This window comes from Crinia signifera, chromosome 12 (assembly GCF_055691185.1).
Source record: "Crinia signifera chromosome 12, ASM5569118v1, whole genome shotgun sequence".
Lineage (NCBI taxonomy): Eukaryota > Metazoa > Chordata > Amphibia > Anura > Myobatrachidae > Crinia > Crinia signifera.
In genome coordinates, this window is record NC_139228.1 from 51,688,868 (window position 1) to 51,828,589 (window position 139,722).

A 139,722-nucleotide genomic window follows, 5' to 3' on the forward strand; every position below is an offset into this window, starting at 1 on the left:
CGATAGTAAATCGTTAGTGACTTTGGTCAGGGCAGTTTCAGTGGAATGTAAAGGACGGAACCCGGATTGGAGGGGGTCTAGAATGGAGTTAGCAGTAAGGTGGCTTAGGAGACGATTATAGGTCAGACGTTCTAGGAGCTTGGAGGCAAAAGGGAGATGGGCCTGTAGTTGGATGGAGAGTTGGGGTCCAGATTTGTTTTTTTGAGAATTGGGGAGACAAGAGCGTGTTTGAAGGAGGAAGGGAAGATCCCAGAGGATAGGGAAAGATTAAAGAGGTGAGCCAGGTGAGAGCAGACTGACGGACTGAGACGATGGATAATATTGGAGGGGATAGGATCGAGCGGGCAGGTGGAGGGAGAAGCGTATTGAAGGATAGAGTGGACTTCAGCAGCAGTGGTGGGGTAAAATGAGGACAGGGGTTGGAAGGAGGGGAGTGGAGATGTAGGAGGGGAGGAGGGAGAGGGTGAGGTCATGGCAGCAGTGATGGCAGTCCTGAGAGAGGAGATTTTGGTTGAAAAGTAGGTAGCAAAATCAGCGGCTACGATGGAGGACGGAAGAGCTGGAGGAGGGGGGGAGAGCAAGGAGTTGAAGGTGGCGAAGAGCCTGCGGGGATTGGATGATTGGGAAAGGTTGAGGGACTTAAAGTAGGATTCCTTGGCCAGAGCAAGGGCAGAGCTGAAGGAGGAAAGAATGAATTTGAAATGGAGATAATCCGCAAGGGAGCGTGATTTCTTCCAGAAGCGCTCAGCAGTGCGAGAGCACTTTTTAAGGAATCGGGTGATAGGCGAGTGCCACGGTTGGGGGTTGGAGCATCGGCTATGGGGGATGCAGCCGGCGGCGCTGCAGGGGGGGATCGCAGCAGGGATCGGAGATTCCTGCTGCGGTCCCCCTTTGATACATTTGGGGGATACTTAATATTTACGGCTGTTTTCGGGGATTTAGCCGCAAATATGGTTTGATAAATGGGCCCCTTAGGGCTGTTTCACACAGTACGGTTCCTGCCGCACGGTGAAATCCCGTACGGCCAGGGAGCCGTGCCGCACTCAGCAGTTGTGAATGGACACTATTGTGTCCATTCACACGGGACGGCCACGGCCCGGCCGCACGGCTGCAGCCGGATCCCCCCACTGGAAGGGACGGCTGCCGGGCTGTGGCCATCCCTGCCATTATAAAATTCTGAGTGCGGCGCGGCTCCCTGATCGTACGGGATTTCACCGTGCGGCAGGAACCGTACTGTGTGAAACAGGTCTCTCACTTTCTCCTCTCTCTCCTCCCCTCTTCTCTTCCCACACTTCCCCTATCTCTTTTCTTCTGCTCACTCAGACAGTCTCTCATTCTCTTTCTCTACCTGAAACCTTCTCCCTCACTCCGTCTCTTCCTAACACCATCTTTCACTCCCCCTTTCTCTCAATGACACCCTCCCTCACTCAGAGGGCAGCATTTATCAAGCAATATTTGCGGCTAAATCCCCAAAAACATCCATTTTGGGGGGTTAACCGCAAATATTTAGTATCCCCCAAATGTATTAAAGTGGGACCACAGCATGAATCTCCGATCCCTGCTGCGATCCCCACCCTACCGCCGCCGGCCTCATCCCCCATAGGTTTCTATGGGGGATGCGAAGCTGCCCGATGTATCGACATCGGGCAGCCCGGCTTCGCACCCCTGGGCTATCACCATTCTGATATGGCGATAGCCCATTGTAGCCTATGGCTACACATCGCACTGCCTGGGCAGGGCAGTGTGGTCAGAGGGGTTGGCGGGGGTCAGCGCATAACCGCACATGCGCAGACCCCCCGGCTTCCGGGTCAGGGCTTCGCAGGGACGGGCTCCTTTCGGAGCCCTGTCCCTGCGCCCTCAAATTGTTACATCCAGGCGGTATCACATGATACCACAATGCGATGCCCGGCGATGTCATCACGCCGGTATCGCTATATAATGATAAATGCGCCCCTCTGTCTCTATCTTCTTTTCTCTCCATGATGGCTTTTCTCACTTCCTGATTCCCTTGACAGTCGTAGGGGGTGAGAGGGCCTTACATAAGTTTGCTATGGGGCCCACACAGTTCTAGTTACGCCCCTGCATAGGAGCACACATCCTAATGATATTAAGCATACATAGTTACATAGTTACATAGTAGGTAAGGCTGAAAAAAGACTTGCGTCCATCTAGTTCAACCTGGTATAGATATCCATTGCTGATTTGGTAGGTTCTGGTATTTTACAGACAATTTATATTTCTTATTTGTACCCATGGATGTTTTTCCCCAGTAAATGTTTGTCCAACTTTGCCTTGAACGCATTTAATGAGCCAGCCGTTACCACCTCTCTGGGAAGAGAGTTCCAGAGTTTGACTGTTCTGACCGTAAAGAAATTCTTTCTACTAGCTGAATGAAATCTTTTTTCTTCTAATCTATACTCATGCCCTCGCGTCCTAGATTCCTTTCTAGTAGAAAAGAGGGTGTGTGACAGTTTCTTATATTGGCCCTTGATATACTTGTACATGTTGAGCATGTCCCCCCTTAAACATCTCTTTTCTAATGTAAATAGTCCCAAATTGCTTAATCTCTCCCCGTAGCTTAAATTCTCCATTCCCCTAATAAGCTTTGTTGCTCGCCTTTGGACTTTTTCTAATTCTATGATGTCCTTTTTATAGTGTGGGGCCCAGAACTGTACTCCGTACTCTAGGTGAGGTCTCACCAATGCTTTATATAGTGGCATAATTACCCATGAGTCCCTAGTTTTCATTCCCCTCTTAATACATGCCAGAATTTTGTTGGCCTTTTTTGTAGCTACATTACAATGGGCACTACATCCTAGTTTGCTGTCTATTTGGACTCCTAGATCCTTTTCAAGTATGGAATTACCCAGTTCCTCTCCACTAAGGTTGTAACTTGCACACTGGTTGTGTCTCCCAAGGTGCATAACCTTACATTTATCTACATTGAACCTCATCTTCCATTTTTTTGCCCACTCATCTAGAATTGCAAGATCATTTTGAAGCATGGTGACATCTTCTGATGATTTGATGACTTTGCTAAGTTTTGTATCGTCCGCAAAGATGGATACATTGCTGAGTAACCCTTTCCCAATATCGTTAATAAAAAAGGTTAAACAAAATGGGCCCCAAAACCGAACCCTGGGGCACTCCACTTAGTACCGGTATCATATCTGATACGGCACCATTCACAACCACTCTTTGTTTTCTATTACATAGCCAATTCCCTACCCATCTGCAAATATTTTCACCCAATCCTAGGTTCTCCATTTTATTAATCAATCTCTTGTGTGGGACAGTATCAAATGCTTTAGCGAAATCTAGGAAAATCACATCTACAACATTTCCATTATCGAGGTTTTTGCTAACCTCTTCATAGAACCCTAGTAGATTAGTTTGGCATGAACGATTTTTCACGAACCCATGTTGGTTAGTACTGAGTAGACTGTGATGATCTAAATATTCCTGGATACCATCCCTTAAAAATCCTTCAAATAGTTTACCCACAATTGATGTTAAACTAACGGGTCTGTAATTAGCGGGATCTTCCTTTTTTCCTTTTTTGAATATTGGCACTACCTCTGCTATTCTCCAATCTTTTGGTACTATACCTGACGATAGTGACTTGCTAAAGATATAATGTAGGGGGGTAGCTAGTTCATCCCTTAATTCCATTAATACCCTCGGATGAATCCCATCTGGCCCTGGTGATTTATTTGTTTTGAGTTTGCTTAGCCTCAGTATTATTTCCTTCGGCGTGAAATCCACAATGAGATCTGGCTTATTTGTCCCGTTTGTGGTAAATGTTCGTTCCACAGTCTGCTCTCCCTTAGTAAATACTGATGAGAAGAACTCATTTAACAGTTTTGCTTTTCCCTTGTCCTCAGTAACACTTTTTCCACTAGTATCAGTTAGTGGGCCTATGTTTTCCTTAATTAAACGTTTACTATTTATGTATTTAAAAAACTTCTTTGGGTTGGTTTTGCTTTCAGTGGCTATGCACTCTTCATATAATATTTAAGCTGCTTTGATTACCCCTTTACAAGTTTTATTTGATTCTTTGTATTTTGCGAACGCCTCCTCATTCAAGTTATTTTTATAGAATTTAAAGGCTCTGGTTTTATTGTTGATAGCTGACCTTACTTCTTTGTCCAACAATGGTGGCTTTTTTTTTGTTGAATTTACCTTTAGTTACTTTAGGAATGTATTCAATAGTTAGTGAATCAAGCATCTTTTTTAGAGTATCCCACATTTCCTCTGCATTTTTTCTCTCCATAACCGTTTCCCACCCAATTCCTGTTAGGGCTTCCCTGAATAATTCAAAGTTTGCTTTTCTGAAGTTTAGTATTTTTGCAGATCCTTTTTGATGTAATTTACTGAAGTTGATTTCCAGTGAAACCATATTGTGATCACTGTTCCCTAATTGTTCAATTACTTTTGTGTTTGAAACTAAGTCTGTGTTATTTGTTAATACTAAGTCCAAGAGTGCCTCATCACGAGTTGGAGTTTCTACCGTTTGTGTAATAAACTGGTCTTTAAGGGCCTTATTCTGGTTGGAGCGGCCGGGCCGTACGCGTACGTCCCGGAATTTTTTATGATCTGCGCATGCGTACATTCGCTAATGCGCAGGCGCGAACACCCCAAAACGCTTACGGACGGGCCTCTACGTGCGAAAAAACCTATACGCGAGTGTACGGGCATTGGGGGCGGCATAGGGGCGTGAAGAGGGGAGCGGCCGAAATAATGAGGGAAAATGGGCGTAAATATGGGCGTACACGGGGGTGTGCACCAAAAATGAGCGGTGCTACTACCGCACGATCGACTAAGGCACCGTTCATTTCGGACACAAAACAGGCGGCCGCCAACCGCCATCTCAAACCACCCCTACAGATACCGCATGCCAGCGTGCGCCTGGATTTGCTAATTTACGTTGATTACTACCAAACACATACACCTGAATGTAATAACCAATGCTGCAGTCTATTAAGTCCAAACCATGATTTCACTACCTGCAAGCCTACACACAGCACTCAAACACATTGGAAGCTTATCTTTCTATACTTCTCTACATTTAAAGGTTTGTTTAATTTAAGGTAAGAATCTTTGTAAGACCTGCTTATATATGCTAAGGTAGGTATTTGTTAAACAGTTATACACATTCACTACGTGCTTTCATAGACTTTACACAGTAGCACACTCAATCTACACAAGTCGACATGTGTCAACGTGTTCACTCTAATACAAACATAGGTTTTGTATTTAGGATACAATAACATAAACCACATCTAACACCTACAAAGGATGTTTCAGCAATGTTTTAAGCCCATGGACACTATTTTGCACATTAATTAATTCAATCAATTAATTAATTTTCATAATTATAGTTGAAAGGCAAGATTTGCAGGTCCATATATGTGAAGGGTATGTCAGCGTACACGGACGTACGCTCACTCTCACGAGCGGTGACATAAGCTGACTTTTCTATTGAAAACAATAGGGATCCGTCCGTGCAAGCTGGCGTACGCTCAGATAGCCGCAAGAAGTCGGTGGGAAGACGGACGAGAGACGTCCGTAAACGGTGGTGTACGCTCAATTGTACGCCAGTTGTCGGAGTGTAAGGGCTGGTCCGTCCGTGTACGTTGGCGTACGCACATTTGTACGCCACTCCCCTTCGACGTTGTTTCTGCCTGTACGTTTGCGGCTGAGTTGTGGGTGGACTTAACCCCAACGGCCGCGTACGGATAGCGTACGTTGTTTTGGAACGTACGCACGTTTGGCCGCTCCAACCAGAATAAGGCCCTTAAGTAAGCTTAAGAACCCATTGCTTCTTGCTGATTTACCTGTTTCGTTTTCCCAATCAATGTCGGGTAGATTAAAATCCCCCATAATTAATACCTGACCCTGATTTGATGCTTGTTTGATTTGGTTTAAAAGAAGAGACTCTTCCCTTTCGTTTATATTTGGTGGTCTATAGCATACCCCTATTATAAATTTTTTTTTTTTTTTTTTATTATTATTGTCGGTTATCTCTGCCCACACTGTCTCTGAGTTGTCGTCTTCCCGGTCTGTGCTCATATTTTTCTCACATGATGTTAAGTTATTATTTACATATAGGGACACCCCCCCTGCTTTTTAAAAAACATATTACTCAAAAGGGCCATTCTCCGTGATATCGTTTAAAAAGTCAACAAGTGCGTATTGGGCTTGAGAGTGGTCCAAAATTTTGACGCATAAACAGCAAATCTACACAGTGTTATGCTGTTAATATTGAGCAAGTAAACTGGTGAACCTGCTGGTTTCTGATAATGACATTAGATGCAAGTGGAATGCTTTTAAGGATTGGTGAGTGCACTGCATATTGGAGGACTGTATAGAAATATCACATACACTGTGTAAACACACAGTGTATGTGATATTTACACTGTGTGTGAATGTATATATACACTGTGTATATATACATTCACACACAGATAGCAAATATTAACCTCTGGAAAGATATGTAAGTTAGGCATGCTGGTTAGTGACAGCTTCCTTCATCTTCTGCCAGACACAGATCTCCATTTCAACACCTGGATGCTGCAGTAGCTAGTCAGCTCCTCCTCAGTTGCTCAGGAGGGCATTAGTGGGCGTGGCTTTAGATGACCCAAGGGGGCGGGGCATTGCGGGACTCGGGGGCTCTTAGGGCAACTCAATGCACTCTTCCAGTATGGGGACAGAGCTGGGATGTGGTCATTTGGTCTACGGCATTATGGTCAACAGACATTATGTCGACACCATTAGGTCAACATGGGAAGAGGTCAACATGGGTCTAGGTCGACATTGGAAAATGTCGACATGGTTCAAGGTCGACAGGTCGTTAGTTCGACAGGTCATTAGTTCGTCAGTGTCTAGGTCGACAGTCAAAAGGTCGACATGGGGTTTTTCACTGTTTTTTGAGCCGACATGTGCCAACAGGTGGTATTTCATGCCCTACCATCCACTAGCGCAGGGCTGGGCAATTGTGACCCTCCAAATGTTGATGAACTACACATCCCAGCATGCCTTGCATCAGTTTCAGCATGGCCACATAGCAAAACTAATGCAAAGCATCCTGGGATGTGTAGTTCACCAACATCTGGAGGGCCGCAATTGCCCAGCCCTGCACTAGCGCGTGGTGGGAGAATAAAATAGTGTGCCGAGCATAGCGCGGCACCGTGCCTGATGCATCGCGAGTGAAACGAGCGATGTGAGGGGATGTGGTGCACTTTAAACTGTGTGCATGTCGACTGTGTTCACATTCAGGTAAAAAATCTGTGAAAAACCTCATGTTGACCTTTCACTATCGACCTAGACATTCTCAAACTGATGACCTGTCGAACTAATGACCTGTCGAACTAATGACCTTTCGACCTAAACACTTGTCGACCTTTTCCCATGTCGACCCAATGGTGTCAATGACTGTCATAGGCGTGCGCACATAGAGTGTTAGGAGTGCACAGGCACCCCCTAATGCTGTGCCCCCCCTTATAAACACCTCCCTGTCGCTAGCAACCAGCAATACCTTTTACCAAAGACTTTTGCTTTTTAGAACTGTATTCTATTAAAAGAAGAGCCCATCATTCAATTATGTGTGTTTTGCATTGTTAATTGTACTAGACCATTGTCATATCACTACATGCCTGTGTCATCCATATGTTTTTGACTTTATTTGCATGAACTGTTACACAGAGTTATGTAGGGTACACACCAGGACGACCCGCTCACGATGCACATCGTGAGCGGGTCGTCAGTGTCTCGTCCGACCCGCTCACGGTGACGCGGGGGGGCACGACCAGCTCACGATGTGCACCGTGAGCGGGTCCGATCCGATGGCGATCCGCACCCGGCTGTATGGTCGTCGTTGAGATCCTACCTGCAGCAGGTAGGATCTCAATAACGACAGACCGACCCGCGGGACCGCGCATTGGATCGGTATCGGTCCACACCAGGACAGAAAAGAGACCAATCACCACCCAATCTACATCCAATTGGTCGGAATTGGATCTAGATTGAGGGGATCGGGCCTAGTCGTCCTGGTGTGTACCAGGCATAAGAAGAAGATTAAAAACTGACTGAAATAGGCAGGAGAATATGTTGAGGCTGAGAGACTTTTATATTGTAGTGAGTGCCAATAGATGATGGTAGACACGCCTGATTGGTGGTGTTAGACGCACCCAATGGGTGTTGTTAGACATGCACAATAGGTGGTGCACCCCCTAATAAAATGTGCTACGCACGCCTATGATGACTGTCCACCATCATGCTGTAGACCAAATTATCCCAACCCACTGAGAAGGTTGGGACCCACTTTGGGGTCAGGACCCACAGTTTGAGAAACATAGAATTTGACGGCAGATAAGAACCACTTGACCCATCTAGTCTGCCCCTTCTTTAAACATGTTACCTCAAACCATATTTGATCCTTATTTTTTTGTAAGGATATCAATATGCTTATCCCATAACCGCTGCTGTAGTGCATTTCAGATCATCACTTATATAAAGAAGCCTTGCCGATTCATCTCCCAGCCTGGCTCAGCCAGCCCGATTATTGCCTTTTAATTCACCCCGCCGCTTGAAAGCTCTGTGGGTTGGGATCATTTGGTCTACAGCATGAAGGTTGGCAGTCATTAGGTCGACACCATTAGGTCGACATGGGAAAAGGTCGACATGGGTCTAGGTCGACATGGGAAAAGGTGTGGGTCTTGACCCCAAAGTGGGTCCCAACCTCAGCATGGGGTCGCGACTCAATGTTGCTGACCATCAGGCTGATGACTTCTCTCACATTGGGCCAGATGTACTAAGCTTCAAAAGTGATAAAATGGAGATTGTGTTTGAAAAATGTCAGGCAGGAGCTGATTGGCTGGTTGTTTATCACTCTCCATTTTATCACTTTTGAAGCTTAGCACATCTGGCCCATTATTTTGTGCCTTCACAATGCGGCCATTCATGTGCTGTCTACACATGTGATGCATACCTCCCAACTTTCAGGTCATCCGAGGAGGGACCTGAAATTAGGGGGCGTGGCTTGCCACGGGAGAGACATGGCCTATAATCCCCATTTTACGCTGTGGGGGCATGGCCCTGAGGCTCTGCATACCTCCCAACATGACCCTCTTCAGGAGGGACACAATGCTCTGCTCCGCCCCCTGCACTATCTTCTTAATGTATGATTGCCATCACCTGTGGTGAAACAACTTTCTTATCAATTAACCTGTTTAAAACAGGTGATGTCAATCATACATTTAAGAGGGAAGTTCAGAAATAGAGCATGGAGTCCCTCCTGGAATGGGTCATGTTGGAAGGTATGGGCTCTTGCCAAACCCCCAGCCCCTCCGGATGCGGGGGATAGACTCTGTGTGCATCTATTTTCCGCTTGGAAAAAGCCAGCTCCAGCTTACAGTGCAGCCAGCCAGCCCACCCTTGTGACAATTGTGAGAGGCAAGGCTGGGCGGCACGCCAGTGTCATAGGGGGTGGGGCCTAACTGAACTATTGGCTCCTGGAGGATGTTTGCCCTCTAGTAGCAGCTACATAGCTGCTAGGGGGCGAGCTGCCGAAAACTCTGCAGTCGCCCTGTATCTCATGTATGTGGTGTACATGTGCCTACATCTCCTCTGTGCCCCAGGGAGCAGCGATCAGTGAGCGGGCGGCTATGCGCTGCACACAGCCCAGTCAGACACAGTGATACAGCCCGCAGTGTCCCGCGGGCGTGGAACACTGTGACAGGCCCTGATAATCAGGACTGTCCCGCTAATATCGGGACTGTTGGGAGGTATGGTGAAGTGATGACCTTCTGCAGTAACTTGCTGGGGTCCTGTAATTATTTTTATTGTCTGATGACATCCCAGAGCAAATTAGTTTGAGGACCTCTGCACTACAGGATCAAATGCAGGGCCGGCGCCAGTGCTATTTTTCAGCAGGAACTCAGTTCCTGAACCTCTAATTAAATATGACATCATCAGGAACTACAAATGTACTTTCCATAAGATAAGTTGTATTTTAAAGTCACCTGTAAGTGCCTTTGTTTCTAAATTCAATATATAGATCTATCTCTCCCTCCCTCTCTCTATTATATATATTTCTTATTACTTAATTGATCCCCCCCCCAAGACCTGGAGTTCCTGGACCTATTTTTCCAGAAAAATAGTACTGGCCGGCGCTATCTGCTCAGCAGCGGATGCAAAGCAGGTAGGCGCCGGGCAGGAGAGGCGCTGTCCCTTCTCTGCATCCTCTGCTGTCCTCTGTGGCTGCCAGCTCTGCTGCGCCTGTCACACTGCATGACAGGCAGCAGCGCCTGAGCCACAGAGCTCCCTCCAGGGTCCTAAACATCAGGTCAGCAGTACTGACAAAAAGGGGCAGGGCTACATGGAATAGAAGGGGCAGAGCTATGAGGGAGCAAGACTGAAGACACAGGAGAGGATGAGCTGCCAATGTGTACAATGTCGGCAACTGATGTGGGCATGTGCATAGGTAGTGCTACTAATATCAGCAACTGGTGTGGGCATGTGTATAGGCAGCACTACTAATGTCGGCAACTGGTGTGGGCACGTATATAGGCAGCACTACTAATGTCATCAACTGGTGTGAGCATGTGTATAGGCAGCGCTACTAATGTTGGCAACTGATGTGGGCACGTGTGTAGGCAGTGATTCTACTGTCAGCAACTGGTGTGAGCATGTGTATAAGCAGTGCTACTACTGTCGACAATTAGTGTGGGCGTTATGTATAGGCATCTCTACTACTGTTGGCAACTGGTGTGGGCACATGTATAGGCAGCGCTACTACTGTCGGCACCTGGTGTGGGCGTTATGTATAGGCATCGCTTCTACTGTCGGCAACTGGTGTGGGCACATGTATAGGCAGCGCTACTACTGTCGGAACCTGGTGTGGGCGTTATGTATAGGCATCACTACTAATGTCGGCAACTGGTGTGGGCACATGTATAGGCAGCGCTACTACTGTCGGCAACTGGTGTTGGCGTTATGTATAGGCAGCGCTGCTAATGTCGGCAACTGGTGTGGGCATATTTGTATAGGCAGTGCTACTAATGTCGGCAACTAGTGTTGGCACTTGTATACTACTGTCGGGAACTGGAGTGGGCATGTGTATAGGCAGCGCTACTAATGTCAGCAACTGGTGTGGGCATATTTGTATAGGCAGTGCTACTAATGTCGGCAACTGGTGTGGTCACGTGTATAGGCAGCACTACTAATGTCAGCAACTGGTGTGAGTATGTGTATAGGCAGCACTGCTAATGTCGGCAACTGGTGGCCTATGGTTACGCAGCGCTACTGCTGTCGGCAACTGGTGTGAGTATGTATATAGGCAGCGCTACTAATGTCGGCAACTGGTGTCGGCATATGGTTACGCAGTGCTACTAATGTTGGCAACTGGTGTGGGCACGTTTATAGGCAGCGCTACTGCTGTCGGCAACTGGTGCGGGCATATGGTTACACAGTGCTACTAATGTCGGCAACTGGTGTGGGCATATGGTTGCACAGTGCTACTAATGTCGGTAACTGGTGTGAGCACTACGTATAAGCAGAGCACTATTTTTGGCAACTGGTGGGGGCTTTATGAATAAGCAATGCTACAAATGTGGGCATATGCAGGAGTACTCGGGGCATTATGTGTAGCATAATGTGTGTCATATGGGCATTATGGTGCATAGCATATTTTGTAAGGGGATTATGGTGTGTGGCATAATGTGTAATGGGCATTATGGTGTTCTGCATATTGTGTAAGGGGCATCATGATGTGTGGCATAATGTACCATCTGCATTACAGTGTGTGGTATAATGTGTAATGGGCATTGAGGTGTGAAGCATAATGTGTTATGGGGATTACGGTGTAATTGGTACTTTTATGTGACCCTGCCCCTTTCCCATTAAGCCACTCTCCTACATTTTTGCAACTCTCCCTGTTTTTTTAACTCATGGCACCAAAATGGCTAGTTACAGCTGTGTAAGGTGAATAATATTGAAATAGATAATATAGATGTGATTTTCCTAGATTTCGCTAAAGCATTTGATACTGTCCCACACAAGAGATTGATTAATAAAATGGAGAACCTAGGATTGGGTGAAAATATCTGCAGATGGGTAGGGAATTGGCTATGTAATAGAGAACAAAGAGTGGTTGTGAATGGTGCCGTATCAGATATGATACCGGTACTAAGTCTAGTGCCCCAGGGTTCGGTTTTGGGGCCCATTTTGTTTAACATTTTTATTAACGATATTGGGATAGGGTTACTCAGCAATGTATCCATCTTTGCGGACGATACAAAACTTAGTAAAGTCATCAAATCATCAGAAGATGTCACCATGCTTCAAAATGATCTTGCAATTCTAGATGAGTGGGCAAAAAAATGGAAGATGAGGTTCAATGTAGATAAATGTAAGGTTATGCACCTTGGGAGACACAACCAGTGTGCAAGTTACAACCTTAGCGGAGAGGAACTGGGTAATTCCATACTTGAAAAGGATCTAGGAGTCCAAATAGACAGCAAACTAGGATGTAGTGCCCATTGTAATGTAGCTACAAAAAAGGCCAACAAAATTCTGGCATGTATTAAGAGGGGAATGGAAACTAGGGACTCAAGGGTAATTATGCCACTATATAAAGCATTGGTGAGACCTCACCTAGAGTACGGAGTACAGTTCTGGGCCCCACACTATAAAAAGGACATCATAGAATTAGAAAAAGTCCAAAGGTGAGCAACAAAGCTTATTAGGGGAATGGAGAATTTAAGCTACGGGGAGAGATTAAGCAATTTGGGACTATTTACATTAGAAAAGAGACGTTTAAGGGGGGACATGCTCAACATGTACAAGTATATCAAGGGCCAATATAAGGAACTGTCACGTACCCTCTTTTCTACTAGAAAGGAATCTAGGACGCGAGGGCATGAGTATAGGTTAGAAGAAAAAAGATTTAATTCAGCTAGTAGAAAGAATTTCTTTACGGTCAGAACAGTCAAACTCTGGAACTCTCTTCCCAGAGAGGTGGTAACGGCTGGCTCATTAAATGCGTTCAAGGCAAAGTTGGACAAACATTTACTGGAGAAAAACATCCATGGGTACAAATAAGAAATATAATTTGTCTGTAAAATACCAGAACCTACCAAATCAGCAATGGATATCTATACCAGGTTGAACTAGATGGACGCAAGTCTTTTTTCAGCCTTACCTACTATGTAACTATGTAATATTGTGCTACTGTGTGGTGTAATTTGGAGTGGGAGTACTATTGTGTGGCCACTCCCCTTCCTTGTGAGATCACACTTTTTTTTTCCGTGTGCACTGTCCATTTGTAAAGCTTGGGTGGGCGCAAATTTATAGTTTGCAGGAGGGCCTTTTCACCTTTCACCCATTACCCCAACAAAAAGTCAACACAAGCAAAAGGTTAACATGAGTTTTTCATACTTTTCTTTGGTGTCAACATCTACTGTGTGAATCTTGACCTTTTGGCGTTGACCAAGACATTGTCAGCCTATCATCTGAATACCCAGTGCGTGGCTCCTGATTGGCTTTAAGATGCCAGCTCTGATTGGCTCCCGATCAGGTGCCACATTATTATCCCAGCTGCATTGGGTCTGACTGCAGCACGGACCCTACTTCACCCATTTGCCCCTGTTGCCAGCAGGGTATTGTTGCAGACACATGGCCAGAAGCACAGCACTTTATATGGGTGGGGAAACAATTTTAGGTCCACCCACAGTCACTGGCTCCAAAATCTATACTACATACCTCCCAACATGACCCAATCCAGGAAGGACACAATGCTCTTTTTCTGAGCTTTCCTCTTAATGTATGATTACCATCACCTGTGCTGAAACACCTTTCTTATGACTTAACCTGTTTAAAACAGGTGATGGCAATCAGACATTAACAGGGAAGTCCAGAAACAGAGCATTGTGTCCCTCCTGGAGACAGTGGCGTAACTACTGTAAGGCAGCCCCAGCTGCCGCTTGGGGGAGCATGCCACAGTGGGGTCTGTGTGTGCGCCGGCACCCGCTCAACGCAATGATATACTGCTGCCTGTCGCTGCCCACTGGCTAAGCACCGGAGACGAGTCAGCCGCAGGCACGGATGCGGCCATGGCAGAGGGGGAGCAACATTTTTGGCATAGGGGAGCAAAATTTATAGTTACGCCACTGCCTGGAGAGGGTAATGTTGGGAGGTATGATATTAGCTTAACAAACAAATTAGTCTCAGACCAGCATTGGGTATCACTATGTACTATTAAGGCCCCCATACACTATGCGATTTGGGCACGATTGCACCCTATTCGGATGAATCGGGCCGTGAAATCGGGCCAAACCGCACTTGTAGACATCCTGTCCGATCCGATGCGCAGTCCCGTGCGCATCGGATCAGGGTCGGGAGGTCGGATGGGCTGCAACATAAGATTTGCCAATCAATGGCTTGCTAGTCATCTGTATGGGCGTTGTTTTTTTTTTAGGTATCTGTTCCTCCTGGCTCCCACCGCTGCCCGGCAGCAAGCGTCTTCAAGTTCTCCCTGCCCGGCGCCCTGCTCCCGTGCTGTCACTTCACCGCAACATCTTCCCCCTGCTCAACTCCCTATGCAGCCTCCCCCTGCTCGGCTTTCTATTAGCCGGCATCCCCCGCCCGCTGCTGTCCCCAGCACGGCTCCCTCCTCCTGCAGCTCCCCGGGGACTGCATATGATAAATCCATGTTATTTATCATATGCCAACCTTGGCACATCAAGTGCCTAATCGTGTGTCCCCCTCCCGGGGAGCTGCAGGGGAAAGCAGGTCCGACTTGTCCCTAAGACAAGTCGGACTAATGTATGGGGGGCCTTTAGGTAGGCAGATCCTTGAGAGGGTTGTCACCATAGCCAGATTATGAGGGGGGGGCAGGGGACACTGTACAGGAGGGCCCCTTTTGACATCTTTAGCTCTCCCTCTTGTGCAGCAGCAGAACCAAGCAGCCAGAATGCAAGCAGGACATTGTGCGGTACAAGCAGAGACCTAGGAGCATCAGGTTTCATGGTCTACCTACAGAGCATCCCAACCAAAGGAGAGATAGGAGGGCAGTAAGATTCTATAGATAGACACATGGAGAGTCCTCTGAGTGCTGTCCCAGTGTGTGAGGACAGAGGCTGCTGCTGTTACTGCATGTGACAGGATAAACTATACATTTTATTTGTCTGTGTATAGTTAAATGTTGTCTTTGTTACACTACAAGAAAACCGGTACTTGTTTCCTAGCACGGCGCCCGTCGTGGGTTATCGCATACCTTAAGTTAAGGTATGCGATGGATGCGCCCGACGCGATTTTAGGGCTATTTTTAGCCTTTTCCCCGACAATTAAAAAATTGTGTCCATTGCATACCTTAGTATGCGACGCGACCGACGCGATTTAACATTGAATGCATTGTATTCAATGTTAAATTCCTATGTAAAATCGGGTCCATTGTATGCCATCATAATGGCATACAATGCGACCGATGCGATGGACCCGATTTTACATAGGGAACAATGTTAAATGGCCCAATGGACATGATTTTTGATTGTATACCCACCCTGATGGGTAATTTGTATGTAAAATGCCCCCCCCCCCCCATCGTTCACGCCACCCCACGATGAACTCCAACCCGAAGCGTGGCGAGCGCAGCGAGCCCGCGAGGGGCGGCGGTACGCGTCCTCCGACCTTTTCATACCCCCACTATCCACGTCGGCGTGGAGTTGATTTTATATATCGATTCGATCAACACGATTTTTTAGGTCCCGATGGATACAATTTTTATCGCTGGCGCCGTGCTAGGAAACAAGTACAAGAAAACCTTTTAAAATAGTTGTCTCTCAAAAAGGTGGAGCTATAAACCGAACCAAGTTGTTTTTACACCTAGTATAAAAGATTATATTAGATTTTCACTCTGTATATTACATACACAGTGAAAATCTAATATAACGCCTCTTTCCCATCCCCCGGGGCTTAATCCAGCGCCATCTCTTTATACTATCAGGTAGGCGGTGCTGCAGGCACTACACTAGGGGGACATCACTGCTGTGTATATGATCAGGCAGGCGGTGCTGCAGGCACTACACTAGAGGGACATCACTGCTGTGTATATGATAAGGCAGGCGGCGCAGCAGGCACTACACTAGAGGGACGTCACATCACTGCTGTGTATATGATCAGGCAGGTGGCGCTGCAGGCATTACACTAGAGCAGTGCTGTAATAGCACGTCCCACAAGTATACACTGAGAGTACAATAATGTTTTAAAACCTGAAAAAACCCACAATACAACAAACATCTCTGCTTTACTATGTGGTATCGTATAACTGAGCCATTAGTGGAAGCTACGTTTGAGAATAGCGGCTGCTTATGTTGTAATCCCTCTCTAACATTCTATAGCTACCATTGGTACAGGGAGTGCCAGTGGCACACTCATGGGGGGGGGGGATACCAGAACCCCCTCTGTCAGACTGCTGTACCCCTGAAGGCTGGATACTGTCTGTGCGCAGTGTGACGGGTAACTGCATACTTTTCTCTTTATAAGATTTTCTTTCTTCCATTTGTACATCGCACTTCTGGCAAGCAACTCTAGTTTAGACCACGAGGGTGACGCTCATAAAGGCTTTGTGCCCTCCTGTCCTCTGCTAAACTTTATGTTCTGATTCTCTACCAGTGCCCATAAACCATGTACAACTCTCCCCACGCTGTGTGATTACTTACGATTATTACTCATCATTTAGTTTCTTCTGTGTGAGTGTGTGGGGGGGGGGGGGGGGTGCAGGGGGGTAAGGAGAAGGGGGTAACAGGTGGGCAAGGGGGGGGGGGTGCTGTTCATTATACATTCACAGCTGCCTATGTAAGTCACTCTGTACAAGTCTGTAGAGTCCCCATGTTGCTCATGCTCCCCAATAACCAGGTATATATCAGGAATATAACATGCCAGGTGATGGGGCTCTCACCTGAGTTCTAGGCTTGTCAATCAGTAAAACTTCATCCAGAGCTTCTCCTGCTACCATCCAGCATCAGCTCCTGTCCTCCCAGCTCTGCACAGCGAGAGCATGAAATCTCCCTCATCCCAACTGCTGCCGCCCTGCTCTCCTCCCAACCCCTCCCCGGGAATTGTGTGCAATATGGAGACAGGACTGTATGCATCCAACCACCAGGCTGAGGCATCTGCCAGCAGCGGCAACATAACAATGTGTCCGGTATTACAGAGAAATGTTCAAGTATCTGATCCTTATACAAGATGTGACTTGTGTATTTTATTTATTTATTTATTTATTAACAGTTTCTTATATAGCGCAGCATATTCCGTTGCGCTTTACAATAGCAGACAGTGAAACAACAAAACAGGGTATTTACAGACAGTCAAAATGTAGGAGGGCCCTGCTCGCAAGCTTACAATCTATAGGATTGTGCTCAGATATTCCTGTGCTGTATCTGCAGACTGACTGCTGCGCGTTCTGCCGGGGGAGGAGCCCGGCAGTGGTAATCAGCTGGTCGCAGGAGCATGTTCTTGCGACCAGCAATCACCACAGGGGCAAAAACGGGAGCGCGCACCCGGCGATATATCGCCGGTGCACACTCCCAATGCGGGCAATATGGTCGCTCAAGATCGCCCCTGTGTGTACACCCCTTAAGGAATGATTCTTTAAGACTCGGCACCGTTCCGATGGTAGTGGACTTGAGTTGGCTACCCCTGTTCTAGATCTATCCGATGCCCTAGAGCAGGCATGTCCAAACTCAGGCCCGGGGGCCAATTGCGGCCCGTGCTGTCATTTCAAGCAGCCTGCAGCCTCCAGCTGGAAGCGGGCAGAGCATCAGATGTGGGAATCACAGCACAGGACACTAAAGTGGTGCCCCGGCGAGCGCGCCTTTACCTTGTTGTCTGCTGCAGTGAGGAGGTGCCGGACGCCACAGTCAGATGTGTTTGGCATCCTACCCCTGCTGCTGCAATCGTATATCACCCTACTCCTCAATCAGTGACAGCAGTGTTTGGGGAGGGGGACAGCAAGGGGGAAGCTTGCTCCCGTAACATGCAGAGCGGAGGAGGGCAGCAGTGGGAGCCCAAGCATCTCCTGTCTTTGCAGTGCCTGCTTTGCTTCTCCTTCCTCTGGCTCACACAATGGGCTGGGAAACATACAGAGAAGGGAGGAGGCAGAGTGGGGGACATACAGTGAAGGAGGGTCAGGCTGGGGGACATACAGTGAATGGAGGCAGTGATGGCCATTCAGAGAAGGGGGAGCAGGGGCAGGCTGGGGCACATACAGTGAATGGGGGCAGAGTGGGGTACAAAGTAAATGGGGGTCATACAGTGAAGGTGGGTCAGGCTTGGGGACATACAATGAATGGAGGCACTGATGGGCATTAAGAGAAGGGGGCAGGCTGGGGGACAGAGTGAATGGGTGCAGAGTGGGGAACATACAGGGAAGGAGGGGCAGGCTGGGGGACATACGTATAGTGAATAGGGGCAGGCTGGGGAAAATACAGTGAAGGGGCAGGCTGGGGGACATAGAGTGAATGGGGGCAGGCTGGGGGAAATACAGTGAAGGGGCAGGCTGGGGGACATAGAGTGAATGGGGGCAGAGTGGGGTACAAAGTAAATGGGGGTCAAACAGTGAAGGAGGGTCAGGCTTGGGGACATACAATGAATGGAGGCACTGATGGGCATTAAGAGAAGGGGGGCAGGCTGGGGGACAGAGTGAATGGGTGCAGAGTGGGGTACATACAGGGAAGGAGGGGCAGGCTGGGGGACATATAGTGAATAGGGGCAGGCTGGGGGAAATACAGTGAAGGGGCAGGCTGGGGGACATTGAGTGAATGGGGGCAGGCTGGGGGAAATACAGTGAAGGGGCAGGCTGGGGGACATAGAGTGAATGGGGGCAGAGTGGGGGACCATTCTGATGTGATTAATGATTCAAAGAATGTCAGGCTGAATGGTCGGCCCCCATATATTTACACTTAACCAAATCTGGCCCTCGTCGCAAAAAGTTTGGACACTCCTGTCCTAGACCCAAACATGCTGACTTTGTAAAACTCCTCTCCGGGAGAAGCCGGAGGGGACCCGATTTGTAGGACCCTCCCGGCCATTCCGGGAGGGTAGCCAAGTATGCATAGACCAGGGTTTCTCAGACTCGGTTCTCAGGACCCCACACAGTTCAGCATACCTCCCAACATGACCCTATCCAGGAGGGACACATTGCTCTGTTTCTGGACTTTCCTCTTAATTAATGACTGCCATCACCTGTTTTAAACAGGAAAATGGACAAGAAAGGCATTTCACCACAGGTGATGGTAATCATAAATTAAGAGGAAAGCCCAGAAACAGAGCAATGTGTCCCTCCTGGAGAGGGTCATGTTGGGAGGTATGGTTCACGTTTTCCAGGTCAACCGACAGGTGCATTCATTACTCATTGACACATTTTAAAAGATCCGCAGTTGAAGCTAATTATTTCACTTGTGATTCTGTGAGGAGACCTGCAAAACATGCATTGTGTGCGGTCCTAAGGACCGAGTTTGTGAACCTGTGTGCTAGGCACTGCCTTTCATCCTCTCCTCTCCCCCCCTCCTGTTGATCTCCATGATTTTGCTCTCTCCTGGTCAATCCCCTACCTCACTGACCATTCTATTTGTGTCTCTGACACCTCCCACTCACTTCATCGAACTGTCAGCTTTCCCAAGGGGTCCGTCCTCCCTACACCGCCGCTCTTGAAAATTACATCTGATCCTTCAGTCTCAAACATCATCTTTGTGCTGATGGCACCAGACTTATGTCCTCTGACATCTCCCGCCATCCTGCTTCTCTGCCCACTCTAATACCCAGAAGCAGAGGCATTACTAGGGCTGATGGTGGTTAATAAATAAATGGTGCCCTTTAATAAACTGTTCTCTAAAATGTTGCATAATGATAAAGACATAAAGTCAGACTGGAAACAGAAATGAGAGATACTGATGGCTAGCTTGCGCTTGTGTATGACATCATCAGGATGACATCATCTGAATTGTTGTCACCACTTGCCCCGTGTATCATTATTTACTTAATAAATTTGCAGCTGACAGTGTGTAACAGCCACCTTCAGTGCCCGGCAGGCGGGTGAGCTGCCTTTATCCTCCATGGCAAAGGGGTGAAGCCAATCCCACCCCGGACCCAGTACTCGCATAGGTTTTTAAATAAAACAACAATTACATTTTATGAGACTCATTTCATACCCTCCAACATGACCCATTGCATTCGGTACACAATGCTCTGTGCCTGGACGTCCCTGGTAATGTATGATTGTCATCACCTGTGGTGAATCACCCTTCTCGTCAATTACCTAGCTCACCACAGGTGCTGGCAATCCTACATTACCAGGGAAGTCCAGGAGCAGAGTATTGTGTACCGAATGCAATGGGTAATTTTGGAGGGTATGTCATTTGCTTAGCAGTAAATCCTGTTTTACTCTGGACACAGCAATAATGTGATAGTTAAACACATACACGTGGAGACTCCAGCATATAACCAGATAGCTCATTTGTGCTCCCTATGATGCATCAATAACTGTCGGATACATCAATATCAGTGATATGTGGTCAGGGAGGAGGGGGGTGGAGGCAGAACCTCGCTCGTGAGATGAAAATACATTATAAAACGGGTTATAATAATACAAGGAGATATCTAGAACTGATACATTTGTATTATTCTAATGATTTTGTAAGTAAGGGGCCTGTCATCATTCAATATTTGTGGCTAAATCCCAGAAAACAACCCTTTTTGGGGTTAGCCACAAATATTAAGTATTATCAGAATGTATTAGGGGAGACCAAAATTTTGTCGCCCCCCTCCAGTAAATTTAAGACATTCCTCCCCTTCCCCCCACCCTGCCTTACCGCACCACTGCCTCCTCTAGCATCCTCAAAAACGGTTTGCTGTAAGGGGGCGGCCATTTTGTGAGGAGCGCCGAGACGCAGACTAGTAGATCTGCGGGTCCCGACTTCCAGCCACTGACGCAGCAGTGGGGTAAGGCAGGTCCCGGCAGGTGGCAGCATAACAATAGCCCCCGCAGACCCCCGGCGCCCACACTTACTCAGTGCATCCCCGCCACTGCAGGGTCTGCGGCGCTATTGTTACGCCACTGCATTCTGAGATGGCGATAGTCCATTATAGCCTATGGGCTACGGCTAGCACTGCTGCCGGGGCGGTTTGGTCAGCAGGGGGGAGGGGTCGTCGGTGCTAACCGAGAATGCACAGAACCCACAGAGCCCGACTCAGTGCATCGCAGGGAGCCCTGTCCTTTCAGAGCCCTGTCCCTGCACGCAGGAGATGATACATCTGCCGATAGGATTGCATTTTACAATGCGATCCTGGGTGTAATATTCCCCCCAGATCACATTATAAATGCGATACATGATAAATGGGCCCCTAAATCTTGTACTAGCCAGAATCTGCCGACCATGTAGTGCAGAAAGGGATCACTAAGCGGGATACAGTCAGTAGATCGACATGCATTGGGTCAACAGGCCTTAGGTCGACACCTGAAATAGGTCAACATGGCTAAAGCCAATGAAATATGCTGCGCTATTTAAGAAACTGTTAATAAATAAATATATCAGTCCTTTTAAGTATTAAAATAGCTTAGAAGCTTATCTGCCAGTTATGACACTTTTCATCCACATCACTTCTGGTTGTTGTCAATTTCCACTGGAAAAAGGCATAGATGGGGTATGGGGACTAATACACAGAAGAGGAACAAGTGCAGAGGTACACATGGGGATGAGATAGTGGCACAGATGGGGGACAGGGGCAGAGGTCTGTGTGGTGTAATAAGTATAAGGAGCACAGTGTCTGTGTGGTGTAATAAGTATAAGGAGCACAATTGTATATTATAACATGTGTAAGTGGCTCTGTGTGGCATAATGTGTATCTGTGTAGTGTATTGTAATGTATGTAAGGGATTCTACTGTGAATAAGGGGTACAACTGTGTGGTGTAATACGACTAAGGTTCACTACCATACGGCGTAATGTAAGAAACAGACACTACTGTGTGGTGTAATGTAAATAATGGACGCTACTGTGCATTGTAATAGTAATAACGGACACTACTGTGCAGTTCACTGTGTGTTATGGACACTGCTGTTTGGTATAATCTGTATTACAGACAATGCTGTGCTGTATAATTTGTATTATGGACACTACTGTGAGATTTGAGTGAATAACGGACGCTACTGTGCATTCTAATGTGATTAAATTACACTAGTGTGTGAATAACGGGGGTCCGGTATGAAATGCCGTTGGTCGGAATCCCGGCGGTCGAAATACCAACGACCAGAATGCAATGCTCTGATATATTGCAGGCTTATCATTGCGTGTCTTATTAGCAGAGAGTAAATCCGATGCATTTCTACATGCATCTGTGATATCATAAGAGGTGTACTTATGTGTTCACACAACTCTGCCGACGCATCCACACTGAACTTTGTATCATCAGTCGTAAGTGTGCATTAATTACAAATAAGTTTTTTTTTTTTTTTTTAAATGTGTTTCTTTAACCTCATTGACCAACCAAGACGTCAGCGGGCAAGGTGGAGGCGTATTATCGCATGCCACCGCCTTCGCTCACACTAATCGTCCTCGTGAGTGCGAGCTGCCGGCCATGTGTTTAGCGGACACGCCCTGTATGACAGCCAGTAACAGATATACACAGACATCCTCAGGAAACACAACTGTTTATTCCTCCTGGATGATCTGCCCATTACTGGCCGGGAAACTGGGCGATAAAAGCACTTAACTGGGAGAATAGAACATTTCGCAACATATTAACATCTGACCCACGTTCTCTCCTTAAAGGAATTTTGGAATTACTACAGGAGGCCAAGAGAAACTTACATCCCTGCCTTGCTTATCATGTATATAGAGTTACTCCAGCTCTGGGTTTGAGGAGAGTGTAAGCTCTAAGGTACAACGCAGGCCACTTTGTGGGATGTAAGCGCAAAGTTAGATCGGCGCAAACTACTCCCTACCAAAACCGCATGATTACCGTACAAGTTTATGTGACAGATATTTAATATAGGACTGTAGTGGGGATGGTATATGAGCCGTCGCTGGCTGCCAGGAATTGTGCTGGATGATTTAGGAGTGCACTCAGATTCCTCGGTGCGCCGGGTGCGGTCGCACTTTATCAGCTCACACCTCACTTTGTGGCAAACATTTGGCAGCAAAAAATCACAGCAGCTGTTTCTGGATTAGTCATGCATACAAGGGGTTAATGTATATACATACACAGTGTACGGCTAGGGGAACATCTGCACAGCTCCAGCCTGCATTTATCTGCGCCACGGCAGCTAGCGGAGGAATGAGAGGGAACGCCCAAGAACATGCAAAGCATACACTCTATGGGGGAAATTTACTAAGAATACGAATATGAAATTTCATATTCGTATTCTTAATACGAATGACTACGACTGCATACGGCTGTTTCAGCCGTATGCAAATTTGTGTTTCGGAGGGGAATTTACAAAGCAGTCAAATACGACTGCTTTGTAACCCTCCAATGGCGTAATGATTCGTATTAGTGGCCGCTAATACGAATTTGTGCAGGCTGCACGACTTTGTAAATGGTAAAATAAAATGGTAAAATAAATGAAAAAAAAAACGGCATGGGGTCCCCCCCACAGCCATCACAAGGCTGAAAGAGCCGGGGCTGGTAATAAAAAAAAAAAGGAAACCAACCAAATAGGGGTTCCCCTATTTTTTTAAAACCAGCCCCATGCTCCAGGGGGCTGGTTCCAAAAATACGGGGGACAAAATGACTAGGGGTCCCCCATATTTTAGGAACGAGCCCCAGGCCCAACCAGCCAGCAGGGTAATGCCACAGCCGGGGGACACTTATTATATAAGGTCCTGCGGCCAAAGCATTAACCCTACTGACCAGTCAGCCTGGCCAGGGGTCCCCCCCCCCCCCAATAAAGGAGTCTCCTCCCCCCTCCAGGACTTACTTACCGCGGTACACATTGTGTGATGCAGCCAGTGACATCTCAGACATTTCCAGGTGGTGATGTCACTAATGTATCGTACACTGTGTACGGAATCCAGCTGGATTTGCATTACTGATCGCATCAGGTCCATGGCTTACTACTGTGTTTGTGTGTGTGGGTTTATGTATGTTTGTATGTATGTACATACTGTAGTTATGTGTATGTATGTGTGTATGTATGTATTGTTAAAGTCGAGTTGCACACACACCATTTTAGAATAGTATGGCCGCCATTTTGGTTCGCAGAGTTGCGCAAATAAAGTATACATACCCGAGTCTGTGTGACAAAGTGGACCAGAAGCAGAGCCATACTATTACACATAAATTCATAATACCATACTTACACCAAATAAAATAATAGTTAATTAAAGGTTTAGAGCACTACACATAGTTTAATCAGCATTACATACTTCTGTCTGTATAATGTTTGGTACCGTTACGTTCCGTTTCGTATGCGCAGTACTCCGGTCGTTGCGAAGTTTTCGCAACTCATATGGTCCGATAATTACTGACAAAATCCATATTTCAAGGACTATTTCTCTTAATACTGTTGGCGAGATTTACTAATGGGAAAATGCCGTAAAACCCCCGTTTTACGGCATTTTCCTATGTATCAATAAACGTCCGCAGCGTTTTCGCTTTGCAGGGTATCGCCACCCTCTGGGTGGCGATACCCTATAGAAGCCTATGGGCTTCTTTCGCCGCCCGCCGTAAGCCGTCCGCGCGCCCACCCCCTCCCGTCCTCCTGTGATCATCTCCTCCCCCTGGTGTCACAGCCGGCAGGACTTCCGGCTTCAGGGGGTAGGAGGAGACACAGGGGGACGCTGGCAGCCGCCGGTAGGTGACGGAGACCCCCGCAGCCAACATCACAGGTATCGCGGGGGTCTCCGTTACCGCAGCCCGATGCTGGCCGCATATGTTAGTACATATGCGGTAGCATCGCGGCGGCTGCCGTGCGAAGGGCGGAGACGTATGTTGATACATCCCGCCGTGTGTGAGACAAAGGAATCCAGTTAAAACCGGTTCTTGTTGCTGTTTACGACCCATGACGACGATGCCAACAGACAAAGGACACCAAAGTACACTCCCCCTGCACCAATCCAAACCAGGTGTAATACTTTATCCCAATCACTGAGGACTGGACATTCGAACCCCTGACCAATAGGAATGGCCTTTGACCTCCCCCTTCTGACCCTATAAGATAGCTAACCCTTGGCTGTCTCGGTCACTTTGGCACTGCTGATATCCCCTCACCAACCCGGGCTATAGTTCTACTTGAATATAGCGAGCTCCGACCGGACTGCGCTGCGCTATTCCTTAACGGTAACATTTGTATTCCCGTTTTATGTAATGTGGCTGATTATAATTGTATCTGTTTCTGTTCCTTTGTAAGTGTTTTAAAGTACTTATTATTGTTAGATAATTGTATCACGTGTTACCCTGTATTTTCTTCTTTCTGTAATCCCCTTTTGTCTATTAGGGACTAAATACACTGTTTACGGAGAATCTATCTCCTCACTTGTTATATCGTGGTCTCGTCTAATTATTCGCATCTAGCGATAAGGTGTATTACGGACCTTGTCCTTAAAGTGTATTCGCAGATAAGAGACTAAGTACTGCGAAGGGATCTCCGATTACTGCATTGATTCATCCGTGTACAATACACGGTAAAGGTACGCTACGCTTTGTTCGCATGTAGCTAGGAATTAAAGGTACGCAAGTTACGGAAAAAAGTACGTAACCTACGCTTTTCACTTATTGTTCTTTGGTCATATAAATATCGGTATTGATAGTATGTAAGTATGTATGTATGTATGTATGTGTGTGTGTGTGTGTGTGTGTGTGTGTATAGATGTATGTACATATTTGTACATATGTTCTAAAGGAATAAGAAGAAGCGTTTCATAGTGCAGAGTATCTGTTTTTAAACCAAAAGTTTAATAGAAAAACAGATAACCACAATGGTCTGGGTCACGTACCCGAATAGGTGGCTCTAATCACCGCAATCAGATGGCGTGTGTGGTGGTGTATTAAACACCTTTTCGATGGAGCCAGTTAGGCTCAACTCGTCTCCTGGTATCCCGTTCACAGACCCGACGCTAGGCCACGCCCCTTGCACATGGACACTGCGGCAGTTGCGCATGCATAATGAGCTAAATTCGGCCTTGCATGCGTGCGAATTCACATGCAAATGTATCAAACCGTGTGTGTATATAGCTGTATGTACATATATGTGTGTGTGTGTGTGTAGATTGAAAGCATGCGAGCAGGGCCCTCCTACCTCTATGTGTGTTTGTTTAATCACTGTTGTTTCCAATTGTAAAGCGCAATGGAATATGCTGCGCTCTATAAGAAACTGTAAATAAATAAAATATATGTGGATGTATGTATTTATAGGTATCAGTGGGATCTGACTTGAAGAAACCCAAGAGGACTTTGTAATGAAAAACACAGTGGTCATTTATTTCATTTAATCAACAGTTCTCTCAGATCTTTTCATCAGGATGACAAGACGTAAGTATTTATGGATGTACATACATATGAGGGTAAGTCAAATTATCTGCACACTGGCTGTATCATTTATTTGAATTAACTTTCAGAAAAAAATAAGCTGAAACTTTGTCTAGATTGCCAAAATACCTCACTCCATCCCTGCACCCTTGTCGCAGATCCCCTGTAATGCAGCACACGGATCCCTGTAATGGGCCCCTGTAACCCAGCGTGCACAGACATCTCCGGCTACTGTACAATTAATATCTCTGTGCTGCTGTTCAGTGTTATTACAGCGATATATTGACCATAATCACATCTAATCTAATGATTGGGGAAAAGGACAATTACAGTAATTAGAGACACACAGGATACCCAGGATCCTCTGTAATACAGAGACGGGGTCACATTACTGTGCGGGCAACCTTGTGGCTGGTAATGGGGATCCCCATAGACCTGACTATTGCATCTGTGGCTGGTGTGATCCATGTACAGAGGAATGTGCAGGAACTGCTGAAACTCAGTCTATAAACACGGCTAATATCTCAGCTGGGATGTAGCCAGTCATTTACAGTGTCGACAGCCATTATGTCCAGGGGTGCTGTGGGTAAAGCTGTCCCGGGCCTCTGGAAGGGCCCAGGCAGCTTGTTTTGTCCACCGCAACCCCCCTCCCCCTTCTCCCAATGGGTTGGGATTGTTGGGTCTACAGCAAGTTGGTCGACATGGGTCAAGGTCGACAGGTCAACACAAGCAATAGTTCGACAGTCAAAAAGTCGACATGGGGTTTTTCACGTTTTTTTTTTACCCGAATATCAACACAGTCGACATGGACACAGTTTCCAGTGCACTGCATCGCTCTCTTCGCTCACAATGCTTCAGGCACGGTGCCTCCCTGCGCTCGGCACACTATTTTATTCTCCCACCAAGCCCTAGTGGATGGTAGGGCATGAAATACTGCCTGTCGGCATATGACGGCTCGAAAGACAGTGAAAAACCCCATGTCAACCTTTTGACTGTCGACCTAGACCCAGCCGACCTAAAACCATGGACCAACTTGCTGTAGACCAAATGACCATATCCCCCCTACTGCCTCAGCTGTGCTAGGTGCACTGAACAAAGCACAGGCTTCTTCAATGCATTATGTCAGCGGCCAATTAAAATGCTGCATTGGCTTTTGAGCCAATGAGCTCGTGTACCATTAGCCAATCAGAGCGGCTGCCGGTACACAAGCTCTGATTGGCTCACCAGCCGATGCTGCATTAGTGTAGCACTTCGTTTGCCATGTTTCCAGGCCCAATCGGAGTCCATATCATTGTCAAAGTATGGGAAAAGTACAAAAAAATAATTAAAAACATGAAAAATGCACATCGAATTTTTCATGTATCAACCATTGCATGGTAATCTTCTGACACCGTTTATAGACATTGCTGCATCAGCCGTCGAAAGACACAAAGGGCACCGCTGTAGGCAGTAAATGATGGTATGAATAAGGGGAAAAGCACATGGGGTAGAGGCCCTGCTCGGGAAAGCTCCCTAGTGGCATGGTGCGAGGGGAGGCCTTGGTGGGGGGGATGTTGCGTGCAGGGAGGGGGCATGGTGCATGCAGGGTGGCAATATCTCTCTTCTAGCTAGCTAGCATTCCCACTATATGGAATGCCCTTTCACGCACAATAAGACTCTCCACTAGCCTCCAAACCTTCAAGGGTTCCCTGAAAACTCACCTCCTCAGGCAAGCCTATCATATTTAAGTACCACACACATAACCCTCTGAGGCATTTATGTATTATATAGCTTCCCTTCTAGACTTGTAACTTGTTGGGACTGCTATGCTATTACCGGTGCGTGTCCTTGTGATTCCCTCCTATGTCCCTATAGATTGTAAGCTGGCAGCAGGGCCCTCCTACCTCCAAGTCTGTCTGTTGTTACCCACCACCCATTGTTCTATCACTATCTACTATTGTAAAGTGCAACAGAATCTGCTGCGCTATGTAAGAAACTGTGAATAAAAATAAATGGTACTAGTGTATTATCACGGCCCCCATGCCCGCAGATTGCATCATATGCAGGGTGGGGAGGGGATGCAGGGGACTGACACGTGGTGTATGCAAGGGGGGGGGGACGCATGGTGTATGCAGGGGGGAGACGCATGGTGTATGCAGGGGGGAGACACATGGGCCCTTATTCAGATCTGATCGCAGTACAAATTTGTTCTCAAAATGGGCAAAACCATGTGCACTGCAGGTGGGGCAGATGTAACATGTGCAGAGAGTTACATTTGTGCGAGTTATTTTGTTTCTGTGCAGGGTAAATACTGACTGCATTATTTTTACACTGCAATTTAGATTTCAGTTTCAACACACCCCACCCAAATTTAATGTTACATCTGCCCCACCTGCAGTGCACTTGGTTTTGCCCATTTTGAGAACAAATTTGTACTGCATTCAGATCTGAATAAGGTCCATGGTGTATGCAGGGGGGGGGGGGGGGGGGGGGGGACGGGACGCATGGTGTATGCAGAGGGGAGACCCATGGTGTATGCAAGAGGAAAAACCCATGGTGTATGCAGGCGTTTTGCACAGTACGGGCAGTTACCTTGTAGCTGCGGCTACACCTGCTGCAGATTGTGTAACGTACAAGGTGTCTGTTGGCTGCATTATAGAAGCTGCAATGTAACTGATGCCACCGAGCTAGCTGCCCATGTACTACCCCTGCCCTCAGCTCCTACATCTAATTCAGACCTGATCACATGGCTGCACTTATCCATACCTGATCACATGGCTGCACTTATCCATAGACTGCACATACGTGCGAACAGAATTTAAGATATGACCTGAACTGGCGCACTGCAGCCTGAGTATCTGTACTAATCCCTGGTTATCACCCAATAACCAACCAAAATACCAAACATACGGACAGTGCGGCTCATAGTGCTCATGTGCAAGGCTGTCCTGCGATAAAACCGCCCCATAGTCACCCTCTAGTGCCAGCTGCCCCATTCAGATGCCACTGCCAGCTCTGTCATTACCCTCTAGCACCAGCTGCCCCGCACAGAGGGGCAGATTTATTAAGCTTGGTGAAGTGATAAAGTGTCTGGTTTTTATCACCGGCCAATCAGCTTCTACTTGTGAAGTTACAGGCTTGGTTTGAAAAATGACAGGTAGGAGCTGATTGGCCGGTGATAAAAACCAGACACTTTGGGCCTTATTCTAGTTCACTCTTTCTGACAAAATCCTTCTTAGATGGACAAAACCATGTGCACTGCAGGTGGGGCATATGTAGCATGTGCAGAGAGAATTAGATTTGGGTGGGGTTTTACTTATATAGCAGTGTAAAAATAAAGCAGTCAGTATTTACCCTGCACAGAAAAAAAATAACTCACCCAAATCTAATTCTCTCTGCACATTTTACATCTGCCCCCCTGCAGTGCACATGGTTATGTCCACCTAAGAAGGATTTTGTCAGAAAGAGTGAACTAGAATAAGGCCCTTTATCACTTCACCGAGCTTAATAAATCTACCCCAGACTCCGTTGCCAGCTTCGTTGTTACCCTCTAGCGCCAGCTGCCCAGCACAGACGCCATTGCCAGCTCAGTCATTGCCCTCTAGCGCCAGCTGCCCTGCACAGACGCCATTGCCAGCTCCAGCATATGGTCTGCCTTTATCGCATAGTGCGTACAAGGCTGCAAAGACGCCCACCAATAATCACGGCAGCTGATACCATAGCCCAGAGCATTCCCACATCGGTCCCTATTGCTAAGCTGGCGCAGCGCCTCTATATAGTACCGACAGAAGATGAGACCGGACCGCACTGGGATGTACCGGCGTCCAGTTAGTTGGGATTGGAGCAGTTGCCATACCTTCACCTGTAAATGGCTGGCATTGCCCTGTGGCACATTGGTGGCATCTTATCCAGGCACTGAGCAGATTTAAGTTAGTCACTGTCTGGCCCTCAGCTGCCAAGCTGCAATCAATCTATAGGAATGCATTACAGGGGAGGCCGAGTGCTGCCGCTCTGCCAACAAGCATCAGACACAGCAATAACTCTTCCCTAAGCATCTGCTATAATAGACAGAAATATAAAACACTGAGCAATATGCAGAGGAAACCTTTATTCATACATCTGCACACAGCGGGTACAATACATTATATAGATCTGACATATCGCATATAACGATGACTTATCAGGAATAACCACAGCAGAAAGGCTGAAGTACAGTGCCCGGTATGTGGCAGGTAATCCTACCAGTGGGAGTAGCACCGCTGAGCCTGACCCGCCCTGGACGGGTCACTGAGCAGCTATTGTCTGCACATTCATGTAATTACAAGCATTATTTACAAAGCACCGCTATACAATGCAATCATTTACATCCTATGTACAAATCCAGTGTTCCTCTCGCACTGCGGGCATGCCCAGACTGGCAGGAGCTCTGTAGTGTCAGTAGTGTCGCACATTGGATGCATACAGTCATTAGGTGCCAGGATGCTGGCACTATGGGCACCTCATACCATATTGGCTTTCTCTAGTCACTGCTCAGGGGCATAACCACCTCTCTCCCCCTGCAAAAGTCAATAGCCTGTAACTGCCAACCCCTGTAATAGAGGAGAGTAAGCCCTGTACAGAAAGCAGCCACGGTACTTAATAAGCCCCATATACATGAGCTCCATCACCGATATCATTAATGATAACAGCGGTGCTCCCGGGCAAACTATATAGGGCATACACACTGAACGATATCGTACAATTACGTCACCCGGTACTGCTGAATACGCCATCGGTGGCAAATATAGTCAACACCAAGCTGCATGTGACAGTAGATATCGCTAACAACCCAGGAAAGCATGCACCTTTACTGATGTTGAGCACTGATAATGGATATCATTATCGTTCATATCGATAGGTTGTCTAGTGTGTACAGAGCTTTAGGGTTCTAAAATGTCGCAACCATTTTCTAGTGTCAACGTCAGCTACAGTATACCCAACCCCATCACGTTCGCCTCACAGTGCAGGGTGCGCATATTGGAATGGGGTAGTGGTACATGCACCTATTGCTCACAGTGGCCAGATCACATGATACATGGACTGCACACACAAGCAGCGATTTACCCAGCATTCCTCTGCTTCACTATATAAGCCACACCAATTGCGCCCTAGACAGGCCTGTAATTAGCCTTTGTGGTGACAATATTGTCACTGTCTGCAAATCCATAAACAGAGAAAAAAAAATTAACCATATCTTGCAGTCACGCGGTTCAATAAATTAATAATAGAATATTCATTTAGCTATTACAATAATCTATGTGCAACATCAATCTGTAGCTATGGTAGTAATCTGCATTATCTAATACATTTCATGTTCAGTCTGTCTCCTCCACGCTGCACAGTGAACGTTGCAGAGAACGGGAGTGAGACCAGAAACAGACAGAAGGGGTGAATCGGTGTCAGGATCAAGAGATTTTGGAATGAGGTTGGAGGCCCAATAACTGCAATGTATATACAGTATAGAACTGGCACTGCTAGCCGCGGTATACAGTAGCAATGTCACAGTGATACATTCATGTACAGTAACTGCTGATGAAACGGTGCAGATCATTAGCTTCTCGCACTGAATGTAGCAACATTCTTAGCACCGGCTGGAGACTAACAGCCAAGATATTCTTTACAAAAGACATTTTTGGCATTTAGCGTATTAAACAAAGACACATAACCCATTGTTCTCCCCTTGTTGGTGCAAGTCCAGACAGTAGTGGGTCTGATCCCCGGTAGCAATTGTGCAGATGCACCGCGCAGCCTGCTGTCACCCACTCATTGCACGGCCGTCTCTGGCGCAAAGTCAGTTCCAGTAACTCTGTTCCTGGTTCAGGTAATAGCTGCAGGTGCACCCAGTCGTTGCCACATGCGCTCTTTATGGAAACCCGAATCCGATTAAATGGAATACGTAAATAATTTGTGCAGTAATTTCCATTAGTTAAAGACGTAATATCCGGATAAAGAATAAAGATATTGTTCTTTGTGTATGATCACACACAGCCATATTCGTACCAAACGCTCTGAGGGTCTGCGTTGGGGTCTGGTGACGCAGGAGTACTTTTGGGAGACATTCCTTTGCTGGGATCATCCTCGGTAATTGGCTGAGGGGGACAATCGGAGGGTGGGCTCCGCAGCTTAGACGTTACAGCAACCGTCTGACCTTCCACCTCTGGGATGCTGGATATGGGCCTGACTGGTGAAATCATGGCCACTTCTCCAAAGCGAGGGACAGGCCTGAGCTTAGCCCTGGCTGCTGTGTGGGCCGGTGTATATGGCTGCTGCAGGCTGCTGGCTGACAGGGCTGGTTGTAGTGTCCGGTCTTCTCTGGGGATGGCCAATGACAGGCGGCGGCTATCTAAAGATTGGCAGCGCAAATCGTCACCTCTCTGTGGGGTGGGCATCCTGGCAGAATGTGGTCTGTCCCTTGGGGAGCCGGCTGGCGTCGAAGTTCTCAGAACATTGCTGCTAAAGTCCTTTACCATAGGAGACTCTATGTCTGGCTTCTCCATTCTGCTCATCTCCGGACCATTGGCCTTCAGGAGGTCAGCGGTGGCCAAGCTGAACGACCTGCTGAGGGAATTTCCCCGGCTGCACATGGTCCCAGGGTACTGGGGCTCGGGTGTTTGCCTGGATGCCAGGACAGAGGGTTGTGGGCATCTGAGTGAAGTAGATGGGTTACCTGCAGCAGGATCCAACTGGCGCAGGCTGGGCTTAACACACTGGCCTGGCTTACCCACCTTGCCACCTGCCGCATCAACTGATACTTTGACCGACGGGCTCACAAAGCTTGTTGGCATGGCTAAGCAGTCTCTGTAACTGGGCTGTGCCAATGGGCTCCCAAAGTCAGGAGGGTCACCGGTCTTCTTAAAATAATGACCTAGCACATCATCCCGATGGCTCGATGCTTCCTAGGAAACAAAAAGACAGAGTACAATGAGCATATTTCCCTGTTATGAGGTCAGGGCCTGTATAGGACACATAAGGGCTGAACATTCCCATAAGCAGAAATGAGTCGTCTGTTTCTCCTGCAGCGATTAATCGGGAAACATGCAATAGGTCTACATTTCCCAACAATCGCAATATCGCCACGAGGAGTCTGATCTGCGCTGAATGTAATCATTAGTGTGTTTGTGTCGCCAGTCTTCCGGCAATGTGTGGAGAGTGATAAACAACCACCCAATCAGCTCCTGTCTGATATTTTTCAAACAGTCTGTGACATGGCAGTTAGGAGCTGATTTGCTGGCTGTTTATCACTCTTCATTTGATCACTTTGAAGCTTAGTGCATCTGGCCCCAGGTTTGAAACAATGACAGTTGATTGCTTGGCACTTTATCTCTCTCTCTCTCTTTCTCTCTCTAAGGTTTAGTTCAGAGACCTTTGAAGGTGGATTACTAGCTTTGGCATAAAAGTCACTGCTCAACAACTGAATTTCCACTAATAGCAGTCTGAAGTATTCCTTGTCTGTTTTATGTTTATCATACACCACCATAGCCACATAGTGGAGCTTCATACATAGCTATGCTGTAATAGCAAAACTGTGACAGGGCATGTGCAGTTCAACAGGACCTGGAGCATCATATTAAACACCCGTGCACTACAAACTTTTAGTCTATGAAGGAATAGCTGCTGGCTTGGGTCAAAAAGTTTAAAGATGGAAGCATCACTATTTCTGTTACCTATAAGACTGCAAGGCAATCACTGCTGATTTAGTGACTAGTCAGAATGTTACATTTGTATCATCATTATTATTTAACTCACAAACCTGCTACCTCTCGTATATAATAATGTTCAATAGGGTGCTCCATTTAAGATACATTAAGGCACATCAAATTACATGGAACCCTATATACCTTATATCTGGGGTAGCCAACCCTAGTCCTTGAGAGCTACCAACAGTGCATGTTTTGCAGGTCTCCTCACAGAATCACAAGTGAGCTAATTAGCTCCATCTGTGTATCTGGTACTTCAGTACTTTCACGGCGCCAGCATGGCGCCGCGCGTCAGAGTCCCCTTGCGGGGCTCGCTTCGCTCGCTCACGCTGCGGGCTCGGTGGCTCGCTACGCTCGCCACGCTAATTAAAATCAACTCCATGCCAACATGGATAGTGGAGGTATGAACTATCCATGTTGGCATGGCGTTAACTTAGTTTATTTTACTTAATTAGTTGCGAGCGTAACCCGGAAGTACGCGCGGCGCCATGCTGGCGCCGTGAAAGTAAAGAAGTACCGTGTATCTTTTAAAATGTGTCAGTGATTAATGAGTGCAGCAGCTAGGTTGTCTGGAAAATGTGAACTGTTGGTAGCTCTCAAGGGCTAGGGTTGGCTACCACTGCCTTATATTGTATCTGTTGGCTGCCATTAGGTTTGCGCAAACTGGACCTATCGTTTTTGCTTCTGCCTTAGCGAGGTGCGCTCCTTATTTATCTCGATCACTACAATCACAGTATTATTTCTATTTTAACCCCTTCCCGACATTTGACGTACATGTACGTCATGGTCGGGAAGTACTTCCCGACATTTGACGTACATGTACGTCATGGCTTCTAACTGTCACTGCGTCTAGAGACGCAGTGACAGTTAGGTGATGTCTGCTGTCCCTGACAGCAGACATCCCCCCTCGTCGCCCAGGGGGGGCAGGGGTGCCCCCCCCGGTCGGCGATCGCTGTGATTGGCTGTTCAAATGTGAACAGCCAATCACAGCTATTTCTGTGTTACCGGCGGCTATGCCGCTCGGTAACACAGAAATCGGTGGTGATCGGTGCAGCACCGATCACCACCGATCCGCAGACACCCCCTCCCACCCCCCCGGCAGCTCACCGTCCAGGGCAGCAGCACCCGGCAGTCGCAGCCGGAGCGCACGCAGCGTGCGCTCCCCCCCCCCACCCCCGTACCCACAGCAGCAGCAGCAGCAGCAGCATGAGCTGCTAAAAATAAAAATAAATCAAATCAGCTGAATTTTATATCTATATATATATATATATATATATATACATATATACACATGTGTATATGTGTGTGTGTATATATATGTGTGTATATATATATATATATATATATATATATATATATACACACACACACACACACACATATATATATATATATATATGTGTATATATATATATATATATATATATATACATATATATATATATACACACATATATACACATATATACATATACATACACACACACACACACACATATATATACATAGATATTCCCGACATATGACGTATATATACGTCATGGTCGGGAGGTACTTCCCGACCGAAGACGTATATATACGTCATGGTTTTACTGTCACCGCGTCTATAGACGCGGTGACAGTTTGGAGATGTCTGCTGTCCCTGACAGCAGACATCCCCCCTCGCGGCGATCGCTGCGATTGGCTGTTCAAATGTGAACAGCCAATTGCAGCGTTTTCTGTGTTACCGGCGGCTAAGCCGCTCGGTAACACAGTGATCGGTGCTGTACAGCACCGATCACCACCGATCGCCAGCCCCCCCCCCCCTCCCACCCGGCAGCCCCCCTCCCTCCCACCCACCCGGCTGCCGCAGCGCCAGCACCGCTCCCACCCCCCCGCCAGCCGCAGCGCCAGCCCCCATCCCAAAGCTGGTGACCAAAATGGGGTCACTTGTGGGGGGGTTCCACTGTATTGGTGCTTCGGGGGTCTTGCTAATGCGACATAGCACCCACCATTCATTCCACCACCAAAAATCACTCCTTCCCTTCTGAGTCCTGCCATGCACCCAACTGGTATTTTTTGGTCACATGTGAGGCATTGCCGTACTCGGGAGAAATTGGGGCACAGATTTTGGGGTGCTTTGTCTCCTTCATTCCTTGTGAAAATTAAAAATTTTGAGCCAGAACTGCATTTTTCTGTAAAAAATTACATTTTTTTACAGAAAAATGCAGTTCTGGCTCAAAATTTTTAATTTTCACAAGGTATGAAGGAGAAAAAGCACCCCAAAATCTGTGCCCCAATTTCTCCCGAGTACGGCAATGCCTCACATGTGACCAAAAAATACCAGTTGGGTGCATGGCAGGACTCAGAAGGGAAGGAGTGATTTTTGGATTTTGCAGCACAGATTCTGGTTGAATGACCCCCGAAACACCCATACAGTGGAACCCCCCCACAAGTGACCCCATTTTGCAAACTACACCCTTCAGGGAATTCATCAAGGGGTATAGTGTACATTTCAAACCCCCCGGGGTTTCACCAATTTTGATACAACTGAGCTGTGAAAATGAAAAATTTATTTTTTTCATTTTCACTGCCCAGTTGTACCACAATTGGTGAAACCCCTGGGGGTTTGAAATGTACACTATACCCCTTGATGAATTCCCTGAAGGGTGTAGTTTGCAAAATGGGGTCACTTGTGGGGGGGTACCTAACTTTTAGCATTTTATGGTGCCTAGAAACCTACATGGTGCCTAAAAAATAATCTCATAAAAAGGAGGCTCCAAAATCAAGTAGGTGCTCCTTCTATTATGAAGCCTGTGGTTTGGTCACCGTGCATACTAGGGCCACATATAGGATATTTATGAAAACCAAAGAATTGGGGGAATCAATTTTTAGTCACATTTCTCTAGTAAAATCTACTGTGTTCCTTAGAAAAATGTATTAAAATTGCAAATCTGCAAAAAAAATGAAATTTTGAAATTTCACCTACACTTTCTTTTAATTCCTGTGAAACACCTAAAGGGTTAACAAACTTCCAAAATGCTGTTTTGAATACTGTGAGGGGTGCAGTTTTTGAAATGGCATCATTTATGGGGGTGTCTCACATACAAGTCCCTTAAAGTCACATCATAACTGACCTGGTCCCTAAAAAAATCAGTGTTTGAAATTTTCTTGAAAATTTGAGAATTTGCTATTCATATTTTAAGCCTCCTAGTGTCCAAAAAAATGAAAATGAGGTTGAAATAATGATGGAAACATAAAGTAGACATATGGTCTATGTTAGTTATTCACTATTTTGAGTGGTAAGATTATTTGTCTCACAAGCAGAAAATTTAACATTTTGCAAATCGCAAAATTTTCCATTTTTTCACGATATTTTGGTATTTTTCACAAAAAAACACAGACTGTATCGACGAAAATTTACCACTAACTTGAAGTACAATGTGTCACGAAAAAACAATCTCAAAATCACTGGGATAAGTAAAAGCAAAAAAAAGTTATCCCCACTTAAGTGAGACATGTCAGAATTGAAAAAAAGGGCTCTGTCAGGAAGGCAAAAACAGGCTCTGTCAGGAAGGGGTTAAAAAAGTATCACTTATTTTATACTTTAGTTTATTAAATAATTTTTGCATTTTAAAAGGTTTGGTCCAGATTTTGGGCTTCAATAGAATATAAATGTAGCGCTTGGTTGTATTTATTTATCTCTTCGACAAGATTTTGATTAGGATGTCCTAGCCCAGTGGTTCCCAAACTGTGTGCCGTGGCTCCCTGGGGTGCCTCAGGACACTTGCAGGGGTGCCTTGGGTTGGTGGACCAAGATCAATTCATATGAGTTATGGTCAATGTACCAGGCAAAACCAGTGCTTGTGGCTGCCAATCATAATATATCATATATGTGGACAAACAGAAGCAAATCCTGTCCCTCACCAGATAACTGTGACATATAAACACAATGCACTTAATTTAATTTTTTTTTTTCTGAATTTCTTGATAAGAAGCATTTGGCCTAGGGGTGCCTTGGAAATATTTTGATGCTCTAGGGTGCCGTGACTCGTAAAAGTTTGGGAACCACTGTCCTAGCCTATATGAAGGGATGTAAGCCTATTTTACTCCACTAGGGGCAGTGTGCGAGGTACAGATCACCATTGGGCATTGCAGGCCCACTTTAGGGGGATTATACAACTGTGGGGAGAGCTCTCTCTCACATTAATTTGTGCACATCAGCCAGGGGGACCCCCGGCAATACACCCAGAGGTAGGACCCCCCCCAGCAGGCCGCATCAGCCCAGGGTAACTCTGCGGCGGCGGCGCCGCCCCCCTCCCTGACTCTCACCCGGCCTTGCTGACTGACTCTTTCTAACCCCCTTCCCCCCCATCACCACCACCACCAGGGCCGCCAACCGGGGGGTGCTGTGGGTACAGCTGTCCCAGGCCCCGACCTCTGGAAGGGCCCAGGCAGCTCAATTTGCCCACTGCAACCCCCCCCCCTCCCGGATTCCTCCGCCATGCTGCTTGCTTCTGCAATGCAGGACGCTGGCGAGCGAATAAAATGCTGCACAGGCTTTTGAGCCAATCAATCATAGCTTGTGTACCGTCTGCCAGTACATGAGCACTGATTGGCTCACCGGCTGGTGCTGCTTTTTAGTTGGCCGTCGGCATTCTGCATTGAAGAAGTCTGTGCTTCGGCACCTGAAGCAGGAGTCGAGCGTAAGTGAAGAGAGGGAGGGGAGATGGAGATGCGGGGCCCCGAGGGGAAATCAGTCCCCGGCCCCAAAATTCCTAGTGGCAGCCCTGACCACCACCCACGGGCTCTCCCTACAGGAAGATTTGAGATGGCGCCGCAATGGCTGCCTAGGAACTGTGCACTCAGCCATAAGTATCCCGTGTCTTCTATGTGATAACTCTACTGTCTCTGCTACAACTGTGCTTTCTTTGCCCACACTGTTACCCACCTGGCTGCTGCAATGACCAGTGGTGTCGCTGATGGCTGCCTAGGCGCTGCGCAGCTTGGCGGGCATGTGCCTCCCCCCATGTAACTTCTAAAAATAATGTATGTAATGTCTCCCCCCCGCCACCCCCCTTCTCCCCTGCTTGATGCTGCACTGAAATCCACAAAAAACTCCTAGCGTGCGCAAGCACACATGGCCAATAAAGTGCCCAACAGCAACAAGCGCCCTTCACCCATAATACTTCCCCTTAATCAGGCCTGAAAAGATCCATTTAGGTCTGACCCAACTGAAAACACAAAGATGCACACTCTCCCCTGACACTTACAAGGGATGGAGACGGCTCTTTACTTTCCTCCAGAAACTCCTCCAAAGTCACCATTTCGCTGCCTGGAGAGCCTGACCGCCGCCTGGCACGAGCACGGCTCTGCGGCCTGATGTCCGGGTTGTTCGGGGATATCAAACTGTTCCTGGGTGATGCGGGCTCCGGTTTGTTGCAGGTAACGGGTAAGGTGGAGTTGGCACGGTCTGAGGCAGCATCTCTAGGCATGGTGGTAACGTCTTTGGTGGGAACCAAGTCCTCGTTGCTGACGCTCTCGGGTCTGGCCGGAGGGAAGCTCAAAGATCCTAGACAGACAAAAAAGATTTATTCATTCATTACGTAAAAGGTGCCGGCTTACCCCTTAGATAACACATGGGTGGGGTTAGAATGTGTGCATGAAAGGGGATTTCATCTGAACTCAGTGGATTTTGTTCTTTTATGGCCGTACATTAAATGATGAAAATGATTAGTTTAACCCTTTGAGTGCCAAATGAATGTGTCAAAATAGGTATGAAAATTGGCAAGCAAACATTTTTATTCATCCTAATGACCTACATTTTTTTTTTTACACCGTTGAAATCATATAACAAAGTGAGCGACACTGGCATTTTGAACCTCTCTCATGTTGGCACCCAAAGGGTTAAAAAAAACTATTTCACAACTCATAAAACATAAGATAGATATTATTTCAAAATCTTAAAAAAAAAAAAACATACTTAGAGCAAAATCTCTATCGCGACACCCCCCTCCCCTCCCCCTACTGTCTTCCCGACCATGTTCAAGTGCGAAAAAATGTAGGGTCTTTAACTTCAGATTTGTGAAGTATCTAAAAGTGTTTAGGTAGACTATGGTTCTGACGTTTGTTTCGAAGATGTTGCTGAATTCATGTATAAAGGGTTATTTTTGTTTTTCCTACATAAAATAAGTTGCAGCTGCATTTTAATGGATAGATGACATAGGTGGTTTCGGATGTAACTATGTCATTAAGTCTAGGAACATTCTTAAGGGGTGTACACACGGTGAGATTTTTGCAGGAGATTTTGACTATATAGTCAAAATCTCCTAGAAGGTTAGCCAATAGCTACCATTTTTTTCTCCTGCTTAGTCAATATGATCTAGTAGAGATTGCTTAGCATAGATTGACTGTGCAGGCAAGGCAATTTTGACTCTACCATAGACTAACATTACTAAATCGCTTAGTCAAAATATCCAGTGCATCTAGCCAAAATCTCTTGTGCATCTATTCAAAATATTTAGATCAATATGTCTGCAGCAGATACAATGATTGCCTTTTTTGGTCGCTCAAAATTTGTGTATGCGAAGGCATAATATTTCTTGGGGCCTTTAATTTGCTGGGCGCCAGGATACTTTTCAAATTTTAGGCTTTTTTAAACATGACGTTCAGTTTATTATGTAGATGAGGCCTAATATTGGATCCTTAATTAGGAAGTGCCAATGATCATCCAGACATTTTTTATTGTGTGGTTTTATTGGTTGAAGTGAGTTATATAAGTTCAGAGGTCTCCATATGAATTTGCAGGTTGGGTCTTTGTTTCTTCTAGTACAGTGGTTCCCAACCTTTTTTCTCTCCCGTACCCCTTGATTAGGCTTTTCATTGAAGAGTACCCCCTCCTCTCAATTTGAAATATAGACAGTACTTACAAGTGGAGAGGAAGTGAGCGGTATGCCTATCCTTATGCATATCCTTATATTAAGGAGTAATGGACAGGAATCGTGCCCTTCCATGTCTGGTCCCTGGCAGCGGCATTAATCCCTACAGGTGTTTGTGGGAACCCTGGAGACAATACATAAAGTATTGTCTCCAGGGTTCCCACTAACACCTGTAGGATTAATGCCGCTGCTTCCTCCACCTGTGTCAGCGCAGGGCAGATGATTGCTGATGTCTAAGGGCAGCATGGGAAGCTCCCCGTGGATTGCTGGTCAGGCACCAGGAGACACTGATGACACTGAAGACAGGACCGTAAGTGACAAAACATGGTTCTTCTCGTGGCAATGGGTCTTCTGCCATCAAAATACTTTTTTCATCTTCCGCCATTACCAATATTACTTTCAAGTACCCCCAACTGGTATGCAGAGTACCCACAGGGGTACTAGTACCCCAGGTTGGGAACCACTGTTCTAGTAGAAAGTCTCTCTTTTGCTGATGCTGGTCTTCGATCAAACAGAATTTTTTTTCTCTAGTTATATCCCCTAACCCAAAATATGCTAGCTATAATGTAGTATGGTTTCCAATAAGTATAGTTATCGCTACAATATTTCTTATGCGTAAAAACTGTTTATAAGAGACAGAGTTTTTCTATTGTGGAAGATGACCATTGTAGGCTGGAATATAACTACTGGTATCAGTTGGTTTGAAAAAAGTTTTGGTACAAATAAGATTGCCTGTATTAACCCTTTGGGTGCCAAGTAAATTTGTCAAAATAGGTGTAAAAATTGGCAAGCAAACTTTTTTATTCATCATAATGACATGTAATGTTACTTTTTATAAGAAATATCTATTTTTTTTACAAAACATTTTTTATTTTAATTTATATAACAAATGTGAGCGACACAGGCATTTTTTGCAGAAATTTTGAACATGTCTCAGAGATGTTGGTACTCAAAGGGTTAATAGAATCTGTCCCAGACAAAAATTAAGTTGTCAATATAACATTTGTAGTAAATAATGGAAAATTTGAAACCTTCGGAATATACATTTTTCTTTCTCCCAGCTTTCCATATAAGGGTTAGCATACAATGGGGCAAATTTGGTCCCCATCACAGTTCCACATTTTTGCAGAAAGAAATCCCCATTAATTTCAAAATTATTTTTATGTAAAACTTATGCCATCTAGGTATGAGATGTTGACATATTTTAGCACATTCTCAATTGCCATTAGGCCTTTTTTTCATGAGGGATGCAAGTGTAAAGTCATCTGACATCTATAGTTAACCACCTGCATAATGGTGACCAATTGAGGTCAAAAAGATCTCTAAGAAAATCTGTATACTCCTTTAAAGAAGACCTTTTTGACATCATTTGGTCACCATCATACAGGTGGTTAACTGTAGATGTCAAATGACTTTACACTTGCATCCCTCATGAAAAAGGCTTAATGGCAATTGAGAATTTACTAAAATATGTCAAGATATCAGACCTAGATTCTTAATTTCTTCTGCATGGCATAAGTTTTATTTTACACAGTAATTATTTTGAATTTAATGGGGATGTCTTTTTTGCACAAATGTGGAACTGCGATGGGGACCAAATTTGCTCCATCATATGCCAACATCTATATTGAAAGCTGGGAGAAAGGAATGAGATTCAATCAAATTCTTTCAATTTGAATTTAATGTAAAACACACAACAGAATTTGACAATCTCTGGATCAGGGGTGGCCAAACTGGTCCTCGAGATCTACCAACGGTCCATGTTTTCCAGATCACCTAGCTGGTACACAGCTGTAGTCAATACTATCGGTCACATTTTCAAACCTGCTTCATTCATTCCTACTATAGATCGACAGGTTGCCTGGAAAACAGGCACCGTTGGTAGATCTTGAGGACAGATTTGGCTACCCCTGCTCTAGAACATACTGTAATACTGCGGAGAATCTGATTTGTAACAAAACTTTTTCAAACCAACTAATACCAATAGGTATATTCCAGCCAACAGCTTTCATCTTCCACAGTGGAAAAAGTCTCCCTCTTAAACCGTTTTTACGCATGAGAAAAAACACGGCAAAAACGTTACTTATTGAAAACAATGCTCCATTTTGGCTCATAGATTTTTGGATAGGGGGAAGAGAGAATCCCTACTAGAAGAAAAAAAGACCAAACCTGCAAATTCATATGGAGACCTCAGACCTTTTATAACTCACTTCAACCAAGAACACCACAAAATAAAAAAAGAGGTCTGAAGAATCAGTGGCACTTCCTACTTGAGGATCCAATATTAAGCCCCATCTACATAATAAACTGAACGTTATCTTTAAGAAAAATAAAAGTACCCAGCAAATTAAAGACCCCAAGAAATATTATGCCTTCGTGTATACATTTTTTGAGAGACTGAAAAGGCGTTTATCCATGCAATTGTTGTGTCTGCTGCAGACATATTGATCTAAATATTTACAAATACATTTATGACCGGTTTATGAATGTTCCTCGACTTAATGACAGATGACATACTGTAAGTGGTTTTGCATGTAACTATTAAAATGCAGCTGCAAATTATTTAATGTAGGGAAAAAAAAACAACCCCTTTAAAACGTGAATTCAGGAACATCTTCAAAACATAAACTTCAGAACCATAGTGTATCTAAACACTTTCAGAAATTTCACAAATCTGTAGTTATAGACCTTATGTTTTTTGGCCTTTGAACATGTTAAGGAAAACAGTCAGGGGGAGAGTCTATGGCTGTTATATCATTTTTTAGCTTCTGATGCATTAAGATTACATTTGATATAGTGGAACATAATTTAATGTCCATAAACAATAAAATATAGTAGTCCTGCACCTCTGATGCACACTTCTGCCAGGTGGTGGAATGCATGACGGAAGTAATAAATGTTGGCAACTTCTGCCTTTGTGCGTACAGGCTGTTGGTTTATCATGCGCACTTCCAGCTGCGGTGGAACACAGGCCAGAAGTAGCGGTCGTCAGGGACAGCCTCTAATCCCCCCATAGTCTGGCTAAAGATGGTGACACGCACTTCCAGCTGCAGTGGAACGCAAGGCAGAGGTAATGGCCGCCACAGCACAAATTACCTTTCTGGGCGATTTATTAAAGTGTAACTTAATTAACTGCAATTTGCACACTTTCAAACATGGTACAGGTTGAGTATCCCTTATCCAAAATGCTGGGGACCAGAAGAATTTTGGATAACGGATTATTCTGTATTTTGGATTATTATTATATTTGAAGGAGGTATCTTGCATTTATTTTGTATAAACACATGAAATACACATTTCACATATTTATATAAACATATTTTATTTGTACATAAAACAAGGTTTTAAAACATGAAACAAAATTTGTGTACAATATCAGACACTGAATTTGAATGCCAAGCAATCACGTACTTGCACATATTTAGTGTCAGCTACATGTTATTTCCCCAGTAGTGCCAGTTACAGATGTCCCCAGTAAGTTTTTAACAAAGATTAAAAATAAAAGTACATATTGGAGACTATGGTTTTTGGAATAATTTAGATAACGGATATTTGGATGAGGGATACTCAACTTGCATTCTTAAGTCTTAATTTAATAGTAATTGCCTCCCATTGATTCTGTTGCATTTGACTATTGTTACACCCTTTATCCTCACACCAATGCTAGCGCCATGCATTTTGGCTCATTACGTCAATTTAGGTTTTAATCATTGACTATAGAGTCCACCAATTCCCAATTATGTCATATTCTTTACCAAAACGATTTGCTTTGTGCGCCAGAATATGTGGACAATTATACCGGTGATTAACTGTGGCTTTTATTATATAAATGATCAACCTATTAGAACAAGAGAGGAAGTGATGTCATAGTCCCTCCCATTATAGGTGCTAGTGTGTTTTATGCACCACTTTGCAAACAGCTCTGCTGATCACTGCTGCATTGAGGTCTGATATTGTTCTGACAACAGCCCTCTTACTCCCCCATCTAATTATTGTTTCTTATGTATTGATGTGTTATTGGTTTCAATGATCTACTGGCTAAGAGCTACATCTGAAATCAATTTATATTTTTATATAAATAATTTAGGCTGTGATCCCTTGACCTTATAAGAGGTCACATTAATTAGGTATGTATTTGTATACCTTTACTATCAGTTCACCATTCACATTATAACAACCACTTACTTAATATTTTAACTAATTGGTTGAGCATTTTTCTGGTAATCGCACCATTAATTATTTATTTATATGAATCGTTTAGGCTTTGACCCGCTCACCTTATTTATTTTAAATCAGGTATGTCCCTATACACCATTAATATTGAGCTCACTAATAATGATTTTCAATTTTTTGTTGTTAAAATTCTCCTTTTAAATAACACTACTTGTTCACCTTCACTTCTTCTACCTGTTCCCCATATTATTGGGTATATTTCGTACAACAACATCTTTAAAAAGGTCCCCATGGAAGTCATTTGTTTTTAATATTTTTGAATTAACAGATTATATAAAATGTTAACTGTAAATCGAATCTGTTGTCACAGAAGAACCCCTAAATCCCAATTCTGGTCCTCCCCACATCCTCCCCCTCCGCTACCACTAGGGGTGACCCCCAGTCTCACGTGCCCACAACATTCTGTTCTCTTACCTGTCAGGGTCAGGGGCGAGCTGCTGTTCGACGCGCTCCGGCTGCTCTCCAGACTACTTGGCCGAGGGACTGAAATAAAGAGGATTTTAATGAAATAATAAAAAGTCATAGTCCCTTTGGGGTAGAGTCCCCTTGGACAGACCTGAACCCCAGTTTCCTTGGGGACGACGACGACACAAGCCCCCATAAGTGCTATGTACTAAGAATGAGTGTCTACTTATTCTTAGTACATAGCATTTATGGGGGCTCGTCCCAAAGGTCACAGTCCTGTGGATGTATTGAGCTAGCATGGGCCTATCAGCATGGGTCACCCCATCAGCGATGTTGCCTGGCTTATGCGGGTTACATGGGAGGCTGCGCACAGACTGATTACCCCGAAGTCCTCCAGGGCTGGATCTATTGTCCTGTAGCGGATCAAAGACATTATCCTCAGAGTTGTAACCTAAAGACAGGATGACAGAGAGAACATGCAGAGTGTCATACGTGTTTAACATGAATATGTCCTAGATGTACTAAGCAGTGGAAAGGGATAAAGTGGAGAGAGATAAAGTACTAACCAATCAGCTCTTACCTCATGTCAAACAGCCTGTAACACTGCAGATCGGAGCAGGATTTGCCAGCCCCTTAAACCCGAGCTGTTCACCCTGTGACATTACCCCCCTACACCCCCCCCCCTCCGACACACCACCACCTATGTACCCCCTGTAGAGAGTCTCATACAGGAGTGGGGCAGAGGGTACAGCAGTAACCCACACAGGAACCAGCTGGGTGTAGATCAGGGGCATTCCACAAGCTGCCCTCTAGCAGCTATGGAACTGCCCATCCCAGCATGCCCTGCAATACTTTTACTATTACTGAACGCTAATAGTGCAGCAGTGCATGCTGGAATCTGTAGTTCTACAACAGCTGAAAGCCGCACACCCTGTTGTCTGTTGAAGATATCGAAGCTCACCTTTGGTCCTGTTTGGCTGCGGAGGCCTCAGGCTTGGTGCGGGGGTCAGGTGGATGGCAGAGGTAGAGTAGGCTCTGGACACCGGCTCCATCTTCTGTGAGCGAGCGTTACGCTCCAAGGCTTCCATCTCCTCGCTGCTGCCTCCGTGGTAAGACATTCGGTGCTGCTTGTGGCCAACATCGACCAGGACTAGAAGAGCCAGAGAAGAGAGGAGACTGAGCGGGGTGGATGGGGGAAGCTGCATAGCCCCTGAAGCGGCAGACAGGCACAGCAGTGATTTAGGAGAGGGCATCCTTACTGAACATTCCCACAATGCACTGCGGCTAGGCCTGCCAACCCACACTTCAGGTCGCATAGGCAGCACAAGGGGTGTCCATGTGATAAAAAGACAGGAACTGCAAGCGACACACAATCCACTGCATACCAGGCAGGCTGCGACAGACATGGGGATGGCAAGCACGGGTAGTGGCACAGAGCCCCCTTACAGGTTCGCTGGGGATTATGCGCTCACACCTTTCCTGGATGGGAACCAATGGATCTATGTAACACCGCTTTGGCACCATCGGGTATAATTATACTAGGGGTCACTGACATCACGCACTACAATCGGGAGACTCCAGACCAGGAGGTCTCTCCTCTAGTATAACCTTGGGTAACCTGGGTCTCACCTGTTTTTGGTGATAATGCACAAGTACCGGGCGACCGGTTGCCCACCTCTGCAGCGGAGCCTCAAATCTCATCATTCCTAGGCAGGACCTCGGAAGCTGCAGTGATGCGCACTATAGGACCCAATGGGCCCCTATAGGACATGTACAATGGGCCACCACAACTCAATGTTGGGGTAAAAGAGGGTCACAAGTTACATCATTCCGCTATGTAGCGCCCAGCTGCAGAGCGTTATAGACATTTACACAATCTGCATAGAGAGATTTCATCCAACCCATCGGATCTACAGCTCATCTGCTCACTGGCAGCACGGTGATAGTCTGCGCATCAGACGGATGAGCGCTTGCAGAGACTGAAGCCCAGGTATGGAGGAAGCAAACGCGGACAACAGGGCTGTGAGCGCATCTTGCAGACAAGGAAACAGTGTGCACACATCCGACATGCCGACACAAGACGCATAGGGAATGGAGTATTAATACACAGGAGGCGCAGAGCAAGTTAGAAGGGAAAGCAGAGCCTGGACATGCGGAGCGATTTCTCACGGCGGCACGAAAACAGGGATAATGGTAGTGTCAGGTCATGGAGGAAAGCTAATGCATGCCATAGAGGGGGGAGGTTATAAAGGCTTCTTTACTTTACTCTGGTGAAATGAAGTCCCAAAAATGAAAAATAACTATTTTTAAACCCCGCCAGCTCATATTCCTACACCTGTGGCACACCAAAGCGCATTCCCACAGCTGCAGTGTATAGACATGTATCCCTACACTTACTGCACACTGACAGGTATCCCTACGCCTACTGCACACCGACAGGTATCCCTATGCCTACTGCACACCGACAGGTAGCCCTACACCTGTGGCACACCAATGCTCATTCCCAGACCTACTCTTGCACACAGATATGTATCCCTACACCAACTGCACACAGACACACGTATCCCTACGCCTACTGTATACAGGCACATATCGCTACACCTACTGCACAAAACCTGTATCCCTACACACCAAAGCTTATTCCGACACCTGCAGTGCACTGAAATGTAGCCAAAAGTTTACTCTACACCTATTAATATCCCTGTACCTGCAGTCCACCCATGTGTATTCCTATGCCTGCAGCACACTCATGAGTTCCTATCACTGCAGAACACCACCACTTATCCCTACACCTGTGGCACACACACACACACACACACACACACACATATCCCAACCCTTGCGGCACACCCACACATATCCCTACCCTGGTGGCACCCATCAATGCATCCATAAGCCATCGGCACTTCTTTCAGGTCTGCATTCCTTCTGATATGAAGCTGGAAAGGCACTATAAAGCTGCAGGTATGGGAGACTTCTCTAAGGAAGGTGTTATAGAAACTCACATCCCTCTGCCTTATAGGAATATATTTTTGGGACTTTAGTTCCACTTTCAGTACATATGAAATGACTGGACTGTTCTTGGCCGTTAAAATGAAGGGACACATAACGGGATGAAGCACTGGAGCTGCGGAGCACACCGGAACTTACGCAGCCCGGACAGAGGCCTCTGGAAGCTGTGATTGGGCGAAGGGTCGGGATTATGGGTACAAATCATCAGTCCGTGCAGTGCTTACGTTCCTGGTCAGTACAGATTGTGTATGAGAGCATTTAAAGGTCCGTGAGGTATATAGAATAAGAATGAAGGGTTTTGCGCTCTGGAAGAGAGACAGCGCAGAGAGAGGAATCAGAAGTCCCTGATCTCCGGAAGAGAGACAGAGCCGTTATGAGCAGATGAGATGTCGGAGGATGACCAGAATCGCAGGCGCTCGGAGAAACGTCGCTGGGACGAGACCTTCTTCTCTTGGCTCTTGCTTTTCAAAAATGGAAACTTTTTGCGAGTGGCTGCGAGACAGGCGTTTGACCCAGCGAGACAGGAGAGAAGTGACTGTTACCAGGATGATACAGAGAGAGATACAGACAAACGACTGATGGGATCTGGATGACAGGTCTACTAATGAATGGTCGACATTGACAGAAGGTCAACATGCAATCATTTTTTCTTTTTTTGTACTTTTTCATGATCCGACACCCATTTGTGGGAACAGCCAAGTGGCCTGAAGCACTGAGAGTGAATGTGAACAGGTGTCGACAGACTAAAAAAAAAAACCCTCATGTTGACCTTTTCATTTGTCAATGTCGACCTTTTCACGCATGACGACCGGTTGGCGTTGACCGATTGACTCTCCCCCCTAGCCACAGTCTAACCTATGATCATACCCACGGCTGCTATAAAAAGTAGTACTCAAGCCCAGTACCCACAGAGGGGAGCAGGCGGCCAGGTGGATGCTGGGATGAGATCACTGGGACGCACCTGGAGTTAATAGACATTTAGACTGGTGGTGTACGTCTGTGCATGTGCAGAAGTACGGAGCGTGCACCCACGGCAAACTTTCGGTTCGCCGCCTACATGGCGTGCGGGGGGGGGAGGGGGGGTCCAGTGTCTGGCTGCCCCATTACCATATAGGAATGCCCAGCGTTTCATGGGCGTTCTCATCGTAATGCGTCCGTGACGCGGGGGCAGGCAGCTGACATCACCGGATGTCAGCTGCCTGCCCATATCCGTCCTCGTGTACACGCATATGAAAGTGACTTAAAAGTCACTTTTATATGCGTGTACCTTCCACATCTTTCGATGGTCGGCGACCATTGAAAGATGTGGGAGGTTACCCGCAGCATACAAATGGATGTTTATGCTAAACAGCCATTCGCAGCCTGTGCGGGCGAACCCGCGCTATAAGAGGGGGGTGTGGGTGGGCGGACATTCGCAGGGTGGAGTTTGGTGGATTTGCAAGGCTTGTGAATCAACCAGAATAAACCCCCTTAATCTGTCAATGCTTTCAATACTACAGCAATGACCGGATCTAACACACATTCCGGAACATAGCGCTATCTATATTACATAAACCTCACTGAGCTCCCAGATTGGCGACACCAGCGAGTGGGGATATAGAGGACACATTGGCGCAATTTACCTTTAGTTGTAAACATCTTAGAAGCGTCCTTCTCATCGGACCCTACAGAACAGTTATCTGCCCTTTCGTGTTGCACTCTGAGTGGCCGAGAGCAGGACGGGGACGCAGCACAGTCCATGCGGTCAGTGGCCGGGATCACCACATCCCCGGATGACTTTGGTCTCTCCCTGGAGCTGTCTTTCCTGGGTTTGATGAGCTTAGCGAGAGCTCTGGCACCGGACCAGTGATTCTTTCTGTGGACACAAAAACCCAACAGGAAAATCCTATAAATAAGAGCCTGGACATCACCGGACACTACGCTGCTAACTGTCGCGTATAATCTACCATCTCTCACGGGCGTATAATCTACCGTCCGAGTGTATAATGATTTACATAAATTACTATAAACCAGAAAAACAAATAACTTTGTGAATTCCTTTCTAGTTACTCTCAATGAAACCACAGTGACAACAACCCTTATGCAACCAGTTGATGGAGCTCCTCCCTCTTATTTGCATGAAAAGCCGCTGGCATTACTGGCAAAGCAGAGGGAGGCGACAGATACGTTTACGACTCAGGCAGCAAACCGGAGGCGGCGCAACATCAATTTAGATTGTTATTCTGATTTAGCTGGAACCTGTAAACCAATCACACACAGAACGGGGTGCAGACGGCCCAAAAATAGCACCAACCTTTTTGGAGCAGGGTCATAAAATTTATATTGGTCCATTATCTTTTCTTCTAGTTTCTCCTTTTGTCGTCTTAAGTCATTTAATTTATCTCTATGAGGAGAGAATGAGACGCTGGTTACACAGAGAAACAAGCAGCGGCAATCTGCGGCCTTCTCAGACCGCTGGGTGACCCTAGGAAAACCTACATGTACTGTTTCTGCTCCTCGTGGTAATGCTCTTTGCTCTCCATGCTTTGCTCCAGCAGCATCTGGTTCTGCTGACTCAGCATCTGGATTTGGCTGAGCAGATGGTGGTTCTCCTCCTCCAGGTTACTCTTCAGCCGCGTCAGAAGCTGCAGGAAACAAGCCGCAGGTTACCCCTAACATACAGAGAACACACAGCTGCCCCCTAGTGGTAAGGACTGTGCATTAGAGGTGGGGTCAGAGTATAAATGCAGACGTGACTTCTAATAGCTGAAGGCAGCAGGAAATGCATTATACTGGTACAATAAGCCCTGAATGGGCCGTTCTCAACCAACAACTTCAACCCCTGGGTATAGTCCAATGGGAGAAGTATCTGTTACTGTTTGAGCACATGACTCCACACTATTATATTATAATGCTCCGACTTAGTCCGCGATAATGGGGAAGGTGCATCGTGTCCGCTCACCCTACCTCACAGTGGTTGTCCAGTTTGGTGAGAGATATGTCCATTGTCTGATGCTGGTCCTTCAGCTCATCGAATCGTGCCTGCCATCGGTTCAGCTCCATCTGCGCGGTGTTCAGCGAGCCCTTCATCTCCTTGGTGTGCTTGTGCAGAGCGTTGTACTCTCCCTCTAGCTCACCATGCAGGAACTTCAACCTGCAGCATACACGCGTGCAACATTACATTTAGGACCAACACAGAAAATATAAACAAAGTTTCCACGCTTATGGGAACCAATCAGATACTGGATAATGCAACAGCTTGCAATTTGCAGGAGCATATGTCCCACTACTATAAGACATTATAGTATAAGACATTATAGTATAAGACACACTATAAGACATTATGTGCAACATCAGCCTGCTCATTTTGACACGACATCTGTGTTGGCAACCACCACTGACCTCTCCAGCTCGCTTTGCAGTCTCTCGTTCTCACTTGTGGCAATGACATTTTTCCTCTTTTCCTGCTGTAGAACCTCGTGCTCGTTTGTTATTATCTTGTCCCGTTCCTCCAGCTCCGCCTTGTAGCGCATCAAGTTGTTGTAGCTGCAACAGAGCAATAATAAGTTACCAATATTCTACTTACTGGGAGAGTGAAAAAACATAATTTACACCAGAAATCTTCCGAAAGCTGGAATGTTTGTTTCTTACCATTTAAAAAAGTATACATATTATATACTAGGGATCCTGCTCAAAGCAAATGCTTCGAAAGCTAGTAGCAGTCTTTTAACTTGCATAAACACACACACACACACACACACACACATACATACATACACATACATACTATCCAGTCATTAGAAGCCAATGATGACATCATTGAGAGTCACTAGGACCCAATGGCAACACTGAGTGCATGTCCTATCTAGTCACTAGGTGCCAGTTACATCACTGAGAGCGCGACCTATCCAGTCACTAGGAGCCAGTGACATCACAGAGTGTGGCCTATCCAGTCACTAGGAGCCAGTGGCATCACTGAGAGCGCATCCTATCCAGTCACTAGGAGCCAGTTGCATCACTGAGAGCGCAGCCTATCCAGTCACTAGGAGCCAGTGGCATCACTGAGAGCGCAGCCTATCCAGTCACTAGGAGCCAGTGATATCACAGAGAGTGTGGCCTCTCCAGTCACTAGGTCCCAGAGAAACTGCCACTTTTGTTCGTCGGGAGGCTTGCCACCTAGCAACAGCTGGTGGGTTATGGTGTAAGCCTCCCGACATACGCTGGAATGGTATAGTGAAATAAAATTTTCACTTACCTTACCACAGCCAGGGGAGTAGGGAGCTTAGCTGCTGATGCATGACATGTGCACAGGCAGTGCACATATACTGCAGGTCATGCAGGTGCACTCTAGTCACATGCACCTGCTGTATATAAGGCTAAGCTCCGCCCCCTGAGGTCAGATTTTACCTCAGCGCTGAAGGAAGGAGGAAGCTGTGTCTGCTACAGACAGACTAATAAAATCCCCATCCTTCAGCAAAACAAACGGCCCTCCAAACATTACATGGCTGTGGCTGCTTATACCTCCTCTTCCTCACAGAATGAGGTATTATTTAAGAGGAGAAAGTTATTTAACCCTGTCAGGTCGGAAGACAGCAGGGAAGTTTCTGTGGAGAAAGGAGAGCCCAGTCAGGCAGAGTTTCTTCAAGAGATGCCTGTTCAGGCAATAACATCTCTTTACCAGGTATTGCCTGCAGTAGGAATACCTGAGAGGTCTGTAAAAGGAGAAAGGAGAGCCCAGACAGGCAGAGTCTCCTCCTGCCCTTGCCTATTCTCACAGTGTTGTGGAAAGGCACAAAAATAAACAAACAACAGTACATGTTTCTTCAAGAGATGCCTGTTCAGGCAATAACATCTCTTTACCAGGTATTGCCTGCAGTAGGAATACCTGAGAGGTCTGTAACAGACCACCCTCTCTTGCCCATGGCCAGCACATTTTCCTGCCTGTCACTGGCAGTATGCTCAACAACAAGCTCATAACAGGGACTAGTGCTCAGAAAAGGGACTAGTCACCACAGTACACAGTCCCCAGCTAACTCACAGGGAGTGGCTTGGGAGTTGGAGGATGTAACAAGATCCAGTGAATCCTCTCACAGGGGTGAATATAGTGATTTGCAAATGACCTGAGTGGCATTGGCAAGTGAAATGCCTCATTTATGCTATACAAAGCACACTCTGCCCTGAACAAGTTCTTGAGGTGTAGTAATTCACCCAGCTGGCTTTTGCAGCCCCTCATTAAGGAGGACAGATTGTTCTCTGTAACACCTGGGCATTCCTGAAATCCCTGCCCTTTTTACCCTAGAGATTGACTCTGCTTTCTCAGCACAAGTGGGGGGAAAAGTGCTGCAAAATAAAAATAAATAAAGTTCATAGTAGAGATGTGCACCGGACACTTTTTCGCGTTTTGGGTTTTGGGTTTTGGGTTCTGATTACCTTCAGGTTTTGGGTTCTAATGGGTTTTGCCAAAACACCCCCTAAAGGTTTTGGGTTTTGGGTTCTGATTTTTTTGAAAAAAGCATAAAAATGGTTAACATTGCATAATTTAGGTGTTTTTTTGCTCCTATGCTATTATTAACCCCATCAGCTTTCTTCTCCACTCATTTACAGTCTATTCTGAAGACCTCACACCTCACAATATTGTTTTTAGGCCAAAATGTTGCACCGAGGTAGCTGGATGACTATGATAAGCAAGACAAATGGGCGGCACAAACACGTGGCCCATCTAGGAGTGGCACTGCAGTGGCAGATAGAAAAACTAGGCCCCAAAGAGCACATTATTCAAAAGAAAAAAAGAGGTGCAAGATGGAATTGTCCAAGGGCCCTCCCACCCAAACTAGGCCCCAAAGAGCACATCATTCAAAAGACAAAAAAGAGGTGCAAGATGGAATTGTCCTACGGCACTCCCACCCAAACTAGGCCCCAAAGAGCACATTATTCAAAAGACAAAAAAGAGGTGCAAGATGGAAGTGTCCAAGGGCACTCCCACCCAAACTAGGCCCCAAAGAGCACATTATTCAAAAGACAAAAAAGAGGTGCAAGATGGAAGTGTCCAAGGGCACTCCCACCCAAACTAGGCCCCAAAGAGCACATTATTCAAAAGACAAAAAAGAGGTGCAAGATGGAATTGTCCTACGGCACTCCCACCCAAACTAGGCCCCAAAGAGCACATTATTCAAAAGATAAAAAAGAGGTGCAAGATGGAAGTGTCCAAGGGCACTCCCACCCAAACTAGGCCCCAAAGAGCACATTATTCAAAAGACAAAAAAGAGGTGCAAGATGGAATTGTCCTACGGCACTCCCACCCAAACTAGGCCCCAAAGAGCACATTATTCAAAAGACAAAAAAGAGGTGCAAGATGGAATTGTCCTACGGCACTCCCACCCAAACTAGGCCCCAAAGAGCACATTATTCAAAAGACAAAAAAGAGGTGCAAGATGGAAGTGTCCAAGGGCACTCCCACCCAAACTAGGCCCCAAAGAGCACATTATTCAAAAGACAAAAAAGAGGTGCAAGATGGAATTGTCCTACGGCACTCCCACCCAAACTAGGCCCCAAAGAGCACATTATTCAAAAGACAAAAAAGAGGTGCAAGATGGAATTGTCCTTGGGCCCTCCCACCCACCCTTATGTTGTATAAACAGGACACGCACACTTTAACAAACCAATCATTTCAGCCACAGGGTCTGCCACACGACTGTGGCTGAAATGATTGGTTCGTTTGGGCCCCCACATCACAAGCTGCCATTTAATATGTCCCTGCACAAACTGGCTCTACAGAGGCAAAAGGTCGTCCTCATCCTCATCCAGCGATTCCTCACCACCATCAGTATCTTGTTCTTCCTCACCCTCACAGAGTATTAATTCGTCCCCGCTGGAATCCACCACCACAGGTTCCTGTGTACTTTGTGGACGCTGGTCTTTCTCGTAGAATTGATAATTCATTTTTATGAACATCATCTTCTCCACATTTTTTGGAAGCAACCTCCTACGCTTATTGCTGACAAGGTTCCCAGCTGCACTAAAAACTCTTTCGGAGTACACACTGGAGGAAGGGCAACTGAGGTAATATAGAGCCAGTTTGTACAGGGGCTTCCAAATTTCCTTTTTTTTCTGCCAGTACTGGTAAGGACTCTCTGACATGCCTACTTGGGTGCTGTCACCCATATAATCCTCCACCATTCTGTCAATGGTGATAGCATCATAGGCAGTGGAAGTAGACATGTCAGAAATTGTTGGAAGGTCCTTCAGCCCAGACCAAATGTCCAAACTTGGTCCTTTATCACCACCAGCGGGGGGTTTAGGAAATCGCAGTTGTTTCCTTGCAGAACCAGTTGCTGGAGAAAATGAAGGAGAAGGTGCTGCTGAGTCACTTTCCACTTCAGAAGATGACAGTTTTCTAACCAGCAGTTCTTTGCACTTCTGCAGGCTTGTGTCCGCCGGAAAGAGTGACACCACGTAGGCTTTAAACCGAGGATCGAGCACGGTGGCCAAAATGTACTCCTCTGATTTCAAAATTTGTACCACCCTCGAATCCTGGCAAAGCGTATGAAGGACTTCATCCACAAGTCCCACATGCTTAGAGGACTCGCTCCGTCTCAGCTCCTCCTTCACTTTCTCCAACTGTTTCTGCAAAAGCCTGATGAGGGGAATGACCTGACTCAAGCTGGCAGTGTCTGAACTGACTTCACGTGTGGCAAGTTCGAAGGGTTGGAGAATCTTGCACAACACTGAAATCATTCTCCACTGTGCTTGAGTCAGGTGCATACCCCCTCCTTTGCCTATGTCATAGGTGGATGTATAGGCTTGAATGGCCCTTTGCTGCTCCTCCATCCTCTGAAGCATATAGAGGGTTGAGTTCCACCGCGTTACGACCTCTTGCTTCAGCTGATGGAGGGGCAGGTTCAACAGTGTTTGCTGCCGCTCCAGTCTTTGGCATGCAGCCGCCGAATGACGAAAGTGGCCACAAATTTTTCGGGCCACCGAAAGAGTCCCCTGCACAGCTCTGTTGTCTCTTAGAAAACTCTGGACCACCAAATTTATCGTGTGAGCAAAACAGGGCACATGCTGGAATTTGCCCTGCTTTAATGCCCGCACGATATTGCAGGCATTGTCTGACACCACAAATCCCCAGGAGAGTCTAAGAGGGGTAAGCCATTGCCCAATGATTACCCTCAGTTTCTGTAAGAGGTTATCGGCGGTGTGCCTCTTACGGAAAGCGGTTACACACAACGTAGCCTGCCTAGGAAGGAGCTGGCATTTCCCAGGTCCTACTACTGGTGCTGCTGCTGTTGTTGCTGCTGGACAAGGTGATTCATCTACCCAGTGGGCTGTCACGGTCATGTAATCCCTAGTCTGCCCTTTTCCACTTGTCCACATGTCCGTTGTTAAGTGGACAGTGGGTATGACCGCATTTTTCAGGGCACTGAGAACACTTTTATGCACTTTACTGTACAGCTTCGGTATCGCCTGTCTAGCGAAGTGGAATCTTGACGGTATTTTGTAACGGGGACACACTAAGTCCATCAATCGTCTAAATCCTACTCCAGCAGTTATGGACACCGGAAGCACATCTAATACAATCAGATCTGCTAAGGCCTCAGTTACCCGCTTTGCCATTGGATGACTGCTGTCATACTTCATCTTCATGGCAAAGGACTGTTGGACAGTCAATTGCTTAGTGAAATAAGTGTTCCGACTTCCCCTCCGGGATGATGAATGACTCCCAGCAGCAACAGCAGCAGCGGCAGCAGTAGGAGGCGTAGCAATGCAGGATCCTCCAGAAGAATCCCGGATAGGAGAGGAGTCAGTCAGGCAAGTAACATGGCCTATAGGACTACTCCCAATCCTCATTGAGGAAGAAATTGACGAGGAGGGACTTTGCGGTGTAGTTGGGCACGTGGACACAACAGGACAAAGGGATTTAGTTGTCCCTGGACTGTGTACATTCTTAGCCACAGTTTCTGAACTAAACAGCAACTTATGAACGCTCTTCAAGTGACGTAGAAGGGAGGATGTCCCTAGGTGGGAAACGTCCTTACCCCTGCTTATTTGAGCTTTGCATAAGCTACATATGGCAAAACAATTGTTGGACGGTTTGGGATAAAAATAATTCCAGACCGAAGAGGTGGATTTATTGGTCTTCTGTCCAGGCATGGTGATGCCCTTTGGGATCTCACGGACAACAACTGTCTTGCCCGGTGCCTCATTTAAGCAAACCGCATCAGCATCGTCCTCCTCGTCAATTTCTCCCTCAGCACCAGCTTCATCAATATCCTCCTCCTGGTGTACAACACTGACACCTTCATTATCGACATCTGCAACTGCACTGTCTGTGATCCTTCCAGCACATGCAGAGGGTGTGCTGCGAATGCTGAAAGGAGCATCCTCTTCCCGTACAGTGATGGGAAGGTCAGGCATCGCAACCACCAACACCCTTGGACTCTCCACTGGGATTTGTGATACCATGTCTTCTTTGGAAGGCAGAGTTGTTTGCTGGATTTTTGTTGGTGACACCTTAAATCTCTTAAATTTTAAAGTGGGAGAAGGAGGAGAAGGAGGAGGAGGAGGAGGAGGAGGAGGAGGAGGAGGAGGAGGAGGAGGAGGAGGACTTTGATCATCTTGTGAAGCTGAGCCACTAGTCATGAACATAGGCCATGGCCGTAGCCGTTCCTTGCCACTCCGCGTTGTAAATGGCACACTGGCAACTTTAAGTTTCTCCTCCAATGATTTGCTTTTTCTTTTTAAGGGCCTTTTACTCAACTTTGGCTTTTTGGATTTTACATGCCCTCTACTTTGACACTGGGCATCGGCCTTGGCAGACGACGTCGATGGCATTTCATCGCCTATGTCATGATGACTAGTGGCATCAGCTTCAGAAGCACGACGAAGTGGCTCCTCATCTTTTCCTTTTTTTTTATCCTCCATATTTTGGATATCTAACGGTAGGCAGCGGTGTCAGCAAACTGGATACCGAGATATCAGCTGGTTGTTGTCACTATCCAGTGACAACAGCAGCAAGATACAAAAGTGGATATATATCAGTAACACAACAAGTGGCGTCAGCAAACCAGAGTTATGTACTGCGATATCTAACGGTAGGCAGCGGTGGCAGCAAACTGGATACCGAGATATCAGCTGGTTGTTGTCACTAGCCAGTGACAACAGCAGCAAGATACAATATTTATTTTGTGGATAGTTACACTGGTAGGTAACACAACAGGTGGCGTCAGCAAACCGGAGTTATTTACTGCGATATATGTAACGGCAGCGGTGGCAGCAAACTGGATACCCAGATATCAGCTGGTTGTTGTCACTAGCCAGTGACAACAGCAGCAAGATACAATATTTATTTTGTGGATAGTTACACTGGTAGGTAACACAACAAGTGGCGTCAGCAAACCGGAGTTATTTACTGCGATATATGTAATGGCAGCAGTGGCAGCAAACTGGATACCCAGATATCAGCTGGTTGTTGTCACTAGCCAGTGACAACAGCAGCAAGATACAATATTTATTTTGTGGATAGTTACACTGGTAGGTAACACAACAAGTGGCGTCAGCAAACCGGAGTTATTTACTGCGATATATGTAACGGCAGCGGTGGCAGCAAACTGGATACCCAGATATCAGCTGGTTGTTGTCACTAGCCAGTGACAACAGCAGCAAGATACAATATTTATTTTGTGGATACACTGGTAGGTAACACAACAAGTGGCGTCAGCAAACCGGAGTTATTTACTGCGATATATGTAACGGCAGCAGTGGCAGCAAACTGGATACCCAGATATCAGCTGGTTGTTGTCACTAGCCAGTGACAACAGCAGCAAGATACAAAAGTGGATACACTGGTAGGTAACACAACAAGTGGCGTCAGCAAACCGGAGTTATTTACTGCGATATATGTAACGGCAGCAGTGGCAGCAAACTGGATACCCAGATATCAGCTGGTTGTTGTCACTAGCCAGTGACAACAGCAGCAAGATACAATATTTATTTTGTGGATAGTTACACTGGTAGGTAACACAACAGGTGGCGTCAGCAAACCGGAGTTATTTACTGCGATATATGTAACGGCAGCGGTGGCAGCAAACTGGATACCCAGATATCAGCTGGTTGTTGTCACTAGCCAGTGACAACAGCAGCAAGATACAATATTTATTTTGTGGATAGTTACACTGGTAGGTAACACAACAAGTGGCGTCAGCAAACCGGAGTTATTTACTGCGATATATGTAACGGCAGCAGTGGCAGCAAACTGGATACCCAGATATCAGCTGGTTGTTGTCACTAGCCAGTGACAACAGCAGCAAGATACAATATTTATTTTGTGGATAGTTACACTGGTAGGTAACACAACAAGTGGCGTCAGCAAACCGGAGTTATTTACTGCGATATATGTAACGGCAGCGGTGGCAGCAAACTGGATACCCAGATATCAGCTGGTTGTTGTCACTAGCCAGTGACAACAGCAGCAAGATACAATATTTATTTTGTGGATACACTGGTAGGTAACACAACAAGTGGCGTCAGCAAACCGGAGTTATTTACTGCGATATATGTAACGGCAGCAGTGGCAGCAAACTGGATACCGAGATATCAGCTGGTTGTTGTCACTAGCCAGTGACAACAGCAGCAAGATACAATATTTATTTTGTGGATAGTTACACTGGTAGGTAACACAACAGGTGGCGTCAGCAAACCGGAGTTATTTACTGCGATATATGTAACGGCAGCGGTGGCAGCAAACTGGATACCCAGATATCAGCTGGTTGTTGTCACTAGCCAGTGACAACAGCAGCAAGATACAATATTTATTTTGTGGATAGTTACACTGGTAGGTAACACAACAAGTGGCGTCAGCAAACCGGAGTTATTTACTGCGATATATGTAACGGCAGCAGTGGCAGCAAACTGGATACCCAGATATCAGCTGGTTGTTGTCACTAGCCAGTGACAACAGCAGCAAGATACAATATTTATTTTGTGGATAGTTACACTGGTAGGTAACACAACAAGTGGCGTCAGCAAACCGGAGTTATTTACTGCGATATATGTAACGGCAGCGGTGGCAGCAAACTGGATACCCAGATATCAGCTGGTTGTTGTCACTAGCCAGTGACAACAGCAGCAAGATACAATATTTATTTTGTGGATACACTGGTAGGTAACACAACAAGTGGCGTCAGCAAACCGGAGTTATTTACTGCGATATATGTAACGGCAGCAGTGGCAGCAAACTGGATACCCAGATATCAGCTGGTTGTTGTCACTAGCCAGTGACAACAGCAGCAAGATACAAAAGTGGATACACTGGTAGGTAACACAACAAGTGGCGTCAGCAAACCGGAGTTATTTACTGCGATATATGTAACGGCAGCAGTGGCAGCAAACTGGATACCCAGATATCAGCTGGTTGTCACTAGCCAGTGACAACAGCAGCAAGATACAATATTTATTTTGTGGATACACTGGTAGGTAACACAACAAGTGGCGTCAGCAAACCGGAGTTATTTACTGCGATATATGTAACGGCAGCGGTGGCAGCAAACTGGATACCCAGATATCAGCTGGTTGTTGTCACTAGCCAGTGACAACAGCAGCAAGATACAAAAGTGGATACACTGGTAGGTAACACAACAAGTGGCGTCAGCAAACCACAGTTAAAAATTTAATTACTGAGTCTGCGATATCTAACGGCAGCCAGTGGTGTCAGCAACAACAACAACTTAATTATTTTTTTTTATATTTTTATATATTTTTAATTTTTTTTTTATTTTTTTTTATATACTCTGAGAGGTAGGTACAAGGTAGTGGCACTGGCAACAACAGAGGTGACTGCCTGGTAGGTGTTTACAACCATATAACAGGTAGCCAGGCAGCACAAAAACCCTCTCTGGCAGCACAATAAAAATTATTAAACCCCCCTCTGTCTGTAGTATTCTGTAGCAGGCTAGCAGCAGCAGTGACACAATTAGAGATGAGCAGGCTATAGCAATATAGAAAGAAAACCCCCTCTGCGGCAGTACAATAAACCCCCCTCTGTCTGTAGTATTCTGTAGCAGCAGCAGTGACACAAATTACAGATGAGCAGGCTACAGCAATATAGAAAAAAAAATCACTCTCCAGCAGCACAATAAAAATGATTAAACCCCCTCTGTACTTGCAGCTCTTTAGCAGCAAGCAGCACAGTGACACACACAACGCTCCAGCAAACCCCCCTCACGGAGCAATAAATAAAACCCCCCTCTCTGGCAGCACTGCTGCCTGCTCTGCGTCGCCCCACAGAATGAAGATGGCGGCGGCGGGTCCCGGCTTTTATGTAATCCGGATCTCGCGAGAATCCGACGTCACCAATGTGACGTCGGGCCTCGATTTCGGCTCCGGGCCTGCGCGGGAGTCCGCGGACGTCCTGGATCCGGATTCGGATTCAGGACGTCCGTGCGGATCCGGATCTCGGAGATCCGGACCCGCTCATCACTAGTTCATAGTAACTGACACTGTGGGCCAGTATTATTTGCCCTGGATAAGGCAGAGTAAAAAGGGTTCCAGCGAACTCCCTAGATTCCCTGCTTCCAAATGGCCCTATTGAAAGCTGTTTATAGAGCTACCCTGATGATTGGCCAGGCCTTTAATTCTATTTCAAATGCCTGCAGAACTGCCAGCAAGCAAGTGCAGATCTCAGTAATGTAGCTCCTGCATCAGTGGATGTCCCAAACCTAATTCTGATCTTTCAGTCCTGACTTCATACACAAGGTTAAGTTCTGCTAAAGTCCCCAGCCCTTCAAGGGGCCTGTTTGCTAGGAGGGTCATTCTGTTAGAGCCAGCAGTTTGAACCTAGAGCAATGTGACAGCCACAGAGTGCTCAGAGGAGGCTTCTCCCAGACACAGGTCACGAGAGGTGAAGTGAATATCATCCTAATAAAGACAGAGGATTCCTCCCTGTCTTTCCAGAGCATTGGCCTCCTGTAGGCGAACTACCATGTACAGGTGGGAGGAAGGGCATATTCCCCTTGTTCCTTTTCCTAACCAGATATGCTCCCATCCAGGGAACACTAGTTCTGGATGCTGGATAAATAATGTCCCTGGCCCTTTAACAGGGCTAGATCGAGTCGGCAGACAATTGCAAATAGGTTGGGTCAGCTACCATTTCCCTGTAAGGAAACAGGACCTTTCATATAGGCCAGTACTGAATATATATGAAACCTTGGTCTTTCCATATGGAGGGTTTAGCAGATATACCCTTTAGGCTGGTCCAAGCTAAACATTGTAGCTAAACAGACCCGAAGGAGGCATTGAACATGATACTGGAACATCCAAATCATAGGAGGCTGCTAAGTTCCCTGTGGAGAGACGTTCCATGCAACTGGACTGTAATGGATTTCGGACTGTCCAATGCCCCTTACATACTCATATGCATCATGAAGGCAGCAATTACACACCTCAGACAGTAAAGGGTTCACTGTTATTATCTACCTAGGTAATCTCCTGGTAGTGCATGCAGAACAATTGTCCCCCTTTTCTCCCAGGTATCTTATCCTGTCGCTCCTCTGGCATCTAGGTTTTCATAAGAACCTTGAGAAATTTGTATTAATACCTTCCCAATCTGTTGTCTTTCTGGGGTCTTTGATAGATTCCTCTTCTTTATCAATAGCGGTTCCCTCAGACAAGTGGAACGCCATACAAGTCTGTTTCTTAGGTGCTCAGTTTTCACTGAGAGACTTGGCTAGGCTGATAAGGAAAATGAGAGCCTCAGATCCTGGGTTTTCTCCACGTACCTCTCATATGCAGACAATTCCAGAACCTCCTATCATCCCTTATTTGACAGGATTAGGACAGACAAAATGATACTATCTCCCATAGTCCACAGGGAGATTCACAGTTGGAAAACATTTCGTATTCCAGATCTCCCCTACCTCCTACTCCAGACATAGTCATCACATCAGATGCATCCCTCATGGGCTGGGGGGCATTCACCCAGTGCAATACAGTAGGAGGGAAGTGGACCGCTTGAGATTCTAAAGCTCATATCAATCTCAGAGCTAAGAGCTGCCAGATTGGCTATATCCTCTGTATTTCCCTCAGACCCACGGGATAATTCAGTTCAGCTCTGTCTGGACAACAAAACCACTGTTTATCTACCTCAAAAGAATAAGAGGCACTTGATCTTGCATTCTCTGTCAGCAGGCAATAAATGCCTGGAAGTGGGCAGTACAGCGGTCCATTCTCCTGTTTGCTACATGCATACAAGAAGAGTTAAACAAGATAGCCATTTCCTTATACATAACCAGTCATACTGTGGATTGAGCGACTCTCCAGTTCCTTCGGAGGTGTAGATTTAGATCCCACTGCTGCCATAACACACCAGGGGCGAAATGTAATAGAGTGTGATTTTTTAGACATGTGCGATTTTTGGTCAAAAACGGCCGAAATCGCACATTTTCCGAAAATCGCACATTTAATAGGTTGAAAATCGCGGTAAAAAATCGCACTTTTTACCGCGAAATCGCACTTTTAGAAGTGCGATTTTTAGTCACATTTCAATTCGCATCCAGATGTTTTCCCATTATAAAGTATACAACTCGCAAATGTAATAGGGTGCGATTTTTGGTCAATGTTACCAAAAATCGCAAAAAAAATAGACCAGGTTCTGACAGGCGAATTTGACAGAACCATGCACAGATCATTGAGATCTGTGCATGGTTCTGTTAATAAAAATGTGTAAAAGTGTTTTTATAAAAAAAAAAACGGCGTGGGGTCCCCCCTCCTAAGCATAACCAGCCCCGGGCTCATTGAGCCGGACCTGGTTCCAAAAATACGGGGGAACAAAAAGCATAGGGGTCCCCCGTATTTCTGAAACCAGCCTGGACTCTTGGACCGGTCCTGGTTCCAAAAATACGGGGGACAAAAAATCTGGGGGTCCCCCGTATTTTGAAACCAGCACCGGGCTCCAACAGCCCGCGGTGTCATGCCACAGCCGGGGGACACTTTTTATACAAGGTCCCCCGGCCAAAACATGAGCACCGTGGCTGGTCAGCCTTGGACGGGGTACCTGGAGGAGTGGGGACCCCCCCAATAAAGGGGTCCCCCCCCCCAAGCTTCACCCGTCCAGGGCTGAAGCCCGGGGCTGTCACCGGCGTCCGTGGCCAGTGGACGCCGGCCTGATAGGGTTAAATCCATCATACATATCATTACATTGCTTTTTACCGGCGAACTACAAGTGCCAGCAGACCTCCCCCGCATGCTGGGACTTGGAGAACCACAAGTCCCAGCATGCAGGGCATTAATGGGCCCGCTGGGACTTGTAGTCCACCTGTAAAAAGAATGTTTATAAAAAACACACACACAGAGAAGTACAAGTTTATTACACACACACACACCTCAATTTTACACAGCATACTTACCATTCCTGGATCCAGCGCTGGTCTGGCTGCTTTACAGCCGGCTCCCCCCGCACTGACAGGCAGCGGGGAGAACCGCTTTCTCCGTTGCCTGTCACCGGCTTTCTCCGTAGCTTCTGTAGCTCTGTCCCAGTGCTACAGAGGCTGAGAGCGTGATTGGCTGAGCTACAGTATGCGTCTCCATGGAGACGCATAGCTCAGCCAATCAGGACTGAGCTATGCGTCTCCATGGAGACGCATACTGTAGCTCAGCCAATCACGCTCTCAGCCTCTGTAGCACTGGGACAGAGCTACAGAAGCTACGGAGAAAGCCGGTGACAGGCAACGGAGAAAGCGGTTCTCCCCGCTGCCTGTCAGTGCGGGGGGAGCCGGCTGTAAAGCAGCCAGACCAGCGCTGGATCCAGGAATGGTAAGTATGCTGTGTAAAATTGAGGTGTGTGTGTGTAATAAACTTGTACTTCTCTGTGTGTGTGTTTTTTATAAACATTCTTTTTACAGGTGGACTACAAGTCCCAGCGGGCCCATTAATGCCCTGCATGCTGGGACTTGTGGTTCTCCAAGTCCCAGCATGCGGGGGAGGTCTGCTGGCACTTGTAGTTCGCCGGTAAAAAGCAATGTAATGATATGTATGATGGATTTAACCCTATCAGGCCGGCGTCCACTGGCCACGGACGCCGGTGACAGCCCCGGGCTTCAGCCCTGGACGGGTGAAGCTTGGGGGGGGGGGGACCCCTTTATTGGGGGGGTCCCCACTCCTCCAGGTACCCCGTCCAAGGCTGACCAGCCACGGTGCTCATGTTTTGGCCGGGGGACCTTGTATAAAAAGTGTCCCCCGGCTGTGGCATGACACCGCGGGCTGTTGGAGCCCGGTGCTGGTTTCAAAATACGGGGGACCCCCAGATTTTTTGTCCCCCGTATTTTTGGAACCAGGACCGGTCCAAGAGTCCGGGGCTGGTTTCAGAAATACGGGGGACCCCTATGCTTTTTGTCCCCCGTATTTTTGGAACCAGGTCCGGCTCAATGAGCCCGGGGCTGGTTATGCTTAGGAGGGGGGACCCCACGCCATTTTTTTTTTTACTTTTTTTTTTTAGCACAAAATCGCATTTATGAAAATGCGCACATTTTCATGACTAAAAATCGCGGCAAATCGCATTTTTTGCCGCTAATTCGCATCTCATTACATATGCGAATTCGCGGCAAAAAACGCGATTTTTAAAGGTGCGATTTGGTGCGATTTTTTTTTAGTCTAAAAAAACGCACCCTATTACATTTCGCCCCAGAGATCTTTCTCAGAATTGCAAAGACCTTGGGTCACCCACAAGTGGATACGTTTGCAACACCATCAAAACGTACAAGTTCTGACATTCATATCCAAATATCAAGGGACTCTCCACATGGATGCTATGTCCTTTTTCGCGGGCTGACATTCTACTTTCATATGCCTTTTTCCCTCTGGCTCTGCGGTTGTGGGTCATCCACAAAATTTAAAACAGACGTGTCCAAAATACCCAAATATTTCTGGCATACTCTGTCTGGCCCTCCAGAGTTTTGTTCCCTTTATCAACCTTTTTCACAAGGTTCCGGGCTTCCTCTAGGTTCATCTACAGACTGCTTCCAGGGCAGCACAGACCTACTGAAACATGTTCCACATTGTATGTGGATTGCAACATTACTAGGTTGCAGACCATTCCCAACCTCTCTGCCTTTTCCACGCCTTGCCTGTTTTAGGCCTAGAATAAGATCCAGATATCAATCCATAATTGAATTTCTAGCCTTACAGTCCTCTAACCTTCCTTCTTCAGGCCCCCTTTTCCGAGCCTAGCATAACTCTGGACTTCCTTGCCACCACATTCGAAACAGGTTTGGCTTATGCCAAGATATGCTCATATGGCTTGACTCTAGCTCTCCTTATCCCAGGCCTCAGAGAATAAGAATACTTAAAGGATTCTTTCTAGCTAGCCCACCATGCTATGGCATTCTACCTGGTGGGACATTAATCCCTTTTTGTACTTCTTGGCCACTATACCACCATCTGCAGATATCTTTGGCCTTTCAAAGAAGTTAGCTTCACTGTTAGCCCCTGCCTTTGCAGCCAGAGGGGCTGAGTTTTCGTCAAACCACATATCTGAACCTGGATGACCCCTACGCCAATGGGTTTCCTTATTATTCTACGGGGACACACAAAAACAAGTTCCATGCACACACCTCTGGTGGAATGTGATCTGGTCAGAGACCAGTCAGATCCAGATCTTTGTATAGTTGATTGCCAATCCACTTACTTACCCCTCACAGTACCTGTAAGGAGAGACATCAAACAAACTTCTCTCTCACATGCCAGAATATTTTTCATCCTGCCAGACCTTTTTATGACCAGGGAGTGTATAGTTTCCACCATACAGAGTTCTGGAATAGACACTCCACTTCAGAGGCCATCCCCTTCACTGTGACGCAGTTAATTCAATGGCTGCTAGAGGCATACCATTTCAGCCTGTATTGCAAGCTGCACATTGTTCATCCGCTTGGACTTTCTTTAGACATTGCTGGAGGCCTTCTGGTTCTCAAAGAATTGCGTTCCTTAGAGCAACCACCAGGTGTGTGGTAGTCTACCCACCAGCTGTTGCTAGGTGGCAAGCCTCCCGACGAACAAACACTAGTTTGCAGGAATCTATGATCTGCAAACTCTCTTTGTTCTAGGGAATAGGATTGCCACCTAGCAACAGCTCCCACCCTTCCCACCCAGTACCTTGCTAGGTCTGCTGCTTGTTCTCTCTAAGGTTCGGTTATATACCTAACTTATCCTTTGATTCAAGGCACTCCAAAGGCCTAGAAGAAGCAACAAGTGCAGTCACCTAAAGATCAGAAATTAATTATTTCCTCTTCTCTGCTATACTCACAAGTTTGCCTCAGTTTATAACATGCCTGGCTACAATACAGCATGGCAGTTATTTCAGTTGTTGGTTCCTAGTCCAACCCAGTTTCATTCTTACTCCTTCCAGTAGAGTTTCTCAGATCTGATCTATGTTCGTTATGAATGTTCTAGTTAACATTTATTTTTGCATACAATGGTCTTTGCATACAATGGTATTTCTCTCTTGTTCCACTTTAGGATTGCCATCTGTAAGCTTCTGTAAAATCTGACCTCAGGGGGCGGAGCTTAGCCTTATATACAGCAGGTGCATGTGACTAGAGTGCACCTGCATGACCTGCAGTATATGTGCACTGCCTGTGCACATGTCATGCATCAGCAGCTAAGCTCCCTACTCCCCTGGCTGTGGTAAGGTAAGTGAAAATTTTATTTCACTATACCATTCCAGCGTATGTCGGGAGGCTTACACCATAACCCACCAGCTGTTGCTAGGTGGCAATCCTATTCCCTAGAACAAAGAGAGTTTGCAGATCATAGATTCCTGCAAACTAGTGTATGCTGGAACTTAATTAGTTATGTATGTATGAGGGAATCTCTCGCTGAGATGACAGAATGATCAGAAGTGATAGACCGTTATAACAGAGAGGGATTATAGTGATCCTGTCTAATGATCACCAGATCAGCGCTCGCCCACCTCTCCTCCAGGTTGCGGTGCGTCTGTTCCAAGCCCTTGTGCTGGGATTTTAGGGTGCTATGCTGGCTGATCAGCCCCTCATACTCCGTGGACTGGCGCTCATACAGGGACACCAAGTGTTCGTGGTCCCGGAGCAGGGAATCGTGGCTTTCCATGGCTTCCTCCTTCTGGTGTCCGACTTTCTCCTTCTCGCTCTCTACAGCGGAGAGTTGGTTCTGTAACTGTGAGATCTGGCCCTTCAGGGAAGCGCACTGGGCAGCCGACGACGACCTCTCAACCTGGAACATTTGAAAGAAATATGTAGTTGTGTTGTAGCCCAACGGGTTCCCCCGAAGCCCAGACCACTGACAGTCTAGCCCTCTCAATACACTGCTCAGCAGATAGACGGGAATAAAGACTACAGGAAACGCTCACCTGCAGATTTGCAGTCTGTGTTTGCAGCGCAGTGTTGTGTTCCTGCAGGAAATTGATCTGTTTCTGTAGCGTCCCCATCTGATTGCTGAATGCGATGTTCTGCGTCTCCAGGTGCCGCAGCTGGTCCTTCATCAGCGTCTTTTCTGCTTGCAATGCTGCATTCTAATAAAGAGAGGGCTCAGTAAAATCTCACCCACCACGGATGTCCCACCGGGAACCACAGGTAAAAGTCTTGGTGTGGAGAGAACAATGAATGTTATCTCTGGTTCTGCGCTCCCTATGGCTGCCACAGAAGATATAAATAAAAGGAAATTCCCAAACCCTTAAAATAGTAAAATATCACAAGAAACAAAGCATAAAACGCCAAACGGCGCTTGGGAAGGGGAAGTGATTGCAATAAACAATATAGTGCAGAGGTGGCGAATAATGCAATATTATACTTCCATCCTGTTCTTACATCAAATCTGGTGCCTATAGACATTACTATGCGCATGAACTGATTAACAACCAGTTCTGATACATTTTCTGGTAATTGTTCATTTGCATCCTGCTGTCTGGAGTTCTTTTAATATTGGATTTTCAAAAAAAAAAATTGATTGTAACTGTGTATTTTATGTATTGTATTTGTATATGTATTCAAACTGGCTTCACTATTATAAGCCTTTTTCCTTTGCATATATTGGAGTATCCCACCGGCTTCACATCACATAATGGAAGTATAATATTGCATTATTCACCACCTCTGCACTATATTGTTTATTGCAAAAGTCTTGGTGTGTCTAATAAAAATGTTCTACATTGTAACAACATATGGCAGGGTGCAGCGAGTAATTTCAGAGACACTGGGTGATATTTAATAGGATGCGATTATTAGTCATTTTCAAATTCGCCCATTATCGCACTTTTTAAAAAGCAAATTTTTTGCCGTGAATTTGCATATTTAATGAGGTGTGTATTGCGGGTAAAAAAGTGCGAATAAGTGCGATAATGTGCGAATTTTAGTCATGAAAAGGTGCGATATTTAGGCATGAAAATGTACGAATTTGAGGAAATGTGCAAATTTGTGTTTAAAACAAAAATAAAATAATGGCGTGGGGTCCCCCCTCCTGAGAATAACCAGCCTCGGGCTCATTGAGCCGGACTTGGTTCCAAAAATCCAGGGGACAAAAAGCATAGGGGTCCCCCGTATTTCTGAAACCAGCACTGCGCTCCAACAGCCCGCGGTGTCATGCCACAGCTGGGGGACACTTTTTACATAAGGTCCCCTGGCCGAAACATGAGCACCGTGGCTGGTCAGCCTTGGACGGGGTACCTGGAGGAGTGTGGACCCCCCCAATAAAGGGGTCCCCCCCCCCCCAAGGCTTTTTTTTTTTTAAACACTTTAACCCATTTTTATACACAGGACAATGCACAGATCATAATGATCTGTGCAGGGTTCTGGCCAATTCACCTGACAGAACCTGGTCTACATATGTGGTGAATTTTAGCCCCTTCTTCTGATTTCGCATCTCATTAAATATGCGAATTGTATACTTTTCAATGGGAAAACATCTGCATGCGAGTTCCGGAGTTTCAGAATGTGCGATTTCGCATCAAAATCTGCAGTTTTTGCAGTTTTTCTCATCTCATTAAAGGTCACCCATTGTGTGTACATACAGAACTTTGTAAAATGTTAGTTTTCCACCCTGCATAACATTTAAAAATGCATTTCCTTTATAAAAATTGATAAATGCTTTATGATTAAACTCTGCAGATATCAGATATGGCCGCACCTGTATGTACTGTACATGCACAGTGGAATCTGAGTGAGGTCCAGCCTTTTGGTGGTCAGAACCAACATTTGGATGGTGGGATGATTGGGCTTATGTCTTATAACTGTGCGCCACAGGGGGCAATATCCACTGGGCCACCGAGTGGCACACAGTGCACATAAAGACCCACAACAGTATCATAAATACTTTTAGGGAAGTAGAACTTACATCTCTCTCCAGCTCGATGGCTCGGTCTTTCACCCTCAGCAGTTCCCTGGTGGTCTCCTGCCCATTGGCCGGTGTCTCCGTGCTGTGTATATGGAAGGTTCGCTTCCCCTGGGAATTGTGAGGTGTCTGCTGCTCACCAGTGTCTTGTCTCACCTGTAATGAGATGATGGGTGAGTAGCAGGATTAGAACTTTCACCTGTCACTATTCCATTATTAATCCTTGATTATATAGTGTTATCAGTGGCGGTTTTTACCTATGGGCTGCAGGTCTGCAGTCCCCCCAGGTAAAATCCGCCACTGTAGTGAAGCCAGATGCAGTTTGTGAGACTGCACTGGCTTCACTGTGACTGGCAGTGACTTCCTATTGGAAGTCCGAGCTGCCAGTCCCCAAGGCATTGGGAGGCATTGGGAGGTGTTCCCTCCCTCCGGGACGCCTTGCTGTGGGCTGCCGTGCAAAATCGGCAATTGCACTTGTAATTTATATTGTACAGGCGCCGGGACCAAGATTGCTTTGGCAACAGCCCATAGAAGCTGTCCGCATGCACAGTACATATGTTTGTACTGTGCATGCGCCAGTCCCGGCGCCTGTCATCATAGAACGAGGACCGGGAAGAGAGCGGCAGCGGCAATAGGGGGGAGTGCCTGCATCGTGGTACCCCTGTGGCGGCTGTGGCCAGAGGCAGTCCCCCTCCCCCAAGAAGGTAGGAGTTATAATTCCCATCCTATACTCGTTTGATTTCCTGACCGTGATTTATATTACGATTTTAGTAAAATCACAGTAACAAATCCTTTCATGTAAACTGCATACATCTACTAGATTTACTCTACACACATCACAGTCCATGTATTAATACTTCATAACAGCCATAGAACATTCGCCGCCCACTGCCCAATACGGACAAGCGATGCAGGCTCCAAATTCAGCAGATTAATCGTGGTTAATAATAAACTAAAAACGTGTGACTTACTGTGAGCACACAGCTGGTAACGTACTAAGAGCTGCGCACAATAACGGAGCACAATGGCAGCACACAAGTCGCTAAGTACACATGCAGTATGGCTGCATGACCGCCACAGCTATCTGTAGGTGTAACACCGGCATTGGCGATAGTAAAGGACCACAACACCAGCACAGTACAATGCCGCTATAAATGCCATCTGCTTCGTACCGAATTCAGCTCATTCCGCAGCTGCTGGTTAGCACTCCGGACCTCGTTCACCTGACTCTCCAGCGCCAGGATCTTACTCTCCTTAACGGCCAGCGTGGTCTTTAGTGTTGATTCAATCTTCCCCTCCAGAACCTTGTACTTCCTGCAAAATACAGTATAATATCACAGCCACAGGTCCATAAGCAGCCAATCCGAAGTAAATGACAGCGACAAGCGAAAACAGCAGCCACCGGAGACCTGTAGCTTATATTATATCAGATGTGTAAACTTTGTACTGTGGGCTGAATATTTAGCAATAATGGTATACACAAAGCTAGCAGTCTCACCCACCAGGGGCTCCCCCTGACCCAGCGATATCAACGGTGTCAATAAAGTAGCACAAACACATTCCCGTAACTCTGCACAAACTCAATGTCAGGAGCATGAAGGAGCGTGTCAAGTGAAGACCCTGCCAAGAGGATGGGTACGTTTTGCTAAGCGGCAGGTTTGCAAAAAATGCTGAACTCCTGTAGTCCATCCCTGGTGTTTCCGAAACCACCCTAATCCCATTTATTGCGATGCAGTGACATCGCAATTGCGCCAGGACACGTTTGTGGTGGGTACAAAATCTGCCACTTCGTAAAATAAAATAAAAAATATGTAAGTGTGGTTACACCTAATGAATCTACAAGACACAATCCATCCGGTAGATCTCAAACCCGCTGCTTAGTAAATTTACCCCTTTGGAGTATATCTAGAAAAAAGTTTTGAGTCTCTTCTCCATGCCACGCGCCAGCCCTCAGATGTATGATAACTATTACATGGACCCAGCCTCTGACCACCCACGAGTCTTCTAGAACCGTTGTAAAAATAAGTCTCCTTACCTCTCCGCATTGCTGTTCTCGTCTTGCAGCATCAGCTCTTTATTTAGACCAATCTTTTCTAGCTCCAGACTCAGCTTGTCCAGCTCACCCGCCATCTGTTGTGTCTTCAGCTTCTCCAGGACCAGATCCTACATTAGAAGTTGTGTTAAAAGCGGACACAGGACAAAAGTACCAGGAGAGGCTCGTGCAACCCGTGACCTCCCAGATGTCGAGGAACTGCAAATCCCAGGGAACTGCCAAAACAGACAGTTCCACAACATCTAGAGAGGAGCACAGTGAGTCTGACCAAACAAGACTGGTATGGAGTTCACAAGCCCCTCTTTTTTAGACAGATTCTTGCCATAAATGTTGGAGCTACCCTGGACTCTGGATTCAATACCTCTCTTAGTGTTGCTAGTGTTCGCTTATCTACAGTCAGCTGTTGCACAAGCTCTTTACTCTCTTTCTCCAGCTCCCGTGTCCTAGACGATGACTCCCTCAGCTTGGAGACCTCCTTCTCTAGTGTCCTGTTCTCCTTCTCCAAGTCGGCCAGCTTCACAGTGTTGTCGTCCATGATGGCATCTTTAAGCTCCATCTGCTGCCACAGTCTCTTAGACTCTTTCTCTAACATTTTCTTGTCCTTCTCCAGCTGGGTCACCTCCTGCTCCATAGCCTTCTTCTCCTGCTCCAACCACTCTAGCCTCTTGTTTGAAATCTTTAGCTCCTCCACGTTCTTGTGCAGTTCCTTATTTTCCCTCTCGGATTCCCTAAGTTCTGCTTCCAGCTTGCTAAGTTTGCTATTACCAGCCTCAATCATCTGCTGAAGCCTCCAGTTGTCCTCACTCAAGCCTTGATAGCTGACTTCCAAGCGCTCAGACTTCTTCCCCAGAGCCTTGAGCACCTCCACGTTCTTCTGCAGCTCTTCCTTCTCCTTCAGCAGCTCATTGTTCTCTCTCTCAATCTGTGTGATTTTAGTGCATGAGAACCTCATAGCTTCTACTGCCCTCCTTAGATCCAGGTTCTCCTCATCAAGCTGCTTGTTCTCACCCTCCAGCACCTGCAGCCGGATAGAGACATTCTGCAGGGTGTCCAGAGACTTCTTTAGTATTCGGTTTTCACCTTCTAACTTGACGTGCTCCTTCTCAAGTGCCTCCACTTTCTCTTCTACGATCCTGGAAGAGGAAACTTTCTTGGCCAACAAATCATTTTGCTTCTCCAACCGATGGACCTCCTTCTCCATCTCCTCCGCACATTCTGCCTGGTCTTTCACCTGATCAAAAGCCTTCTGGAGCTGTCTCTTCTCGTGCTCCACCACATTTAGCTTACTGCTGGTGTCCGTTATAGTCTCATGAAGCAGCTTATTCTCCATTTCTACATGCTGCACTCTGGAGTCTGTGCTGTCCTGCGCCCTCTGCTGAAGAGCAGCCATTGCCTGGGAGAGGTGCTGGTTCTCTTGCTGCAACGCTTTCACCTGGAACACAGCATGCACGCGTTATGAATGTCTGAAACAACCACACTACATGGAGAGGCGACACCATCTAACCACACTCACCTGTCTGTCCTTTTCGGATTTAATGTTCTCCAGAAGGCGAGAGAGATGTTCCTTGTCCTTCAGCAGATCCTCTCCGAGACTTTCCAAGTCGGAGCTGCTCTGCTTCTCCTTCTCAATCTGCAGCTGTAGGCTTTCAACCTTGGAAAAACAAATGTTACAACATGTTCCTCCACTCACACACGTGTACAAAACAGGACAATGCTCTTCCTGGGCCAACAATACCTGTACCATGAATACATGTCCACGCAATGTTGGCAATTAAAAGGAACCCTGTCTAGTTAATGGCATTCTATTCTTTATTGTAGATCCCCAACATGAAAAATCACCATCAGAGCAGACAGGGGAAATCCAATCATGATGACGACATTGAAGACACCACTGTTTTGACTGAGCATGAAGGAGGTAAGTGGTCACCACACCACTGTGACCCACTGTTGTTGACACGCAGTGTCAGCAAAACCCCATTTGCCTCTAGATAGCAGGCCATAAACCCAGCTTCTCTGCAGCGCAGTTCTCCATGGGGAAGAACGCCCAGTACTCACCCGCATGATCAGCTGCTGGTTTTCCTTCTCCAGCTCTTGGCTTTTGGCGCTGCTCTCCTCCAGGCTAATAGAGGCCTCTCGCAGCTCCTGTATAACCTGTTGGAGCCCCTGATTGTCCTTTTCCAGCTTCAGGATGCGACTGGAAGCCGACTCGTTCAGCTCAAACACGAATGATTTCCTGGCTGTTAATAAGGGGAAGAAACGATCAGTGTCTTTCTGTCTGACAACCATATTGCGCTGGAAAGTTCCATAGGAATGGAGGAATCCAGAACTGTCCTATATAAAGATGTGTACATGTACATTTAGCCTCCTTACAAACAGCCCCTTATAGCAGAGTTGGGCATCTTCTATCAACTTCTTCTGTTAAATAGTATTATTTGCAAAACTGAGTGACTATGACTCAAGCAGCTTCTGCTGATTAAAATATGTGATTTGCCTATATTTAGTGTGTGACTGTCACTGTATCTGCACACAGAATGCTACGTTGCACTGATTTCCGGTAAAACACCATAAAGTTCTATTTCTTATACAGATACAGTGCCATTACGGCGCATCATTTTAATCAGCAGAAGCTGCTTGTGCATCCTATTTGATCTGTTTTGCAAAAGATTTTGGAGCTCACATGTTATGTATGCTGTGGCTTGTATCTCATGGAGGATAGATGTATGTGGACACATCCGTACAATGGCCCTTATTCAGATCTGATCACAGTACAAATTTGTTCTCAAAATGGGCAAAACCATGTGCACTGCAGGTGGGGCAGATGTAACATGTGCAGAGAGAGTTAAATTTGGGTGGGGTGTGTTGAAACTGAAATCTAAATTTCAGTGTAAAAATAAGACAGACAGATTTGAGTGAGTTATTTTGTTACTGCGCAGGGTAAATACTGGCTGCATTATTTTTAAACTGCAATTTAGATTTCTGTTTCAACACACCCCACCAAAATTTAACTCTCTCTGCACATGTTACATCTGCCCCACCTGCAGTGCACATGGTTTTGCCCATTTTGAGAACAAATTTGTACTGCAATCAGATCTGAATAAGGGCCAATGTCTGGAGGAAGCGTACTATGCCTACAAAAAGGTATACATTGTGAAAGTGACATTTTGTAAGGCCGAACGGCCCCCAATTTAACATAAGATATAATGGTATATGTACACTTACAGAGTATGAAACCGCTATTCTATAGAAAACATTATATTGCTGCTCTTTAATGTAGTATCCCCAGTATGGATTACATTAATTACCTATATTCTCCTAGGGACATATGTACTAAGCTTTGAAAAGTGATAAATTGGAAAGAGATAAGGCTCATAACTGCCATGTTACAAGCTTGGTTTGAAGAATGACAGTTAGGAGAAGAGTGGATGGTACTTTATCTCTCTAAGGCGCAGCATGCACAGTAGACCCCTAGATTTCTACTTTTTGAGACCATCAATCAACTTACGCAATAGCTTGCTGGAATGGCGTCACACATGTACACCACAATCCATATGTATGCGCAGTCTATTAACAATCATCTGCCTTGCTAAGTCGCACGGCTGCGATCAGGTCTGTCTGAATAACCCCTCCATATACTAAGAATACTGCGAAGTACATAAACGCTGTGGTCAGGCTATACACAGAGCAGCCACCAGGGGGAGCTACGGGGCTGGGATTGGTCACCACAATAGACTTGTTGATGACTTGTAACTGCCACTAAATAGCAGACGGCAGCGCCTGGCAACACAACACTTGTGTACCTCGCACTACTTGTTATTCCCCAGCCAAGCCCAGCTTCCAGGTTGCACAACGCTCTAGGTCATTCTCTTACAAGTGCGATTATATACAAGACTCCTGGTCTGGAAAACAAAGCATTAAAGACATATTAATCAGTGACATTCCTCCTTGTATGACTTGAATAAGGACAAACAGCCGGAGCTTTCCCTCAGCCGTTCTCTAGCCGGAACCAATATAAATGAATGACTCCATTAATAAACGCTGTGGTCAATGGTTACGATCAATAGTCATGAATTGTAGATCAGGTTTCCTGCGGTTGCCCCCATTGTATAAAGTCACACAATGAAAGCAAATGAACGGTCCCCATATAAAATACTTGTGACCCGAACACCGCAGAACTTTCACTGCGTTAGGAAATGACGCCGAACTCAGAATGTTCCTTTATGTGGGCGCGAGCTCCTTGCAGGAATTATAGCCCTGCTACTGCTGGACTTACCGTCAGAAAGGTCAGTGCTCCGGGACACCTGGTCCAGCTCCCAGCCCAGATGCGCAGACTCATTCAAGCTCTGCTTATGTGCAATCTCCAACATCATGTTCTCCTCCAACAGCTCCTCGATCCGGTTCTTGTCTGTGTAGCGGTCCTGCCAATGTAAGAGGGGCTCATCAGCAACTCCACCAGCGGCAGACCAAGAGTGCGATGGTTGCTCTTCAGTAACGGGCAAAGTGGATTTGTTAATTCAAACACAGAATCAGCTTTATTGACCAGGTATACTTGCGTATACTAGGAATTTGTTTTTGCGAGGTCACAGCAGCTTAAGTGACTGCAATCTCAGATTCCCATCGGGACAGGGACCCAAATATGATTCAGGAGTGTGCAGGGGATTGGGGGAGACTATGGAAAGTCCAGGTAACACTGAACAGTTACCCTCATGGCCCATATGGGAAATGTTTTATTTTGGTGCATACATTTGGTACTCCAAGATCACTGGTGAAGATTGGTGGTAGCTGCCACCAATGAGCAACTGGCGCTGCCACCTCATCTCCTTACCAGCTCCAAGTCGTGGATCTTCGACTTCAGCTGCAGATTTTCTTTCTCCAGTTCGTGCAGTTTGTCCGTCCGGACCCTGGCGGAGGAGAGCTGCTCCTCCAACATGGTCTTGGTCTCTATGAGAATGAGATTGTCCTCTCGTAGCTCCTGTAATAGACAGCAAAGGCTGCGGTCACTAACTCATTATCTGCACTCAGTATTCTTGTACACCTCTGACAAATATGCACTTCTAGAAGTTTCCTAAGCTAGCAAAGTATCTTCTCCTCTCAGGAAAGTCCATTTCTTTGGGAGGGGGGGTTGCTCTTTGTGTGGTCGCAGAACGCAAATGGGCAAACCAATGCTGTACTGCATGGGGGGGGGGGGGGGGGGAGCTAATATAAGAAGTGCAGAGTGAGTTAGATTTGGGTGGAGGGTGTTTAAACTGAAATTGAAAACTCAGTGTAAAAATAAAGCAGTCTGTGAGCTATATACAAAATCAACTGGTATTTACCCTGCACAGAATCAATATAAAAGTATTTTCCCCTCTTACATTGCAAGATTGTTTGTTCCAGATACAAAATTGCTTTTGTGCCTTACTGAATTTGACCCTATATACATCTGTGAGATACAATAATGCAGAGCACCATAGGAGTTAATGCGAGTAATGTCCAGTAATCACAGACGTCCCACTGACGAGCTGTAACTCAGAAAAACATTGCGCTAGTTACTACCTCGGAGACACTGATGGAGCCCTGCGGACTGAGCTGGCGCTATAGAAATTGCTAATAACTTTTTGCATCTGTAAGTATCCTACATAATAAAATGCTAATGCTGCTCCTCACCTCTGTATGCGCTGGTGGGGATTGAAGGGTTTTAAGCACCAGGACCACTAGATGGCACTCTGGACGCTGATATTGCTGTTCTGAACCAATAGCACGCTGGATTACATGAGGCTATTCCCGCAGGGGTCCTCAAACTATTTTGCTGTGACCCAATCAGACAATAAAAAATAATTACAGGACCCCAGCCCAGCAAGTTCAAGGTCATCACATGTGTAGTCTGCAGACAGCACATGCATGGCAGCATTGTGGAGGCACGAAGTGATGAGAGGAGTCTAAATAACAGACAACAGATTTTTTAGACTCCTTGAATCACTGACTGAGATTAGAGAAGTCATCAGCCTGATGGTCAGCAACATGGAGTCGCGACCCCATGCTGAGAAGGTGGGAACCACAGTTTGAGATCCGCTGGGGTATTGGGACACAATAGAACACAACATGTGGGTTTAGCACTCTATAAAGCGCGCATGTTTGCTGGCTGCAAGCACTTGCTGCATGTATGGGGCAGGGATACGAGGATACAAGACCACATAATGGGACTGGGATCAGCCCCCTCAGAGAAACATGAGAGCAGATCCAGGCATGTAATGTTAATGAGCTCATGTTTCTCCAGGGGAAACCCGATCTTCTCTGTGGTAGAGAACGTTTCATTCCCGGAGACAGGAGAGTTGCTAGATCCACAATCCGTCATTCTCCAAACCGGGTAAACCCCCCACCCAGAAAAGACCCTCATACGGGGTGTCATTGTGACATACTAAACCTAGCATGAGGACACAAGAACTGGTAATGGGGTTCCTCAGGTGTGTGTGTGTGGGGGTATAGTCACATAAACAGTAATGATATCAGCAATAGAACGCAATCAGCCTCTGAGAGGCTCCGGGTTCCGCGGCCTCTAACATACATCCATCCGGGCTTTGTAGAAGTCCACATCGTGCAGCCTCTCCTTACATCGGGCCAGTTCGTTCTCCAGCCGGTCCACTTTACCGGCTCTTTCCTTCAGCGAGTCCAGCTCGTCCCTGTATGTGCGCGCAGTGCGAGCCTCTGCAGCCAGCTGGATGTTCTGTGGGAGGGAGGAGATGGTATAGGGTTAGGGAGAGCTACAGTAGTATCGCCAGGGTAACAGGGGGGCTCTCATCTCATATCACATGTATCAAAGCTGGGAGAGAGATAAAGTGCCTGTGTTTGAACAATGACAGTTGGGAGCTGATTGGCTGATACTTTATCTCACTCCACTCTTTGATTCATCTCCCCCTGAGCGTTCTGACTGAGAAAGCGAAAATAATTCTAATAGAAACATTTGTCTATTGGATTCCTTATTGTGCCATGCAGCAGTCACGGCAGACACCATTAATCATGAAATATCTTCCTAACATATCCACTTGTGAGCTGAACTGGGTTTGGAAGGATAGCGGACTGAGCTCTTCCCTACACACTATGCCCTCCCACATATCATGCTCCAGTCCACACACCCCCACCACCACCAGGCTCCAGTCCCCCCCCCCCCCACACACACACACACACACCATGCTCCAAGCCACCCACCCAGGCTCTAGTCCACCCCCCACCAAGCTCCCCATCCCCACATCACGGACTAACCTCCTGCTTCATCCTCTGTAAGTCCAGCCCCAGTCGCTCCAGCTCATGCTTAGTGTCCAGTAACATCTCTGATTTCTCTTCCCTGAGAATATTTACAGACAGGAAATTCAGAATATCCCCCATATTAGGAATGCGCCTCCATATCACACAGCACATGTATTACAGAGGGAAGCACGGACAGTGTAATGGATATCATTACTTCCTTGCAGCGCTAAGCTTGTGGGTTGCATTGGCATTGTGTGGAGTTTGTATGTTTTCTACATACAAGAGAGAGAGCATGGGCATTGGTTCTTATCTGCCGTCTCAGGGCTGCCTGCAAGTGTGTGGGTCTGGTTCTTCCGCTCGTAGAGGAAACCGCAATGTGATCTCACAGCTCCTCCTCCTGCGCTGTCTGATCCAATTAAATTGCACATAACCAGTTCCAGCAATATAACAACAACACATAATACGCTATAGAAGCCAGACTGATCCTATGTATGTTCCTGGCAAGGCGCGGACGTTTATCAAACCGTATAACAAGGACAGGTAGAGCGGTTGTCCACAGCAACTAACTATCTTTCATCTAGTACATTCTATAAAGTAACAGCTAGAGGGAATGATACATCATCCCCAAGATGCACTGCACTACATCTATCAGCATGCAGCCCTATAGGAGAACCCACCGGGGTCCCCACTGTTCCCATGAGGACGCGATATGTCGGCACTTACAGCTCTTGCCGTATCCTCCGTAGTTTGGCTTTACTGTCTGCAAGCTCCACTGCAAGATGCTGTTTGTCGTCTGTGGAATTGTGGTTGGCCGAGATGGATGATGGGTCGGGACTGGAAGACTTGACGGGACTGGGCGGGTTCAGAGACTGGAGATAGTCCCGCTCCTGGGTTAGTTCCACTATGACCTGCAAGACAGAGCAGAGGAATCAGACCCTAGGGAACAGGAGAGGAAACGGCACCAATGCCATGTGACCTATGACCTAAGAGACACAGTGCAATGGGCCTCATTCACAGGTGGATGCTAAATAGCAGAGCTGCTGCGTCTTTGTATGCAGCAGATCAGAGAACATATGTTGCAAGTGCTATCGTTTGTACAGACACACCCACCACGACTTCTCAGATCAGACGCACACACAGAGGAAGCATAGGGCAAACATCGGCCGGATCATCGCCTCCGAAGAGCCTTATTGCTGGTCAGAATGTCTACTGCAAGATTTCTGGGTCAGAATCATGCTGAAAGAAGGCGCAGGCTACAATCCTCATAATGCATGGGTTCTACAGTAATATTGCTCCAGGAGCGGATTATGACAGCGCAGACTATTGGTTACACCACATTACCTCACACCTCATCTAATATAGGCGCAAGGTTACTATGTTTGTGCACATATTTATACTTTACAATAATGGAAAAAACTCCCAAACATGGCAGATAGGCATCACTCAGAGTCCCGGCCCCGGGCACAGAATGCCACAGTCAGCAGCTCATGTCTAGTCATAATATCCTGCCATTCCCAGGGTGGAAATGTCAGGCGTCCCACTGACCCCAGACAGAGAGAACAGAGTCCTATACCAGGGGTCGCAGCACCTGCCATTTCCTTCCTGTCCAATCACGCACCCCAAGAGCCAGTGGAAAATCAGCGCAAAGTGAAATCTGTACCACAATGTAAAGTTTAATGTTTAATAGATCTGGCCATGTGCAGAAGCTGCACTGTGTAAGTGCAGACCATGCTTGCATTGCCCCAAATGCCGCCGCAGGATTGACATGGGAGGGAGTGTGACTGGCAGCTGGAAAGGTTTTTGGACGTACTAAAGTCATTGGCTGCTTTCTTGAAGGCAGTTACATTGACTCCGCCAGTGCAAGTTCAAGGGACATCCTCTGTAGCCTGGGGGTTTACACAAATGTTCGATGTTTGCGCAAATAATCCGATGGTACATTTTTGGACACAGCAGCGGATCCCAGAAACCAGCAATGGAGATCTTTATACTTAAGATGCCTCATTACAGCTTTTGCGTAGCCGCTACGTAAGCGGTGTGACTATCGTCCAACGCTGAATCAGCCTCTACAGCTGCAAATATCGAATAACAGCCAAACACAGCCTAGCATCATAATGCCCAACATTTCTTTCCAGTAACGGTAACTGGGAGTTCGGTCCAGTGGTGCCAGATACCGGAGAGGGAAAGGCAGGTTCCGGTGGTAATTTACTATGCGGGAATGGAGCCCGTGCAGAACTGCAGAGAGCGGGAAGGCGTCAATATGAATCTTCGCGAATATCTATACTAGTATATAGGGCGTCTGCTTATGGTCCTACCTCTTTGTATTCATCCCTCTCATCCAGAAGTCTCTTCAGATTGAGCGCCATGTTCCGGGAGAGAGAGTCCAGCTCCTCCGGGGCCATATCTGGTAACTCCAACCATTGCAGATCAAAGACGTTCTCCTGGTTATGGGTCACCTGGGAATACACAGGTCACTTACATCATTACCCCTCACCGTGCTGGGAGAGTACCAACAAGACGTGGCGATACTTTGGCATACGGTCATTAGCTCGACAAGCATTATGTTGACATGCATGAAAGTCAACATGCATGATGGTTGACATGACTGAAGTTCAACAGGGTGATTAGGTTGACATGGTGTAGGCTGACAGTCAAAAGGTCGACATGGGGTTTTTCACTTTTTTGAGCCGGCATGTGCTGACAGGCATCTACTCCTACCATCCACTAGGGCATGGTGGGAGAATAAAATAGTGTGCCTGAAGCATGGCGAGAGCAGCAGGACATACCAGGGGACGTGGTGCTATATTTCAGTGTTTATGTCGACTGTGTCAACATTTGGGACTAAAAAAAAAGGTGAAAAACCCCAAGTTGACCTAATAACCCATGTCGACCTTCAGTCATGTCGACCTAGTTGCTGTCTATCCAATGATCCATATCTGATACTTTATATAATGCTATGTAACAATATACAGGTGATTGGAAGGTTATACGTTCATGTCGGCATTCATTGGAAAAAAAAAACATCATTGAATTTGTTGCTGAAGGCAGATGTCGATAATTACATAATGTCGACACTGAGAATGCCGACAAGAGATTTTAGCTAATGTTAGGCTGTGAATTGGGGTTAGTTATGGATGTGCCGGCTGACTAGTGGTTGTGTCTGTATATAGAACACAGGGGTTGTAGTATTAGGAGACACTTTACCCCTGGGGATCTCATTAGCCCTAACGTGACCTCCTGGCAATGAATAAGTGAAGAGGTGTGCAGTGGCGCATTACCTCCTGGATGTGACACACGATTCCCGACTGAGTCTCGATGTCCAGCTGTTTGATCCGCTCTATATATTCCTCTTTCCTGTCACACTGGATATAAACATAATACATTCATTAACCTAATGGGAGACACAGAGGAAATCTGCTATCCGATATCAGGCTACAGTACATGTCATGTGACGACACGGGGGCAGGCAGGAGGCGTGACGACACGGGGGGGGGGGGGGGGCGGTAGGATGTGTGACAACACAGGAGTATATAGGTGATCTAATACCATGTGCCATACAGCACCCAGGGTAGGAGGGCAGCACTCAGGATCCCCATTGCATAACGCCATGTGCCACACAGCACCCAGGGTAGGAGGGCAGCACTCCGGACCCCCATCACATGATGCTATGTGCCACACAGCACACAGGGCAACGGAGATCAGGATAAGATCAGGGGAGGGAGGGCCGGCCGGTACATTGTCACTATGATGATTCTAGAATTTCCATTGTTCCAGCTTCTTACTAATACTGACAGGAGATTCCCAGGAAGCCGCAGGCTATGGAACTGCTCTGCTGTAAGACGCCAGATCTGAGCCACTAACTCTAGAGCCCCGGGCTCTACAAACGGCTGGCACACGCCAGTAACTGGGACCTGGCTATATTACTCCTGTATACTGCTGTAGGAAACTCCAGCACATGCTCATCTGCGCAGCCCAGCGCACACGCTCACCTGCGCACACGCTCACCTGCGCAGCCCAGCAACATGCTCACCTGTGCAGCCCAGCAACATGCTTGCCTGTGCAGCCCAACAACACACTCGTCTGCGAAGCGCAGTGCACGTCCATCTACGCAGCACAGCGCATGCTCATCTGCGCAGCACATCGCAGCGCACTCACCTGCACAGCCCAGCGCACACTCACCTGCACAGCACAGGCCTGCGCACACTCACCTGCACCGCCCAGCAGCATGCTCACCTGCACAGCACGCTCACCTGCGCCGCCCAGCAGCATGCTCACCTGAGCCGCCCAGCAGCATGCTAACCTGCGCCGTCCAGCCCAGTGCACAGTCACCTGCACAGCCCAGTGCATGCTCACCTATACAGCACAGCGCATGCTCACCTATACAGCACAGCCCAGCGCATGCTCGCCTATACAGCACAGCCCAGCAACATGCTCAACTGCACAGCAACACGCTCGCCGGCACAGCACAGCCCAGCAACACGCTCACCTGCACAGCACAGCAACATGCTCACTTGCACAGCTCAGGGCATAGTCACTTGTACAGCCCAGCGCACGCTCATTTGCCCAGCAGAGCACACGCTCACCTGCACTGCACACTCACCTGCACAGCACAGCCCAGCATTAGGAGAAGGATCTTCCTCAGTTCCTCCATGCTTTTCCCTGGGTAAGACAGAATAAAATCACAATGAATAGGATGCTGCAGACTAGGACAGAACAATAATAACATTATTTTACAGGTTCTGACAGCAATAATAATGGTTTCATGGTAAGAGATTACTACGGCAGGAAACCCCTTATCTGTACATAGTAAGGGGGCTCTCCTAATCTGTCCCACCAGGGCCCCCATAGTCAGCTACAGGTAAGAGAGTTACCAATGACCTTACCTACACAGGGCACCCAGCAGGGAACCTCTACAAGGGCTATGAGTTGGGAACCCATTCTTACACTACATGAGTTGTACATTATACTGCATGATGTTAGTAAGGTATGGCTCGGCTGGCACCTGATAGTGAGCTGTCCTGGTGAAGAGACCACAGATAAGGGACAGCGTGCATTATGCCGGCACATCTAGAGAAAACAATCTGTGACAGGAGGGACAGAAACATGTCAGAGAGGGATCAGACGAACCCTCTCCTGGCAGCGCTAGCGAACAGGGTAACATGTAAAGCTTAATAAACTGGGCCAATGGAGATGGTGGTTTTGTGCATTACTCCCAGTCGCACTCCTCCCGGGGGACCCTTTCCTGACCGCGCTCCTCCTGGGGGGGCCCTTTCCCGACCGCACTCCTCATTTCCTAAATCCTCTTTTGAGCCAAACTAGTGCTCAGAGATGATGACCCTTCTGCTGTTGTCCTGACTGATCACTCACCAGTAAGAGGGTCTTTACCAATTAGCAGAACGTTGGGCAAACTCATTACAATCAGCTGCTGAAGAACTTCCTATGAGAGAAACAGAGATAAGATGGATTAACCCTTATATATCTGTGACGGTTACATTTTTATCACTGGCTAATGATGCGAGCCCTGCAAATCTAGCAATGTACAGATGTACCATTCAGATAGATTGACAGCCATACAAAAAAATTTTTTTTTTAACTTTTAATATAACCTTGCTCCTCCTGATATACGCTGTGCTGCTGGGGGACCCTGCTTCTCCCACGATATAACTTTCAGTCTGTGACTTCCTACTGCCTCCATCCCCCTCCTCACATCATGTCACTGCCCCTGGGCCAGATGCACTAAGCTTCAAAAGTGATAAAATGGAGAGTGATAAACAGCCAGCCAATCAGCTCCTGTCTGCTATGTCACAGGCTGAGTTTGAAAAATGTCAGGCAGGAGCTGATTAGCTGGCTGTTTATCACTCTCCATTTTAGCACTTTTGACGCTTAGTGCATCTGGCCCCCTGTCCTCACTGTCAGATCACTCATCTCCTGATATATAGTGGGAGGAGCAGCAGCACAGAGTATATCAGGAGATGAGTGATCTGACAGTGAGGACAGGGGGCCAGATGCACTAAGGGCGGGATTTATCAATACTCGCATTTCTGTAGTGAAGTGGAGTCCTTTTTTTCGTGCACTTTTCGCGTGATTTTTGTGGAGATTTCCGCATTATGTATGAATTTTTTCTTCTCTTCCTCGGTCCGCGGTAATGCAGACCTCCGTCGTAATGATTTCGTAGGTTTTTTTTTTGGTGCGCATGCGCAGATGCGTCCTGCTGCTGGCTGGGTTTCCCGAGTGTCTTTCCCCGGCTCGCAGCGCTCAGCTTTGTATTGCTGGTGAACTGCAGTTGTGACAGTTCAATTATTAAAGTATAATGTAATTCCAGTGTTGTATTTACCTTAAACAGGTTGTGCTGTGGGATGTATTTTACTTGTTGTATGGGAGGCAAGATTGGTTCTTTTTTGGAAGGTGTGAGGCACAGATCATCAGAGGAGGCAGTGAGGTGTGAGGCACAGTGTGCCTCACACCTTCCAAAAAAGAACCAATCTTGCCTCCCATACAACAAGTAAAATACATCCCACAGCACAACCTGTTTTAATAAGGTAAATACAACACTGGAATTACATTATACTTTAATAATTGAACTGTCACAACTGCAGTTCGCCAGCAATACAAGGCGAATTATGTCCAAGAAAAGCTGAGCGCTGCGAGTGTTAATACATAACACAGCGCTTCAGCTGCAATAGACTACAATGGAATCAGCTTGCGTGCCAGAAACTCCGCGATAGTTGAAGCCGGCGGAGTTTCTTCAAGCACAAGAAAACGAAACTTTATTAATACATCACACGAACAGTCGGCGGAAGCGAAAACGGGATGTCAGCGCGACGGTAAGCGTTGATACATCCCGCCCTAAGCGTCAAAAGTGGTAAAATGGAGAGTGATAAACAGCCAGCTAATCAGCTCCTGCCTGACATTTTTCAAACTCAGCCTGTGACATAGCAGACAGGAGCTGATTGGCTGGCTGTTTATCACTCTCCATTTTATCACTTTTGAAGCTTAGTGCATCTGGCCCAGGGGCAGTGACATGATGTGAGGAGGGGGATGGAGGCAGCAGGAAGCCACAGACTGAGACTTATATAGTGGGAGGAGCAGCAGCACAGAGTATAAGTCTCAGTCTGTGGCTTCCTGCTGCCTCCATTCCCCTCCTCCCATAATGTCACTGCCCCTGTCACCTGCGGTCCTGTCCTCACTGATACATCCCCTATCTCCTGATATACTCTGTGCTGCTGGGGACCCTGCTCCTCCCACTATATGACTTTCAGGCTGTGGCTTCCTGCTGCCTCCATTCCCCTCCTCACTAGGGATGGCCACTTTTGCCTGCGATGGTTGCCATCGCTGGCAAAGTGCACATGGCCATCGATAGTGTAAAACTATGCAATGGGTGACCATCGATAGTTTTACATATCGATGGTCATCTATTATGTTTGAGTGATTGGCCTTTGGACTAATCAAAGCACGTGGGCGGGGCTTTGTGGGTGTAGGGGGCGGAGCTATGCTCAGTGTCCCAGCACTTTGATAAAAAAAAAAAAAGAAAGAAGAAAAACATTGTGTTTGCTTTGCTATCGATGTAGGGAAACCATCTGGTTCTCCCCATCGATTGCAAAAGTATTTGACATCGGCCATCAACCATCAATGATTTTGAATCATCGATGGTCATCCCTACTCCTCACATTATGTCACTGCCCGTCACCTGCGGTCCTGTTCTCACTGACACATCCCCTATCTCCTGATATACTCTGTGCTGCTGGGGACCCTGCTCCTCCCACTATATAACACGTGTCACTATGGCAGCCCTGCGGTATACACTGTGCTGTGAGCAGCGGAGTACACTGTCACCAATGGGTGACTGGGCTGTGCACCTCAGCGTCTGGAGGAATTAGTCACGGCCGGTGCAGATTCCTCTGTACACAAAGGGCAGCGGGACCAGAGGACTGAATACACTGCGGGATGAAAAGAACTCTGGCTGGAGAATAGGAGCAGCATGAGATCATCCCCCCCCCCCCCCTCCCCCCGCAACCAATTCATAAACCGGAGGGGGAGGAGCAGCCTTAACAATGCTATTACAGAGGGGCTCAATCAATACCCAAATCCCAGCAAGCGTGGTGAGGCACAGGTGGCCGGAGACCCCCGTTCCCGCCATGTTACCACTGTTCAGCCAATACATTCAACAAGTTGTTTATTTTGTAACATAGTAACTTTATTCGTACATAGCGCAAACATGCCGGTTATACCTGTACGATGCGCTCCTATTTGTTGCTGTCCATAGAGGAACCTCTTAACCCAAACCTAGTGATAACACTGACCGGGGTCTTTTGGGGACTGTATGGGACTTGGTGACACTTGCTGATGTCACCGCTCGGCCTGGCAGGAGGGCAATACATGCCCATCGCACAATCGCTTACCAGTTTGGTCTCAAGTCTGCGCCACTCACTGAACTTTAGGTTATGCCAGTGGTTCCCAAACTGTGTGCCGTGACACCCTGGGGTGACTTGGGACACTTGTAGGGGTGCCTTGGGTAATTCAAATTGGTCAGTATAAGAAGTAAAACTCTTTGTGGCTTCAGATTATAAAATATGAGCGAAGCCAATCCGTCATTACATAATTAACCTTCAGGATGACATTTAAACACAATTTACTTCATTTAAACAAAAATCTCAATAAGAAACTTTTGGCCTAGGGGTGCTGTGAATCAAAAACTTTGGGAACCACTGTGTTATGCAGTCCTTTAAGCTGGGGCGACATCTTATGACCACCTGAATTTATTTACTATCGAGGAGGGCAAATAACATGTTCTTTCATCTAAAACGTGTATTTTATGTCCTAATAATTGCCTGTGCAAAAGGCGGGCGGCATTTAATCTACAAGCAACGCAGCAAAATTCTAAATGGACCAGAATAAAGGTCCAGAGTGCACCCGACACAGGTAGAATGCTGATGCGCTGCTGAGATAGCTGGGTAGCAGGTTATGGACCCCAGTTAATCACCCACACGGGGTCCCTGCGTGGGTCGGTGGCACACGGGGAGACTGCGGAGGGCCCCGGCGGTTAATGATCTATCCCAGCATTACACAATGAGGTAACATGATGCGCATCTTTGTTACTGCACTGACTGGAACCTGTTTTACAACATTAACAGATTTTTTCCCTCCGCCCCAGAACCTCAGAAGTAGACGCCAGCTCCGGCCAATCCCCTTTATATAAACACTCAAAGTCCATCTCTCGGAGTGACAAAGGGGCCTATTTACTAATCTACTAAGGCGCAAAGAGAGATAAAAGGGGCAGAGAGATAAAGAGACAGAGAGAGATAAAGCATCAGTCAGCTTCTGTAATTTTTACAAAAGCAGCCTATAACATGACAGTCAGTATCTAATTGGCTGAAGCTTTATCTCTCTCCAATGGTTAGTCTATAGACCAGTGGCAAGGACTGTTCTGTGTAACGCTGAGGAGCAGAGCGCAGCCTCTATGGCAGGCATGTCTAAACGATGGCCCTCCAGCTGTTGTGAAACTGCAAGTCCCATCATGCCTTGCCACAGTGTTTCTATTACTTATTGCTGAAACTGTTGCAAGGCATGCTGGTATGTGTAGTTTCACAACAACTGGAGGGCCATAGTTTGGACATGCCTGCTCTATGGTGTCCTATCTGTACAAGACTCATCTACTGTATATGATTTACCAGTATTACCCCTACAATCCTGCACACCTGGCGCTGTCACATGCAGCATTCTGCAAGCAGCGACCTACAATCCTGCACACCTGGCGCTGTCACATGCAGCATTCTGCGAGCAGCTCCCTACAATCCTGCACACCCGGCGCTGTCACTAACAGAATTCTGTGAGCAGCTCCCTACAATCCTGCACACCTGGCACTGTCACGTGCAGCATTCTGCGAGCAGCTCCCTACAATCCTGCACACCTGGCACTGTCACATGCAGCATAATGCTAACAGCTTCCTACAATCCTGCACACCTGGCACTGTCACATGCAGCATTCTGTGAGCAGCTCCCTACAATCCTGCACACCTGGCACTGTCACATGCAGCATAATGTGAGCAGCTCCCTACAATCCTGCACACCTGGCACTGTCACATGCAGCATAATGTGAGCAGCTCCCTACAATCCTGCACACCTGGCACTGTCACGTGCAGCATTCTGCGAGCAGCTCCCTACAATCCTGCACACCTGGCACGGTCACATGCAGCATAATGCTAACAGCTCCCTACAATCCTGCACACCTGGCACTGTCACATGCAGCATTCTGCAAGCAGCTTCCTACAATCCTGCACACCTGGCACTGTCACATGCAGCATTCTGTGAGCAGCTCCCTACAATCCTGCACAGCTGGCACTGTCACATGAAGCATAATGTGAGCAGCTCCCTACAATCCTGCACACCTGGCACTGTCACATGCAGCATTCTGTGAGCAGCTCCCTACAACCCTGCACACATGGCACTGTCACATGCAGCATTCTGCGAGCAGCTCCCTACAATCCTGCACACCTGGCACCGTCACATGCAGCATAATGGGCCTTATTCTAGTTCACTCTTTCTGACAAAATCCTTCTTAGATGGACAAAATTATGTGCACTGCAGGGGGGTAGATGTAACATGTGCAGAGAGAGTTAGATTTGGGTGGGGGTTTTACTTCAAAGTGAGATCTATATTGCAGTGTAAAAATAAAGCAGCCAGTATGTACCCTGCACAGAAACAAAATAACTCACCCAAATCTAATTTGAAAGAGTGAACTAGAATAAGGCCCAATGTGAGCAGCTCCCTACACTCCTGCACACCCGGCACTGTCACTAACAGCATTCTGCAAGCTGCTGTGTATTGGATACAGGGATAGCGATCCCACCATTCTGTGCGAGCTGTATAATGAACCATTTCTTGGGCAGGAGCAGTACACTAACTTTACAGGGATCGGTGCCCCACCACCCACCACCCGACGGTCCTCTCCTGCACCCAGCAGATCCCATACAATCCAGCAGATGGCCGCGGGTGGAAATGAGGTTATGAGATGTGGATAGACTGGTGGACTCGGGCGCGTTATAGATTAGAGTCTGGTGGGGAGAGGACACATAGATCGATAAGGATCAGTGATAATTCCTCTAGAACAGGAGCCCAGAAGGTCTGGGACTAATTCAGTGCAGTCAGACCATGGTAACGGGCATACACGTAACACACAACTGATAGTGAACAGCTAAGCGGATTATACCACAAAACAAACAAAGCTGAAGTTCATCGTCCTGAACGATAAAAACTAAAGCAAACATGAAGCAGTGAATACCAGACAGACGTGAGGGACGTAGCCGGGGACTGGGGTCCTCCTTATGGGGACTGGGGTCCTCATGCAGGAAGCGGTACATCTGTCAGAACAGACTTAGGTCTACAGTCATTAGGTCGACCCCGGGCGGTCGACTGTCCCCAAGGTCGACAGGGTTAAAGGTCGACATGGCTCAAGGTCGACATGGCTCAAGGTCGACATGGGCCAAGGTCGACATGGGCCAAGGTCGACATGGGCCAAGGTCGACATGGGCGAAGGTCGACAGTCATTAGGTTGACATGAGTTTTTCCCTTTTTTTTTTACCCGAATGTCATAACAGTCGACATGGACACAGTTGGAGTTGAACCGCAGCCCCTCGCATCGCTTCCTTCGCTCGCAATGCTTCGGGCACGGTGCCTCGCTGCGCTCGGCACACTATTTTATTCTCCCACCACGCCCTAGTGGATGGTAGGGCATGAAATATCGCCTGTCGGCACATGTCGGCTTAAAAAACAGTGAAAAACTCATGTCGACCTAATGACTGTCGACCTTGACCCATGTCGACCTTGAGCCATGTCGACATTTAACCCTGTCGACCTAGGGGACAGTCGACCTTCCGGGGTCGACCTAATGACTGTCGACCTAAGTCTGGTCTGACAGATGTACCGCTTCCCTCATGCAGGTATAGTATATGTACAGATGAGGATACATGGGACGCAGGTTCTCTCAGACTGAGGACAGATGAATGTATTTCTTACCCCGGTCATGTATGTGCTGTAGTTACATGTAGACTGTTGGATACACCTATGTGAGGCACCACGTACCAGGTAGTAATGACAGAGATGATTGGCTGCTTCTAGACTGTAACAGAACAGTGGCCGCACTGGGAGAGCCTCTATTTATCCACCCAGATGAGTTCCTCAGTCTGACATCACTGTTGCAAATAATGACACCTCAGTGACATCACAAGTCCTAATCCCTGACCGCCACGGTGTCATGACATCCAGGATTGTGAACTCTCAGGCTTGGTTGGTCCCAGGCCACGACCTGCTGGAGCCAGAGTCCCGTTTCCATATCCATGGTGTGAGGTCACCCGCCGTCTGCACGTGGTGTGAGGTCACCCGACGTCTCCACACGGTGTGAGGTCATCCGCTGTATCGTCATAAAACCTCATCCCTGAATTTATTCTTTCTGCGGTGCCAGGAGGCAATGATGGGGAACGTGGGGGCCGCAGGTGGATACTACTGGTGGTGAAAGGGTGTTTATGCCCCATGTGCCAACAGGCCACTCGCAGTCTGTGCCCTCTGGTCAGCTACAGGTGGTCAACACACACTAAAAGGGCGGTGAGCATGTCGACAATGCCTCGGAATGAGGATAATGCTACTTTGTTTTTCGAGAATTAGCCGATGAGATATCAGGCATCTTCACTTTATCACCTAGATATAGCGCTAGGGACCCCGAATATACAGAGAATGGAATTTCTAAACTAATGGAGAACCTGTCACTGTCTATACAGTATGTATCTTCACTTTATAATCTATCTACAAAAATGACATAATGATCTTAGACTAGCGAGCTGTTACCAGGCGAGTCACCGTCACGCATTATATACTGAAGCCAATACCCCGATTTATGCTAATAATTATCCTACATTTGTCCCATTCATGGGGTTTTTGTATAAAACTGGCAGGTCCCCCCCCCCCCCCCCCCCACCAAGTCTAACGAGCGACTCTTCTGCAGCTCAACACTGTCCTAATAAGTGCACATAACTCCATGTGCAAATGTCATCATTATCCTACTGTGTAACATAGAGGAGACCAATCGCTGGCACCTAGATACACTCAGAGAAAGAGACACCCGGACACATGTCCTATCTCCTACACAGGGCAGTGATGGCCACCGTGTGACACAACCATTTACAAGGGACTAATGACATCATTGAGGGGAGAGAGATTCTTATGTTACCGCGGGAAGGTCACTGTCTGCTACAGAATAGATGCAGTCTCATAGGTAACAATGCTGGTTGACTCACAGAGTCTTTATGGAAGATTGTGTGTGTCTGTGACATGGGTCAAGGTCAACAGGTCATTAGGTCGACACAAGCATTAGGTCGACAGGATCTAGGTTGACAGTCAAAAGGTCGACATGGGGTTTTTCACTGTTTCTTGAGCCGACAGGCAGTATTTCATGCCCTACCATCCACTAGGGCGTGTTGGGAGAATAAAATAGTGTGCCGGGCGTAGTGAGGCACCTTGCCCGAAGCACTGCAAGAGAAGCGAGCGATGCGGTGCACTGTAAACTGTGTCCATGTCGACATTCAGGTTAAAAAAAAACAGTGAAAAACCCCATGTCGACCTAGACCCCGTCGACCTAATGCACGTGTCAACCTATTGACCTGACCTAAAACCCATGTTGACCTAAACCCATGTCAACCTATCCCCATGTCGACCAACTTGCTGTAGACCAAACAATCCCAACCCATATATAGAAAGGGGCTGTACACACTCATGTCTATTGGCTGCTCTGAAAGGGTTAAATCCTCTGGAATGGGCGATGGAAATATGGCAAAACAAGCCAATGGGCACTGTTCCTGTGTGGCAAGATCACAGCTTAATGTAAAAACATTGTTAATCCCAACAGACAATGTTACACAAACACACACGTACACACATAGATACACACACACACACACACACACGTTACACATACATAAACAAACACAATGTGTAATGTTTAGGTCAGTGCCCCCAGCAGAGGTAAAGCGCTAAATATTTACGTTGCCTTTTTAAATCCATCAGTGAAGACGCCCAATACTATTATAACCCCAGGTCTTCTCACCTACAGGCTACAAGGCAAGCGCCATCTGGAAATGGCATTAGATTAATGGGGTCAAGCACTATGAGGTTTTGCAGGAAAGGCTGTGACAGAATTGCCCTTCCATAACCTAAGAGATAGAACAGTGCATATACAATATTGAAATTGAGGTGCAGAGGGGCGGAAGCGAGATGGTGACCAGAGATGCGGAATGGTAGTTGTCTGTGGGGTGTGGAGAGGGTGGGAGTGAGAGGAGGTGACCATAGAAGTGGAGTGGCAGTGCGGAGAGTGCGGGAGTGAGAGGAGGTGACCATAGAAGTGGAGTGGCAGTGCGGAGAGTGCGGGAGTGAGAGGAGGTGACCATAGAAGTGGAGTGGCAGTGCGGAGAGTGCGGGAGAAAGAGGAGGTGACCATAGAAGTGGAGTGGCAGTGCGGAGAGTGGCGGGAGTGAGAGGAGGTGACCATAGAAGTGGAGTGGCAGTGCGGAGAGTGCGGGAGTTAGAGGAGGTGACCATAGAAGTGGAGTGGCAGTGCGGAGAGTGCGGGAGTGAGAGGAGGTGACCATAGAAGTGGAGTGGCAGTGCGGAGAGTGCGGGAGTGAGAGGAGGTGACCATAGAAGTGGAGTGGCAGTGCGGAGAGTGCGGGAGTGAGAGGAGGTGACCATAGAAGTGGAGTGGCAGTTGTCAGTGGGGTGAGGAGAGGGCGGGAGTGAGAGGGTGACCAGAGATGCGTAGTGGGCAGTTGTCAGTGGGGGAGCAAAGAGATTGGGAGTGAGAGGAGGTGACCCTCAGATGTGTAGTGGCAGTTGTCAGAGGGGGTGCGGAGAGGGTGGGAGTGAGAGGAGGAGACCTGAGATGTGGAGTGGCAGTTGTCAGTGGGGGAGCGGAAAGGGTGGGTATTCCCAATGTTCTTGGCTTCGAAACTAACCACATGACAGAACATCCAGAGAGTGCAGATTAGGACCCAGACATAGCACCGTCCCCAGTGTCCTAACATGTCATTCCCCAGCAAAACTCTCCTACAGCAGAAGTCAGAGCTTCATGTGAGATGCATTCTCTGAACCCACAGAGCTAATGCTGGGTACACACCAAAACGATTTGGGCACAATCCCATCAATTTGGATCCAATTCAGATCGATTGGATGCAGATTCGGTCAAAATCGTTTGGTTGGATCCGATTCCGATCCTACCTGCTGCAGGTAGGATCTGTATAAGATCCATTCATCTGAATACAGATGGATCGGATGCAAATCGGATCGCACGATTTGCACCCAATCCAAATCGTTTTGGTGTGTACCCAGCATTACACTCTGGTGGTGACAGAGAACTGAGCCCTGTCCTCAGTGACCCCCTCACTCTGCATTGTTTAAGCTTCTGTGTGAATTCAGTGTAATCAGCCAAGGCTGTAATTAGATCACTTGATCAAAGTCACGGATATCCTGGAAACCTTCCCTGCTGTGTGGAGCGGTCTATCAGGCGATGGGGAGGGGGGGGGGGGGGTTACTGTATCCCAGACAGCAGAAGAACGTCAGTGCTGACCCAGCTGCCATAGCCTGACATAGTTACAGTGATGTCCAGCTATGTATAGACTGCTCGCTGCTACAGTAACACCTGGCGGCCATGGATCACACTTTCCAGGGACACAGCGTACACATCACAGGCTGCAATGAGAGGTCGCTTATATGGGATTCTGGATCGACATGGACCATATGTCGATACAAGCAAACTCTCGACGTGGTAATGGTCCACACATGAAAAGTTTGATGTGAGTTTTTCATGATCTTTTTATTTCTTTTTGCACGTGGACAGAATGCAACACCAAAGCAACACCAAATAAAAGCAACACCAAATAAAAAGGTGCAAACCTCATGTGTCGACAATTCTGCGTCAACATTTTTGCTTGTCTCAACCTTTTTACCATGTTCACCTTGTACATGTCGACCTACACCCTGAAGCCTATGACCCAACCCTGCTTGTAGAGAGCTTTCCTGGAACTCTTTGACCAGCGTCAGCTAAGCAGAAATAATTTGCTCGCAGGAATTACCGTAGTCACCCAAAGGAAGCGGCGGCCGCAGGGTTGTGATGATACAGTCTGTGGTGACTTGGCATCACCCCCAGCAACGAGGGAACAGGACAGCGCGCTGCTCTGCGGCTGCGCGCAGTGTGACCAGATGTCAGAGGTCATGCTGCGCAGCCCATCTGCTGATCCGTGCCCACCCACTGACCGGTATACGAGTTGACCTCATTGCCGTCAGCTCACCGACAACCTCCCAAACACCGCTGCTCGCCTCCCAACCATCGCTGCCCGCCTCCAGACCACCCCCATCCGGCTCCCAATTAAAGCTGCAAGGCCGGGTGAGTGACACTGGGTTTGGGGGGACAGAGGGGGATTAAGGTTCGTCATTATACTGACAAACTCAATCCCGGGATTAGGCATTTACCAATCACGAATCCCAGGATTGAAGAAAATGCCCGGGGATTGGCATCCCTAATTCGCACCCATCATTCAGTGTGGATCTTTCATGATCAGCTCAAGGGAAAATTGTCACCAATATCTTTTATTCTTTCATATAGTCTAGTGTGTATGGGCCTTAAATTGACCAATTTTTCTGTAGGACCAATTTGTGCCTGTTTTCCATGTTTAGGAGCACATGGTCAATTGTCATTTGCTCCCAAAAATGTCCATATTTTCATTCCAACCAGCCAGATTGGACAGATAATCTTCTAGTGTGTATGGGCCTTTAGCCAACAGGTCCGTGGCTAATGGGTGGTTACGGGAGGGAGCGACAGACTGTGTGCCCTAAACATGGTGTCCCGGGGCCTGACTTTACAGCTGGGCACGTAGGCGGGGGGGTTACCGTTAATATGCAAGCGCTTTGCTAGTTAAGTGCTCATGTTTCAGCATTGAGAATAGGACCCTTGCCCACAACACAATGTGATATACACTCTACTCCCCTCCTCCAATCAGCATACGGCTTACATTCACAGACTGCCTGAGAGGTCCTTGCTGTCCATGTGCTGTTAGTACATAGGGGCAGACTGAACAATGAGTGATATTTTTATTATTACTTGTTACAAACGATAAATGGAGCACAGAAAGAATCCCCCGATTATACACCCGGCGGGTCACTGCGCAGGTGTTGTTGGAAACATAGAACATACAGAGAAATGTTTGTATCAGCCGCCCTGTTCTTGTGATACCCCAACACGATCTGTATCCATTTGGCCTAATTAATTACATCAGAACAGAGGCAATCAGTGAATGTGGATCAATATTAATAATACATGTGTCCCCAGCGGCTGTTCCCGGTCTGCCTCCTGCGCACACAGCTGCCCTGAATGCATTCATAATTAGCCTGACCTCAGCTTCCTCCAATGTACATGTAGCACAATCAGCGGCAACCAGACTATTACAGCACAGAGAATAAGCCCATCACATCCACTGAGTGTCGGAGAAAGTGGTGTTCAGTCTGGTGCAGAGATGGTGGAGAGAGAGTGGAAGGTGATAATGCACCAGCCATATAGCTCCTAACTGTCATTATTAAACATAGCTGATTGGCTGGTGCATTATCACCTACTTTATATCCACTTTCTCTCTTCACCAGGCTTAATACATTTGCCTCATTGTCCTTAAAAGAACAAGGGCCTGACTGAGGGGGATGCAGGGTCCCTGGCGCCACAAAACTGTAGATGTCCTAGGTCTGCGCTGTGTCCTGGTCGTCGGACGACAACCCTGCTCTACCTGAACACCTGTCAACAATCCTGCTCTACCTGCACACCTGACAACCGCCTGAGACAGCGGAGCCAGGTAATGACTGGTTATTATAATAAAGCTGTGTATCTGTCTGCCTCACTCCCGAGGGACAGAGCCAACAGGCTGACTCTCTGGGGAACCCCGGCAGCCAGTACCAGACGGGGAGAAGGAGGAGGAAGGCTGCAGACCTCGACAATACCATCTAGTTAGGGACATGAGCAGGGGTGGCAACATGGCTAAGGGGGGGGGGGGGGGGGGGGTGCAATTTGGGGTCTATGGCATGAAATCTTCAAACGGACACCAAGATAACTGCTGTACCACCCCCACTATCAACGCGAACCCGAAGCGTGGCGAGCGCAGCGAGCCCGCGAGGGGCGGCGGTACGCGTCCTACGACCTTTTCATACACCCACTATCCACGTCGGATACTATCCACGTCCACGTGGAGTTGAGAATAGAAAGTGTGGCGAGCGCAGCAAGCCACCGCGCCCGAAGCGTGGCGAGCGCAGTGAGCCCCACGAGGGGACGCGGACACCTGTGAAGCCCACGAGGGGACGCGTATACCTGTGAAGGTATCCGTGACCGCTCGCCACGCTTCGGGCCCGGTGGCTCGCTGCGCTCGCCACACTTTCTATTCTCAACTCCACGCCGACGTGGATAGTGGGGGTATGAAAAGGTCGTAGGACGCGTACCGCCTGCGCTCGCCACGCTTCGGGTTCGCGTTGATAGTGGGGGTGGTACAGCCTCAAAAATTACATTTGGGGGCCATTGAACATGTTTGATACTAATTTCAATGCATTTCTGTTAAAAATCGCATGCGATCGAATCGCATGCGATTTTTTGCTATGCGATGGACATCGTGGAAGCCGTGATTGTACACAAGTACCTATTAATCCCTCAATAATTAGATTACCAGAGACAACCACAGTATTACAGATCTCTCTTTTTCCTTAGAACACCTAAAAATGTCAGCAGCTGTATGAAAATGACACTTCCACAATAACTACAAGCACAATACAGACAGCACCTATTACGCGGTCCACTTGCAAATATTCATGGCGCAGTTTGGTATAATGCAGAACAAATCATTTCATTACAATGCAGTTGGATGTAGCTGCTGCTAAAAGGTATCACCCCTGCGCCAACACCAAACAGACCTCCGCGCGCCCTGCGGCCTCTGTAGCAATGCGGCAATCATAACGCTGAGCGAGCATGGCCCAAACTCGCACATTACACAATGTACAGGGGGAACGCCGGGCGCACAATGATCCGCAGTCTTTTTGTTATGCAGGAAACTGTAGCCGGCTAATGTTCCTGTTATTGCGGTCTAACAAAATAGCCATTAGCCATGTGGAAACGTTCAATTCCGTAAGAAAACAGCGAGCAGGCAGCAGCTCGGGGGGGGGGGGGGGGGGGGGGGGGGGGTGTTCTGCGTAGCGGCACGTGGTACAGGACACTGGTATATGGGGGGGGGGGGGGAGAAGGTACAAAGCTATGCAGGGAGAGGCTGCAGCTGGCATTACCCTATAGAAGACTATGGGCCGCATTCGCCTCCTTCTGCACAGATGAACTTGCGAGTACTAAAGTGGGGGGGGGGGGTCTGCGTAACGGCACATGGCACAGGACACTGGTATATGGGGGGGGGGGGGGAGAGTACAAAGCTATGCAGGGAGAGGCTGCAGCTGGCATTACCCTATAGAAGACTATGGGCCGCCCCCCAGCCATCGCATCCTTATGCGCATGCACAGATGAACTTGCGAGTACTAAAGTCCAGGGACCGGCAGCCATCGCAAAGGGCAGTTATTATAGGGTGGTGGGTGGCATAATGTATCACAAGAGGTTGGCACATCCCACACACAGTTAGGAGCTGATCGGCTGTAACTATCTCTCTCTACTTTATCACTTTTCAAGGCTTAGTACATTTGCCCGTATTGTGCACTCTGCGGAATCTATCGGTTTATCGATGTTTCCATCACAAGATTTTACATTCACAATATTACGTTATTATAAATGCAGAACAGTTACACACAGAGAAAGAGGGAAATAATGGCACCGTGGTGAGTATCCAGCTCACTGAGCACTGGTGCCTGACACAGCAGGGGTTAATGCCGAGGGCTTCCTGTGTATGTGTGTACAGGAAACAATGGTCATACCTGATAGTAGGTCTTGATGTGCCGCACCAGTATAGTCAGGTTCTGAATGCGCAGATTAACATCGTTGTTCACGTGTTTGTTGATGCGCTGATTAGACGGCCGTGGGTCTCTGTGGGCAGAGGCACAGACACGGTTACATTTTAACATAAAAAAAAAATTAAATAAAGTTATTTATTTCACTACTTACTGATACAGTGTTATAATGTGGGGAGAAGGGGTGGGGGTTATAATAGTATGAATAGCACCCCCACCCCCATTATAAATTTCCCAAGTGCACTAATGCTCAATTTAGGATTTCAGCTTTTTCAAAATAAATGTACAGGAAATATCTCCATTTATTTATGAGGGACTTCATATTCCAGGTGATATTAAATATATTTGAGATCTATCAAATATATCCATTTCCTAATTGGTACTTTCTGAAAAAGTTTTTATATAATCTTTAAACAAAACATCTGCGATCTTCACGATGAAGCTTTGGGATTTTTTTTGGTCACATTTATTTTATAGAAATTGATTGAAACACACTGCAGACTTAAGGTCCATACACACCGGGCGATTTTCCCCAGCGTGTATGGACAGCGATGATCGTTTCCATCGCTGGGGGGAAAGCCGCTTAGTGCATAAAGACTGAGCTGCTTTCCCCCGGCCCGGCGCCGACAGCGGGGGGAGGACGGCTTTGTATAGCACAGAGCTTGCTGTCCTCAAAGTCGCTCATCTGCTGGTATTACCAGCTGAGGAGCGGCTTTCCCGGCGATTATGCGGGAGTGCGCAGCAGTGCTCACCGCTAATCGCCAGGGTATACTCACTGGGTGGCTTTGAGTTGAAAGTCGCTCAAACATGCTGTTTTGAGTGATTTTCGCTCAGTGTATATGGGCCTCTAGTGAATTGCTACTTTGGATAGAGAGATGGAGACTCTATGGTGGCCACCATTCTAGTCATATTGCTGCCCTGTGTGTTCGCACAGGGGAGATAGGTTTCGTGACTGCGCATAAAACTTTGAAATGCATGTGCAGTCGCTTTGTATGAGCGGCCACGGCGAATTGCTTAGTCACCGGCCGCTCACTCACAGCAGAGTGAGCAGGGGGCAGCGGCCCACCGTCGCATCCATGGGAATGCCCAGTGTGGGCGTTCCCATGAAAACGCTGGGTTTTCCCATGGTAATTCGCTGATGACGCATGTGCAGCGGGTGGGCAGCTGACGACACCGGATGTCAGTTGGACGCCCGCTTCCAGTTCAGGGAGCCTGCAGATCTAAGAGAGTGTCTAATATCTGCGAGCGCTAGTGAAATCAATCGACGCAAGGCTACAAATTGATGTTTATGCAAAACATCCATTCACATGCGTGCAGGGAGATTCGCTGTGCCTGCAGTGGGCGGTTATTTGTATAAATGAGTCGCAAAGCTTTGCAAGCCCATCAGAATGACCTCCTATATTATGCAACAGGCTTCACCAAAAGGCTATTTTGGAGATAGGTGCATACAGGGGTGTGGATTGTATTCTCGACCCGACTTAGGTCGACAGTCATTAGGTCGATAGGGTTCTAGGTCGACATGGGTGAAAGTTGACATGGGTTTAGTTCGACAAATGCGTTACATTGACATGGGTTTTTTCACTGTTTTTTTACCCGAATGACGACACAGTCGACATGGACACAGTTGGAAGTCAACCGCAGCCCCATGCTTCGCTCGCTATGCTTCGGGCACACTATTTTATTCTCCCACCATGCCCTAGTGGATGGTAGGGCATGAAATACCACCTGTCGCCACAGGTCGGCTCAAAAACCAGTGAAAAAAATCATGTCGACCTAACGCATTTGTCGACCTTCATCCATGTCCACCTAGAACCCTGTCGACCCAACAGTTTCGACCTAAGTCGGGTCGACAATACGACCGTATCCCGCATACAGAGCTCAGAGCTCAGCCAGAAGCAGAGACCAGTAGACACTAAACACCCAAGAGGAATGTGCCAATGGTTATATAGAAGGTGACTATAAATTCCTCCTAATCCCACAGCTGACAACCATCAGTCCGCTTCTATGTGACACCCCCAGGACCCCACTTCTTACAGCAGTCTTGCAGAACCGTACGGAGATAACTCAACATTAACCAAGATTATCTGATTGTCACCGGCCCGGCAGGATTTCCACACCGTTCTCTTTATACTACAGATGATGGATAACAGAGCCAGCCTGGGTAATCCTGTCAGCTGCTGTTGTACTACAAGTCCCAGCACGACCCTGGTAATATGACACTGCAGTTGGAGAGTTACAGGTTGCCCACATCTGTGCTGTGCCCAATGACAAATACCTACTGACCTATTGGGGAAAATATACTAAGATGGGAGTTCTATTTCACATGGGAGGTTGCTATGGGCAACCAATTACAATCTACCTCTCTAATTTGCACTTTCTAAAAGATAAATCGACAGTAACTGATTGGTTGCCCATAGCAACATCCCCACTATACGCAGGCCCCAATACCAGCTATATGTGGACCTCATCTTATATGTCACTGAATGCTGTTATAATTATTCTCTGGATGTGAGACTTTGCGATATTCCATGTCGCACGCCCTAACGCCTTGGACACAGAATAATCCTATAACCAGCCGATTAGGGCCGACAGGTTCTCATGTGTCCGACACATGTAAGTATAGCCCTCAGCTGCTCCGGGGACTGCAGAGGACCCTGAACATATGTGAGCAGCTTTGTCAACCATCCCTCCTGTCACTCAGGCACCTGTCCGACACCGCAATCCGATACCCATCAGTGGGGTAACCTGCACACACCGCAATGTGACACCCATCAGTGGGGTAACCTGCACACTGCACCGCAATGTGACACCCATCAGTGGGGTAACCTGCACACTGCACCGCAATGTGACACCCATCAGTGGGGTAACCTGCACACACCGCAATGTGACACCCATCAGTGGGGTAACCAGCACACACCGCAATGTGACATCCATCAGTGGGGTAACCTGCACACACCGCAATGTGACACCCATCAGTGGGGTAACCTGCACACACCGCAATGTGACACCCATCAGTGGGGTAACCAGCACACACCGCAATGTGACACCCATCAGTGGGGTAACCTGCACACACCGCAATGTGACACCCATCAGTGGGGTAACCTGCACACACCGCAATGTGACACCCATCAGTGGGGTAACCTGCACACACCGCAATGTGCCACCCATCAGTGGGGTAACCTGCACACACTGCACCTGCACACACCGCAATGTGACACCCATCAGTGGGGTAACCTGCACACACCGCAATGTGACACCCATCAGTGGGGTAACCTGCACACACCGCAATGTGACACCCATCAGTGGGGTAACCTGCACACACCGCAATGTGACACCCATCAGTGGGGTAACCTGCACACACCGCAATGTGACACCCATCAGTGGGGTAACCAGCACACACCGCAATGTGACACCCATCAGTGGGGTAACCAGCACACACCGCAATGTGACATCCATCAGTGGGGTAACCTGCACACACCGCAATGTGACACCCATCAGTGGGGTAACCTGCACACACCGCAATGTGACACCCATCAGTGGGGTAACCTGCACACACCGCAATGTGACACCCATCATTGGGGTAACCTGCACACACCGCAATGTGACATCCATCAGTGGGGTAACCAGCACACACCGCAATGTGACACCCATCAGTGGGGTAACCGGCACACACCGCACCTGTCCTAAACCGCAATGTGACATCAACCAGTGGGGTAACCTGCACACACCGTACTACACCCATCAGTGGGGTAACCTGCACACACCGCACCTGTCCTAAACCGCAATGTGACACCAATTAGTGGGGTAACCTGCACACACCGCACCTGTCCTAAACCGCAATGTGACACCAATTAGTGGGGTAACCTGCACATACCGCACCTGTCCTAAACCGCAATGTGACATCTATCAGTGGGGTAACCTGCACACACCGCAATGTGACACCCATCAGTGGGGTAACCTGCACACACCGCAATGTGACATCCATTAGTGGGGTAACCTGCACACACCGCAATGTGACATCCATCAGTGGGGTAACCTGCACACACAGCAATGTGACACCCATCAGTGGGGTAACCTGCACACACCGCAATGTGACACCCATCAGTGGGGTAACCTGCACACACCGCAATGTGACACCCATCAGTGGGGTAACCTGCACACACCGCAATGTGACATCAATCATTGGGGTAACCGGCACACACCGCACCTGTCCTAAACCGCAATGTGACACCCATCAGTGGGGTAACCTGCACACACCGCAATGTGACACCCATCAGTGGGGTAACCTGCACACACCGCAATGTGACACCCATCAGTGGGGTAACCTGCACACACCACAATGTGACATCAATCATTGGGGTAACCGGCACACACCGCACCTGTCCTAAACCGCAATGTGACACCCATCAGTGGGGTAACCTGCACACACCGCAATGTGACACCCATCAGTGGGGTAACCTGCACACACCGCAATGTGACACCCATCAGTGGGGTAACCTGCACACACCGTACCTGTCCTACACCGCAATGTGACACCCATCATTGGGGTAACCGGCACACACCGCACCTGTCCTAAACCGCAATGTGACATCCATCAGTGGGGTAACCTGCACACACAGCAATGTGACACCCATCAGTGGGGTAACCTGCACACACCGCAATGTGACACCCATCAGTGGGGTAACCTGCACACACCGCAATGTGACACCCATCAGTGGGGTAACCTGCACACACCACAATGTGACATCAATCATTGGGGTAACCGGCACACACCGCACCTGTCCTAAACCGCAATGTGACACCCATCAGTGGGGTAACCTGCACACACCGCAATGTGACACCCATCAGTGGGGTAACCTGCACACACCGCAATGTGACACCCATCAGTGGGGTAACCTGCACACACCACAATGTGACATCAATCATTGGGGTAACCGGCACACACCGCACCTGTCCTAAACCGCAATGTGACACCCATCAGTGGGGTAACCTGCACACACCGCAATGTGACACCCATCAGTGGGGTAACCTGCACACACCGCAATGTGACACCCATCAGTGGGGTAACCTGCACACACCGTACCTGTCCTACACCGCAATGTGACACCCATCAGTGGGGTAACTTGCACACACCGTACCTGTCCTACACAGCAATGTGACATCAACCAGTAGGGTAACCTGCACACACCGCACCTGTCCTACACCGCAATGTGACACCCATCAGTGGGGTAACCTGCACACATCGCAATGTGACATCAATCATTGGGGTAACCTGCACACACCGCAATGTGACACCCATCAGTGGGGTAACCTGCACACACCGTACCTGTCCTACACCGCAATGTGACACCAATTAGTGGGGTAACCTGCACACCACACCTGTCCTACACCAAAATGTGACATCAACCAGTGGGGTAACCTGCACACACCGCAATGTGACATCCATCAGTGGGGTAACCTGCACACTGCACCTGTCCTACACCACAATGTGACATCCATCAGTGGGGTAACCTGCACACACCGCACCTGTCCTACACCGCAATGTGACACCCATCAGTGGGGTAACCTGCACACACCGCAATGTGACATCCATCAGTGGGGTAACCTGCACACACCGCAATGTGACATCCATCAGTGGGGTAACCTGCACACTGCACCTGTCCTACACCGCAATGTGACATCCATCAGTGGGGTAACCTGCACACCGCAACTGTCCTACACCACAATGTGACACCCATCAGTGGGGTAACCTGCACACACTGCACCTGTACTACACCTCAATGTGACATCTATCAGTGGGGTAACCTGCACACATTGCAATGTGACATCCATCAGTGGGGTAACCTGCACACATGGCACCGCAATCCGACATCCATCAGTGGGGTAACCTGCACACACCGCAATCCGACATCCATCAGTGGGGTAACCTGCACACACCGCAATCCGACATCCATCAGTGGGGTAACCTGCGTCTCTGTATGCTGGGTGACACAAGTCGGGCGCTGAGATACAGAGATTCTGTCTCCGTGAGCCGGGCAAGTGAGCCGGAGGTGTTGATGCTCGGATAGCCTTTGCCTTTGTGTGTTTGGACCAGCCCAACAGGCCATTGACCCTTCTGGTTTTTGTCATAGGTATCTGCTGGGGTTGCCCCATTCAGGGGATACTCTTGAGGGTAACCCCTGAAAAGTGAAACGCCCCGCAAATATTTAGGCACCATATCATACAAAGTAATAGTTCTCTTAGGGGGGAAATAAAATCTAGACGAGAGGACGATTCACATGCTGGTTACACCCCCAACCCGCACTTAGCGCCATTTAAAGATATTATTACAAGGTTAAATGATGGAATCTCTGGCAGCAGCTTCAATGAAAACACTTAGGAAAGATGCACAATGCTGCGGGTGAGCCGAGGTTCCCAAACTTGGTATCACGGGGCACTTGCAGCGGTGCCACAGGTTGATGGTCCAGGTTCAAATCAAATTAATTGTGGGCAATGTGATAGGCTTCCAGTCATATATGGGCAAACAGAAGTGCAGTCACTAGAGGAACCCGGGGAATGCGCCGTTACTGCGCGATAATAGCGGGGATTACAATGACAAGAAGACAATAGAGGGGTCAGGAAGATGCTGCCGAGTGTAGCATAATGTGCTCCCCCCGTGTACCGCTCACACATGACTGACTCTCAGCAGGAGAGGAAGTGGCGGAGATGCGATCTGACGGCTTCGGTGAGGGAAATACACAATCATGCCTGTACCAGTCGCTGACTCAGATCTGGCCCAGAATGTGCAGCGGAAACCAAAGCTGGAAGCCCCACTATATGCTACCAGCTGCACCACAAGTAGCAGCAAGCCCCGGCTCAGGGGAGCAGCAGGATGTGTGAGCCTCAGTAATACATAGTGCTGCTGTCCTGTGTCAATAACGTCCATAGGGTTACACACAACTGTGAGCCTGTCCACAGCCGCGCAGGAGAACCTCTATCCTATCGCAGGTTAGGGTACTGGTGGCAACATCACAGCTTGGAACAGGACCCCTGCTCTTAGCACAATAGAGGATAGAATACTTCCCGCAAGGGGACCAGAGCCCCCAAAACAAAAACAGATACATCTCCCAGACATGTCCTACAAACAACGGCACCAGCAAAGGCCCCTCTAAGGGGGGAGTTACAGCATCTACCCCGCAAATACTAGGTGTCCAGGTCCACAGTCAAGAGGTTGACATGCACAAAATCGACATGCAAAAAGGTTGACTGTTTTTCTTGTGTGTTTTTTTTTTTTTTACTTTTTCATTCTTTACCCTAGATAGTTCCATTTTATTTTTGGGGTGTCAATTTGTAGAGTGCTGCAGGGGCCCGGTCCAAACACCACAGATGCGTCCAGACCATGTGCAGCGTGGGCTGCAGCAGCTGCACGACAACACACGCAACTGCTGCAATCCAAACTTGGCCGCCTGGCAATTGCACCACAGGGGGAATAATCCACAGCGGTGCAGCTGCAAGCAAAATCTTGCTGCCCCATCGCAGGGAGGGACCTGGCGTGAGGGTCGGCCTTGCCCTGTGCCGGGGGCCCCACACAGGCTATGACTGGCAGTTGGGGTTGAAAATTAGCAAAACTACAACTGCAGCTGAATTAGACCCATGGAACCCCTATAACTGCACTGTGTCCCCTTGCACCGCTCAATTTTCAATTGGAGTCATGGAGGGTCAAGTATCCCAAAAAAAGTTCCAAAAAATAATGAAATGCAAAAAAACTAATGTCGATCTTTTCCAGCGTCAAAATTTTGCTGATGTCAACCTTGTCCAAGTTGACAATATGGTGTTAACCTATTGACCGGATACCGGCACACACAAAGCATGTATAACTGTTTCTGAAGCACAGGATTTATTATAAGACATTTGTGGTCTGGGACACGATACTCACATCTGCAGCATGATCTTATTGAGGAACACGCCATCTACGAGATCCATGTACATGGACAGCTTGTTGTCATTGTCGCTGCCGCACGGACCGAAGGTTTTCACCTGCAGGAGAGAGAAGCAGCAGCGGTCAGCAGATTACAGAATGTAGGATCGGAAACCATTCCAAAGCTGAAGTCACAGCCCTGACCTGGAGCAGAAGACATTCCACTGGGATTACGTAACTGCTAGAGCGCAGATTCCATAGGAGACACCATAACCCTAGGAGCACCTCTCGGAGATGGCGGCATCCCTATCTTATTAGATGGAGGACCGGCCCCTAAAGTCCAGATAATCTACCCCTGCATCACCCCAATAGCCCCCAATTCATCTCATACCAACATAAGCAGAATCCCTGCACCTGTGCACCAGATATAACACTGATCTGACACCAACAATGAACCCAGTGGAATGTATGGCCTATACTGCCAATAGTGGGGCAGATGTATTAAGCCTTAACAAGAGATAAATGCCAGGGTGATAAAGGACGAGATTCACCAAAGTGAAAATGACGTAAAAAACAAGTTTTCGGGGTTTTTACCGCATTTTCATATGCAGCAAAGCCCCACCGCCGGGGCTTCGCTGCGGGGGGTTACGCCCGGTCTAGATGGCGTAACCCCATGGAAGCCTATGGGCTTCCCTTCGCATCCCCCGCCGCCCCGCGCGCCTCCCGCCGATCAGCGCTGCACCCCCCTTACCTGTGTCCAGGCAGCCTCCTGCCATACTTGCCTACTTTTATCTTCACCTTTCCGGGAGAAGCCCGGAGAGGCAACACATCAGGGGGGCGGGAGCAAGGCTGACATCACTTGGCCCCGCCCCCCATGACTGAAACCTCCGTGATTCGCGTGCCATGAGGGAGGGGCGTGGCTTAAATGCCGCGAAATGATGCGAAATGCCGAGATCGCGTCATTTAAGCCCCGCCCCCTCCCCGCGGACCCGCGATTTCATGTAATTTTAACCAGCGGGCAAGGATGGAGCGGGGCAAATCCCAGAATGCGGGAGACTTGCCCACCTTCCCGGGGGGCCGGGAGAAGGACCCGATTTCCGGGAGGCTCCCGGCCATTCCGGGAGGGTAGGCAAGCCTGCCTCCTGCTGTGCTGCCCAGACCAGTGATCTCCTCCTCCCTGCACAGCTTCTGAGTGCAGGGAGGAGAAAAGGAGCCCTCACACAGCGGGTAAGGGTGCAGGGAGGGAGGGGGAACCCGCTGCACATCGCCGGTATTCGCTTTGACGTTAATAATCGCATATGTTAATGCATATGCGATTATTAACAATGCGAATGCCGGCGATGTGCAGCGGGGGTTATTAGTGAATCTTGCCCAAAGAGAGATAAAGACCCATCCAATCACCTGCTAACTGCCATGTTACAGGCTGTGTCTGAAAAAAGTCAGTAAGGAGCTGATTGGCTGGACTCCTTCTCTCCTTATCACCCTTGCATTTATCTCTTGTTAAGGCTTAATACATCTGCCCCAGTGTACGCAGCTCAGCATCATCTCACTAGCCTGGCCTGGTTCCCCATGGTGTTTGTACCGCCCGACTGTCGCTACCACCCTAGGAAAGGAGCGCTGGGGCCGGGAACACTGGGAGGGGACAAGCGGCTGGCGTTAATACCCTTCGGGAACTCTATACATATCATCATGGATGCAATTATTGTAGGTGTGGATTTTCATTACCAAGAAAGGCGCAGCTGAAAATAAACAGGTAAGGCGCTAATTTACTCAACGTATGTTACAGCAGCGCCCCCCGCGCAGCCTCTGCAGCCAGCCCTCCCCCACACCAGGACACTTAGCATTCTGGCAGTTACAGACTAACAAAAGATGGCAACTGAGAAGGACGCTATTGTGACAGCCATATGGAGACACACACAATCCTCATCCAGAGACTGCCAGCCCAGCACAGAGTTTTTCAGTCACTCCCTGGAGACTCGTTATCCTCAGCGCACCTGTCTTAGAGTGACAGCCTGTCTCTTATATAGACATTGTCATAGAAGGCCTGTGTGTGGTTCAGTCACTGCCTATGTGGTCTGTGCAGTGTGTAACACGACCAAGTACATGACATCACCATAAGAATGTCCCCATTACAGGAGCCATGTACTGTAGTCCAGGACTGAATTTAACTGAATATTGGCAGCCAACATCATTGTCCCGCTTTATTCAGGCTGCTGTTAAATGATTTATAATTCTGCTCAGTGTCAGTGATGTCATGCGATTACCACGGCAACCTCTGACCTTTCTCATTGTGACATCCTCCCCCTCCTCACCTACAGAGGACTGTGATCCACACTTTCCCACAATACAGACACAGAACAATTTGTATATTGGTAAAATAGCAGAAGCCTAAAAAGAAACTCTTTAAGTATAAAAAAAACTATTCAGGATTGTGGACTTATAAAAGCACGTACAGTCCTGTAATACGCAACATATAATGGACTTACCTGTGCTCTACATAAACATCTGAGCACAATCAGGTGTCAAACATTGTGAGTTCCATTTTATTGATTCTTCCCACTATATAATCCCCATGGCCCTGAGTGACACTGCAGTACTCCTGTTGGGAGTACCACTGTTCTCTACATTGTGCTTAGACAGGGCCGGCACCACCACTAGGCAAATCTAGGCATTTGCCTAGGGCGCCGGCCACTGGAGGGCGGTATTTCGCCCCCCTTGCTGCCCGGGTACCTGTCCTGCGGCGTATCAGTGCCTAAAAGCCGGCGGCGGCAGCGGGGGGTCCCTGCAGTCAATAAAAAATAACGAGCGCTATCCGCCAGGCTATGCGGAAGCGCTTCTGTTTTGGAAACACTGGCCGCACGCTGATTGGCTGAGATTCAGCCAATCAGCGTGCGCCGTGCGGCCAGTGTTTCCAAAACAGAAGCGCTTCCGCATAGCCCGGCGGATAGCGCTCAGTATTTCTTATTGACTGCAGGGACCTGCCGCCGCCGCCAGCTTTACAGCGCCGCAGGACAGGTACCCGGGCGGCAGACACCGGGGCGCCCCCACCCCGACTTGCCTGGGGCGCTCTGGTGCCTTGCACCGGCCCTGTGCTTAGAACATAAAGTAATACAGGTTGAGTATACCTTATCCAAATAATTCAGAAAACCATAGTCTCCAAAACATACTTTATTTATTTTTTGCTAAAAAACCTACTGGGGACATCTGTAACTGGCACTAAATATGTGCAATGACATGATTGCTTGGCAACAAACTTTGTTTCCTGTTTTAAAACCTTGTTTCATGCACAATTAAAATATATTTGTGTGTATTTCATGAGCTTATACAACATAAATGCAAGATACCTCATTCAAATATAAAAATATTCCAAAGTACGGAATAATCCATTACCCAAAATTCTTCTGGTCCCGAGCATTTTGGATAACGGATACTCAACCTGTATTGGCTAATTCAGGCGGGAGCGGCCCCTGGCTCGCCAGACCCTACATATCCCAGCAAGCCCTCTCACGGTTTTGCTGTTAGTGTTTGTTAAAAGGGTACTTGTTTCCTAGCACGGCCACACCGATTCAGATCGGGGTGGTCGTGTCGGAAAAATCGGGTCGATCGCATCGCATGCGATTTGGTCGCATGCGATGCGATCGACGCGACCGACCGATTTTTGACCCGATTTTTTTCATTGAATCCAATGTAAATTGGGTCCCTGGGACCCAATTTTACATTGGATTCAATGAAAAAAATTCCCAACCCCCCCAAATTTAAGCGCGTTAACCCCAGGCCACGATAGACGCCAACCCGAAGCGTGGCGAGCGCAGCGAGCCCGCGAGGGGCGGCGGTACGCGTCCTCCGACCTTTTCATGCCCTACTATCCACGTCGGCGTGGAGTGAGAATAGAATAGTGTGGCGAGCGCAGCGAGCCACCGAGCCCGAAGCGTGGCGAGCGCAGCGAGCCCCGCGAGGGGACGCGGATACCTTCACAGGTAAACGCGTCCCTTCGCGGCCTTCACAGGTGTCCGCGTCGCCACGGACACCTGTGAAGCCCGCAAGGGGACGCGTATAACTGTGAAGGTATCCGCGTCCGCTCGCTGCGCTCGCCACACTATTCTATTCTCACTCCACGCCGACGTGGATAGTAGGGCATGAAAAGGTCGGAGGACGCGTACCGCCGCCCCTCGCGGGCTCGCTGCGCTCGCCACGCTTCGGGTTGGCGTCTATCGTGGGGTGACGACGGGGACATCTATAATGTGAAATGGGTCATATTGGCCCATTTCACATTTTTTCACATTTTTACAGCATTTCAATGTTAAAAATTTTTTTAACATTGAAGCCTATGCAAAAATTGGGTGCATCGCGTCGGGACCAATGTTAATGGTCCCGACCGACGCGATGCCCCCGATATTTTACCTTTCCCGACAAGATTTCAATGTTAAAATATTTTTTAACATTGAAGCCTATGGAAATATCGGGGGCATCGCGTCGGTCGCGTCGGGACCAATGTTAATGGTCCCGACCGACGCAATGCCCCCGATATTGTCTCCTAGCCGGCAAAATGGACCTGATTTCAAAAGAAATCGGGTCCATCGGGGGTAATCGTGTCCCTTAATTAAGGGACACGATTACTTAAGATTGTGGCCGTGCTAGGAAACAAGTACCGTTAAAAGTGTTACAGGGAATGCTGGGAGGTGTAGTTCCATGGCTTAAGGTCGACATGCAGAAAGGTCGACAAGGTCATTAGGTCGACATGTATTTCTTTTTCACCCAAATGTCATCACAGTCAACATAAAACACTAAAATGTAGCACTGCATACGCTCACCACACTATTTTATTCTCCCACCACGCCCTAGTGGGATGGTAGGGCAAGAAATACTGCCTGTCGGCACATAAAAAAAAAACAGTAAAAAAAACCCATGTCAACCTTTTGACTGTCGACCTTCCTGCATGTCGACCCAATGGCCGTATCACGGATTAATGCACACACTCTAATGGAACTATACAACAGTACCAAGAAACATCTATGACGATGGAATATGGCCGCCTGGCACAGAGGGATGATTCACACTGGAGACCATAGCTGCGCAACCTCTGCTGCGGACACACTGTACAGCCTTATGTGCCAACAGGTCATGTTTTCAGGATTTCTTTCTGTACCACATAGACTAACTAGATTTAGATGTCCACAAAACATGGCCTGCAGGGGTAGTGGATACATGTATTGCTGCCTTGTGGTAAATGATAGCAGACCAGGAACACGGTATATGCCTAAACAATAGTAAATAGGTCAGTGCTGAAACTGGATTGTGCACCATTTCCAGGGATGGACATAGACTGGCATTCGGGTTATTTGGGGATGTAACTGATACCCCATTTGTTCCTGACAAGAGATCAGAAGGAGGTGTAAGGTGATCCTCTATTTGTGCTGTGTAATGCAGTGCTTCGTATTACAGCTCAGATGCCTCCTTATTACACACACACAGCAGTGTAACACACACAGCAGTGTAGCACACACACACAGCAGTTACAGAGAATGGCGGCTGGCGTGGGCTATGGCAGCCTCTGATAGGAAATAAATGTCACTAGATTACAGAAACAAGTTCCACCACATCATTTATGCTATATCACTACCACACAATCCCCTCACTAGTACACTACATGTATAAGCCCCACATAGCATAGTACACTGTCTCCCGCCACACTAGTCTGCACAATCGTGGTTTGCTTCCCCGAAGAGCTGACACTCTACGTGCAGTCCAGTGAAAATACATGGCATTCTTCTGCGGTTTCCCTTGGTACAGACATGTTGCTGTCACCGCACGGGGTTACCCTGTGCCCTAGGCAGAGAGTTATATAGTTACTGGTTTATAATCTTCCAGCGGGCGACTGATCTGCCCCTGTGTGGGGTGTTATGGCTGCAGCAGGTTTCCCCAGTGCTACAGGATTAGGCAGTTGGGGAGTATTTGGGGGTACTCACATATAGTACATTAAGCTCCCACCAAAACACAGATCAGCAAAATAAAGCTCAATACAGAGATTGTACTCATGCAAATACAGCAGCCCTGAACTTGAGGGGGTGTCATACACACATGTGCCATGTACTGCACGCACATACAACACACACATACTGCAGCCCTGCACATGAGGGGTGTCATACACACATGTGCCATGTACTGCATGCACATACAACACACACATACTGCAGCCCTGCAGGTGGTCTTGAGCCCAGGGGTGGGGATGTCATGTACTTTAGATAAAGCAGCCCTGCAGGTGGTCTGAGTTCAGTAGGAGGGGGTGGCACATACATACACCTAGTGATCATATGTAATAAACACACACACCTGGTGATTGTATTTTTGCATGCGCAAACCCCCCCCCCCCCCCCCCAACACACACCTGGTGATATGTAACACACACACACACACACACACACACACACACACACACGGTGATTAAATGTATGTATGTATGCATTCATGTGCACAACCTTCCACACCAACACACACACCTGGTGATTATTTGTAACACACACACATACACACACACCTGGTGATTATATGTAACACACACATTATATGTATTTCAAAAAAAGTTTATAAAACTTTAAGCAAACTTTGCCGAGTGGTTATTTCCCAGCGAAGAGCATTGGCCACAATGTAACCAGGCTGAGACCCCCCTCCCACGCACACATCCCCCACCCCACAGACACTCACCCAGGTCACCAGTGGGCTGCCCAGGAAGCATTCCATGAGCTGGGAGATGGTGATGTCCATGATGCCGGTCCGGGGCAGCTATAGGGGAGAGCCCATCGTGTCTGTACCCTTGGAGAGAGCCGAACAATGAGAGTGTCATCCCTGCAGGGGGCAGAGCTCACACCCCTCCCCACACCCCCTCCTCCAGCAGCCTACACACCCCTCCTCCCACCCTCCTGTGCCAGTCCCGGCCGGGCGGCAGTGTGCGGCGTGGTCAGTAGTGCCGGCTGCACCTGTCTGAGCTGGCAGCCGCATCACTATCCCCTCTATACCACACGCAGGGCATCCGACAGGATTAGAGTGTCAGTTCTGTGGCTGCTCCATGGACACGAGGCTGAAGTTAGCTTCTTATTCGGCCAGCTTCGCCTCGTTCCATGGACTCTCATGTGAATTTGTACCATTGCCAAGGGAACTAGAAAGGATGTCATCATCCATCATGGTAACTGTCTGCTTTATAGGTCGACACCATAGGATCAACATTGACCAGATACACAAGGCAATGGTCGACATACATTTGTATTTATTTTTGTTATTTTGAACTTTTTAATATTTTACCATCCAGGACTCGGATTGGGAGCAGTAAACCTGGCCTGCAGCATGGCCGGCCGCCCCTGGCAGTACGCCGGCATTTCCTCTGCTTCCCTACATACCAGCAGTTCCCGACAGAACTAGAAATCTGCACCCCTTCCCCCTCATCCATTTATTAGAATTTTTTACCTAAATGCTCGTTGACAGGGTTACATGCTCATTGACAGGGGTTAACACTTGTTGATAGGGGTTTCATGCTCATTGACAGGTGTTACGTGCTAATTGCCAGGGGTTTAATTCTAGTTGCTATGAGTGTCATGCTCATATATACAGGGGTTTAATGCTAGTTGCTATGGGTTTCATGCTCATTGCCAAGGGTTTTACAATCATTGCTAGGGGTTTCAAGATCATTGACAGGAGTTACTTGCTCAGTGCCAGGTGTTTAACACTTGTTGGTATGGGTTTCATGCTCGTTGCCAGAGGTTTAAAACTCGTTGCCAGGAGTTTCATACTCAGTGACATGCTCATTGCCAAGGGTTTAACACTTGTTGGTATGGGTTTCATGCTCGTTGCCAGAGGTTTAAAACTCGTTGCCAGGAGTTTCATACTCAGTGACATGCTCATTGCCAAGGGTTTTACACTTGTTGCTATAGGTTTCATGCTCGTTGCCAGGGGTTTAACGCTTGTTACTAGGGGTTACATGCCCATAGCCAGGGGTTTCATATTCTTTTCCAGGGGTTTGTTATTCATTACCAGTGTTTTTTTGCTTGTTACCAGTGGGTTACATGCTCTTTGCCAGCGGCAAAATATATATATATATATCACTACCCAAAATCTGTAACTTCTAGGTAGCGATAAACACTTCCAATATAGGATCTCTAGCATCTGTCTCCTCGAAGGTGGCGGCCATTTTTGGAGGGGCAGATTCCATACAGATGGCCATACCTTTAGGAATTTGCAGAGACTATACACCCCCACAGGGCCGGCTCCCCCCCGGCCACTGTGTCCCAGCTGTATTGTGGAGTGAGCATTGTGCTGCTGTTACCTGTGCTCTGGTGGCTAGTAGCAGTGACTTTTATAGGCCAGCAGCATACTGACAGAACATGGTCACATATCTGCCATACTGTCAGTGACTACATAGCAGGAGCAGGTAACACCGGCATGCAAGACACGCAGCTCGTTCCTAGACTGGTTCTACACGACCATTAGTGTATTCTCTCCTATGCAGTAAACAGCTATTAGTACCGACATGAGAACAGCAGTAATTAGAGGCTGGAGAAAGTAACAGTCAGTGAGGTGGAGATGTGCACAGGAGGAAGTAACAGCACCTTCCCGGCGCGTTATACGGTTATTACAGACAGGAAAGAGCTTAGACAGAGGTGCCTGGTACATAGCAAGGGGGAAGATGGGGGCTTACGCTACATTCTTATTACATGTTATTTATAAAGCGCCACAAGTGTAGAACAATACAGGGGGCCTCAGAGTATTACGGTTGCAACAGTGTCTCAGTCATATTTATTGTAAGATACAATTATCTGCAAATCTGCACCTGTGGTCGAATTGTGGAAAATGCGACCGCAGTTTGATGCTGTGTACACACGGTGAGATTTGACATTAGATTTTGACTATATAGTATAAAAATCGCATGCAGATCACACAGGTTATTTTTCCTTGCGACCCAGATGCGTGCTCCCGGGACAGTACAAATCGAAACCCAGATAGACAGGGCAGCAATGACTATATAGTGCAAATCGAATGTAGATAGCACAGAGTTAGCAAAGATTGCATAGCAATCAAATCTTAAGTCGAATAGCAAGAGAATCTCACAGTGTGTACACACCATAAGAGGGGGGGGGGGGTGACATGTAATTTATTGAGCATCAATGAAGCGGGCCAGACAACAGATGCGTGACTGGACCATGGGAGGGGGGGGGGGCATCAGCTGAGTGATGTCACATGCATGGGCTGTGGCCCAAGAGATGGTGGCCCTGCGTCTGGCTTCAGAGCTGAGTGGGCAGCTAGTGGGTTACCCGTAATGTGCAAGTGATTCGATATATAGCAAAGTGCTCTCGCAATAGCGGCACACCCACAAATATTTCATGCACATTGCAGGGAGGGACACTAGTGCAGGGGTCATGGCATCCGATGGTATCAGAATGTTCTCCGTGGCCCCCCAGGTCATAGATTTGTTACAGAGAAATGAATTGTGTTTCTATAACATGTTTCCGTTTATTTATAAAGTGAAGGAAAAGATTTGCTTCTATTTGTCCAAATACGATTGGCTGCCAAATTGGTCCTAAACCACCCCTGCAAGGGTCCCACGGCACACAGATCGAGAACCTCTGTGTTAGGGTACAACTAATGGAACACCTATCTAATTATACCAGTATAAATGATCTGGTCACTTGCTGTTTATTGGAACTGCTACTTACCTGATCAGTATATATCTAGGGTGACTCCCAATGCTGGGTCCATAACCACTGAGCCAGCTTAGTTTCTCCCACCAGCTGCCACCAAACTGGACACATTACTGTGGGCAGCTGCAGTATATCCCACAAATCACAGCATCCAACTACACCAGAGCTGTATGGCCTGATTCACCCAATGCTGGTGCTCACAGAGTACGGTGATCATCACATTCCATAGAGCTAACACAGACTGTTCGCCAGGGGAAGGGCCGATACCGGCATTAGCGCACAGACATGCGGCTGTACATCAGGGGGAAGGGCAGATACTGGCATTAGCGCACAGACGCACGGCTGTACACCGGGGGAAGCGCCAATACTGGCATTAGTGCACAGATGCACGGCTGTACACTAGGGGGAAGGGCTAATGCCGGCATAACCACACAGACGCACGGCTGTACACCGGGGAAGGTCAATACCAGCATTAGCGTAGATGCATGGCTGTACACTGGGGTAAGGGCTGATACAACATATTCAATCTGCTGATAATGTGGTCTGCCATTACCTGGGAGGGAGCCTACAGATCCATCACCCAATAGATTCTACAGTCTGAAAATGGCGCTAGCTCCAGGAGCGAAGCTGTATTTTGGCAATTAAACAACTTCCATAGAAATGTGTGAACTTCTGCAGTTGAAAAGGGGAGTGTAAGCAGCGGGGGCTTAGCGGCTCAGCTGGGGGCGGGGCTATGCGTCCAAGGGGATAAAGATATCCATCGCTACCTCAAAGCCACTAACGGCAGACTATTATAATGCGACCGCAGTCTAATGCTGTGTACACACAGTCAGATTTGACATTAGATTTTGACTATATAGTCAAAATCGCATGCAGATCACACAGGTTTTTTACCCATATGCTCCCGGGACAGTACAAATCAAAACTCAGATAGACAGGGCAGCAATGACTATATTGAATGTGGATAGTACAGAGTTAGCAAAGATTGCGTAGAAATCGAATAGTAAGAGAATCTCACCGTGTGTACACACCATAAGAGGGGGGGGGGGGGGGGTGACATGTGACTTTATTTAATTACAGTGTTGAAAGAATAGCTATTCACAGAAAGTTTCAAACAATGTGAACCCCGATACAGGTTGAATGCTCAGACATATGCACCTTAGCCTTTATCTGTGGCTCCATCTAGTGGTTAGATGAGATTTTGCAGTGCTAGTTATTAGTGTGACAGAACAAAACATCTTTACATGTGGGCCGCCGCCTAACCAAGGCTGCAACTAGGATGGGTAAAACTATCTAGGGGGCTGCATGGCCCGGGTGCTGGAATACAAATTACTGCCATACCCTGGGTAAGGAAAATCCTAGCTTCAGCCCTGGGTGCAACGATAGTGGGTGCTAGTGAGCAGGGCCGGTGGTGCTAGGGGGATCGGCGTCCTCCTGCAAACTATAAATTTGCGCCCACCCAAACTTTACAAAGGGAGGGGCGTGGACACACAATAGTACTCCCACTCCAAATTACACCACACTGTAGCACAATCTTATTCACCTAACACAGCACCAGTGCCGTAACTAGCCATTTTGGTGCCATGTGTTAAAAAGGGAGAGTGCGCACCGCAGGCACGTGCAAAAATGTAGAAGCATGGTTTCATGGGGAATTGGCGTGGTCACATAAAAGTACCAATAACACCATAATCCCCATAACACATTATACTTCACACCTCAAAGCCCATTACACATTATACCACACACAGTAATGCACATTATTCGTTATGCCCCTTACACAAATGCAGCACACCATAACGCCCATTACACATTATGCCACACACACCGTAATTCCTCTTGCACAATATGCCATGCACTAAAGCCCATATGACTTTGACACATATTATGCTACACATAATCCTACTGCATATGCCCACATTTGTAGCGTTGCTTATTCATAACGCCCACACCAGTTGCGAAAAGAAGTTGCTCTGCTTATACGTAGTGCCCACACTAGTTGCCGATAGTAGTAGCGTTGCCAATATGTAAAGCCCACACCAGTTGCCGACATTAGTAGCAGTGTAACCATATATCCACACCAGTTTCTGACAGTAGTAGCGCTGCCTATATACGTGCCCACACCAGTTGCCAAAAGTAGTACCTCTGCTTATACAGAACACCAGTTGGCAACAGTAGTATCACTGTCTAACCATATGCCCACAGCAGTGGCCGACATTAGTAGCGCTGCCTATACACGTGCCCACACTAGTTGCTGACATTAGTAGTGCTGCCTATACACGTGCCCACACCAGTTGCTGACAGTAGTAGCGCTGACTATACACGTACCCACACCAGTTGCCGATATTAGTAGGGCTGCCTATACACATGCTCACACCAGTAGCCCGACTGTAATAGCACTGCATAACCATAAGCCCACACCAGTTGCCAACAGTAGTAGCACTGCCTATACACATGCCCACACCAGTTGCCAACAGTAGTAGCGCTGCCTATACAGATGCCCACACCAGTTGCCGACATTAGTAGAGCTGCCAATACATATGCCCACACCAGTTGCCAACATTAGTAGCACTGCGTAACCATATGCCCACATCAGTTGCCGACATTAGTAGTGCTGCCTATACACGTGCCACACTAGTTGCTGACAATAGTAGTGCTGCCTATACACGTGCCCACACCAGTTGCTGACAGTAGTAGCGCTGCCTATACAGATGCCCACACCAGTTGCCAACATTAGTAGAGCTGCCAATGCATATGCCCACACCAGTTGCCAACATTAGTAGCACTGCGTAACCATATGCCCACATCAGTTGCCGACATTATTAGCGCTGCCCAGAGGCGTAGCTACGGTGGAGCCGGCGGAGCATGTGCTCCAGGCGCTGCCATGTCCCCTGGCGCTGGAGCCATGCGCGCTGGAGCCATGCACTCCGACGCCGGCTCCCCCGCCCTGCTCACCCTGGCCTGCTCGCCCGCTCCCCGCTGTTTAAAAGAAAAAAATCCGGCGAGCGCTCTTACTGCGCATGCGCCGGATTGGGACGCTGGTGCCATGGGTTGTGGCGCCATGACGTCACAACGGCGCTCCCTCCTTCCCCTGCTCAGTGGCGGGCTGGGCCGGCCCCGGCTGTTTCGGGAGGCCCGCGAGACAGAAGTACCTGTCACCGCACATTTTCCTGTGCGCACACCGCGGCCCGGGTTCCTGTGTGCAGTCATTGCTGTACACGAAGACACAGCAGATGCCACTGCCACCCCGACTCGCCGAACAGACCAGCGGAACTAAGGAGCCAGAAGCAGGCCCCATCAGATGAAGCAGCTGCAGCGCCATAAGAAGCAGGGAGATGATAGCACTGCAGGCTTCCAGTGGAATGAGTGCTTGCTGTTAACTGAGTTAACTTGTTGATGTTTGCATTTGCGTATGGGGCTGCACTGGGGTTTTGATGTATTGGTGGGGACTCGGGAGGGGGGGGGAGTTGTGTATATATATTTATGGAGCTGGAGGAGGTGTGATGAGGTATATATGATAGGATGTATATATGTTAGGCAGTGTATGTTTGCATATAAGTATGGTGAGAGTGGAGGTGGGTGCATGTATCTATATATGATACCATCATTGTATGTATATATGTATGAATGAGAGAAGCAGTGTATGTATGTATAAAAGTGGTGGTGTGAGTGACAGGGTTTATGTATGAGAGCGACAGGGTTATGTATGTTTGAGAGCAGCAGGGTGTATGTATGAGCGACAGGGTGTATGTGTGTATGAGAGCGACAGGGTGTATGTATGAGAGCAACAGGGTGTATGTATGAGAGCGACAGGGTGTATGTATGAGAGCGACAGGGTGTATGTATGTGTGTATGAGAGTGACGGTGTATGTATGAGAGCGACAGGGTGTATGTATGTATGAGAGCGGCAGGGTGTATGTATGAGAGCGGCAGGGTGTATGTATGAGAGCGACAGGGTGTATGTATGAGCGACAGGGTGTATGTATGTTTGAGAGCAGCAGGGTGTATGTATGAGCGACAGGGTGTATGTATGTGTGTATTAGAGTGACTGTGTATGTATGAGAGCGACAGGGTGTATGTATGTGTGTATGAGAGCGACAGGGTTTATGTATGTTTGAGAGCAGCAGGGTGTATGTATGTGTGTATGAGAGTGACGGTTTATGTATGTATGTATGAGAGCGACAGGGTGTATGTATGTATGTATGTATGTATGTATGTATGTATGAGAGCGACAGGGTGTATGTATGAGAGCGACAGGGTGTATGTATGAGAGCGACAGGGTGTATGTATGTATGTATGAGAGCGACAGGGTGTATGTATGTATGTATGAGAGCGGCAGGGTGTATGTATGAGAGCGACAGGGTTTATGTATGTTTGAGAGCAGCAGGGTGTATGTATGTGTGTATGAGAGTATGAGAGTGACGGTTTATGTATGTATGTATGAGAGCGACAGGGTGTATGTATGTATGAGAGCGACAGGGTGTATGTATGAGAGCGACAGGGTGTATGTATGAGAGCGACAGGGTGTATGTATGAGAGCGACAGGGTGTATGTATGTGTGTATGAGAGTGACGGTGTATGTATGAGAGCGACAGGGTGTATGTATGTATGAGAGCGACAGGGTGTATGTAAGAGAGCGACAGGGTGTATGTATGAGAGCGACAGGGTGTATGTATGTATGAGAGCGGCAGGGTGTATGTATGAGAGCGACAGGGTTTATGTATGTTTGAGAGCAGCAGGGTGTATGTATGAGCGACAGGGTGTATGTATGTGTGTATGAGAGTGACGGTGTATGTATGTATGTATGTATTAGAGCGACAGGGTTTATGTATGTATGCATGAGAGAGAAAGGGCTTATGTATGTATGTATGTTTGAGAGCAGCAGGGTTTATGTATGTATGTTTGAGAGTGGTGCTCACAGTGTGTGTGTCAGAAATAAAAGGATATTATGGGGGAAATTTACTAAAGAAAATTTGTAAAAAAATAGGTGTATTTGTATCCAGAAATACACTAATTTTTGAAATTTACGATCCCGAATATACGGCAATTCGTATTCATATTGATGTGCTATCAATACGAATACCAATTCCCATATTTTCGGGATAGTAAATGTCAAAATTAAGTGTATTTCTAAATACAAATACACCTATTTTTTACAAATTGCCTTTAGTAAATTTCCCCCTATGTGTCTAAAAGAGAGCAAGAATGAGAGACACAGAAAAAGGAAAGACGTGAAGGAATATCAGAAGGAGAAAGAAGGAGACCTATATAAGAAACAATTAAAAATGGGGGGGGAGGGGGGCGCGAAACATGCCCTTGCTCCGGGCACCATGGCACCTAGCTACACCGCTGGCGCTGCCTATACACGTGCTCACACCCGTTGCCGACATTACTAGCGCTGCCTATACACGTGCTCACACCAGTTGCCGACATTAGTAGCGCTGCCTATACACGTGCCCACATCAGTTGCCGACATTAGTAGCGCTGCCTATACACGTGCCCACACCAGTTGCTGACAGTAGTAGCGCTGCCTGTACATATGCCCACATCAGTTGCTGACATTAATACACTAACACTTTACACTGATGGCAGCTCATCCTCTCCTGTTTCCTTGTGTCTTGCGACCTTGTAGCTCCAGCCCTTCTGTCCCATGTAGTCACGCCCCCTTTCGGTCCCTGCCGATGACCAGGTGATAAGGAGACAGTAGGGAGCACTGTGCCTCCAGCGCTGCTGCCTGTTATGAAGTGTGACAGGCGCAGCAGCCACGGAGGACAGCAGAGGATGTACAGCAGGGAGAGCGCCTCTCCTGTCCGGCGCCTACCTGCTTTGCATCCTCTCCTGAGTGGGTAGCGCCGGCCCTGCTAGGGGGCCCAGAGGACCCAGGTTATAAAGTTGCATACCAACTGGGTCTGTACCAGTCAGAATTAGTGGATGCTATAGCGGTAACTAATTGTAATGTTACATAATAAGAACTGGGACACATTAATATGGCGCATTATGAAATGCAGGCACTACAGTGTGGCATTATAGGAAAAGGGGGCACTAATGTGGCATCATTTGAACCGGAGGGCACTGTAATGTTGCACAGTAAGAACTGGCAACACTGTATGCCATAGTATGAATTGGGATTACTGTTTGGCTGCCTTTGTGGTAACATCATGGTTTCTGGTACTTATGTAATATCTGGGCTCCCGTTTTTCTGGTTTCTAAAATAAATTAAGCCACTCGGCTCCGGTCGCACCTGCTGACAATGAAAATGTCCCTCCCAAAATGGCGCTGGCAGTGTTAACAATAGCCCCCTAGCAACCACCAATCACCCCGTGCCTTCAAGGCTCCACCTGGTCTGTGGGGCTATTGTTACACCACTGTACTTACCCCATAGTATGCATTTCAGCACAGATGGCAAAGCGGTTAGCATTACTGCCTCACAGCGGCAAGGTCATGAGTTTAATTCCCAGCCGTGATCATTGGTATGAAGTTTACATGTTCTCCTTATGTTCTCATGGTCTTATTTGAACACTCCAGAAACTTGCTGGTAGGGTAAAAGGCTTTTGCCGATGATAAACCCATGTGTGATAGGTGATATGGATGTTATGAGCCAAGAGGGCAGGAACTGATGTGGGGAACATACTATCCAAGCCCTCTTTAATTATCACAATTCCCAAGATGCACAGATCAGAAACCAGGCTGCAGCTGATTGGCCGCTGGGCTTATTCTCACAAAGGATCATCAGAATGCTAGGCAACCCATAAACAGAGAACAGAGCAGGGTGTGATAAAGACCCATATGATTATATGTCATGTTATACAGCGCCTTGAGTCCTGTTGGAGAAAGTGTGCTATATAAATTAAACTTACTTACTAACTTACTTATACCTCCACACGGGGGAATACCAGATGGCAACATACCTTCACTCAGGGGAATACTCGATTGCAACATTCCTCCACTCGGGGGAATACCGGATGGCAACATACCTCCACTCAGGGGAATACCGGATGGCAACATACCTCCACTCGGGGGGGAATACCGGATGGCAACATACCTCCACTCGGGAAAATACCGGAAGGCAACATACCTCCACACGGGGGAATACTCAATGGCAAAATTCCTCCACTCGGGGGAATACCGGATGGCAACATACCTCCACTCAGGGGAATACAGGATGGCAACATACCTCCACTCTGGGGGAATACCGGATGGCAACATGCTCTCCACTTGGAATACCGTATGGCAACATACTGTGCCTCCATTCGGGGGAATACCGGATGGCAACATACCTTCTCTCGGGAAAATACTCGATGGCAACATACCTCCACTCGCGGGAATATTGGATGCCATCATACCTCCACTCAGGGCAGACCTCCACTTGGGGGAATACCGGATGGCAACATACCTCCACTCGGGGGAAAACCGGATGGCAACATACCTCCACTCGGAGGAATACCGGATGGCAACATAGCTTCACTTGGGGGAATACTCGATGGCAACATACCTCCACTTGCGGGAATATTGAATGCCAACATTCCTCTACACAGCGCAGACCTCCACTCGGGGGAATACAGGATGAAAACATACCTCCACTCAGGAGAATACCGGATGACAACATATCTCCACTCAGGGCAGACCTCCACTTAGGGGGGAATTCTGGATGGCCACATACCTCCATTCTGGGGAATACCTGATGGCAACATATCACTACTTGGGGGAATACTGGATGGCAACATACCTCCACTCAAAGCAATACTAGATTGCAACAAACCTCCATTTGGGGGGGATACCAGATGGCAACATACCACTACTCGGAGAAATACCGGATGCCAACGTACCTCCAATCGGGGGATAACGGATGCCAACATACCTCCACTCATGCCATACCTCCACTCAGGGAAGACCTTCACTCGGCAGATACCGGATGCCAACATACCTCTACTCGGGGGATTACCAGATGGCAACATACCTCCACACAGGGCAGACCTCTACTCAGGGGATACCGGATGGCAACAAACCTCCACTCGGGGGAATACCGGATGCCAACATACCTCCACTCAGGAGAATACCGGATGACAACATATCTCCACTCAGGGCAGACCTCCACTTAGGGGATAATTCTGGATGGCCACATACCTCCATTCTGGGGAAAACCTGATGGCAACATATCACTACTTGGGGGAATACTGGATGGCAACATACCTCCACTCAAAGCAATACTAGATTGCAACAAACCTCCACTTGGGGGGATACCAGATGGCAACATACCACTACTCGGAGGAATACCGGATGCCAACGTACCTCCAATCGGGGGATAACGGATGCCAACATACCTCCACTTATGCCATACCTCCACTCAGGGAAGACCTTCACTCGGCAGATACCGGATGCCAACATACCTCTACTCGGGGGATTACCAGATGGCAACATACCTCCACACAGGGCAGACCTCTACTCAGGGGATACCGGATGCCAACATACCTCTACTCGGGGGATTACCAGATGGCAACATACCTCCACACAGGGCAGACCTCCACTTGGGGGAATACTGGATGCCAACATACCTCCACTTGGGGGAATACAGGATGGCAACATACCTCCACTATGCCAGACCTCCACTGGGGGAATACCGACATACCTCAACATGGGGGAATAACGTATGCCAACATACCTCCACTCAGGGCAGACCTCCACTTGGGAAAATACCAGATGGCAACATACCTCCAATCAGGGTAATACCGTATGGCAACAAACCTCCACTCAGGGGAATACCGGATGGCAACATACCTTCACTCGGGGGAATACTCAACGGCAACATAACTCTACTCGGGGGAACACCGCATGCCAACATACCTCCACTCGGGGGAATGCCAGATGCCAACATACTTCCACTCAAGCCATACCTACACTCAGGGGAATACCGGATGCCAACATACCTCCACTCAGGGAAGACCTCACCTCAGCAGATACCGGATGCCAACATACCTCTACACAGGGGATTACCAGATGGCAACATACCTCCACTCAGGGCAGACCACCACTTAAGGGAATACTGGATGCCAACATACCTCCACTCAGGGGAATACAGGATGGCAATATACCTCCACTCAGAACAGACCTCCACTAAGGGGAATACCGATGCCAACATACCTCCACTCGGGGGAATACCGGATGCCAACGTACCTCCACTCAGAACAGACCTCCACTGGGGGGAATACTGACATACCTCAACTTGGGGGAATACTGGATGCCAACATACCTCCACTTAGGGGAATACAGGATGGAAACCTACCTCCACAAAGCCAGACCTCCACTGGGGGGAATATTGACATACCTCAACTTGGGGGAATACTGGATGCCGACATACCTCCACTCAGGGGAATACCGGATGCTTACCTACCTCCACTCACGTAGACCTCCACTTGGGGAATACCGGATGAGGACCTACCTCCACTTGGGGGAATACCGGATGCTGACATACCTCCACTCACGTAGACCTCCACTTGGGGAATACCGGATGAGGACCTACCTCCACTTGGGGAATACCGGATGAGGACCTACCTCCACTTGGGGAATACCGGATGAGGACCTATCTCCACTTGGGGAATACCGGATAGCAACATACCTCCACTTGGGGGAATACTGGATGGCAAAATACCTCCACTCGGGGGGAATACCGGATGCCAACATATTTCCACTTAGGGCAGACCTCCACTTGCGGGAATACCGGATGGCAACATACCTCTACTTGGGGGAATACCGGATGACAATATACCTCCGCATAGGGCAGACCTCTACTCGGGGGATACCGGATGGCAACAAACCTCCACTCTGGGGAATACCGGATGGCAAGAAACCTCCACTCGGGGGAATACCGGATGGCACATACCTCAACTCAGGGGAATACCTGATGGCAACATACCTTTACGTGGGGGAATACCGGATGGCAACATACCACTATTCGGGGAAATTCCGGATGCCAACGTACCTCCACTCGGAGGAATACCAAATGCAAACATACTTCCACTCAAGCCATACCTACACTCAGGGGAATATCGGATGCCAACATACCTCCACTCAGGGAAGACGTCCACTCGGCAGATACCGGATGCCAACATACCTCTATTCGGGGATTACCAGATGGCAACATACCTCCACCGAGGGCAGACCTCCACTTGGGGGAATACTGGATGCCAACATACCTCCACTCAGGGGAATACAGGATGGCAACATACCTCCACTCAGGGCAGACCTCCACTTGGGGGAATACCAGATGCCAACACACCTCCACTCGGGGGAATACAGGATGGCAACATACCTCCACTAAGCCAGACCTCCACTCGGAGGAATACCGACATACCTCAACTTGGGGGAATAACGGATGCCAACATACCTCAACTCAGGGCAGACCTCCACTTGGGAAAATACCAGATGACAACATATTTCCAACCAGGGGAATACAGGATGGCAACATACCTCCACTCGGGGGAATACTCAATGGCAACATACCTCTACTCGGGGGAACACCGGATGCCAACGTACCTCCACTCGGGGGAATACAAGATGGCAACATACTTACACTGAAGCCATACCTACACTCAGGGGAATACCGTATGTCAACATACCTCCACTCGGGGGAATACAGGATGGCAACATACCTCCACTAAGCCATACCTCCACTCGGGGGGATACCGACATACCTCAACTTGGGGGAATAATGGATGCCAACATACCTCCACTTGGGAAAATACCAGATGGCAACATACCTCCAATCAGGGGAATACCAGATGGCAACATACCTTCACTCTGGGGAATAATCAATGGCAACATACCTCTACTCGGTGGAATACCGGATGGCAACATACCTCCACACAGGGCAGACCTCTACTCGGGGGATACCGGATGGCAACAAACCTCCACTCGTGGGAATACCGGATAGCAACAAACCTCCACTCGGGGGGATACCGGATGGCACATACTTCAACTCAGGGGAATACCGGATGACAACATATCTCCACTCGGGAGGGGGGATACTGGATGGCAACATACCTCCCCTCAGGGGAATACCGGATGGCAACATACCTCCTCTCGGGGGGGGGGGGATTCTGGATGGCAACATACCTTCACTCAGGGGAATAACGGATGGCAACATACCTCTACTTGGGGGAATACTGGATGGCAACAGACCTCCACTTGCGGGAATACCGGATGGCAACATACCTCTACTTGGGGGAATACCGGATGACAATATACCTCCGCATAGGGCAGACCTCTACTCGGGGGATACCGGATGGCAACAAACCTCCACTCTGGGGAATACCGGATGGCAAGAAACCTCCACTCGGGGGAATACCGGATGGCACATACCTCAACTCAGGGGAATACCTGATGGCAACATACCTTTACGTGGGGGAATACCGGATGGCAACATACCACTATTCGGGGAAATTCCGGATGCCAACGTACCTCCACTCGGAGGAATACCAAATGCAAACATACTTCCACTCAAGCCATACCTACACTCAGGGGAATATCGGATGCCAACATACCTCCACTCAGGGAAGACGTCCACTCGGCAGATACCGGATGCCAACATACCTCTATTCGGGGATTACCAGATGGCAACATACCTCCACCGAGGGCAGACCTTCACTTGGGGGAATACTGGATGCCAACATACCTCCACTCAGGGGAATACAGGATGGCAACATACCTCCACTCAGGGCAGACCTCCACTTGGGGGAATACCAGATGCCAACATACCTCCACTCGGGGGAATACAGGATGGCAACATACCTCCACTAAGCCAGACCTCCACTCGGAGGAATACCGACATACCTCAACTTGGGGGAATAACGGATGCCAACATACCTCAACTCAGGGCAGACCTCCACTTGGGAAAATACCAGATGACAACATATTTCCAACCAGGGGAATACAGGATGGCAACATACCTCCACTCGGGGGATTACCAGATGGCAACATACCTCCACACAGGGCAGACCTCTACTCAGGGGATACCGGATGGCAACAAACCTCCACTCGGGGGAATACCGGATGCCAACATACCTCCACTCAGGAGAATACCGGATGACAACATATCTCCACTCAGGGCAGACCTCCACTTAGGGGATAATTCTGGATGGCCACATACCTCCATTCTGGGGAAAACCTGATGGCAACATATCACTACTTGGGGGAATACTGGATGGCAACATACCTCCACTCAAAGCAATACTAGATTGCAACAAACCTCCACTTGGGGGGATACCAGATGGCAACATACCACTACTCGGAGGAATACCGGATGCCAACGTACCTCCAATCGGGGGATAACGGATGCCAACATACCTCCACTTATGCCATACCTCCACTCAGGGAAGACCTTCACTCGGCAGATACCGGATGCCAACATACCTCTACTCGGGGGATTACCAGATGGCAACATACCTCCACACAGGGCAGACCTCTACTCAGGGGATACCGGATGCCAACATACCTCTACTCGGGGGATTACCAGATGGCAACATACCTCCACACAGGGCAGACCTCTACTCAGGGGATACCGGATGGCAACAAACCTCCACTCGGGGGAATACCGGATGCCAACATACCTCCACTCAGGAGAATACCGGATGACAACATATCTCCACTCAGGGCAGACCTCCACTTAGGGGGAATTCTGGATGGCCACATACCTCCATTCTGGGGAATACCTGATGGCAACATATCACTACTTGGGGGAATACTGGATGGCAACATACCTCCACTCAAAGCAATACTAGATTGCAACAAACCTCCACTTGGGGGGATACCAGATGGCAACATACCACTACTCGGAGGAATACCGGATGCCAACGTACCTCCAATCGGGGGATAACTGATGCCAACATACCTCCACTCATGCCATACCTCCACTCAGGAAAGACCTTCACTCGGCAGATACCGGATGCCAACATACCTCTACTCGGGGGATTACCAGATGGCAACATACCTCCACACAGGGCAGACCTCCACTCGGGGGAATACTGAAAGCCAACATACCTCCACTCGGGGAATACAGGATGGCAACATACCTCCACTCAGAACAGACCTCCACTTAGGGGAATACCGGATGCCAACATACCTCCACTCGGGGGAATACAGGATGGCAACCTACCTCCACTAAGCCAGACCTCCACTGGGGGGGGAAACTGACATACCTCAACTTGGAGGAATACCGGATGCCGACATACCTCCACTCAGGGGAATACCAGATGCTTACCTACCTCCACTCAGGGGAATACCAGATGAGGACCTACCTCCACTTGGGGGAATACCGGATGCTGACATACCTCCACTCAGGGTAGACCTCCTCTTGGGGAATACCGGATAGCAACATACCTCCACTTGGGGGAAAAATGGATGGCAAAATACCTCCACTCGGGGGAATACCGGATGCCAACATATCTCCACTCAGGGCAGACCTCCACTTGGGGGGATACCGGATGGCAACATACCTCTACTTGGGGGAATACCGGATTGCAACATACCTCCACAAAGGGCTGACCTCTACTCGGGGGAATACCGGATGGCAACAAACCTCCACTTGGGGGAATACCGGATGGCAACAAACCTCCACTTCGGGGAATACCGGATGGCACATACCTCAACTCAGGGGAATACCGGATGGCAACATACCTTTACTTGGGGGGAAACCGGATGGCAACATACCACTATTCAGTAGGAATACCGGATGCCAATGTATCTCCACTCGGGGGAATACCAGATGCCAACATACTTCCACTCAAGCCATACCTACACTCAGGGAAGACCTCCACTCGGCAGATACCGGATGCCAACATACCTCTACTCGGGGGAATTACCAGATGGCAACATACCTCCACTCAGGGCAGACCTCCACTTGGGGGAATACTGGATGCCAACATACCTCCACTTGGGGGAATACAGGATGGCAACATACCTCCACTATGCCAGACCTCCACTGGGGGAATACCGACATACCTCAACATGGGGGAATAACGTATGCCAACATACCTCCACTCAGGGCAGACCTCCACTTGGGAAAATACCAGATGGCAACATACCTCCAATCAGGGTAATACCGTATGGCAACAAACCTCCACTCAGGGGAATACCGGATGGCAACATACCTTCACTCGGGGGAATACTCAACGGCAACATAACTCTACTCGGGGGAACACCGCATGCCAACATACCTCCACTCGGGGGAATGCCAGATGCCAACATACTTCCACTCAAGCCATACCTACACTCAGGGGAATACCGGATGCCAACATACCTCCACTCAGGGAAGACCTCACCTCAGCAGATACCGGATGCCAACATACCTCTACACAGGGGATTACCAGATGGCAACATACCTCCACTCAGGGCAGACCACCACTTAAGGGAATACTGGATGCCAACATACCTCCACTCAGGGGAATACAGGATGGCAATATACCTCCACTCAGAACAGACCTCCACTAAGGGGAATACCGATGCCAACATACCTCCACTCGGGGGAATACCGGATGCCAACGTACCTCCACTCAGAACAGACCTCCACTGGGGGGAATACTGACATACCTCAACTTGGGGGAATACTGGATGCCAACATACCTCCACTTAGGGGAATACAGGATGGAAACCTACCTCCACAAAGCCAGACCTCCACTGGGGGGAATATTGACATACCTCAACTTGGGGGAATACTGGATGCCGACATACCTCCACTCAGGGGAATACCGGATGCTTACCTACCTCCACTCACGTAGACCTCCACTTGGGGAATACCGGATGAGGACCTACCTCCACTTGGGGGAATACCGGATGCTGACATACCTCCACTCACGTAGACCTCCACTTGGGGAATACCGGATGAGGACCTACCTCCACTTGGGGAATACCGGATGAGGACCTACCTCCACTTGGGGAATACCGGATGAGGACCTATCTCCACTTGGGGAATACCGGATAGCAACATACCTCCACTTGGGGGAATACTGGATGGCAAAATACCTCCACTCGGGGGGAATACCGGATGCCAACATATTTCCACTTAGGGCAGACCTCCACTTGCGGGAATACCGGATGGCAACATACCTCTACTTGGGGGAATACCGGATGACAATATACCTCCGCATAGGGCAGACCTCTACTCGGGGGATACCGGATGGCAACAAACCTCCACTCTGGGGAATACCGGATGGCAAGAAACCTCCACTCGGGGGAATACCGGATGGCACATACCTCAACTCAGGGGAATACCTGATGGCAACATACCTTTACGTGGGGGAATACCGGATGGCAACATACCACTATTCGGGGAAATTCCGGATGCCAACGTACCTCCACTCGGAGGAATACCAAATGCAAACATACTTCCACTCAAGCCATACCTACACTCAGGGGAATATCGGATGCCAACATACCTCCACTCAGGGAAGACGTCCACTCGGCAGATACCGGATGCCAACATACCTCTATTCGGGGATTACCAGATGGCAACATACCTCCACCGAGGGCAGACCTCCACTTGGGGGAATACTGGATGCCAACATACCTCCACTCAGGGGAATACAGGATGGCAACATACCTCCACTCAGGGCAGACCTCCACTTGGGGGAATACCAGATGCCAACATACCTCCACTCGGGGGAATACAGGATGGCAACATACCTCCACTAAGCCAGACCTCCACTCGGAGGAATACCGACATACCTCAACTTGGGGGAATAACGGATGCCAACATACCTCAACTCAGGGCAGACCTCCACTTGGGAAAATACCAGATGACAACATATTTCCAACCAGGGGAATACAGGATGGCAACATACCTCCACTCGGGGGAATACTCAATGGCAACATACCTCTACTCGGGGGAACACCGGATGCCAACGTACCTCCACTCGGGGGAATACAAGATGGCAACATACTTACACTGAAGCCATACCTACACTCAGGGGAATACCGTATGTCAACATACCTCCACTCGGGGGAATACAGGATGGCAACATACCTCCACTAAGCCATACCTCCACTCGGGGGGATACCGACATACCTCAACTTGGGGGAATAATGGATGCCAACATACCTCCACTTGGGAAAATACCAGATGGCAACATACCTCCAATCAGGGGAATACCAGATGGCAACATACCTTCACTCTGGGGAATAATCAATGGCAACATACCTCTACTCGGTGGAATACCGGATGGCAACATACCTCCACACAGGGCAGACCTCTACTCGGGGGATACCGGATGGCAACAAACCTCCACTCGTGGGAATACCGGATAGCAACAAACCTCCACTCGGGGGGATACCGGATGGCACATACTTCAACTCAGGGGAATACCGGATGACAACATATCTCCACTCGAGAGGGGGGATACTGGATGGCAACATACCTCCCCTCAGGGGAATACCGGATGGCAACATACCTCCTCTCGGGGGGGGGGGGGGGGGGGGATTCTGGATGGCAACATACCTTCACTCAGGGGAATAACGGATGGCAACATACCTCTACTTGGGGGAATACTGGATGGCAACAGACCTCCACTTGCGGGAATACTGGATGGCAACATACCTCTACTTGGAATACCGGATGACAATATACCTCCGCATAGGGCAGACCTCTACTCGGGGGATACCGGATGGCAACAAACCTCCACTCTGGGGAATACCGGATGGCAAGAAACCTCCACTCGGGGGAATACCGGATGGCACATACCTCAACTCAGGGGAATACCTGATGGCAACATAACTTTACGTGGGGGAATACCGGATGGCAACATACCACTATTCGGGGAAATTCCGGATGCCAACGTACCTCCACTCGGGGGAATACCAAATGCCAACATACTTCCACTCAAGCCATACCTACACTCAGGGGAATATCGGATGCGAACATACCTCCACTCAGGGAAGACGTCCACTGGGCAGATACCGGATGCCGACATACCTCTATTCGGGGATTACCAGATGGCAACATACCTCCACCGAGGGCAGACCTCCACTTGGGGGAATACTGGATGCCAACATACCTCCACTCAGGGGAATACAGGATGGCAACATACCTCCACTCAGGGCAGACCTCCACTTGGGGGAATACCAGATGCCAACATACCTCCACTCGGGGGAATACAGGATGGCAACATACCTCCACTAAGCCAGACCTCCACTCGGAGGAATACCGACATACCTCAACTTGGGGGAATAACGGATGCCAACATACCTCAACTCAGGGCAGACCTCCACTTGGGAAAATACCAGATGACAACATATTTCCAACCAGGGGAATACAGGATGGCAACATACCTCCACTCGGGGGAATACTCAATGGCAACATACCTCTACTCGGGGGAACACCGGATGCCAACGTACCTCCACTCGGGGGAATACAAGATGGCAACATACTTACACTGAAGCCATACCTACACTCAGGGGAATACCGTATGTCAACATACCTCCACTCGGGGGAATACAGGATGGCAACATACCTCCACTAAGCCATACCTCCACTCGGGGGGATACCGACATACCTCAACTTGGGGGAATAATGGATGCCAACATACCTCCACTTGGGAAAATACCAGATGGCAACATACCTCCAATCAGGGGAATACCAGATGGCAACATACCTTCACTCTGGGGAATAATCAATGGCAACATACCTCTACTCGGTGGAATACCGGATGGCAACATACCTCCACACAGGGCAGACCTCTACTCGGGGGATACCGGATGGCAACAAACCTCCACTCGTGGGAATACCGGATAGCAACAAACCTCCACTCGGGGGGATACCGGATGGCACATACTTCAACTCAGGGGAATACCGGATGACAACATATCTCCACTCGGGAGGGGGGATACTGGATGGCAACATACCTCCCCTCAGGGGAATACCGGATGGCAACATACCTCCTCTCGGGGGGGGGGGGATTCTGGATGGCAACATACCTTCACTCAGGGGAATAACGGATGGCAACATACCTCTACTTGGGGGAATACTGGATGGCAACAGACCTCCACTTGCGGGAATACTGGATGGCAACATACCTCTACTTGGAATACCGGATGACAATATACCTCCGCATAGGGCAGACCTCTACTCGGGGGATACCGGATGGCAACAAACCTCCACTCTGGGGAATACCGGATGGCAAGAAACCTCCACTCGGGGGAATACCGGATGGCACATACCTCAACTCAGGGGAATACCTGATGGCAACATAACTTTACGTGGGGGAATACCGGATGGCAACATACCACTATTCGGGGAAATTCCGGATGCCAACGTACCTCCACTCGGGGGAATACCAAATGCCAACATACTTCCACTCAAGCCATACCTACACTCAGGGGAATATCGGATGCCAACATACCTCCACTCAGGGAAGACGTCCACTGGGCAGATACCGGATGCCGACATACCTCTATTCGGGGATTACCAGATGGCAACATACCTCCACCGAGGGCAGACCTCCACTTGGGGGAATACTGGATGCCAACATACCTCCACTCAGGGGAATACAGGATGGCAACATACCTCCACTCAGGGCAGACCTCCACTTGGGGGAATACCAGATGCCAACATACCTCCACTCGGGGGAATACAGGATGGCAACATACCTCCACTAAGCCAGACCTCCACTCGGAGGAATACCGACATACCTCAACTTGGGGGAATAACGGATGTCAACATACCTCAACTCAGGGCAGACCTCCACTTGGGAAAATACCAGATGACAACATATTTCCAACCAGGGGAATACCGGATGGCAACATACCTCCACTCGGGGGAATACTCAATGGCAACATACCTCTACTCGGGGGAACACCGGATGCCACCGTACCTCCACTCGGGGGAATACAAGATGGCAACATACTTACACTGAAGCCATACCTACACTCAGGTGGAATACCGTATGTCAACATACCTCCACTCGGGGGAATACAGGATGGCAACATACCTCCACTAAGCCATACCTCCACTCGGGGGGATACCGACATACCTCAACTTGGGGGAATAATGGATGCCAACATACCTCCACTTGGGAAAATACCAGATGGCAACATACCTCCAATCAGGGGAATACCAGATGGCAACATACCTTCACTCTGGGGAATAATCAATGGCAACATACCTCTACTCGGTGGAATACCGGATGGCAACATACCTCCACACAGGGCAGACCTCTACTCTGGGGATACCGGATGGCAACAAACCTCCACTCGTGGGAATACCGGATAGCAACAAACCTCCACTCGGGGGGATACCGTATGGCACATACTTCAACTCAGGGGAATACCGGATGACAACATATCTCCACTCGGGAGGGGGGATACTGGATGGCAACATACCTCCCCTCAGGGGAATACCGGATGGCAACATACCTCCTCTGGGGGGGGGGGGGGATTCTATATGGCAACATACCTTCACTCAGGGGAATAACGGATGGCAACATACCTCTACTTGGGGGAATACTGGATGGCAACAGACCTCTACTTCGGGGAATACCAGATGGCAACATAACTCTACTTGGGGGATTTACTGGATGGCATTAGACCTCTACTTGGGGGAATACCGGATGGCAACATACCACTATTCGGGGGAATACCGGATGGCAACATACCACTACTCGGGGGAATACCGGATGCCAAATGTACCTCCACTCGGGGGAATACCATATGCCAACATACCTCCACTCAGGGAAGACATCCACTCGGCAGATACCGGATGCCAACATACCTCTACTCAGAGGATTACCAGATGGCAACATACCTCCACTCAGGGCAGACCTCCACTTGGGGAAATACTGGATGCCAACATACCTCCACTCGGGGGAATACAGGATGGCAACATACCTCCACTCGGGGCAGACCTCCACTTGGGGAAATACTGGATGCCAACATACCTCCACTCGGGGGAATACAGGATGGCAACATACCTCCACTCGGGGCAGACCTCTACTTGGGAAAATACAGGATGGCAACATACCTCCACTCGGGGGAATACCGGATGGCAACATACCTTCACTCAGGGGAATACCGGATGGCAACATACCTTCACTCGGGAGAATACTAGATGGCAACATATCTCCACTCAGGGCAGACCTCCCCTCGGGGGAATACCGGGTGGCAACATACCTCCACTCGGGGGGGGGATACTGGATGGCAACATACCTTCACTCGGGGGAATACCGGATGGCAACATACCTCTACTTGGAGGAATAGTGGATGGCAACAGACCTCCACTTGGGGGAATACCGGATGCCAACATACCTCCACTCAGGGAAGACCTCCACTTGGGGGAATACTGGATGCCAACATACCTCCACTCGGGGGAACACAGGATGGCAACATACCTCCACTCAGGGCAGACCTCCACTTGGGGGAATACTGGATGCCAACCTACCTCCCCTCAGGGGAATACAGGATGGCAACATACCTCCTCTCAGGTTTTCTCCTCTCAGCCTCATGCACCCACAGTGTCATTCACCCTGAACCCTCTCTCCTTTTCTCCTCCTTTGAGTCTCACTCTATCCGTCTATACTACCCCTACCACCTCCGTGTCGCTGCAATCTACCGCCCCCCTGGCCCTATCTCCCAATTTCTTGACAACTTCGCCGCCTGGCTTCCACTTCCTCTCCTCTGACCTGCCATCTGTCATTCTTGGTGACTTTAACATCCCCTTGGATAACCCCGCTGATCCTGGCACCTCCAAACTCCTCTCTCTCTGCTCCTCTCTTGGCCTATCTCAGTGGACTACCTCTCCCACCCACATCCACGGACACTCCCTTGTCTTCTCTCGCTCTTGTTCCCTTACTGACTACACTATCTCGGATTTTCCTCTTTCTGACCATCACCTCATCTCCTTCTCCCTCACTGCTTCCCCCTCCCAAGCGCATTGTCTCACGGCATAACGTCAACACACTTGCTGCTTTCTTAAACACGCTGTGTCCTCTTCTCGCCCCAATCGCCGCCATGTCCTGCCCGAACCTCGCCGCCTCCCTCTATAATGACACCCTATCTTCGGCATTGGACTCTGCCTGCCCTCCCTCCTCTATCCCCCTTCGATGCTCCAACCCCCAACCGTGGCACTAGCCTATCACCCGATTCCTTAAAAAGTGCTCTCGCACTGCTGAGCGCTTCTGGAAGAAATCACGCTCCCTCGCGGATTATCTCCATTTCAAATTCATTCTTTCCTCCTTCAGCTCTGCCTTTTTCTGGCCAAGGAATCCTACTTTAAGTCCCTCATCCTTTCCCAATCATCCAATCCCCGCAGGCTCTCCCCCCCCTCCTCCAGCTCTTCCGTCCTCCATCGTAGCCGCTGATTTTGCTACCTACTTTTCAACCAAAATCTCCTCTCTCAGGACTGCCATCAGTGCTGCCATGACCTCACCCTCTCCCTCCTCCACTCCCCTCCTTCCAACCCCTGTCCTCATTTTACCCCACCACTGCCGCTGAAGTCCACTCTATCCTTCAATCCGCTTCTCCCTCCACCTGCCCGCTCGATCCTATCCCCTCCAATATTATCCGTCGTCTCAGTCCGTCAGTCTGCTCACCTCTTTAATCTTTTCCTATCCTCTGGGATCTTCCCTTCCTCCTTCAAACACGCTCTTGTCTCCCCAATTCTCAAAAAAACAAATCTGGACCCCAACTCTCCATCCAACTACAGGCCCATCTCCCTCCTCCCTTTTGCCTCCAAGCTCCTAGAACATCTGACCTATAATCGTC

The 139,722-nt window shown here is 48.0% G+C and overlaps 1 protein-coding gene across 1 annotated transcript; it reads right to left on the bottom strand.

The window, feature by feature from the left end:
* Positions 1-30,594: 30,594 nt before the first annotated feature.
* CCDC88C (coiled-coil and HOOK domain protein 88C) lies at positions 30,595-115,175 on the bottom strand. The gene is made up of 30 exons (XM_083166863.1): positions 115,004-115,175; positions 108,320-108,420; positions 100,372-100,480; positions 85,766-85,835; positions 84,999-85,057; positions 83,677-83,760; positions 82,714-82,854; positions 81,125-81,309; positions 80,417-80,498; positions 79,722-79,880; positions 78,003-78,149; positions 77,451-77,595; positions 75,236-75,417; positions 74,694-74,831; positions 73,542-74,612; positions 73,163-73,290; positions 72,300-72,441; positions 71,131-71,283; positions 69,152-69,313; positions 68,738-69,015; positions 52,186-52,329; positions 51,751-51,937; positions 51,283-51,428; positions 51,098-51,187; positions 50,427-50,659; positions 46,754-46,942; positions 46,175-46,243; positions 45,802-45,870; positions 39,490-39,788; positions 30,595-33,436 (listed from the first exon to the last, which is right to left on the bottom strand). Exons 1-30 carry the CDS (start codon positions 115,061-115,063, stop codon positions 32,519-32,521), a joined length of 5,940 nt encoding a protein of 1,979 aa, XP_083022989.1. The 5' UTR covers positions 115,064-115,175; the 3' UTR covers positions 30,595-32,518.
* Positions 115,176-139,722: the final 24,547 nt, after the last annotated feature.

What these genes read in the sequence shown, in the direction of transcription:
- CCDC88C (XM_083166863.1), bottom strand. Translation starts at nt 115,063, where the DNA reads ATGGACATCACCATCTCCCAGCTCATGGAATGCTTCCTGGGCAGCCCA. An exon ending in TGGTAAAGACCCTCTTACTG is followed by an intron (nt 85,058 to 85,765) that starts GTGAGTGATCAG and finishes TGTCTTACCCAG; the next exon opens with GGAAAAGCATGGAGGAACTG. An exon ending in CCATCGAGCTGGAGAGAGAT is followed by an intron (nt 69,314 to 71,130) that starts GTAAGTTCTACT and finishes TCTCTTTATTAG; the next exon opens with AATGCAGCATTGCAAGCAGA.